Genomic DNA, 144,179 nt, shown 5'->3' with positions numbered 1-144,179 from the left:
TGTTCACCTTAGCGGGTGGCAGATGGCTGCTTCTTGCATTCCCCCAGCTTCTCAGCAATCATCCTGGGGAATGGCGAAATCTGCTGCATTGGAGGTTTATGTCACTCTGCAAATATTTGTACTCAAGTAGCATTTACAGGACAGCCCAATTTTTTCAAAATAATTTTTTTTTTGATGATTTGGCTGTGCTGGGTCTTAATCATGCGTGTGGGAACTTTGATCTCCCTTGTGCCCCTGAGGGATCTTTTATTTGTGGCATATGAACACTTAGTTACAGGATATGGGATCTAGTTCCCTGACCAGAGATTCAACCCAGGCCCCCTGCATTGGGAGCATGGAGTCGTACCCACTGGACCACCAGGGAAGTTCCAGGATAGCAAGATTCATTAAAAATTCTAATGTATACAGTCTTGATTAGAAAATTTATTTCTATCCTCTGGTCTGATCAACCAGCAGGTGGCCTAGGAGACCTACAGCTCAGAATGTCTATCACTGAAGATGAATCCACTATCTTTTATTTCCTCCCACCCCTAGGTCCCCTACACTGGCTACTGGAACAGCTTAGGTGAACCCTGATTCACTGGTGACCACAAGTAGTATGTGAGTCCAATTTCAGTCCCTGGATTTTGCTTTCTTCCCTGTTGTGAGAATAGCAGGATAAAGATTTAGGCTATTCACTAAGAGGGAGAAGACTGAGGGGGAAAAAAAAGCACTGTGGAGGTCTTAAATAATAAGGAGCTCTTGCTCAACAACTCCAGAGCCAAACCCTCAATAAGCAATATCTCACTGAATCCCACTAGAAGTCCCATAAACTGTGTGTGCATCCTTATCTTCATTGTGGGGGAAACAAAACTCTGCCTAAGACTATAATCCCAGCCCTATATCCACTTCCTCCCCAGAATAAACAACTGCAGCCTCTGAATCCTTAGCAGGGAAACTTTATTTGGCTGCATTTTGTTTAGAGGCACTGTGTAGGTTACATTTATGTGTCAACTTCACTGAGATGAGATGCCCAGGTCTCATCTCAGGTCAAACACTAATTCTGAGAGAATCTTCAAAGGAATTCCTGGAGATTAGCATGGCATCAGTAGACTGAGTAAGAGATCAGCCCTCACCAGTATGGGTGGGCATCGCCTTACCCTCTGGGTGCCTGAATGGAACAAGGGCTACTGCTCTCCCTCTCTCCTTGGCCATGAATACTGGTGTTTCTGGCTCCTGAACTTGGAAAACTCCAGGCCATACACAATTGGTGCCCTGGTTCTCAGGCCTTTAGCCTTGACTTAAAATTCAGACTTAAATTGAAGAAAGTAGGGAAAAGCACTAGACCATTCAGGTATGACCTAAATAAAATTCCTTATGATTATACAGTGGAAGTAAGAAATAGATTTAAGGGCCTAGATTTGATAGACAGAGTGTCTGATGAACTATGGATGGAGGTTCATGGCATTGTACAGGAGACAGGAATCAAGACCATCCCCAAGAAAAAGAAATACAAAGAAGCAAAATAGCTGTTCGAGGAGGCCTTACAAATATCTGTGAAAAGAAGAGAAGCAAACAGCAAAGGAGAAAAGGAAAGATATACGCATTTGAATGCAGAATTCCAAAGAATAGCAAGGAGAGATAAGAAAGCCTTCCTCAGTGATCAATGCAAAGAAATAGAGGGAAAAGAATAGAATGGGAAAGACGAGATCTCTTCAAGAAAGTTAGAGACACCAAGGGAACATTTCATGCACAGATGGGTTCAACAAAGGACAGAAATGGTATGGATCTAACAGAAGTAGAAGGTATTAAGAAGAGGTGGCAAGAATACACAGAAGAACTGTACAAAAAAGATCTTCATGACTGAGATAATCATGATGGTGTGATCACTCACCTAGAACCAGACATTCTGGAATGTGAAGTTAAGAGGGCCTTAGGAAGCATCACTATGAACAAAGCTAGTGGAGGTGATGGAATTCCAGTTGAGCTATTTCAAATCCTAAAATATGGTGCTGTGAAAGTGCTTCACTCAATAATTTGCCAGCAAATTTGGAAAACTCAGCAATGGCCACAGGACTGGAAAATGTCTGTTTTCATTCCAATCTCAAAGAAAGGCAATGCCAAAGAATGTTCAAACTACCGCACAATTGCACTCATGTCACACGCTAGTAAAGTAATGCTCAAAATTCTCCAAGCCAGGCTTCAGCAATACGTGAACCATGAACTTCCAGATGTTCAAGCTGGTTTTAAAAAAGGCAGAGGAACCAGAGATCAAATTGCCAACGTCCTCTGGATCATCAAAAAAGCAAGAGAGTTCCAGAAAAATATCTATTTATGCTTTACTGACTATGCCAAAGACTTTGACTGTGTGAATCACAATAAACTGTGGAAAATTCTGAAAGAGATGGGAATACCAGACCACCTGACCTGCCTCCTGAGAAATCTGTATGCAGGTCAAGAAGCAACAGTTAGAACTGGACATGGAACAACAGACTGGTTCCAAATAGGGAAAGGAGTACATCAAGGCTGTATATTGTCACCCTGCTTATTTAGCTTATATGCAGAGTACATCATGAGAAACGCTGGGCTGGAAGAAGCACAGGCTGGAATCAAGATTGCCAGGAGAAATATCAATAACCTCAGATATGCAGATGACACCACCCTTATGGCAGAAAGTGAAGAAGACCTAAAGAGCCTCTTTATGAAAGTGAAAGAGGAGAGTGAAAAAGTTGGCTTAAAGCTCAACATTCAGGAAACTAAGATCATGGCATTCGGTCCCATTGCTTCATGACAAATAGATGGGGAAACAGTGGAAACAGTGACAGACTTTATTCTTTTGGGCTCCAAAATCACTGCAGATGGTGACTGCAGCCATGAAATTAAAAGATGCTTACTCCTTGGAAGGGAAGTTATGACCAACTTAGACAGCATATTGAAAAGCAGAGACATTACTTTGCCAACAAAGGTCCATCTAGTCAAGGCTATGGTTTTTCCAGTGGTCATGTATGGATGTGAGAGTTGGACTAAAAAGCAAGCTGAGTGCTGAAGAATGTATGCTTTTGAACTGTGGTGTTGGAGAAGACTCTTGAGAGTCCCTTGGACTGCAAGGAGGTCCAACCAGTCCATCCTAAAGGAAATCATTCCTGGGTGTTCATTGGAAGGACTGATGCTAAAGCTGAAACTCCAATACTTTGGCCACCTGATGCCAAGAGCTGACTCATTTGAAAAGACCCAGATGCTGGGAAAGATTGACAGCAGGAGACGAAGGGGAGGACAGAGTATAAGATGGTTGGATGGCATCACCGACTCAACAGACATGAGTTAGAGTAAACTCCAGGAGTTGGTGATGGACAGGGAGACCTTGTGTGCTGTGGTCCCCAGGGTCACAAAGAATCGGACACAACTGAGTGACTGAACTGAACATATCTTTTAAAAGAATAAATTCTTGCTTATTTATGGTTAAAATCAATTTTAAAGTCTAATTTATTTCTTGCAGCTTTAAAATGTTTTTAAATTTCCCACATGATTTCTTCAAAATACTGTATTACCTCAATAACTTTTAGAGAAATGTTGTATATAAATCACTGTGGAAGTATTTATTTATACTCAAGTGCCATTTACAGGAGAGTACATTAAAAAATTTTATTTATTTATTCATTCAATTATTTGGCTGTGCCGGGTCTTAGTCCAGCCTACAACATCTTTGATCTTCCTTGTGTCCTTGTGTGTGTGTGTGTGGGGGGGGGGATACTGAGTTGTGTCCAAAACTTGGGACCCTATGGACTGTAGCCTACCATGCTTTTCTATCCTTGAAATTTTCCAGGCAAGAATATTGGAGTGGATTGCCACTTCTTTCTCCAGGGATTCTTCCCAACCCAGTGATTGAACCCATGTCTCCTCTGTCTCCTGCACTGGCAGGCAGATTCTTTGCCACTGAGTCACCTGGGAAGCCTGAGGGATTTTAGTTGTGGCATGAGAACACTTAGCTGCAGTATGTGAGATCTAGTTCCCCGACAGTGATTGAATCTGGGCTCCCTGCTTTGGGACCATGGAACAAAAAGTTCAATTGGGAACTCAGTTGGGAACAGAGAAGTTCCAGGATAGCAAGATTTATTAAAAATTCTAGAGTATACAGTCCTGATTACAAAATTGATTTCTATTCTCTGGTCTGATCTACCAGCAGGTGGCCTAGAAAACCTGAGGCTCAGAATGTCTATCACTGGAGATGAGCCCAGTCTCTCCTATGCCCTCCCATCCCCAGCCCCTCCACACTGGCTACTGGAACAGCTTGGGTGCATCCTGATTCATTGGTGATCACATGCAATATTTGAGTCCAATTTCTGTCTCTGGATTTTGCTTTCCTCCCTATTGTGAGTAATAGAGGTAAGTACAAAGGTTGAAGACTTACGCTATTCACCAGGAGGGAGAAGACTGCAAACAAACCAAAAAAAAAAAAGCATTATGGAGTTCTTGCTCAACAACTCCAGAGCCAAGCCGTCAACAAGCAGTATTTCGCAGGATCCTGTTAAAAATCCCATGAACTCTGTGTGCAACATTATATTCATTGTAGAGGGAACCAAACTCTGCCTAAGGTCCTCCCAGCCCTATATCCTTCTCCTTCTCAGAACAAACAATTGAAACCACTGAATCCTTAGCAGAGATTGGCTACATTTTATTTGGCTGCATTTTGTTTAGACATACTGTGAAGGTTAAATTTATGTGTCAACGTCACTGTGAGATGAGATGCCCAGATCTCAGGTCAAATATTAATTCTGGGAGAATCTGTAAGGTTATTCCTGGAAGAGATTAGCTTTGAAATCAGTGTATAGAGTCAAGAGATCAGCCCTCACCAGTGTGGGTGGCATCGTCCTATCCTCTGGGGTCTGAATGGAATGAGGGCTACTGCTCTCCCTGTGTTCTAGGTCATGAATACCAGAGCTTCTGGCTCATGAACCTTGAAACTGCAAGACATACACAAATGGTTCCCTAGTTCCCAGTCTTTTAGCCTTGACTCAGAGCTACACCATCACTTCCCCTGCTTTTAAACCTTAAGACTAGGTCCAAATTATATCACAGTCTTTCCCAGTTCTTTAGGCAACGGACAGCAGACAGTGGGACTGCTCAGCTTCTGTAATCATGTCAGCCTCTTCTCAAACTATGTATGTGTCTATGTATCAGGTGAATCCTGAACAACAACTGCTCAGGGTCACTTAGATAAGGATTTTTTAAAACAGTAAATTTAGTTTTATACAATATGGAGTTGGGTTGAATCTGAGGAGGATGAACTGAGGATAGGGAGAGCTGACTATGAGTTATATGTAATATATAACATACATTTGTTATACATTTGGATGTTCTGATGTCCAGACAAGCTATCCTTAATTTTTCTGATAGAGAGGGACTGGATTTGTGATGGGAATTATCTATTTTGATATGACCAATTACTAAAAATGTATAATTCTTGAATGTGGTATTCAAATAATAGATCCATGTTAAATGTTTTTGCTAATTTAATATTTTTCTAAAAAGAAGTTGCTTGTCTGGCCACAACTTGATTATATCCATAAGGACCACTACCCACCCATGATAGGCATGGAATGGTGAGAACCAGTATCATTTATTGGTAGTACGGAAAACATCTTGCAGAAGTGGGGACCTGTGCTTGTGGCAGTGAAGCACACAAAAAGGCAAGAAACTGCAACTTATACACCGACTGATAGAAATATGAAGAATACCCATGTCAAGGTCATGGCCTGAGTCAGCAGTGAAAGCCCTGCAAAGAGCTCTTCACTGCAGTTGTTTGCCAGACACTGAGTATGTTCCCCTTTGTGTGTATTAACCCAGTGAACAGCCAAAGAAATAAGCAAGGAGGTAAGAGATGCCCAAGACAGAATAAAGAAATTTCAGGAATGTAAGGTTTTGAATCATGGACAACACAGTGCTTTTTTTTAAAATCACAAACTGGAAATAATTAGGACACGTAATAATATATCATGGAGAACAGCAGCTGGTTTTCAACAAGCATCTCTTTATTTATTTATAATTAATTTTTATTGGAGTAGGACTTCTTTACAATGTCCCTTTAGTTTCTTGCTATACAACAAAGTGAATCATATCTATACATGTATCTACTCTCGTTTTAAATTTCCTTCCTATTTAGGTCACCAGGAAAGTATCTTTATTCTTGACCATTTCTGTACATCCATCTCCCCCCAGGATAACTGAAACATGTGGGGCTCAAGCATGTATTCACCTAGGTTCATATTTCAGATTCTAGAAGCCCATGTCTCTGAAAGTTCCATCCCTTCCAGAGTCTACATTTCCCCCTGCAATACTGAGTCCCCCCTCCATATCGCCTTTCCTTTTCCCATTCACATTGAGAAGATGTCTGAAACCACAGCTCTCTTGTCCCTTCATGATGTCCTCATGTTCTAGATTTCAGTTACCAAGTGCCCAGAAGAAAGCCTTTAATAGAGGCAACTCTCTAGGCAGGGGCAGTACATCTGTATACAATGGGATCCAAATGATAGCATATGTTCTCACCACAGTGAAGACAGGGGCTGGGGCTAATCCAGATGATCCTGGGACGTCCTAAGTCTCTCAGAACCTCCAACAGCTGAGCCCGAAGCTGGGCAAGTCTCCCTTCCAAGAGAACACCCTGAGATCTGTAACTCTCCTGAGGGGCAGGATAACGCTCTTGCGTTAAGCAGGGCAGCCCAGCGGTGTGTCGCAGCAGCTTCTCCATAACGGCCATGGACAGGAAGTTCTCACACAGGCTGAAGTACCTGAGCTGGGAGCATCGGCTTAGGGCAGGCAAGATGGCCTCCAGCTGGGAGTCCGTGATCCCACACAGATCTAAGTCCAGTTCCTGGAGGGTGGCTTCAACTTTCTCCAGCAGAACGTGGAGGATCTCAGGATTAAAGTCAGTCATGGTGACACCACTCAGATCTAGGCCCTTTAGCTGACTGATGTTTGGGCTCTGGGACAGGTAGGTCAAGTCTGATTCTGTAAGCCAGCAGTTGGTTATTGACAGGTTGCTCAAGGGGGACTTCAGGCACCTGGGGAGAAACCAAACAATTAGTTCTTGGAAACTGAAGTGCCAGGTTGCATACTGGTGATAGACAAATGGCTTCTACGGAACTAACATTAGTCAGGCCATCTCTTGAGGGCCAATACACTGATTGTCCATCTTATTGAAGGCTAAGTCCTATCACCTTCACTGTGAGACTGAGTTACTTCACAGAATCTAGAGAGCACTCTCTCCTCATCTATCAAGCAGAGTACAACATATTCTACTTCCTTATGGGGATGAATGAAGATACTGGAATGCATAAGAACATGCTATGAGGAGAGCCAGAGAGAGTCTCTTTTAAGTGTGAACATCACTAAATATTAGTGTTGGGTGATGAGATCTAAAAATGACTTCAGATGAGGCTTCCTTCAGTCCAAGTGTGGGCTCCAGATGCCTCTATCTTTGATCAAGTGAGGTCCTAGAAAGATATACATAAGGAATCAACTTATATAAGATCCCACAACATGAAATGTGTTGCCTTCTAGAGGGGCTCACTTACATCCTTGCATCATCTACGGACTTTCTATCACTTTTTATTATCCTTTTCTCTCAGTTCAGTTAACAAACATCACCTCCAGAACCATGCTTCTCCCATATATCAGTTAACGTATCTGGAGCACAAAACACCATATTATAGACAGGGATATCAAGGGAATATTTCATGAAAAGATGGGCACAATAAAGGACAGAAATGGTATGGACCTAAAAGAGGCAGAAGATATTAAGAAGACGTAGCAAGAATACACAGAAGAACTACACAAAAAAGATCTTCATGACGCAGATAATCAACGATGGTGTGATCACTTACCTAGAGCCAGACATCCTGGAATGCGAAGTCAGGTGGGTCTTAGGAAACATCACTACAAACACTAGTGGAGGTGATGGAATTCCAGTTGAGCTATTTCAAATCCTAAAAGATGACACTGAAAATGCTGCATGTGATATGCCAGCAAATTTGGAAAACACAGCAGTGGCCACAGGACTGGAAAAGGTCCGTTTTCATTCCAGTCCCAAAGAAAGGCAATGCCAAAGAATGCTCAAACTACCACACAATTGCACTCATCTCACATGCTAGTAAAGTAATGCTCAAAATTCTCCAAGCCAGGCGTCAACAGTATGTGAACCCTGAACTTCCAGATGTTCAAGCTGGTTTTAGAAAAGGCAGAGGAACCAGAGATCAAATTGCCAGCATCCATTGGATCATTGAAAAAGTAAAAGAGTTCCAGAAAAACAACTGCTTTATTGACTATGCCAAAGCCTTTGACTGTGTGGATCATAATAAATTGTGGAAAATTCTTAAACAGATGGGAATACCAGACCACCTGACCTGCTTCTTGAGAAATCTGTATCAGGTCAGGAAGGAACAGTTAGAACTGGACATGGAACAACAGACTGGTTCCAAATAGGAAAAGGAGTACATCAAGGCTGTATATTGTCACCCTGCTTATATAACTTGTATTATTATATGTTATATAATAATATTATAACTTATTTAACTTATACATGTATAGAGTACATCATGAGAATTGCTGGGCTGGATGAAGCACAACTAGAATCAAGATTGCTGGGAGAAATATCAGTAACCTCAGATATGCAGATGACACCACCTTTATGGCAGAAAGTGAAGAACTAAAGAACTCTTGATAAAAGTGAAGGAGGAGAGTGAAAAAATTGGCTTAAAAACTCAACATTCAGGAAACTAAGATCATGGCATCCGGTCCCATCACTTCATGGCAAATAGATGGGGAAACAGTGGAAACAGTGACAGACTTTATTTTTTGGGGCTCCAAAATCACTGCAGATGGTGACTGTAGCCATGAAATTAAAAGATGCTTGCTCCTTGGAAGAAGAGTTATGACCAACCTAGACAGCATATTAAAAAGCAGAGACATTACTTTGCCAACAAAATTCCATCTAGTCAAAGCTATGGTTTTTCCAGTAGTCATGTACGGATATGAGAGTTGGACTATGAAGAAAGTGCTGAAGAATTGATGCTTTTGAACTGTGGTGTTGGAGAAGACTCTTGAGAGTCCCTTGGACTGCAAGGAGATCCAACCAGTCCATTCTGAAGGAGATCAGCCCTGGGATTTCTTTGGAAGGAATGGTGCTAAAGCTGAAACTCCAGTACTTTGGCCACCTCACGCAAAGAGTTGACTCATTTTAAAAGACCCAGATGCTGGGAAAGATTGAAGGCAGGAGGAGAAGCTGACAACAGAGAATGAGATGGTTGGATGTTATCACTGACTCGATGAACATGAGTTTGAGTAAACTCCGGGAGTTGGTGATGGACACGGAAGCCTGGTGTGCTGCAGTTCACGTAGTCCCAAAGAGTGGGACATGACTGAGCAACTGAACTGATAGGGAGTTTAGAAGAGGTTCACTGAGGGCACAAACCTTGTAAACACGGAGCTTCTCTTCAGGAATGCTCTGATCTGATGTAGTTTCCCCACTTCAACATCCTTTTTACTTACCCATTTTTATCATTTCAACATAGACGCCTCCAAAAAAGGAGGAAATTATAAACCCTGGGATGCAAACATCCCAGTCAGTACTCTGTATCTCCCCAGCAGGGTGTCTCACAAGAGCCACTAGACCAGTTTAACCCTCTACCTAGATTAGTGTGGTTATGGGATATCACATTTAAGGAGAGTGCAACAAAGGAGACAATGCTTTTGACGTTTTAGGGTTGTGTTCAATGTTACCCAGCTAGTGGTCCACTCCTACCTGAGCATCTGGTCCAGGAAGCCTTCAAGGAAGGAGGGATAGTCCAGATGGAGATCTTGGAGGTGGCCAAGCCTCAGGAACTGAGAGGTAATTTGGACAAGGTGATCCTGCTCCTGCTTCGTGAAGGCAGACAGGTGGATGGGGGAGAGACAGAGTCTCTGCAAATTACTCATCTTTCCTAGGAAAGAAGCAAATGTGGCCAGGGTGGACAGATGCCAAATCCAATTCACTTGCACCTCCTGGATACAGTCCAGCTGCACCATGCTCAGGATCTTCACAACGTTGTCCATTGGCATTGCAGAGATCTTCAGCTTTTTACAGCAGAGATGTACAGAGGCTTTTCTCTGCTCCACCCACCTAAGAAGGTAGGTGAGAAAGTTATCCAGGGTCCTTTTCTTCAGGCAAAAGTCCATAAAAATCTTCAGTGGAGCCAAGTGCCACTTTGCTGTTGAGCTCTGCTCAGCCACTGGTGCCATTCTTGAGCTTGAGCGCTCATAACTGCTGGCTCCAGACCATATGCTCCAGAAGTTCTGGCCAGTATCCCGTAAATCTAGCACACGCAGTTTGCACCTCCTAGAGGAACAAGGAAGTTGATGAGGATGTATCAAAGTACACACAGAATAAAAAAAACAGCCTAACAATTTGACAACATCCTGCCCACCTGTGCTGTAACTTAACATTTCTGACATCATCTGCTGCCTTATTCACTACCCTCTCTGCCTCACTATTCTCCATGCCCCTTCCCCTCTTAATCTTTCTGGTCCTCGACTTTAGTATCTCAAGGCTCTTTGAGGAAGTGGGGAATGTTCTTCTAGGCTCCCATTCACTACAGGCACTCTTCAACTTCCAGAAGGTACTTCCTTTAGCAACAAGGCTTCTGCATTACCATTTTCAGAACCCTTTCCACCCACCCGTTTTCAACCCACCTATCTCCTCTGGGACATCCAAGATTTTATCAAGGTGCTTTAAACACACTCACCTGGAATGAACCTTCTGGGCCAGCAAACCATCAAGTGCTTCCAGCACTGCTTGTAAAGGCCCCATATGAGGCATGTCAATCAAGCCTCCCAGAGGCAGGCGGACAAAGGGCCAGGCTTGCACCATGGCCTTCAGGGTCTCGATGTGTCTCCCGTGGAATGCCTCCATGAAGAGGTGTGGAAAAAGCTCTGTGGGCAGATCCTCCAGAGCAGAAAAGGCCAAAGCATCATCCCTCAGCAGATGCTTTCCTGCCAGGTCCAGGAGTCTGGATGGGTTCTGGACACTCATCTTGACTCTACAAGAAAAGGAATCCTGTAGAAACTGCCAAGGCACAGGGCATCCATCTCAGGCCAAGCAGAAGCACACCTAAGACATTCTCCCACCCTTTTGGAAGAACCTACGCAGGGCCAAGGTCACTGGTCTGGCAGGGATGCAAATGCCTCAGTCAGCCCATGTGACACTCTGGTCTCAATGGGCACAAAGCTATACCTCTTTACCTGCTGGTTTCAGAACAAACCTCTCATAAGTACCAGTGAGGAAAAAAGAGTCACTAGCCTGTTTAGTAACATCCATTGCTTTGCATGATTCAGGTCCCACTAGAAAGTGGATACCAAGAAGCCTGAGAGTTCACTCCAAACTTTATCTGGGGAAGAGTTTCAAACAGTCTCTTTGAGCCCTACATTAGTGAGAGTCATGTGGACCAGCACAGCCTCCAACCTGAGTTACCTCTAACATGAATACCATTGTGTTCAAATATTTATTTTAAATGAAAATATTTATTTTTAATGGAAAAACATCCCTTTTGGAATTTTATTTCCAAAATAAAATAAATTTCTTATTTCATGAATTATATTATATTCCAAATATAATATATTCCAAAATAAAATAAATTTCTTATTTCATGAAGAAATAAAATTCCAAAAGGGATGTTTTTCATTAAAAATACCTTCTTTGTAAAGTCATTTTAAATTGATATCAACTAAAGCACAAATCAAAATATTTGAGATTGAGGCAAAACTACACTGCTAAGCAAAACTAAAACATGAAATGTGTTCATGTGAGAGAAATAATTATTTGAAAGCTCTCACTGCATCCAGAGATACATACCACCCTTTAAGATTTAATCATGGGTAAAAAGGGTGTCCTTATAAGGACGGTAACTTACTGCTCTGGTGGGGCTGGTGGGGCGCTCAGATCTCAGATGCTGTGGAGAACCCAGTTGGTATCTCTAGAGCAGGAAGATTCTGCACCTCTTTTCCAGTGCTTCAGACTTTTATACACCTTTTTAGTCCCATCATTCCTCTGTCCCACTACTAACCCAATCAGGAAAGGACACCTGATTAGATTACTGAGTGCCGATTGGATCATCATATTTCTGTAGGTTAGTTGATTTAATTGGATACACATTCAGGAGACAGAGGATGATGAATCAAGGACCCATTCACTGATTCACAAAGACATTATTCTAGGTGATATTAAGGTAGTAAAAGAGGGCTTCTCTGTGGCTCAGTGGTAAAGAATCTCATGGCAATGCAGGGACATGGGTTTGACCCATGGTCGGGGAAGACACCACAAGTCAAGTAACAACTAAGCCCATGCACCACAACTACTGAGGCTTTGCTCTAAAGCCTGGGACGACAGAGGATAAGATGGTTGGATGGCATCACCAACTCAATGGACATGAGTTTGAGCAAGCTGTGGGAGTTGATGATGGACAGGGAAGCCTGGCATGCTGCAGTCCATGGGGTCGCCAAAAGTCTGAGCAACTGAACTGAACTGAATTGAACTGGGAACTGAAACTGCTGAAAGTGATGCTCTCTGGAGCCCATGCTCTACGACACAAAAGGGCACAGCAGTGAGAAGCCCACGCACTTCAACTAGAGAGTAGCCCCAACTCGCCTCAACTAGAGAAGTGCTCACTCAGCAACAAACCTAGCGCAATGAAAAATAAAACATAAAATTTAAAAAAGATAGTAAAAGAGAGTGGATCAGAGGAGACAGTGTCACCTTACTGTTTGTTTGTTTTCCTCAGAAAGCTGGGATCAGCACCACAAACTGCAGAAAAAGATTAAAACTAAGATGTGAGATGAAGTTGAAGGGTGAACCCTGTGATCAAGGCTTATTTTCCAAGACTGAGAGGCACTGAAGGTGGGCACTGTGGGATCTTTGGGAACTTGGAGTCAGAGAAGAAATAAACCCAGGTCATTCCCAAATACCCTTGCCATCCAGAGGCAGCTGCTACCAGGAGAGGTTTGCTTGTTTGTTTCTTAATTTTTCTCACTGAGGACATTTTTCACAGGGTAAATTTCCCCAACTATTTTTCAGGGCTCTTATAAGCCAAACATAATTTCATTGGCCCCTTTCCAAGTGAATTTACATAATTACTGTTTCCTCAAACTTCAAACTTTGCTAAGTTCAACACAAATTCTAATCAAGCTAATGCCATTAGGTACAGAAATAAAATTCTATTTTTCTTGTTATAAATACCAGCGCCTTTCCTACACTCAATATAGAAGCTCTGATTGATGTTTAACGCTCTACCACATGCAGGGACGACTCCCACCTTGGGCTGCATGGGACAAAAACTCCTTTGAAGTTTAAGATCACACATAAAGGGAGACCCTTTCTCCTATCTCCAAGAATTTTCCATGCCTCTCTCCCACCCAATTTACTTGATGCCCAAACAATTCTTATACACTACTGGCCACTAAAGTGAAGACTCTTTGAAGGGTGTTCTCTCTCTTGGTCACTTTGGGGAAGATCCGTTTCACCACATTTCTGCCGTGGTAAACACAGCCTTTGCGTAAGAAAGGGTTTAATTGCATTCTACTCAATAGATGTTTTAAATCCCGGGCCACCAATCCCTTTTATTAGTAACAATGATAAGCATAAATATCTCTGTTATGGAATACAAATTGAGTGAGCCACCATGTGGGCACTTTTTAATGCACTACTTCAGATAACCTTCAGGGAAAACCTAAACCTTACTCAGATTTTCCCCATTCTAGGCTAGCGAAAGAAGGTCACTGCTGAGTAATCTACCTATTTCTGTGCAGAGAATAATTAGCTGATGGGATCAGAAGGACTTTCCCAAGTTGCCAGGAAACCTAAACATTGGAAAGGACTGTTTGAGAGATTTCACTTGATGTTAGCAAAAATTTGGAATTTGAGAAGTCTAAGCTTGGGATGTTCCTATAGGATTACAGCTTCCATGAGATCCAAAAGGAGCAAGATCCAAAAGAAGCAAGAGGCTCACCTTTCATTCCCTTGCAGTCAGCACCTCCAGTCCAGAGATAAACAAAAGGGACTTTTAATCTACTTAATATATGCTAGTGAGTGTGTGAAGAAAAGGGAAGCCTCTTACACTATTGATGGGAATGTAAACTGGTGCAGCCACTTTGGAAAACATGCTATCTGGTCCAGCAATCCCCACTCCCAGGCAAATACTCAGACAAACTAACAGTAAAAAAGTTATGTGCACCCCTATAGTCACAGCATCATTGTATACAATAACCAAGACATGGAAAGAACCTAAGTGTCCATCGACAGAAGAATGGATAAAGAATATGTATATATATATATATATATATATATATATACACACACACATACACACATACAATGGAATATTATCCAGCTACTAAAAAGAATGAAACAGTGTTATTTGGAGCAATGTGGATGGACCTAGAGATTACCATACCAAGTGAAGTAAATCAGAACAAGAAAGACAAATACTATACAATATCACTTATATGTGGAGTGTAAAATATGACACAAATAATAGCTCAGTTGGTAAAGAATCTGCCTGCAATGCAGGAGACCCCAGTTCGGTTCCTGGGTCAGGAAGATCCACTGGAGAAGGTATAGGTTACCCACTCCAGCATTCTTGGGCTTCCCTGGTGGCTCAGCTGGTAAAGAATCTGCATGCAATGTGGGAGACCTGGGTTCGATCCCTGGCTTGGAGAAGGTAAAGGCTACCCACTCCAGTATTCTGGCCTGGAGAATTCCACGCACTGTATAGTCCATGGGGTCGCAAAGAGTTGGACAGGACTGAGCAACTCAATTTCAATTTTTCACAAAACAGAAACAGTCACGAATTTAGAGAACCAGCAGACTTATAGTTGCTGAAGGCAAGGAGTGTGATGGAGGGAAGGATTGGGAGTTTGGGATTGGTAGATGCAAACTATTATATATAGGATGTGTAAACATCAGGGTCTTACTGTATTATCCTATGATAAACATAACGGAGAAGAATATGAAACAGAGAAGAATATGAAACAATATGAATCAGAAGAATATGAAACAGTTGTACAACTGAGTCATTTTGCTGTACAGTAGGAATTAAACGCAACATTGTAATTCGACTATACTTCAAGAAAATTAAAAAAAAAAAAAAAAGAATCTAGGGCTTCACTGGTGGTCCAGTGGTTAAAAATCCACCTTGCAATACAGGATCACCGATTTGATTCCTGGTCCAGGAAGATCTCACATGGAACTCATGGGGCAACTAAGCCCAAGAGCCACAACTGCTGGGCTTGTGCTCTAGAGCCCTTGAACTGCAACTACTGAGCCCATGGGAAGAGTAGCTCCCATTCACCCCAACTACAGAAAGCCAACGCAGCAATGAAGCAATAAAAATATATTACTTACTTAATTAAAAAAAAGCTAATTCTCTGAAGAAAACTCATGGGCTAATCTGAAGTCTACAATAGTGGCCAGTTTCCAAGTTGGTTATAATATAGGACTTGGGGGAATCTAGGGGAATTCTGAAGGACCTTACTGAATGAGCAGCAATCTGTTGAGGGAATTGTGTCTAAGAAAATCAGAGACAGATATAGGTTTTAGTGGTGAAGACAAATTTTATTCAGGAATATGGCAATAGAGGAAAAGATACCCCATCATGTAACTGGGTTTCACCCATAATTCACCAGATACAAGTAGGGATTCAAAGCCAAGAAGCAGTGTGTTTCTGGGCTGGCAAATTGTTGAGAGGAGACATTAGATTTGGGATGGATTCTGGCTGAAACAGAATAGATTTCTTGGTGAAGACAGCCCAGCGTGATCAGATACCAGTGGTGGGAAGTGAGCAATTTTGATCAGATTTTTCAAGGGTGATCAATTATCAATGGTAGAAACATTTACTGAACTGACTTAAAATTGTTGCCCAAACTGGGATTTTAGAAAAGCAGCCACAGACTATCCTAGAGGATGGTTCAGGAGCCTGAATATGTTTTGATCAAAAGAAGGGTGTTCTCTGTTGAGAGGATTGTGTTAAGGCACTGGGGGGACTGTGCTGACACTAATGTAGTGAAGTATGTGGCCAAGTTGAAAACAGGCAAGTCACTGATGATGGGCAGGGAGAGCACACAGAGGTCACGTGGGACTTAGAATGAAGAGTTGGTCCTTTGAAAGATTTGCATGATCTGATGAATTCTTTCTTGTTCTCTATGATGTTTGCTTGGAGATGACGTTGTAGTGGACAAAGGAGCAGGAAAGAGGAGCAGGTAGAGAGCCCAACCTGTATCTTGGCTTGGACAGAGCAGCTGTGTTGGAGACCCACAGAGGTAGACAGTCACAAGAGTCACCATGGAAGTGGCAGTTTGCAGGACACTTGGATGTGGCTGTAGCGGAAACAAAGAGAGGAGGATGGGCATTGGAATGTTGACGGGTCCAACGGAGTCTTATTCTCTATATATGATGATGAGTTGCTATGAACTGAATGTCTCATCAGTTTCATCATCAATGTTTCATCAGTCTCCATCTCCTACTTCACCTCCCATACACACCCACACACACCCCACATCTTGAGCCATATCATGAAGCCTTAGGCTCCAGTGTGATGGGATTTGAAGTTACCTTTGGAAATAACTGGGCTTCCCTGGTGGCTCAGACAGTAAAGAATCTTCCTGCAATGTGGGGGACCAGGATTCAGTCTCTTGGTTGGGGATTTTCCCCTGGAGATCCCCTGGAGAAGAAAATGGCAACCCACCCCAGTATTCTTGCCTGGAGAATTCCATGGGCAGAGTCTGATGGGCTACAGTCCATGGGGTCACAAAGAGTTGGACATGACTGAGTGACTAACACTCACTCGCTCAGGAGGTAACTAAGTTTTTATGAGGAGGTAGAGTTGGAGCTCCATGACAGGTTAGAGCCCTTAGAACTGGATAAAGAGACCTGAGCTCCCTGCCCCTCCACCAAGTGAGGAAACTAGAAAGCTTGTTCCCTCCACCACCTGGACCTCACTGCCTCTTGATCACAGTTATCCAGGCTTCATAATAAGAAGATACACATTTTCTTTGTTTAAGCCCCTCAGTCCATGTTATTCTGTTATAATAGCCTAAATTGACTAAGAGTGGAATAGAAAGAGTGTACAGGAAGGGGAAAGGTCTTTGTAGGCTCATGATTATTTTCTCATGAAAAAAATTACAGAGAACACATTAAGAAGTTGGTGCTGTCCATAGTAGGTTAAAGTACAAGTCATATGATAAACTTTATAATGTAATCCACTACATAAAATTCCTTAGGAATATAACAATCATTCTTTCATTCATTATTACAAGTCATGTCTTATAAATATGTATTATATTCCCATATCCACTAAGCCTAGAAGAAATTTATGAAGTGAAAATTGCATGGATCCAATTCTTGTATAGGATTTCCCTGATGGCTCAGATGGTAAAGCATCTGCCTACAATGAGGGAGACCCAGGTGTGATCCCTGGGTTGGGAAGATACCCTGGAGAAGGAAATGGCAACCCACTCCAGTACTCTTGCTTGGAAAATCCCGTGGACGGAGGAGCCAGGTGGGCTACAGCCCATGTAGTCACACAGAGTCAGAAATAACTGAAGCGACTTCACTTTCACACTTGTGTGAATGAAACCCTCCTCATGGGGTTAATAGGAACTATTAATAGATGTTCTTGAGTATGCCTCAGAACAGCAGAGAATGGAACCTTATCTAAAACCTTCCTCTTGAACTTCTCTGGTGGAATAGATAAGAATCCACCTGCCAATGCAGGGGACACAGCTTTAATCCCTGGTCTGGGAAGATCCCTCAAGCCATGGGGCAATTAAGCTCCTGCACCACAATCACTGAGCCTGTGTGCTCTAACTACTGAAGCCCCTGCCTCCTAGAGCCTACACCCTGCAACTACTGGGTCCTCTGCTACTGAAGACAGTGCGTCTAAAGCACGAAGCCACCACAATGAGAACCCAGGCACCACAACTAAGGGCAGCCCCTGCTCATCGCAACTACAGAAAACCCATGCACAGCAGTGAAGATCCAGAGACCACTGAAGGCCCAGCACAACCAAAAATAAATACATAATTTATAAACTATAAATAAAATAATAAATATATTTACTTAAAATATAAATAATAAAATAAAGATCTTTTGTATCTTGCCTTCAGCTTTCAAACTTCCTTTCATTGTACCTGCAATTTGCATATGCTGAAAACTTCCCATACCTCAAGCAATATATTAAAAACAACCTTTAAACCACTCCCTATAGATATCAGCTCTGAGAAATGGGTCATTATAGTAATGGTAATTTATTTTTTTCAGGTCATGGATCTAGTGTTGTCCAGTTCAAACTAGTCAAGACCATCCACCATTCAATTAAGCCTGTACCTGTGCACAGTGGATGACCATTCAATAGGAGAGAGCCAAAATCTCCATCTGCAGATCATGCTAGTCACCTCATCTGAACATGAAGTAGCGTGTAACTCAGAGTAGCCTGCAAAGAGCAGCGATTGTCTCACCTTTTTCCTGCCTTCACTCACCTTTTTCTGATCCTCCAATCTTCCTATACTCGTCTCCCATAAATATCCCTGCTCCCTTGTCTTTGAAATGATAGATCTCAAAATTGTTCTCCTGTCTCCTCTCTTGTCTGCCTTGTAAATGAAACTTCTCCCTCCTGCAAACCTCTGAATTTTGATGTTTGGCTTGCTGATAGTCAGGCAGAAGAAACTGGTTCAGTAACAGAATATTGTAATTCATACTTGTGAGCATCTTAGATCAGCATGCTGAGATGCACATGGGTGGTCATTATGATGAAAGCACCAGTGATTACAAAGTTCAGGGAATTTTTGTGATATTTCCACTTAACCCTGTATTTTATTGAACATTTTCTATTATCTGATTGTTATCCATGACCAGTGATGAAAATAAAAGTATCACCATTTTTGAAAATCAAGAGCCAACCTACAGTGAATTGGAGAAGTAAAGAGACAGAGTATAAGAAGCTTCCATTGAAAAAAGAATTAAAGTTTCATTTTTCAGATTTCATGTATAAGTGAGAACATACAGTATTTATCTTTCTCTGATATATTTCACTTAGCATAATGCACTCAAAATCCATCACTTTTGTGAATACTGTAGGATATCCTTCTTTTCATTGCATAATCATACATATATATATATATACACACTATATGTAGGATTATATATAATAGTGTATACACTATATATATTTATTTTATAGGAGGCAGTGATCAAAACAATCCCCAAGTAAAGAAATGAAAATGCAAAATGATTGTCTGAGGAGGCCTTAGAAATAGCTGAGAAAAGAAGAGAAGTGAAAGGCAAAGGAGAAAAGGAAAGATATACCCATCTGAATGCAGAGTTCGAAAGAATAGCAAGAAAAGATGAGAAAGCCTTTGTAAGTGAACAAGGCAAAGAAATAGAGGAAAACAATAAATAAGAAAGACTAGAGATCTCTTCAAGAAAATGAAAGATACCAAGGGAATATTTCATGCAGAATTGGGCACAATAAAGGACAGAAATGTATGGACCTAAAAGAAGCAGAAGATATTAAAGAGAGGTGGCAAGAATACACAGAATAACTGCACAAAAAAGATCTTTAATGACCCAGATATCCAAGATGGTGTGACCACTCACCTACAGCCAGACATCCTAGAGTGCAAAGTCAAGTGGGCCTTAGGAAGCAGTACTATGATCAAAGCTAGTGAAGATGATGAAATTCCAGCTGTGCAATTTAAAATCCTAAAAGATGATCCTGTTAAAGTGCTGGACTCGTGCCAGCAAATTTGGAACTCAGCAGTGGCCATAGGACTGGAAAAGATCAGTTTTCATCCCAGTCCCAAAGAAGGGCAGTGCCAAAAAATGTTCAAACTACCACACAATTGCATTCATTTCGTATGCTAGGAAGTTAATGTTCAAAATCTTTCAAGCTAGGCTTCAAAAATAAGTGAACTGAAAACTTCCAGATGTACAAGCTGTATTTATAAAAGGCAGAGGAACCAGAGGTCAAATTGCCAACATCTGCTGGATCATAGAAAAAGCCAGAAATTTCCAGAAAAACATCTACTTCTGCTTCATTGACTACATTAAAGCCTTTGACTGTGTGGATCACAACAAACTGTAGAAAATTCTTAAAGAAGTGGGAATACCAGACCACCTTACCTGCTTCCTGAAAAACATGTGTGTAGGTCAGGAAGCAACAGTTAGAACTGGATATGGAACAATGGACTGGCTCAAAATTGGGCAAGGAGTGTGTCAAGGTTTTATTTTGTCACCCTGCTTGCGAGATGCCAGGCTCGATGAATCAGAAGCTGGAATCAAGATTGCCAGGAGAAATATCAATAACCTCAGATATGACGATGATACCACCCTTATGGCAGAAAGTGAGAGGAACCAAAGAGCCTCTTGATAAAGGTGAAAGAGGAGAGTGAAAAAGCTGGCTTAAAACTCAACATTCAAAAAACAAAGATCACAGCATGCAGTCCCATCACTTCATGGCAAGTAGACAGGGAAACAATGAAAACAGTGACAGACTTTATTTTCTTGGGCTCCAAAATCACTGTAGATGGTGATGCAGCTGTGAAATTAAAAGATTCTTGCTCCTTGGAAGAAAAGCTATGATAAACCTAGACAACTTATTAAAAAGCAGAGACATTACTTTGCTGACAAAGGTCTATCTAGTCAAAACTATTATTTTTCCAGCAGTCATTTATGGATGTGAGAGTTTGACCAGAAAGACGGCTGAGTGCCAATGAATTGATGCTTTGGAACTGTGGTGCTGGAGAAGATGCTTGAGAATTCCTTGGACTGCAAGGAGATCAAACCAGTCAATCCAAAACAAAATCAACCCTGAATATTCATTGGAAGGACTGATGCTGAGGCTGAAGCTTCAACACTTTGGCCATCTTATGTGAAGAACCAACTCATTAGAAAAGGCCTTGATGCTGGGAAAGATTGAAGGCAGGAGGAGGAGAGGACAATGAGATGGTTGGACAGCATCACTGACTCAATGAACAGGAGTTTAAGCAAACTCTGGGAGATGGTGATGGACAGGGAAGCTTGGTGTGCTGTAGTCGATGGGGACACAAAGAGTGGGACATGACTGAGAGACTGAGCAACAATATATATTTATACACACATGAGGATGAATTTTAGGGGAGATGCCTCCTCTGTCTGCTTCACTAGAATGTTTTATGTTGTTCTTCACTACTTGGGCAAGTCCGAGAGATGGTAGAAAACAAATGGAGTTTTCTTTCATAGGTAATTTACATTCACATATATATTGACCACAATATATATATTGACCAATATATATATATTGACCACAAGTGTTATTTCTTCTATATCCTACATATTTACATTATTATCAGACAATAACATAATGTTGACTTTCCCCAAATTGGCATTTTAATGAAAAATAATATTTGACTATAAACTAAGGATAAATTTTTCCATGGACTATGCATTTATAATCATTTTTGCCTTATCAGGTTTATGGTCAGTTTTGTGACCACAGGGTGATAGACACTATTCCTACCCTTTCTTTTATGGAACAGTATCTGTTTAACTGGGGAGATTGTCAATAAAAAAATATATTTTTAACACATACTGTTATCCTACAATCCAGCAATTTTGCTCCTTGGAATCCATCCAAATGATTTGAAACTTTCTGTCCACACAAAAACATGCACATGGAAACTTATAGCAGCTTTCTTTATCATTGTCAAAACTTGAAAGGAATCAAGATGTCCTCAGTAGGTGAAAGAACCAATGAACTGTGATATATACAGACAATGAAATGATATCAACCATGAAAAGGCATGAAGAACCATCAGTGTCTATTACTAAGTGAAATAACTAATCTGAGAAACACACATGCAGTGAGGCCAACTGCATGACATTTTGCAAAAGGCAAACTCAGAACAGTGAAACAATCAGATTTTATTTTATTACAGAGGTGGAGGAAAGACAAATAGGCAGAGCAAATACTTTGTGTGATCCTACATTCTCCAAGCCAGGCTTCAGCAATATGTGAACTATGAACTTCCTGATGTTCAAGCTGGTTTTAGAAAAGGCAGAGGAACCAGATATCAAATTGCCAACATCCACTGGATCATGGAAAAAGCAAAATAATTCCAGAAAAACATCTATTTCTGCTTTATTGACTATGCCAAAGCCTTTGACTGTGTGGATCACAATAAACTGTGGAAAATTCTGAAAGAGATGGGGATACTAGACCACCTGACCTGCCTCTTGAGAAATCTGTATGCAGGTCATGAAGCAACAGTTAGAACTGGGCATGGAACAACAGACTGGTTCCAAATAGAAAAAGGAGTAGGTCAAGGCTGTATATTGTCACCCTGCTTATTTAACTTATATGCAGAGTACATCACGAGAAACGCTGGACTGGAAGAAACACAAGCTGGAATCAAGATTGCCAGGAGAAATATCAATAACCTCAGATATGCAGATGACACCACCCTTATGGCAGAAAGTGAAGAGGAACATTAAGAGCCTCTTGATGAAAGTGAAAGTGGAGAGTGAAAACGTTGGCTTAAAGCTCAACATTCAGAAAACGAAGATCATGGCATCCGGTCCCATCACTTCATGGGAAATAGATGGGGAAACAGTGGAAACAGTGTCAGACTTTACTTTTTGGGCTCCAAAATCACTGCAGATGGTGACTGCAGCCATGAAATTAAAAGACGCTTACTCCTTGGAAGGAAAGTTATGACCAACCTAGATAGCATATTGAAAAGCAGAGACATTACTTTGCCAACAAAGGTCCGTCTAGTCAAGGCTATGGTTTTTCCTGTGGTCATGTATGGATGTGAGAGTTGGGCTGTGAAGAAGGCTGAGCACCGAAGAATTGATGCTTTTGAACTGTGGTGTTGGAGATGACTCTTGAGAGTCCCTTGGACTGCAAGGAGATCCAACCAGTCCATTCTGAAGGAGATCAGCCCTGGGGTTTCTTTGGAGGGAATGATGCTGAAGCTGAAGCTCCAGTACTTTGGCCACCTCATGCAAAGAGTTGACTCATTGGAAAAGACTCTGATGCTGGGAGGGATTGGGGGTAGGAGGAGAAGGGGATGACAGAGGATGAGATGGCTGGATGGCATCACTGACTTGATGGACGTGAGTCGGAGTGAACTCCGGGAGTTGGTGATGGACAGGGAGGCCTGGCGTGCTGCGATTCATGGGGTTGCTAAGAGTCGGACACGACTGAGTGACTGAACTGAACTGAAGTGAACTGAACAATCTGTTGTAGAATAGACTTGACAAAATTCTTAGATCTCACAACACCAAGATGGAGCCTCAGTATAAGCTGTCTACTTTGGGTGATAATGACATGTCAGTGTAGGTTCATCATTTATAACAAGGATGCCAATCCAGCGGGGAATGCTGATAGCTGGGCGGGTGACCCATGTGCTGGAGGCAGGATTTAAAGGGAAACTCCCTTACCTTATATTGAGTTTTACTTTGAACACAAAACTGCTCTACAATATAAAGTCTACTTTAAAACCTATGATCAATTACTATTGATGCATGGCAATAACCATCACAATATTGCAAAGTAATTATCCTTCAATTAAAATGAGTACATAAATTAAATTTAAAAAGAAAAAAAGACAATTTTAATATAGCTCTGAAAGTATTATTCTAAATATTTTTTAAAGAAGAAACTCTTCTTTTTGAATGATCTTTAAAATCAGTTTTAAAGATACTTTTCTTTTGCGATTCCAAACCAAGTTGAACATTTTTCAAAAATATCCACATGCACTCTTTAAAACTACTAAACTTTCTTTATAATTTGTAAATACAGTTTATACCTTTTATATTTATATAGATCACAGCACAACTATTTATACTAAACAAGCATTTGTTTGTTGTTGAAGCAATTCTGACTCTTTGCCACCCCACGAACTGCAGCATGCCATGCTTCCCTGCCAATCACTATCTCCATGAGTTTGCTCAAACTCATATCCATTGAGTCAGTGTTGCTATCCAATCATCTCATCCTCTGTTGCCCCTTTCTCCTCTTGCTCTAAATCTTTCCCTGCATCAGGTGGCCAAAGTATTGGAGCTTCAGCTTCAGCATTAGTCCTTCCAATGAGCATTCAGTGTTGATTCCCTTTAGGATTGACTGGTTTGATCTCCTTGCTGTCCAAGGGACTGTTAAGAGTCTTCTCCAGCACCACAGTTCGAAGGCTTCGATTCTTTGGTGTTTAGCCTTTTTTATGGTCCAACTCTCACATGCTTACATGACTACTGGAAAAACCGTAGTTTTGACTATATGGACCTTTGTCAGCAAAGTGATGTCTCTGCTTTTTAATATGTTAATTAGATTTGTCACTGGTTTTCTTCCAAGGAGCAGCATCTTTTAATTTCATGGCTGCAATCGCCAACCACAGTGATTTTGAAGCACAGGCAAATAAAGTCTGTCACTGTTTCCATTTTTTCCCCATGTATTTGCCATGAAGTGTTGGGATCAGATGCCATGATCTTCGTTTTCTGAATGTTAAGTTTTAAACTAGCTTTTCACTCTCCTCTTTTACCCTCATCAAGAGGCTCTTCAGTGCCTCTTCACTTTCTGCATTAAAGTAGTATCATCTGCATGTCTGAGGTTGTTGATGTTTCTCCTGCAATCTTGATTCCTGCTTGTAACTTAGGCATTTCGCATGATGTACTCTGCATAGAAGTTAAATAAGCGGGTGACAGTATACAGCCTTGACACACACCTTTCTCAATTTTGAGCCAGTCCGTTGTTCCATGTCGAATTCTAATTGTTGCTTCTTGACCTGCATACACGTTTCTCAGGAGGCAGGTAAGGGGGTTTGGTATTCCCATCTCTTTAAGAATTCTCCACAGTTTGTTTTGATCCACACAGTCAAAGGCCTTAGCATAGTCAATGAAACAAACGTTCTCCTGAAATTCCCTTGCTCTTTTTATGATCCAATGAATGTTGGCAATTTGATCTCTTATTCCTCTGCCTTTTCTAAATCCAGATTTTACATCTGTAAGTTCTTGGTTCATGTACTGCTTAAGCCTAGCTTGAAGGATTTTGAGCATTATATTGCTAGCAAATGAAATGAGTGCAATTGTACAGTAATTTGAACAATTTTTGGCATTGTCTTTCTTTGGGATTGGAATGTAAACTGACCTTTTCCAGTCCTATAGCCCCTGCTGAGTTATCCAAATTTGATGGTAATTGATGAAAGCTCACACCTTCTCTTGGGATCCTGGACAAGCCCCCAAGATGATAGGTTGAGGCTGTGAGCTGTGAACCATGCAGGGATTTTCGGCCTCAGGAGGAGAGGATTTCAATCTGGGGCCAGAGACAAGCCTTGACCACTCGGAGCTTTTGTGTAACAAAGTTTATTAAAGTATAAGAGAGATAGAGAAAGCTTCTGACGTAGACATTAGAAGGAGGTGGGAAAGCACCCCCTTGCCAGTTTTCACCAAGGCATCTTATACTCCTTAGCAAGCTGTTGATCATAGATAAAAGAAACAACTCAAGGCTGAGAGAGCTGGTGCAGCTCTCTCCCGTAACATACATATCTGCACAAGGGGAGTCCTCTCTGGAGGAGGTGTCTATGGGCGAGATATGTTGTGTAAGTCTCAAAGGAAAACAGGCGTCCAAACAAGATACATAGTTTTATTAACATAGCTTAAGAAAAATATTTCCTGTGAGTAGGATGTATTACTTGGTTGGGAAATTCACAACTCAAGGTTGGAAAAAAGTTACTTTCAGGCAGAACTGATTAACATCATAGCAACACAGAATTAAAGGACCCTCCTATGTGCCTAAAGCTGGAGCAGAGGAGTGTAGAAAAAAAGTATCGGATGTTTGCCCTTTGTCTCCTCCTGAGGCCTGGGGACCTCTGGCCTCCCTAGGGAGACCTACCTAGCTATTAACCCTTTCATTGGCATATTAAGGTCAGCACTTTAAGTGCATCATCTTTTACGATTTGAAATAGCTCAGCTGGAGTTCCATCACCTCCACTACCTTTGTTCATAGTAATGATTCCTGAGGCCCACTTGACCTCACACTCCAGGATGTCTGACTCTACGCAAATGAACACACCATTGTGGTTATCCAATAATTAAGACTTTTCTTTTGTATAGTTCTTCTGTGTATTCTTGCCATCTCTTCTTAATCTCTTCTGTTTCTATTAGGTGCTTGCCATTTCATCTTTTATTTTGCACATCTTTGCATGAAATATTCCTTGGTATCTCTAATTTTCTTGAAGAGATGTCTAGTCTTTCCCATTCTATTGTTTTCCTCTATTCCTTTGCATTGTTCACTTAAGAAATCTTTCTTATCTTGCCTTGGTATTCTCTGGAAATCTGAATCTTCTAGGTTGGTAAGTGTCCAACATGTTACTGGGGAAGAGCAGAGAAACAGTTTCATAAAGAATGAAGAGAGTAGGCTAAAGCAGGGAAGTCACTCAGTTGTCGATGTGTCTGGTGGTGAAATTAAGTTCAATGCTGTAAAGATCAACCTGGAACGTTAGGTCCATGAATCAAGGCAAATTGGATGTGGTAGTGGAAGGAGGTGGCAAGAGTGAACATTGACACTTTAGGAATAAGTGAACTAAAATCCACAGGAATAGGTTAATTTAATTTGATGACCACTTACGTTACAGTTGATGTTAGAGATGGTTGACACTACAGATCAGCTCATTACACTTGTTTAGTTGGTAAGTTGTGTCTGACTCTTTGTGACTCCATGGACTGTAGCCTGCCAGACTCCTCTGTCCATGAGATTTCCTAGGCAAGAATAGTGGAGTGGGTTGCAATTCCCTACTCCAAGGGATTGCCCTGATGCTAGGACTGAAACTGTGTCTGCTGCATTGGCAGGCGGATTGTTTACGATTGAGTCACCAGGGGAGTTATCTGGTTTGATCTCCCAGCAAGTGGCCTAAGAGTCTTGAGGCTCAGCATGTCCATCATTAGAGAGGAGTGGAATCTTTCCTATGACCTCCCACTGCTTGTCCCTGTGCTGGCTGCTAAAGCAGCTTGGGGGAATTCTGATTTATTGGTGTCCTCATGTAAATGCTGAGTCCTTTCTTCTTTCCTTCTTGTTGAAGGAATAGAGGGTAATCATGAGGAATGAAGAATCCTGGGGCTAGTAGAGGGAAAGAAGGAAAGGACTCATTTACTGAGCTCGTCCTGTGTGCCAGGTCCAGTGCCAAGGTCTCAACATGCATCATCTCATTGATCCTATAAAAACTCCATTTGCTGTGTTTTCATCATTACCTCCATTTAATGGACAAGTGGTGCCTCTTGCCTAAGACGTCCCCAGCCCAAGGTCCACTCCATCAACAGAGCCAAAAACAAAAACAAAACAGCCCCAGAATCCTCAGCAATAAGCCTTCATTTGAGTGCCCTTTTTTTATGGTTTCTGTGTTGATTAATTTTATGTGGCATTGATTCTAGCTGTTTCTGAGATGGTGTTTCTGAAAGAGATGAGCATTTGAATCCACCAACTGAGTGAAGACATCTGCCTTCACTAATGTGTGTGGACTTTATCCAATTCCTGGGGTCCTGAATGGAACAAGACAGCATCTTCTCTCCCTCTTTCTCTTTTTGCCCATGAACATAACAGCTTCTGGCTCTTGAGACTTGAGATGCCAGGACTTACCCAGGTCCCCTGGGTCTCAGGCCTTTAGCCTTGAGTTACATCATCAGCTCCCCCAGTTTTTAGCCCTAAGCCTTGGCCTGAGTAATATACCTGACTTTGCTTGTTCTCTCGCTTACAGAGAGCAGACTGTGGGACTCCATCTCTTAATGGTGTGAACCCATTTCCCTAATGTACAGAAGAATCTTGACCATCATGCCTTTGAACTGCTCAGATCCACTTACTCATGGAAATTTTACTATAATAAATGTAACACTACATCATCTGCAGTCTCTTGAATCTGAGGATGTGGAACTGAGGGTAGGGAGAGTTGCCTACGAGGGATAAGATGTATTTAGGAAGTGTTTCTTTTATATAGGCTGATAAATTGATGATAAAACATGCTGTACTAGTCTTCCCTATTTGGAAGAGATAGTAGGTATTATAGGAACAGTGTCCATCTCTCAATAACATGACCTACCCCACAAAAGGATAAAATTTATTTTTCTTTAATTAATTAATTAATTTTTTACTTCTTGTTGAGTTGGGTTTTTGTTGCTGTGCCCCGGTTTTCTCTGGTTGTGGTGAGTAGGGGGTACTGTTCATTTGGGTGCGTGGGCCCACGGCTTCTCTTGTTGAGCAGCACATACTCTGAGTGGTGGAGACTCAGTATTTGCAGCATGCCCTCTCAGTAGTTGGGGCCTGAGGGCCCTAGAGCTCTCAGGCTTCAGTAGTTGAGGTATGTGAGCTCAGTCGTTGCAGCTCACAGGCTCTGGCGCACAGGCTCATGCGCTTAGTTGCTCCAGAGCATGTGGGCCAAGGTTCAATCCCTGTCCCTTGCACTGGCAAGCAGATTCATACCACTGGACCACCAGGGACGTCCAGGATATCATTCCTTAATGTGGTTCAGAAATAGTAAAACCATGATATATGCCTGTGTGATTTTAGTATTTGATCAAAGGACATTGTATGTCTTTACTGGTCACACTAGTTTAATTCAAGAAGGACAACTCACACTCATGGCAGGCATGGGTTGATGAGGACAAGGGATTCTGGCTCATTTGCAGTGTGGATGATGCTTTCCAGAACTGAGAGCCTTGACTTGCATAGTGAAGCCCTTTCCCAGCACGGAAAGGCCAGGAACTGAGACCTATGGACCCACCAGGAGAACCATGAGAACTGCTCATGTCCAGGGCCACAGCGTGAGCCAGCAGTGATGATCCTGCCAAGAGCTCTTCGCTCCAGTGGCTCATTGGCCTCTGAGTAGTTTTCCCTTATTGTGTGCATCAATCCACTGAATAGCCACGGAAGTAAGTAAAGAGATAAAAGATGTCCACAATGGAATAGAGAACTAGTGGGAATAGTAGGGTTTCAGATCATAGACTATTTGGTATGTTTCCTTCCATCAGTCACTGGAGATTTCTGAGGTGGAAACAGAGAACAGAATAATATATCATGAAGGGCACCAGTCCATGTACACTGAAAGTTTCTTTATTTCTGACCATTATTTTACAATCATCCCCTCAGAGACAATGACAATATGTACACCCCAAATTTCCCTCCAGAAAATGAGATTCATTTTTCTGATGCTATAAACCCATAACTCTGAAAGTTCCATCACCTCCCAGAGCCTACGTTTCCCACTACAATCCTGCAGCCTTGCTGGATCACCCTTCCTTTTCCCATTCACATTGAGCTGATGTCTGAAACCATAGCTCTGTTTTCACTTCATGACGTGGCCATGTCCTAGATTTCAGTTTCCAAGAGCCCAGAAGAAAACTTCCAATGGAGGCAACCACCTAGGCAGGGTTATTATAGCTGTATATAATGGGCTCCATGTGAGTGCATATGTCATCACCACAGTGAGGACAGGGGCTGAATGTTAGCCAAATGGTCCTGGGCTGCCCTAAGTCTCTCAGAATCTCCAACAGCTCAGTCTGAAGCTGGGGAAGTCTGCCATCTAGAAGAATACCTTGAGGGCTGTAATTCTCCCGAGGGGCAGGATACCACTCCTGACTTAAACAGGAAAGCCCAGCGGTTTGTCGCAGCAGCTTCTCCATGACGGCCATGGAGAGGATATTCCCACACAGGCTGAAGGACCTGAGCTGGGAGCAGCGGCTCAGGGATGGCAGGATGGCCTCAAACTGAGAGTCCTGGATCCCACACTGGTCTAAATACAGTTCCTGGAGGGTGGCTGCAACTTTCTCTAGCAGAACTTGGAGCAGCTCAGGATTAAAGTCCATTAGGGTGACACCATTCAGTTCCAGGCTTTTTAGCTGACAGATGTTCGGACAACGGGACAGATGGGTCAAGTCTGATTCTGTAAGCTGGCAGTTCATTATTGAGAGGTTGTCCAAGGTAGTCTTCAGGCACCTGGGGAGAAACCAAGAAATCAGTTCTTAAAACTGATGTCTACAGGTGATATAAAAATGGTTTCTACAGGGCTAATGTTAAGTCTGATGAGGGTCAATACATTGATTGCCCAGTATCTCTCTAGGCTAGTCTTGTCACTTTCACTATGTATCTGAGTCAATTCATAGAACATTGAAAGGTCTCTTCTTCATTTATCAAACAAACTATAACATACTCTACTTCCTTATGAGGATGAATGAATATAATGGAATGCCCTAGAATGTACTCAGAGGAGCTGGACACGGAGTGTCAATCAAGCATAGACATCACTGGTTTTTAGTACTAGGTGATGAGATAGAAAATGGTTTCAGCTAAGGCTTCCTTCAATCCAAAGTTGGGCTTCAGAGGCCAATACTTCTGGCCACTGAGGCTTTAGGGAGACATGCATAAAGAAGCAACTTACACAAGATCTCACAACATCAAATGTGATGCCTGTCTAGAGGGGCTCACTTACATCCCTGCTAACTTTCTACCACTTTCTACTACCCTTTTCTCTCAGCTCGATTAACATCATCTCCAGAATCATACTTTTCCCATACACGAATTAATGTATCTGGAGCAAAAAATAAAAATATTTTACAGATGGGGATTTAAGACAGGCTCATTTTGGTCAGTAATCTGATGAGCATAGAGCTTCTCTTCAGAATTGCTCTGGTTTGCTGTGGTTTCCCCACTTCAGTGCCCTCTTTATTTCCTATATTTTAAGTGATTTGAACATAGATACCTCTGCTGAAGGTAGAAATTATAATCCCTTTAGTGCTAGATCAACCATTCCAGTCAATAAATTGTACCACCACAGTGGAAATGTCCCTTTCAAGAACCATTACACCAATTTACCCCCAAATTGATTTGTGTGGTTACAGGATATCACACTTCAGGAGAGAGTGCATTTGATATTCTAATGCTATGTTCAATGTTACCTAGCCAGTGGTCCACACTCACATGATTATCTGGTCCAGGCAGCCTTCAAGGAAGGAGGGAGACTCCAGATGGAGATCCCGGAGGTGGCCCAGCCTCTGGAACTGGGAGGTAATTTGTACAACGTGATCGTGCTCCTGCTTCTTGAAGGCAGATACTTGGATGGGGAAGAGACAGAATCTCTGCAAATTACTCATGTGGCCCAGGAAAGGAGCAAATGTGGCCAGGGTGGACAGATTCCAGGTGCAACTCACTTGCACCTCCTGGATACAGACCAGCTGCACCATGCTCAGGACCTTCACGATATTGCCCATTGGCATTGAGACGATCTTCGGCTTCTTGCAACACAGGTGGATGGAAGCTTTTCTCTGCTCCACCCACCTAAGGAGGTAGGTGAGGAAGTTGTCCAGGGTCCTCTTTTTCAAGGAAAGGTCTATAAAAACCTTCAGTGGCGCCACATGCTGCATTGTCATTGACCTGGGCTCAGCTACTGGTGTTCTTCCTGAGCTTGTGCATCTGTGAGTACTGGCTCCAGACCACATGTTCCAGAAGTTATGACCAGTGTCCCGCAAATCTAGCACCCGCAGTTTGCATCTCCTATTGAGAAAAAGAAGATTGGTGGGGAAGCATTAAAATCCACCCAGAATGAAACATTGGTCTACAAATTTGAAAACAGACTTCCCAACTGTGCTGTAACTTCAGATTCCTGACATCACTTGCTGCCGTGCCTTCTTCCCTCTCTGACTCAATTTCTTCCATCTCCCTTACCCCTCCCTTCTTTTCTGGTTCCCCACTTCTAGTAACTTTTAGCATCATTGTGAGGAGGTGTGGCATGTTCTTTAGGCTTTTTTTTTTTTTTAATTGTAGGTACACCTACACTTCCCAAACGTGTTTCCCTTGGTGAGGCAAGGCCTCTAGGCTTCTACATTGCCTTCTTCAGATCCCTCTGGTCCATCCCTTTCCCACCCAGTTTTCATCACCCCAGGTGTTTCCCCTGAGACACCCTGGATTTTGCTAGGTTACCTAAGTCAGACTCACCTGGCGCAAACCTTCTGCACAAACAGGACATCAAGGGCTTCTAGCACTGCTTGTAGGGGCCCCACATGAGGCAGGTCAATGAGGCTCCCCAGAGGCAGGTGGGCAAAGGGCCAGGCCTGTACCATAGCCTTCAGAATTTCAGTGTGTCTCCCATTGAAGGCCTCAGTGAAGAGGGGTGGGAAGAGCTCCACGGGCAGCTGTTCCAGAGCAGAAAAGGCCAAGTCATCATCCCTCAGCAGGTGCATTCCCGCCAGGTCCAGGAGTCTGGGTGGGGTCCGTACACTCATGCTGACTCTATGCCAAAAGGAATACTGTGTAAACTGTCAGAGAACAAGGCATTGGCTTCAGACCAAGTAGAGGCACACCTTAGACTGTCTCCCTACCCTTCAGAAGAACCTACTCAAGGCCAAGGTCTGTGCACTGGCAAGGGTGAAAGCATCTTACTTGGCCCATATGACACTGTGGGCTCAGTGAGCACAAAGCTGTAACTTTTCCCCTACTGGATTCAGAACAAGCATTTCAACCACTAGCACATTGAAATCCATCTGCTGCTTTGCTTAAATCATGTCCCACTGGGAAAGTTACCAAGGTCCTGAAAGCTGACCTCAAGCTTTATTTTGGGAAGACTTTTAGATAGTCATTTAGAGCCTTAAGTCTATGGAAAGAGGACTGTCATGTGAAGCAGCGAGTCCCCATCCTTAGTTAAGCTGGATGGTAAAGATGAAAGAAATACTCAGGACATGTCATGTGTACATAAAAGAAGTATTTTAAATTTTGAGAGCTAATATTACAGACATTTTATTATAAATATCTTCCTAGTAAAGACATTTAAAAATTATTTCAACTACAGTACAAATCAAAATATTTGGGACTCAGGGAAAACAACATTGAGAGATAAATGGAAACCTGAAATCTCATCTGAAAGGAAATAATTAAAAAAGAAAAACTCTCCATGCCATGTGGAGTTACAGGCTACTTGTAAAGTCAGTTAACACCATATAAGAATAGTACTGACAATAACTTACTTGTGTGATGTGGTTGGTGTGGGACTCAGACCACAGACTCTATGGAAGATCCAGCCAGTGACTCTGGAGCCAGAAGATCCTGCATCCTTTCTTCAGAGGCTGAGAATCTTATAGACATTTCTGATCTCATCATCTCTCTGTGTGATTAACACAATCAGAAAGGGGTACCTGATTAGATTATAGATGGCCCTTGGTCCTTGGTCCTGATTGGATCTTCATTTTTCTCCACCTTAGGTGACTGAAACAGATATACATACGGGGAACAGAAGGAATGATGGAGAAGGAATCAAAGATTCATTGATGGATTCACTCCACAAACCTTGGTTGATTTTGACCAATACGCTCAGTTATATTCCTGGGTTTGGTTGGGCAAAAAATTATTGGTTTCAGTCATTGAACAAGAAAAAACATAACTTGAAAGCATTATTGTTGAGGGAACTTTGCCCATATAAAAACTATCAAAATGTTCCTCAATTAACAGCTTCATGAAAACAATCCTGTTGTTCCCAGGATGTAAACAAAATACATGAACCCCTGTATCAGCTTGTCACTCAGGTGTTATGTAGGAAACACAGGGGATTGTGAGCCTATTCAGGCAGCAAAGGAAGAGCTTTGGGGGATGTGGATGGTTTTCCAGGCTTAGGCCAAGCCTTCTCTGAAGGTGAACAGGTCAAAATTTCAGTGAGATGTAAGAGTGTGTCAGGACAGTTTGGAGCTGGGCATTCCCAGACAGACCATGTGAATGATTACAACAATGTAAAGTTTTTTTTTTTCTTTTAGGAAAGAGGGGGAGAAGGCAATGGCAACCCACTCCAGTACTCATGCCTGGAAAATCCCATGGACGGAGGAGCTTGGTAGGCTGCAGTCCATGGGGTCGCTAGGAGTTGGACACGACTGAGCGACTTCACTGTCACTTTTCACTTTCAGGCATTGGAGAAGGAAATGGCGACCCACTCCAGTGTTCTTGCCTGGAGAATCCCAGGGACGGGGGTGCCTGGTGGGCTGCCGTCTATGGGGTTGCACAGAGTTGGACACGACTGAAGTGACTTAGCAGCAGCAGCAGGAAACAGGGAGATTTAAAGATGTTATTCTGGGTAATATTTAGAAAGTAAAATATGGTGACTTACAAAAGACAGTGTTATCGTTGAGGGTGTTTCCCCCCAGAAATTTGGGGTCAGCCCAGAAAGCCACATGAAAAGATTAAATCTAGGTTGTGAGAAGATGGAGGAGTGTGAGGCCTGGGATCAGACATTTGCCACACTGACAGCCACTGAAGGTGGGCACTATGAGCTCTTTGAGAACAAAGCATCAGAGAAAAATAAGTGTGGGTCACTGGCAAATAACCCTGTCACCCAGGGGCATGTGCTATCAGGAGAGGTTTTCCTAAAATTTTTTTCTCATTGAGGACACCTTCCAGATGGAAAATAGCCCCAGTCATTTTCTAGGGGTCTTGGAAGCCAACAATAATCTTATTGGCTCCTTTCTGATTTGTTGCTATTGTTCAGTCGCTAAGTCATGTTCTACTCTTTGTCACCCCATAAACTGCAGCACATCAGGCTTCCCTGTCCTTCACTATCTCCCAGAGTCTGCTCAAACTCATGTCCATTGAATCTGTGATGGCATTCAACCATCTCATCCTCTGTCACCCTCTTCTCCTGCCCTCAATATTTGCCAATATCAGAATCTTTTTCAATGGGTCAGTTCTTCACATCAGGTGGCCAAAGTATTGGAGCTTCAGCTTCTGCATCAGTCCTTCCAGTGAATATTCAGGTTTGATTTCCTTTAGGATTGACCTTTCTAAGTAAATATAGATAATTTCTAATTCTTCAAACTTAACCAAGTTCAGTATAGATGATGATCAGGGTAACATCAAAGGCACAGAAATAAAATGTATTTATCTCTTCATTAAAACCAGCACCTTTCTAGGGACTTCCCTGGTGGTCCAGTGGTTATGAATCTGCCCTCCAATGCAAGAGATATTTGATCCCTGTTTGGGAACTAAGACCTCATATGCCACTGGTTAACTAAGCCCTTGTGCCTCAACAAAGACCCAGCGTGCACACACACACAACTAAAATTAAATGATCATCATAATAAAAGTAAAAACTAAAAAAATGCAAAAGTAAAATCAAACACATAAAAAAACCAATGCCTTTCCCATATAAATGCAGAAGCTTGTATTGGGGTTTCAGGTTCTGCCACAATCAGGAGTGACCACCTGCACCACAGGGGGAATCTTTTGAAGTTTAAGTTAAGAAATAAAGGGAGACCCTTTCTCCATCTTTCAGAGTTTCCCATGCCTCTCTCCCATCCCATTTATTTGATGCCCAAACTTTTCCTATATACCTCTGGCCACCAAGGTGAGGACTCTTTGAAGAGTGTTTACCTCCTTGTTCACTTTGACAAAGATCCCTTTCACCATACTTCTCTCAGGATTATAAATGACCTTTGCATAAAAAAAAAGTTTGAATTGGATTCTACTCAATAGATATGTTAAGTCCCAGGCCATCCATCTCTTTTATAAATACCTGCATCAGAGTGAGATTAGTAACAATGATAATCATAAATAGCTCTGTTATTAAACGCAAGCTGGGTGAGCAGCAGTGTGGGCACTTCTCATTTACTCCTTCAGATAACCTTCAGGGAACACCTAAAATTCACTCAAATTTTCTCCATTCTTTGGTGAACCAAGGTTATTTTCAGATAGACGTATCTGCCAATTTCTATAAAGAATATTTAGCTGAGGGGATCTGAAGGACCCCCAAGTTTCCAAACACCCTAAATATTGAGAAGAACTGACTGAAAGACTTCACATTATTTTAGGGAAATTCAGAAATTGCAGAGTCTAAGCCAGGGATGGTTGAAAGGGATCACAGCTTCTATGAGAAGCTGTTTTCCCTCTCACACTATTGGTGAGCATGTAAATTGGTATAGCCACTAAGTAAAACAGTATGGTGTTTCCTCAAGTTACTAAAAATAGAGTGACCATATGATCCAGCAGTCCTACTCTTGAACATATAACCAGACAAAAAGTGAAAGTGAAAGTCACTCAGTCATGTCTGACTCTTTGTGACCCAATGGACTATACAGTCCATGGAATCCTCCAGGCCAGAATACTGGAGAGGGTAGTCTTTCCCTTCTCCAGGGGATCTTCCCAACCCAGAAGCTGAACCCAGGTCTTCTGCATTGCAAGTAAAACTAGAACTCAAAAAGATACATGGAGCTTCCATGGTGGTCCAGTGGTTGACAGTCTTCCTTGCAATGCAGGGGACATGGGTTCAGTTGCTGTTCCGGGATGATCCCGCAGGCTGCAGAGCAACTAAGTCCACGTGCCACAACTAGTGAGCCTACTCACTAAAGCTACTGGAGCCTGCGGGCTTTAGAGCCCAAACTCTGTAACAAGAGAAGCCACTGCAATAAGAAGCCCATGTACCGCAGTAAGAGAGTGGCCCCAGCTCGAAGCAACTAGAGAAAGCCTGCACACAAGAAAGAAGACCCAGTGCAGTGAAAAATAACTAACTAAATAAAATTATTCAAGAAAAAAGATACACACACCCCTATGTTCATAGCAGCATTATTAATAATAGCCAACATGTGAAAACAACCTAACTGCTCATCGACAAAAGAATGAACAAAGAAAATGTGATGTGTGTATGTGTATGTTTTCCAGCCATTAAAAGAATGAAATAATGCTATTTGTAGAAGTATGGATGGACCTAGAGATGATCATACTGATGAAGTGCGTCAGAAGGAGATTGACAAACACCATATGATATCACATATTGTGATAAATCACTTCAGTCCTGTCCACTCTGTGCGACTCTATGGACTGTAGCCTGCCAGGCTCCTCTGTCCATGGGATTCTGCAGGCAAGAATAATGGAGTGAATTGTGATGCCATCCTCCAAGGGATCTTCCTGACCTAGGGATGAAACCCATGTCTCTCTTACCTCTCCTGCATTAGCAGGCAGGATCTTCACCACTAGCACCACCTGGGAAGCCCGATATCGCATATGCTGCTGCTGCTGCTAAGTCGCTTCAGTCGTGTCCGACTCTTTGTGACCCCATAGACGGCAGCCCACCAGGCTCCCCCGTCCCTGGGATTCTCCAGGCAAGAACACTGGAGTGGGTTGCCATTTCCTTCTCCAATGTATGAAAGTGAGAAGTGAAAGTGAAGTCGCTCAGTCGTGTCCATACGTGGAGTCAAAAATACAACACAAATATACCAATCTATGAAAAAGAAACAGAGTCAAAGGCATAGAGAACAAACTTGTGGCTGCCAAGGGGAGGAGCGTAGGGAGGGAAGGACGGGGAGTATTCAGTTGGCAGATGCAAACGTTCATATACAGAATGCTTAAACAAGGTCATACTGTATAGCACAGGGGCTTCCCAGGTGACACAGAGGTAAAGAATCCGCCTGCCAATGCGGGAGAAACAAGACACGCAGGTTTTATCCCTGGGTCGGGCGATCCCCTGGAGTAGGAAATGGTAACCCACTCAGGTATTCTTTCCTGTACAATTCTATAGACAGAGTAGCCTGCTGGGCTACAGTCCATGGGGTCACAGAGTGGGATACGATGAAGTGCACATGCACGCGCGCGCGTGTGGGCGTGCGCACGCACACATACACACTCTATAGCACAAGGAACTAGAGTCAATATCCTGTGATAAACCATGGAAAAGAATATGAAAAAGTATATATAGCAATGGCACCCCACTCCAGTACTCTTGCCTGGAAAATCCCATGGATGGAGGAGCCTGGTGGGCTGCAGTCCATGGGGTCTCGAAGTCAGACACGACTGAGCGACTTCACTTTCACTTTTCATTTTCATGCATTGGAGAAGGAAATGGCAACCCACTCCAGTGTTCTTGCCTGGAGAATCCCAGGGGTGGTGGAGCCTGGTGGGCTGCTGTCTCTGGGGTCACACAGAGTCAGACACGACTGAAGCGACTTAGCAGCAGCAGCAGCAGCAATATATATATATATATATAGATAATTTGCTGCACAGTGGAAATTAAGCACAACATTGTGTTTCAACTGGGCCTGGGTGATTGTACAGTGGATAACCATTTGATGTGAGAAGGCCAAAAGCTCCATCCTGAGATCATGCTAAAGCCGCCATCTTCTAAATGTGCATCCCATGAAGTACCAAGTAACAGAGATACACCTGCTCAGGGCAGCAATTACCTCACTTTATCCTGCCTTCAATCACCTTTCCCTGCACCTCCAATCTCCCTACACTTTTCTACCATAAATATCCCTGCTCCCTGCCTTTCACGTGATAGACCAACTTGTTCTCCTGTCTTCTCCCGTAACTGCCTTGTAGATAAATGACCTTGGAATCCTGGTATTTGGCTTGCTGACCATTAGGCAAATAAAATCTGTTCAGTAACAGAATATTGTAATTCATACTTCTGAGCATCTTACATCACTATGCTGAGATGTCCAGGGGGTGATCTATTATGAAAGAACTGGTGATTGTAAAGTTCTGGCGATTTTGATTATATGTCCACTCAATTTTCTGAATTGTATTAAGCATTTTCTATTATCAGACTTTTTCATAACCAGTGATGAGAATAAAGATATTGCCATCTTGAAAAGTCAAGAGACAATCTAAAGTGAATTGGAGAAATAAAGAGACAGAATTTACAAAACTTTCATGAATAAAGAAGAGGAGATCAGTTTTTTTAGAGCCAACATATGAGTGAGAACATACAATGTTTATCTTTCTCTGACGTATTTCACTTAGCATGATTCCCCCCAAAGTCCATCCTTTTTTTTGTGTATGTGTGTGGAATATGGTAGGATGTCCTTGTTATTGCATTATATATATATATATATATATATATATATATATATATGCACACAAATGAGGAGGAATGTCAGAGGAGATACTTCTTCTACCTGTATTATTAAAATGTTTTACACAAAAATGTTGTTCTTTGTTACTTGAACAAAACCTTGGAAAACAATGGATTTTTCTTTCATAGATAATTTACACTAACATATTACTGACCACAAGTGCTATTTCTTCAATATCTTATATATTTATATTATTGGTGGTCAATAATATAACATTGATTTTCCCCAAATGGGCACTTTAATGAAAATAGTATTTGACTATAAAATTGATGGCAGAATATTCTATGGGCCATCAGTCATAATTGTTTACTGCCATGCCAGGCTGCAAGGTCAGTTATGGGATCACAGGGTGACAGAGACACTGTTCCTTCCATTGGTGGGACAATATCTGTCTAATAGAAGAGATTGTTGAGAAAAAATTAATACACACTGTTATCCCACAATCCAACATTCTCACTTCTAGGTATCTGTCTAAGTGAGTTCAGTCTGTCCACACAAATACAAGCACATACAGCTTTATTTATCATCATGAAAACTTGAAAGCAATTAAGATGTCCTTCAGTACATGAAAGAATCATTAAACTATGATATATACAGACAATGGAATGTTACCAAACCATTAAAATGCATGAAGGGGAAGGCAGAGAGAACCCTGGGGGACTCCCTTGGACCTTAAAGAGTTTAGACCGCTTCCTCCCACCCACCCCCAAGAAAAAAAAATGCATGAAGGACCCCTCAATGTCTACTACTAATTTGAAAGAATCAATACTGTATTAGTCCAACTCCACGACATTTTGGAAAAGGCAAACTCTGAGAACAGTGAAAAAATCAGTTGTTTCCAGGGCTTGGAGTTGAAGAATGATAAATAGGCAGAGCAAAGAGGATTTTGGGGGGCAGTGAATATTCTCTGCATGACACTGCAATGGTGGATATGTGTCATGATACATTTGCCAAAACTCATAGAACTCACAATAGCAATACAGAACCTCATTATAAACTTTGGGTAATAAAGTATATATATATATATATACACACACACACACACACCAACAACAATATATAAACTATGTACTTTGGTGATGATGATATGTCAATGTAGATTCATTGATTATAACAAATAAACCAATCCAGAAGGGAATGTTGACAGCTAGAGAGGTGATGCATGTGCTGGAGTCAGGAATTTAAATGGAAACTCTCTTACCTGTGCTCAATATTACTTTGAACAAAAACTGCTCTTAAATATAATGTCTACTTTAAAAAGTATAATTGTAATGCTTCCAGCTCTGAAATTTTATTATTCTAAATATTTTTAAAGAAGAAAATGTTTTTTTTGCATGATCTTTAAAATCAGTTTTAAAGACACATTTCTTTGGAGGCTCCAAACAAAGTTGAACTTCTTTTTTTCAGTGTTTGCATGCATTCTTTAAACTTACTAACTTTTTTTATTTTTAAAAAAGCATCTTATATATTCTATATTTACATAACTCATAGCACAAATATTTATACTAAACAAGCATGATATTTATAGGATGCTGAACCCTACAGACCTGCTTACAACACTACTTTATGTCATCTAGTTTGATCTACCATTGGGTGGCCTAGGAGTCCTGAGGCTCACAATGTCTATCACTAGAGAGGAGTGGAATCTTTCCTGTGACCTCCCGATGAACTTCCCAGTGGTGATGCTAAAGCAGCTTCGGTGAGTTATGGTTTATTTATGTGTGCATGCATGCTAAGTCGCTTCAGTTGTGTCGACTCTTTGCAACGCTATGGACTGTAGCCTTCCAGGATCCTGTGTTCATGGGATTCTCCAGGGAAGAATACTACAGTGGGTTTCCATGCCCTCCTCCAGGGGATCTTCCTGACATGGGGATCAAACTCACCTCTATTAAGCTTTCTGCTTTGGCAGCCTGTCTTTACCACTAGTGCCCACCTGGGAAGCCCACAATTCATTCATGGCCTCATGTAAATGATGTGTCCTCCTTCTTTTCTTCCTGTTGCAGGAATAGAGGATAAGCTTGAGAAATTAAGAATCCTGGGGATGTCTGCTGCTGCTGCTGCTAAGTTGCTTCAGTAGTGTCCGACTCTGTGTGACCCCATGGACTGTAGCCCACCAGGCTCCTCCATCCATGGGATTTTCCAAGCAAGAATACTGGAGTGGGGTGCCATTGCCTTCTCCAATGCATGAAAGTGAAAAGTGAAAGTGAAGTCGCTCAGTCATGTCCGACTCTTAGTGACCCCATGGACTGTAGCCCACCAGGCTCCTCCATCCATGGGATTTTCCAGGCAAGAGTACTGGAGTGGGGTGCCATTGCTTTCTCCAGGGGGTGTCTGCTAGAAAGGGAAAAGAAGGAAAGGACTCATTTATTGTATTCTTCTGATATTCCAGATCCAGTTTTAAGGCTTCAGCATGCATCGTCTGATTGACTTTACAGAAACACCACGTGCTGTACGTACAGTGTTACCTGTATTTTATGGAGAAGCTGTGCCTCTTCCCCTAAGATTCTCCCCAGCCCAATGTCCACTCCATCCCCAGAGCCAATAATACCAGATCTTAAATCCGCAGGAAGAGGCCTTCATTTGGGTGTTTCGTGTTTATGGACTCAGTGCTCATTAATTTTATGTGGCATTGATTCTAGATGTTTCTGAGATGGTGTTTCTGGAAGAGATTAGCATTTGAATTCATCAACTGCCTTCACCCAATGTAGGTGGGCATCATCCAATTGCCTGGGGACCATTTGAATGGAAGAAAACAGCATTTTTTATCCCTCTTTCTTTTCTTGCCCATGAACATAGCATCTTCTAGCTCTTGAGACTTGAGACTCAAGGACTTAACACCAGTGGTCCTCTGGTTCTCAGGCATTTGGCTTCAGACATGGGGTTATTTCCTTAACTCTCCTGGTTTTAAGCTTTAAACATCAGTCTGAATTATAAAAGCAGATTTGCTAGTTCTCTAGCTAACAGAAAAGAGATTATGGGACTCCTCTGCATCTGTAATTGCTGTGCGAGCCCATTCCCATAATAAATACCTTCTGAGATATGTCTGTATACAGAGATGACCATGAGCACTTTCATGTAGGTATTTTTCAATGGTAAATACAGTAATTCACCATCTATAGTTGGTTGAATTGTGGGATATGAATGTGAGTAAAGAGAGGGATGACTATGAGTTTTAACTGGTATATAAGTGGTGTTTATATACTTTCTAGAACTAACACCAAAAAAAGATTCTTTCCATCATAGGTGATTGGAATGCAAGAGTAAGAAGTCAAGAGATACCTGGAGTTACGGGCAAATTTGGTCTAGGGATACAAAATGGAGTAGGGTAAAGGATTACAGAATATTGCCAAGAGAACACACTGGTCATAGCAAACATCTTCTTCCATAAACACAAGGGAAGACTCTACGCATGGAGATCACTGGATGATCAATACTGAAATCAGATTGATTATATTTTTTTGCAGCAGACGATGAAGAAGCTCTATACAGTCAGCAAAAACAAGACCTAGAGCTGCCTGTGGCGCAGATTATCAGCTCCTTATTGCAAAATTCAGGCTTACATTAAAGTAGGGAAAAGCACTAGGCCATTCAGGTATGACCTAAATCAAATCCCTTAAGATTATACAATGGAGATGAAAAATAGATTCAGGGGATTAGATCTGGTAGACAGAGTACCTGAAGAACTATGGACGGAGGTTTGTAACATTGTACAGTAGGTGGTAACCAAAACCATCCCCAAGAAAGAGAAATGCAAGAAGGCAAAGTGGTTGTCTGAGTAGGTCATACAAATAGCAAAAGAGAAAAAGAAGAGAAATGAAAGGGAAAAGAGAAAGGGAAAGGTATACCCATCAGAATGCAGAGTTCTAGAGAATAGTAAGGAGAGATAAGGAAGTCTTTTTAAGTGAACAATGCAAAGAAATAGAGGAAAAAAGCAGAATGGGAAAGACTTCAGATCTCTTCAAGAAAATTGGAGATATCAAGGGAACACTTCAGGCAAAGATGGGTACAATAAAGGAAACAAATGGTAAAGACCTAACAGAAGAGACTAAGAATAGGTGGCAAGAATACACAGAAGAACTATACAAAAAAGGTCTTAATGACCTGGATAACAAGGATGGTGTGGTCACTCACCTAGAGCCAGATATCCTGTAATGTGAAGTCAAGTAGGTCTTAGGAAGCATCACTATGAACAAAGCTAGTGGAGGTAATGAAATTACAGCTAAGCTATTTCAAATCCTAAAAGATGATGCTGTGAAAGTGCTGCACTCAATATGCCAGCAAACTTGGAAAACTCAGCAGTGGCCCCAGTAGTGGAAAAGATCAGTTTTCCTTCTAATCCCTAAGAAAGGCAATGCCAAAAATGTTCAAACTGCCATACAAGTGTGCTCATTTCACATGCAAGCAAGGTAATGCTCAAAATCCTTCAAGCTAGGTTTCAACAATAGGTGAACTGAGCACTTCCAGGTGTATAAGCTGGATTTAGAAAAGGCAAAGGAACCAGAAATCAAGTTGCTAACATAGAAATCATAGAAACAGTAATCGAATTCCAAAAAACCCCACATCTACTTCTGCTTTATTGACTATGCTGAAGGCTTTGATAGCGTAGATCACAATAAACTGTGGAAAATTCTTAAAGAGAAAGGAATACTAGGCCACCTTACCTGTCTCCTAAGAAGCCTGTATGCAGTTCAAGAGGCAACAGGACCTTACATGAAAAAACTGATTGGTTCCAAATTGGGAAGGGAGTACATCAAGGCTGTATATTGTCACCTTGCTTATTTAACTTATATGTGAGTACTGTGCTTAGTCGCTCAGTCATGTCCGACTCTTTGTGACCCCAGGGACTGTAGTTGGCCAGACTCCTCTGTTCATGGAGATTCTCCAGGCAAGAATACTGGAGTGGGTTGCCATGCCCTCCTCCAGAGGATCTTCCTAACCCAGGGATTGAACCCAAGTCTCCCACATTACCGGCAGATTCTTTACTGTCTGCGCCACCAGGGAAGCCCAGGAATATTGGAGTGGGGAGCCTATCCCTTCTCTAGGGGATTTTTCCAATCCAAGGATTGAACTGGGGTCTCCTGAATTGCAGGTAGATTCTTTACCAGCTGAGCTACCAGGGAAGCCCAGAGTACATCATGTAAAATGCCAGGCTGAATGAATCATAAGCTGGAATCAAGAGTGCCAGGAGAAATATCAACAACCTCAGATATGCAGATGAAACCACTTTAGTGGCAGAAGGTGAAAAGGAACTAAAGAGCCTCTTGATGAAGGTGAAAGAGGAGAGTGAACAAGCTGGCTTAAAGCTCAACATTCAAAAAATTGAGATCATGGCATCTGGTCCCATCACTTCAAGGCAAATAGATGGAGAAAAAGTAGAAACAGCAACAGATTTTATTTTCTTGGGCTCCAAAATCTCTGCAGATGGTGACTGTAGCTGCGAAATTAAAAGACACTTGTTCCTTGGAAGAAAAGCTGTGGCAAACCTAGACAGAGTTTTAATAAGCAAAGACATCACTTTGCTGACAAAGGTCTGTCTAGTCAGAGCTATGGTTTTCCCAATAGTCATGTACAGATGTTAGAAGAAGGATGAGCACCAAAGAACTGATGCTTTTGAAGTGTGGTGCTGGAGAAGACTCTTGAGAGTCCTTTGGACAGCAAGGAAATCAAACCAGTCAATCCTAAAGGAAATCAATCCTGAATATTCATTGGAAAGACTGATGCTGAAGCTGAAACTCCAAAACTTTGAACACCTGATATGAAGAACTGACTCATTGGAAAAGACCCTGATGCTAGGAATGAATGAGGACATGAGGGAAAGAGGGTGATAGAGAATGAGATGGTTAAATGGAATCACCAAATTCAATAGACTGAGTGTGACCAAACTCTGGGAGATGGTGAAGGACAGGAAAGCCTGGCATTATGCAGTCCATGGGGTCACAAAGAGTAGGATGTGACTTAGCAACTTAGCAACAACATGACTTAGCAACAGTAACAAGAGGTGTTTAGGGCTTCCCTGGTGGCTCAGTGGTGAGGAGTCTGCCTGCCAATATGAGAGACACAGTTTCCATCTCTGGTCTGGGAGGATTCCACATGTCACGGGGAGGCTGGACCCATCCACCACAACTACTGAGCTTGTGCTCCAGAGCCTGGAAGCCACTACTGTTAAACCCAAGCGCCCTGGCTGCTTGTGCCTGTGCTCTGCAACGGAAGGAGCCACCAGAGTGAGAGGCTTGTGCACCATAGCTAGAGAGTGGCCCCCACTCACCACAATTAGAGAAAGAAAAAAAAAAAATCCAGTTCAGTGGTGAGGACCTAGCAGAGCCAAAAATAAATAAATAAGATAAAATTTTGAAATAGAAAAAAAAAAGAGGTGTTTGTTATATGTCCTGCATGATAAGACATGCTATACTGCACTAGTCTTTCCTGATAAGATGACATAGTGGGTTTTATAGAAATAATATCCATTTCTCATGACATTACCTACCCCGCCAAAGGATATGATTTTTCAAATGTGGCTTAGAAATGCTAAGACAGTGTTACATGCCTATATGGTTTTAGTATTTTCCTAAAGGAATCTTAATGATTTTATTGGGGACAGCTTGTTTAATACAAGAAAGACAACTACTCATTCATGACAGTCATGAGTTGGTGAGAACAAGAAACAGGCATATCTGCAGTATGATGGCCCATTCCAGAACTGGGGGCCTTGACTCTGTAGTGAAGCCCTTTCCCAGCACACAGAAAGGCCAGGAACTGAGACTAATGGACCCACCAGGGGGACCAAGAGGAATTATCATGTCCATGGTCATTACCTGAGTCAGCCGTGAGGGCCCTGCCAAGAGCTCTTCACTCCAATGGCTCACTGGACACTGAGAATGTTCCCCTTTGTGTGTATTGATCCAGTGAACAGTCACAGAAATAAGTAGGCAGGTAAGACATGCTTTAGACAGAATAAAGAACTAGTTGGGAATGTTTGGGTTTCAGATCACAGACAACTAACTGCCTCTTTAAAATTATTTATTAGTAGCTGGAGATTCCTGAGGTATAAACTGAGAAAACAATACAATATATCATGGAGGCATCAGTCAGTTTACACTGAGGGTCTCTTTATTTCTGACCATTTCTTTTATTTTAAATTTATTTATTTTAATTGGAGGCTAATTACTTTACAATATCATGGTGGTTTTTGCCATACATTGACATGAACCAGCCACGGATGTACATGAGTCCCCCCATCCCAAACCCGCCTCCCACCTCCCTCCCCATCCCATCCCTCTAGGCTGTCCCAGTGCACCAGCTTTGAGAGCCCTGTTTCATGCATCAAACATGGACTGGTCATTTATTTCACATATGGTAATATACATGTTTCAATGCTATTCTCCCAAATCATCCCACCCTTGCCTTCTCCCACTGAGTCAAAAAATCTGTTCTTTACATCTGTGTCTCTTTTGCTGTCTCACATATAGGGTTGTCATTACCATTTTTCTAAATTCCATATATATGCATTAATATACTGTATTGGTGTTTTTCTTTCTGACTTACTTCACTCTGTAAAATAGGCTCCAGTTTCATCCACTTCATTAGAACTGACTCAAATGCATTCTTTTCTATAGCTGACTAATATTCCATTGTGTATATGTACCACAAGTTTCTTATCCATTCATCTGCCGATGGACATCTAGGTTGCTTCCGTGTTCTGGCTATGGTAAACAGTGCTGTGATGAACATTGGGGTACATGTGTCTCTTTCAATTCTGATTTTCTTGGTGTGTATGCCCAGCCGTGGGATTGCTGGGTCATATGGCAGTTCTATTTCCAGTTTTTTAAGGAATCTCCACACTGTTCTCCATAGTGGCTGTACTAGCTTGCATTCCCACCAACAGTGTTAGAGGGTTCCCTTTTCTCCACATCCTCTCAAGCATTTATTGTTTGTAGACTTTTTGATAGCAGCCATTCTGACTGGTGTGAGACGGTATGTCATTGTGGTTTTGATTTGCATTTCTCTGATAATGAGTGATGTTGAGCATTCTTTCATGTGTTTGTTAGCCATCTGTACGTCTTCTTTGGAGAAGTGTCTGTTTAGTTCTTTGGCCCATTTTTCTGATATTGAGTTGCATGAGCTGCTTGTATATTCTGGAGATTAATTCTTTGTCAGTTGTTTCATTTGCTACTATTTTATCCCATTCTGAAGGCTGCCTTTTCACCTTGCTTATAGTTTCCTTTGTTGTGCAAAAGCTTTTAAGTTTAATTAGGTCCCATTTGTTTATTTTTGCTTTTATTTCCATTACTCTGGGAGGTGGGTCATAGAGGATCTTGCTGTGATTTAGGGACTTAGAGACTATTGCAACATATCACAAGCCCACATTTACATCCAGAACCTTAAGTTCATGCTTCTGATTGTAAATACATGTCCCAGAAAGTCCCATCAACTCTCCTAGTCAACATTTTCCAAAGCAGTTCTGCAAACCTTCTAAATGACCTGTGGGCTTCCCACATGGCACAGTGGTAAAGAATTCACCTGCCAATGGAGCAGATGCAAGAGATGTGGGTTCAGTTCCTGGGTCGGGAAGATCCACTGGAATATGACAACCCATTCCAATATTCTTGCCTTGAGAATCCCATCAATTGAGGAGACTAGCGGCTACCATCCACGCAGTTGCAAAAGAGGTGGACACAACTGAGCATGCACGCACACACACAAATCATCTTTCTTTTTCACATTCAAATTGAGCTGACATCTGGAAACATGGGTCTCTGTTCCCTTCACCATACACCTGTGTCCTAGATTTCAGTTTTCAACTGCCCAGGAAAATGCTTTTGATAGATGTACCCAATTAGGCAGGAGAATTGAAGTGGCATAGAAAGGGCTCTTCATGATAGAATATATTATTGCCCCAGCAAGGACATGGACTGGAGTTAAGTCAGATGGCCCTTGGACCTCCAAAGCCCCTCACAGTCTCAATCTGCTCAGCCTGAAGCTGGGCAAGTCTGCCCAATGAAGGGCTCCATGAAAGCTATAGGTTTCCCAAGGGGCAGGATAAAACTCTTCCTTTTAACTGAGCAGCCCAGCAGTGTGACTCAGCAGTTTCTCCAAGATGGCCATGGAGTGGAGGTCCCCACAGAAGGTAAAGGCCTTAGGCTGGAAGCAGTTGCTCAGGGCAGGCAGCGTGGCATCGAATTAAAAGTCCATGATCCCACACTGCTCTGAGTGCAGTTTCTGGAGGGTGGCTGCAAGTTTCTTCAGTAGAGCTTGGAGGAGCCCAGAACTAATTTCAGTCATGGTGACACCACTTAGATTCAGGCCTTAGAGTTGACAGATGTCCAGACACGGGGACAGATGGATCAAATCTGATTCTGTAAGCCAGCAGTTAGTTACTGTGAGGTTTACCAATGGGGTCTTCAGGCACCTGGGGAGAAAATACACAATTAGATCTGAGAAAGCAAGATGGCAGGGGAGCTCAAAATTTTGAAAACTGCTAATCTTGGAAGAAAGTTCATTACAAATAAAAGGGGTTCCCCTATTGATGAAAAAGTTAGTTGACAAGTGTTTCCTCTTTAAAGTGAAAGTGAAAGTACTATCCCCATGGACTTTATGACCCCATGGACTGTATGACCCCATGGATGTAGCCTGCCAGGCTCCTCTGTCCAAGAAATTCTCCAGGCAAGAACACTGGAGTGGATTGCCATTGCCTTCTCCAAGGGAATCTTCTGGACTCAGGGATCAAACTCCAGTCTCTTGTGTCTCCAGCATTGGCAGGTGGATTCTTTACCACTAGTACTACCTGGGGAGTCTGTGGGTGTTAACAGCAAAAAAACAAACAAAAAAAAGAAGAAGTCACAATCAAATGTACATGCATAAGCCAAGGGTTAAACTGTGAGACATTCATTTTATTGAATACTATATGCCAGCTGACATCAATGAGGATAGATCTTTAAGACCTATCCTCAAGTGAAAATAAACAAGATTACCAAAACCACAATGGCAGTTTCTACAAGAAAGATGAAAGCAGACATTTCTATATGCTCATATAAATGTGTAGAAAGTCACAGAGAGGTCTAGAAGGTAAGCTACACTGTCCCCCCCAATTTTCTGGAGGGGAACCTGGGATGAGGAGGAGTTTCAGGGAAGGTGCTTGTTCTAAATGTATTATTGGGATATTTTACCCTGAGTGTTGGCCTGTCTTACTTGGGCAAAACCAGCAAAACCTGGAAAACATATCAGGTTTTCTTTCATATACAAATATATTCATCACAAATGCTATTTTTTTTCATATCCAAATTTTTAAATTATTGATAGCCATTTAAAGTTGATTTTTCCCAAATTTACATTTCAGGAAAAGGTAACATTTGGTTATAAACTGATGGTAATGATTTCCATTCACTATGCAGTTAAAAGCGCTTACTATGGCACCAGGGTCCATGTTCGGTTGTGGGACCACAGGGTGGTAGAGAGACAGTTCCTGCCCTATGGGCCAATCTCTGCCAACAGGTGAGATTGTCAAGGAATAAAAATGTAATACATGCTGTTATCATACTATGCAGTAATCTTACTTCTTTGTTCTCCCTGAATGAATTGGAATCTACACCCACACAAAAACATTTAGAATGTTTCTTTCTGTGCATCCAGCCCCCTCTCCCAGCATGAGCCAGCTCAGAGCCTTCTCTCCAGCCCACCAGTGTATCCTCTTCTAGAACCTGGGGCCTGACTGCAATGCTGGGGCAACTTCCAATGGGATCAACAGAAATCAAGGGCAGAACCACACCTATAGGACTCTGGATCTCTGGGAGGGAGAGACGGAGGGGCTGAGACCAGAACCATCCCAGGGCCTGCAGTGCAGGTGAGCCCTATCCGTCTATCAGGTGCAGAGTCAGGGCCCCGCTGCCTCAGGTGTGCTCACACAGTCCTGTGTCCCTGCTCTTGAGAAGTCTCAGTTGCAGGACAGTTGTACCTGGCCTCGTGTAGGAGAGGACCCAGAACCCACCTGGGTCCAAAATCCACAAGGAGACCAGAGGCATTTGGCAATTGGGGGTACATTTTGGGAGGGTTGATCTCCTGTCCCCTTCCCTTCCCTTGAGTTCACAGTAGGTTTCCTTCAAGTCCTCCTGGGTTTCTTGCACCTGGAAGTCAGGCCAGAGTCCTGTGTAGAGGAGGAGCTCTGCTCAATATTCTATAATATTCCTTTATAGGAAAAGATTCAACCTGTATGGGATGAAGAATGGATATGTGTATATGGATAACTGAATCAATTACCTATACATCTGAAGTGAACACTGCTGTAAATCAAATATAACTCAATATGAAATAAAAATTAAATTAGGAAAAAGATGAACTGCATAGTAGTAAATTATATCCCAACAAAGATGTTACATGGACATGAACTTGAGCAAACTCCAGGAGATTGTGAGGAACAGGGAGCCCTGGCGTGCCACAGTCCGTGGGGTCATGAAGAGTGAGAAAGGATGGAGTGACTGGACAACAACAATAAAAGGTGTTACATTTTTAAAATGATACAATTCACATTACTTTTTTGTTTTAGTTTTGCAAAACATGGGTTTTTGGTAAAAATGTAATAAGAAAAATAAACCCAATTTTATACACTATCTTGAGTCATTCCAAGGTCCGGATCCAAGTTTGACCTCCTACATTGATTTCTGTGGTCATGTGATGCCACACTTCACACTTGAGTCATTCTGCCAGTGGATGGCAGATAGAAAAGATTCAATACACCTTTAGGAATGCCCTGCTCCACAATGTCCAGCCCTCACCCTTACTTCTCATTGTGATTTTGACCTGACCTGCTTTAAAGAAGCCTGACTTAACTCTGGAGGACTAACCGCATCCCCAATTTCTTTTCCTTTGCTTCCTGAATTAGCTCACAATCTACTATGTTACCTACAGAACACCTAATTGACATTCTGATATGGGGACAACTTTGTGATGCTTCTTTGGGGAATGACACAACTGTCTGGAAACTATTTCAATTCTGGAACAGTTTCATAATTTTGATATGGCCAAAAATCCCTCAATAATGATAATTTTCATTTTGGTTTTTATTTATAATCTCAGAAACTGTTTAAACCCTTCTTTGTCTCTTACACTCAAGGCTGCAACTATTCCTGTTAGTGAAACTCAATCAAGATTTGTGGAGTGAATCAATGAATTATTCTTTGAATCCATCCCTTCTCCATACTCTTTCCTGAATGAATATCTGATTCAATCACTTCACCTGGATATAGGCTAAGATCTAATCAGGATTAACATGATGGACACTCTGGAATCTAATGATGCATTTGTCTCTGATTAGGTGTAAACAGTTGGAAAGGGGGACAATGTGATTAGAAAGGCCTATAAAAACCTCAGGCATTGAAGAAGAGATGCAGAGATTTCTCCCTCTGGAGTGACTCCTGGGTTCTCTACCAGATCTAAGATCTGAGCACCCCACCAACCATAGCACAGCTGGTAAGTTATCAGCCTCATAAAAGGACACTCTCGTTTTATCCACGGTCTGCAGGTCTCAAATGGTGACAGGCAACTCTGGATGGAAGGGAGAGTTTTTCTTTTTCTTTTTTTGAGTTTTTCTTTTTCTTTCTTTTCAGATGAACAGATTTAAGGCTTTGGTTTTGCCTTTCAGTTTACTGTTGCTGTAATCCCCAGAATATTGATTTGGACTTTGGTTTATATCATTTAAAATATCTTAACCAAGCAGATATTCTTTTTAAGGAAAACAACCTATCTGTTTGAAATTTATTTCTTGACATCTAATACATTTTAAAAAATACTTGGTGCACAAATGGCATTCATTTTAGAGCTATCTTATTAATCTTTACGGGCCAGATTAACTGGAAACTGAGGAAAGAGGCTGCATTGGTCCACATGATAGCTCCCTTCCCAGAGTTATGGCCCTAAGTGATGGACTGAAAGTTTTACCTGCAAAAAGATGGGGATCAGGTTTCAGGTTCCTTTGTACCCACTTCTCAGTGGGACATAACTCACAAAACAGTGGAAGGAGATGAACAGTGGTTACCTTTCTCCCTCCTCGGTACTTGTGGGATACTTGTTCTGATGCCAGGAGAGGCAGAGCTACGGCATTGTGTCCACTGAGCTTAGAGTGGAACTGGGAAAACTTGAGGCTCTTCCACCCCTGTCAGAGCAGTGACTTTGGCTCTGAATTTGTTCCTCTGAAGGCTGGGAAACAGACTAATGTGTGTTCCTGCTTGGCCTGAGAAGTATACCTTGTTCCCTGACAGTTTTCACAGATTTCCTTTTGAAGGAGAGTCAGAATGAGTGTCCAGACCCCACTTAGACTCCTGTAACTAGCAGCAGGGAGCCTGCTGAAGGATGAAGCCTCGGCTATCGCTGCTCTGGAGTTTCTGCCCACTGAGCTCTTCCTGCCAAGTTTAAGAAGGCCTTCTATGGGAGACACCCAGAGACTCTGAAGGCCATGGTGCGAGCCTTGCCCTTTGTCCATCTGCCTCTGGGGGGCCTGATGCACATGCCTCACAAGGGAACTTTAGAAGCAATCCTGGATGGACTTAATGCCTTGCTTACCCACAAGGTTCACCTAAGGTGAGTCTGATCCAGGTACATTGGCAAGTTTAAAGACTTCTCTGAAGAGACTGCTGGTGTCAGGGAGAGTGGATGGCCAAGGAATGAATGAAAGGCTTCTGATGATGCCAACGAAGAAACACAGAGACTAGGCCATAGTTGAGCTCACTTTGGGAAATGCTTTCAGGAAGTGTAGGAGTGCCTAAGATGCAGGAGAGCCTAGGAGAATATACTCCCATTTCCTCCCAGGGATGCTAAAGATAGTGGAAATTGAAAAGCTATCTAAAGTGGAGGATGGAAGGGGAAAAGGAGACAGAGGGAGGTGGGGCAGAGAGGGAAGAGGACAAGGCAGCTGCTGATGTTAGAATGGTGAAGTACAAGCACAAGTAGGAAGTCTGAGTATTGCCTCAATTTGGAGACTGTGGTTTCATTCAGTATGTATCTTAAACCATCCCACTCAATCTACTGTTTCCCATTAGGAGGTACAAACTGCAGGTGCTGGATTTAAGGAATACTGGCCAGAACTGCTGGAGCATGTGATCTGGAGACATGGACCATGGGTCCTCAAGCTCACTGATGGCACCAATGTCTGAGGACAGTTTAAGGAAAGGAATACCCTTGGCTCCCTTGGAGGTGTTCATAGAACTTTGTCTCAAGGAAAGGACCATGGGTGAATTCCTCACCTGCCTCATCTTGTGGATGGCAGATAGAAAAGATTTGATATACCTGTGCTGTAAGAAGCTGACTATTGATTCAATCCCCATCAAAAACCTTATGAAGTTTCTGCATTTGATGAGAGTCGGACATGACTGAAGTGACTTAGCAGCAGCAGCAGCAGCAGTCTCCAGGAGGTGCAAGTGAATTGCATCTGGCAGCTGTCCACCCTGACCCTGTTTGCTCCTCTCCTGGGTCAGATGCACAGTGTACAGAGACTCATCCTCTCCCCCATTCTTGTGTCTGCCTTTGAGGAGCAGGAGCAGCAGGTTGTCCAATTTACCTCTCGGTTCCTCAAGCTGCACCACCTCCAGGATCTCTCTATGGAATGTCCCTCCTTCCTCAGTGGCCATCTGGACCAGATGCTAAGGTGAGACTGGCACCACTGACCAAGTAACAGTGAACACCACGCTAGCATGTTATTTGCATGTTGTCCTCTGCAGCTCTATCCTGAAGTGTGGTATCACACGACCACAGAAATCAAGGTAGGAGGCCAAACTTGGATCCAGATTCTGGAAAGGGACACACTACTAAGGCGCTACAGATTGGGGAGTTCATATCTGCTGATGGAGGGTTTGTCATTTCTGCCTTACGAAGGGATATCTGTGTTCAGATGATTTAAGAACATAGGAAAGTGAAAGACGGAGAGACCACATTAGACTTTAATGTTTTTAAAGAGAAGCTCTATGCTCACTAGCTTCGGGACCACAATGAGCCTGTCTCATATCGCCTGCCTTCAAAAGATTGTTTTCTGCTCCATATGTCTTAATAAAGATTCTGGAAATGATGGGAGCCAAAAGGATAGTAAAAATCTGTAGGTGATTTACAGATGATGCAGGGATGAAAGTGAGCCCCTGCTAACTGTCAACCTTAGCTAATGTTGTGGGTTTTGCCTAGGTTGGTTCTCTATTCATGTCACTGAGGTGCCTTATCTGATCAAGAGATAAGGAAGCCTTTGGACCAAGAAATGACTGAAGAAAAGCCTGGTTTGAGAGAATTTTTTCTTCCCCCCCAATAAAACAATTCAGTGATGTCTACTCTTTATTGAGACAAGGTGTCAGGCTCTTCTATGAGCTTGTTATAGAAAATCCATTATCTTGATTCATCCTCTTAAAGAAGTGGAATATGTTGTACTCTGCTTGAGAGATAAGGAAAAGAATTTTCCAGATTCTGGGAATTTGACCTGGTCATACAGTGAAAGTGAAGGGACTCAGGCTAAAATGAGACGACATCCTGGGTGCTGACTTGAAGGTGGTTAGAAAGACCTTGACTTTAGTCAAATCATTTGTCTCCCACCTGGAGGTCACTTGACTCCCCGATTTCTCAGACCTAATTTCTAGATTTCTCCTCAGGTGCCTGAAGACCAGCTTGGAAAACCTCGCAATAATGCACTGCCTGCTCACGGAATCAGACTTGATCCATCTGTCCCAGTGTCCGAGCATCAGTCAGCTAAAGGGCCTGGATCTGAGTGGGGTCATTGTGACCAACTTTAGGCCTGTGATCCTTCAAATTCTGCTGGAGAAAGTAGCAGCCACTGTCCTGGAACTGGGCTTAGATGACTGTGAGATCTTGGACTCCCAACTTGAGGCCATCCTGCCTGCCCTGAGCCTCTGCTTCCAGCTCTGGTCCTCAGTCTGTGAGGGAACATCCTATCCATGGCTGCCACGGAGAAGCTGCTTCTCCATACTGCTGGGCTGCCCAATTTAAGTAAAGAATTTTATTCTGCCCCTCGGGAGAGTTATAGGTCTCAAGGAGTTTTACTCCAAGGGAGATTTGCTCAGCTTCAGGCTGGGTTGAAGGCGATTCTGAAAGTCTTAGGACAGCCCAGGACCATCTGGCTTAGCTCCAGCCCCTTTCTTCACTGCAGTGATGACATGCTCTATCACATGGAGCCTATTACCTACCACTGCAATAGTTCTGCCTATTTGATGCCTCTACCAAAAGCTTCCTTGGAAACTAAAATGAGGCTACAGTGGCATTGTATAGGAGCAGAGATCAATGGTTTTTCACATCTGTTTACTTCAAGTGGGAAAAGTTAAGGTGATCCAGTAAAGGTGCAGGATTGCAGGCAGAAATGTTGGCTTGGGGACTTGATATGACTTTGGGGGCCATGTATCCTAGAGTTGGAAATGTGAACCTAAATTTCTTTGAGGGAAAAGGGCTTGAGATACTCTTGTTAGAGTCATACCTGAGTTGACTGAAATGTTGTTAAGAAATGGTCAGAAATAAAGGGATCCTCAGTGAAAACCAATGGCACCCCACTCCAGTACTCTTGCCTGGAAAATCCCATGGATGGAGGAGCCTGGAAGGCTGTAGTCCATGGGGTTGCTGAGGGTTGGACACGACTGAGAGACTTCACTTGCACTTTTCACTTTCATGCATTGGAGAAGGAAATGGCAACCCACTCCAGTGTTCTTGCCTGGAGAATCCCAGGGACGGGGAGCCTGGTGGGCTGCTGTCTATGGGATCACAAAGAGCTGGACATGACTAAGTGACTAACACACACACAGGGCTTCCCTGGTGGCTCAGTGATAAAAGAATCTGCAATTCAGGGACCTGGATTCGATCCCTGGGTAGGGAAGATCCCCTGGAGGAAAGCATGTTAACTCACTCCAGTATTCATGGCTGGAGAATCCCATGAACAGAGGAGTCTGGTGAGCTATGGTCCATAGAGTCTCAAAGAGTTGGGCACAAATAAAGCAACTGAGCACACAATCATCATTACTTTGTTGGAGGCCTGGTTAACGATTGAGTAATGTGACAGACGACAGCCTTATAAAATAGACAAGATATAAGTAATACTACTAATAATATTAATAAAGTCTGAGTACAGCAGAAGCACAAGGTAGAAATAAGTTGAAAACGGCAAGAGAGAATAAATTAACACAATGGTTAGCATAACTAATTATAATCTGGTTGTAATAAACCATCAAGTCCAGATGGGAGTCAGATGGAGAAGCCAAATTCTAAAGTATCAGGAAGAGAGAAGTGGATAAATGCTTCACTGTTGTTTACAAAAGAATAATTTATCAACTTGTTGTAAGTCATAGTTAGCAAAGAGGAAAGATTTTCTGGAAAAGAAATACAAAAAGCCAATGTATTTCAAAATAAATCATAAAATTATAAATCATATTTTCAGTTCATTCATTCCATTCCCAATTATTTCCTATTGATCTGAATGAAGTCATCAGGTTTTCCATTAGTTTTATAATTTCTTACCCAGTTCAATGGAATGGTCTAAAATCACCAGAAATTTATATTTGCCTAAAAGTTCTCTTTATGAATCTTTTCAAAGATTTTCCTTTTATAAAAGTATCAGAGTAAAACAATTATTGTTGATAAATAACAAAAGACTTCAAGTGGTAGGATTAAAGATCTGATTATGATGCAATTGAAAGGAAACTTGGGTATTTTGGTGACACACAACATTTCAAGATAAGAACTAGAATTATGACTGATAACATTGTACCAGCACATATCAGGTTTTTAGGAAGTCCACATATATTTTAGAATATCTGTATTAATGACAGGCTTCCCTGTGGCTCAGACAGTAAAGAACCCGCCTGCCAACATAGGAGACTCGGGTTCGATCCCTGAGTCAGCAAGATACCCTGAAGAAGGAAATGGCAACCCACTCCAGTATTTTTGCATGGAGAATCCCATGGACAGAGGAGCCTGGCAGGTCGCAAAGAGTCAGACACAACTTGAGCGACTAACTGTATGAATGACACTTACACTCCAGTACTCTTGCCTGGAAAACCCCATGGACGAAGAGTCGGACTCAACTGAGTGACTTCACTTTCACTCTTCACTTTCATGCATTGGAGAAGGTAATGGCAACCCACTCCAGTGTTCTTGCCTGGAGAATCCCAGGGATGGGGGAGCCTGGTGAGCTGCCGTCTACGGGGTTGCACAGAGTCAGACACGACTGAAGCGGCTTAGCAGCAGTAGCAGCAGCAGCACCCACACAATATAACCCAAGAAGGGTTTACCACCACCTATGTGATGTTTCCACGGAATTAGCATACCAAATACATTTAATGTGTTTAATATTTCTCTTTGGGACTTTTCTGGGGCCTTTGGAAGCAGCTCAAAGTTACCTAGAGGTCAAAAGAAATTTATTTAGAATTTGACATGGGAAAATATGTCAAAGGTATCCAAATGTATCAAATGTGGTCATAGAGAAGCATAGGTCACTGTGAAACAATATTTATTCATTCAACCAACATGACAATAGAAGATTTTTTAAGGCAAATACAGATTATTAGAAAGCAAAGAAGCTCACAGTCTGTTATAAAAAAATAATTCAACTTAAAAAACAAACAAAAAATCCTCTGTTCTCTTAACAGAAAGAGAACAGTAAAATGCAGACCTGTACCAGCCCACTCTCAATGACAAACTTCATTTACTTAATTAAATTCAATCTGATTACACCCTCACTTTGTACAAAAATCTTTTCTTAGGGGTCTCTGTTTATAAACTTTACACGGCTTTCTGTATGTATAGTAGTCTATTCTTTATTCTCTTTCCTGTCGAGAAACAACCAGCTTTAGTACAAAATAACTTCCTTTCCTTTAAAAAAAATACATTTCCATTCCCCATATCTTTTTTCTTTTTCTTTTGGCTGAAACACACATCTTACTTTCCTTGCACACTGAAATGTTTCCCTTAATATTTCTTGTAGCTTTAATTACGTATTTCAGTTAGAATTCTCAACTCTTAAAGACCCAAATCTCCAGCAAAAGCCAAGAAGCAAGGAATTTTGAACACACCAACAATCCTCATTGGCAAAATAAGGTATCTATCTTGTACCCTCTCAGTTAGTTCAGTTCAGTCGCTCAGTCATGTCCGACTCTTTTCAACCCCATGAATCGCAGCACATCAGCGCTCCCTGTCCATCACCAACTCCCGGAGTTCACTCAGACTCACGTCCATTGAGTCAGTGATGCCATCCAGCCATCTCATCCTCTGTCATCCCCTTCTCCCCCTGCCCCCAATCCCTCCCAGCATCAGAGTCTTTTCCAATGAGTCAACTCTTTGCATGAGGTGGCCAAAGTACTGGAGTTTCAGCTTTAGCATCATTCCTTCCAAAGAAATTCCAGGGCTGATCTCCTTCAGAATGGACTGGTTGGATCTCCTTGCAGTCCAAGGGACTCTCAAGAGTCTTCTCCAACACCACAGTTCAAAAGCATCAATTCTTCAGCACTCAGCCTTCTTCCCAGTCCAACTCTCACATCCATACATGACTACAGGAAAAACCATAGCCTTGACTAGACGGACCTTTGTTGGCAAAGTAATGTCTCTGCTTTTGAATATGCAATCTAGGTTGGTCATAATTTTCCTTCCAAGGAGTAAGTGTCTTTTAATTTCATGGCTGCAGTCACCATCTGCAGTGATTTTGGAGCCCCCAAAAATAAAGTCTGACACTGTTTCCACTGTTTCCTCATCTATTTCCCATGAAGTGATGGGACCAGATGCCATGATCTTCGTTTTCTGAATGTTGAGCTTTAAGCCAACTTTTTCACTCTCCACTTTCACTTTCATCAAGAGGCTCTTAATGTTCCTCTTCACTTTCTGCCATAAGGGTGGTGTCATCTGCATATCTGAGGATATTGATATTTCTCCCGGCAATCTTGATTCCAGCTTGTGTTTCTTCCAGTCCAGCATTTCTCATGATGTACTCTGCATAGAAGTTAAATAAGCAGGGTGACAATATACAGCCTTGATGTACTCCTTTTCCTATTTGTAACCAGTCTGTTGTTCCATGTCCAGTTCTAACTGTTGCTTCCTGACCTGCATATAGGTTTCTCAAGAGGCAGGTCAGGTGGTCTGGTATTCCCGTCTCTTTCGGAATTTTCCACAGTTTCTTGTGATTCACACAGTCAAAGGCTTTGGCATAGTCAATAAAGCAGAAATAGATGTTTTTTCTGGAACTCTCTTGATTTTTTGATGATCCAGAGGATGTTGGCAATTTGATATCTGGTTCCTCTGCCTTTTCTGAAACCAGCTTGAACATCAGGAAGTTCACGGTTCACATATTGCTGAAGCTTGGCTTGGAGAATTTTGAGCATTACTTTACTAGCGTGTGAGATGAGTGCAATTGTGTGGTAGTTTGAGCATTCTTTGGCATTGCCTTTCTTTGGGATTGGAATGAAAACTGACCTTTTCCAGTCCTGTGGCCACTGCTGAGTTTTCCAAATTTGCTGGCATATTAAGTGCAGCACTTTCACAGCATCATCTTTCAGGATCTGAAATAGCTCAACTGGAATTCCATCACCTCCACTAGCTTTGTTCATAATGATGCTTTCTAAGGCCCCCTTGACTTCACATTCCAGGATGTCTGGCTCTAGGTGAGTGATCACACCACTGTGATTACCTTGGTCGTGAAGATCTTTTTCATACAGTTCTTCTGTGTATTTTTGCCACTACTTCTTAGTATCTTCTGCTTCTGTTAGGTCCATACCATTTCTGTCCTTTATCGAGCCCATCTTTGCATGAAATGTTCCCTTGGTATCTCTAACTTTTTGAAAAGATCTCTAGTCTTTCCCATTCTGTTGTTTTCCTCTATTTCTTTGCATTGATCTCTGAGGAAGGCTTTCTTATCTCTTCTTGCTATTCTTTGGAACTCTGCATTCAGATGCTTATATCTTTCCTTTTCTCCTTGCTTTTCACTTCTCTTCTTTTCACAGCTATTTGTAAGGCCTCCACAGACAGCCATTTTGCTTTTTTGCATTTCTTTTCCATGGGGATGGTCTTCATCCCTGTCTCCTGTACAAGGTCACGAACCTCATTCCATAGTTCATCAGGCACCTTATTTATCAGATCTAGGCCCTTAAATCTATTTCTCACTTCCACTGTATAATCATAAGGGAGTTGATTTAGGTCATACCTGAATGGTCTAGTGGTTTTCCGTACTTTCTTCAATTGAAGTCTGAATTTGGTAATAAGGAGTTCATGATCTGAGCCACAGTCAGCTCCTGGTCTTGTTTTTATTGACTGTATAGAGCTTCTCCATCCTTGGCTGCAAAGAATATAATCAATCTGATTTCGTTGTTGACCATCTGGTGATGTTCATGTGTAGAGTCTTCTCTTGTGTTGTTGGAAGAAGGTGTTTGCTATGACCAATGCATTTTCTTGGCAAAACTCTATTAGTCTTTGCCCTGCTTCATTCCGTATTCCAAGGCCAAATTTGCCTGTTACTCCAGGTGTTTCTTGACTTCCTACTTTTGCATTCCAGTCCCCTATAATGAAAAGGACATCTTTTTTTGAGTGTTCTGTCGAACTCTTTTGTTGACCATGATGGCTACTCCATTTCTTCTGAGGGATTCCTGCCTGCAGTAGTAGATATAATGGTCATCTGAGTTAAATTCACCCATTCTGGTCCATTTTAGTTTGCTGATTCCTAGAATGTCGACATTCACTCTTGCCATCTCTTGTTTGACTACTTCCAATTTGCCTTGATTCATGGACCTGACATTCCAGGTTCCTATGCAATATTGCTCCTTACAGCATCAGACCTTGTTATCACCAGTCACATCCACAGCTGGGTATTATTTTTGCTTTGGCTCCATCCCTTCATTCTTTCTGGAGTTATTTCTCCACTGATTTCCAGTAGCATGTTGGGCACCTACTGACCTGAGGAGTTCCTCTTTCAGTATCCTATCATTTTGCCTTTTCATACTGTTCATGGGGGTTCTCAAGGCAAGAATACTGAAGTGGTTTGCCATTCCCTTCTCCAGTGGACCACATTCTGTCAGATCTCTCCACCATGACCCACCTGTTTTGGGTTGCCCCACGGGCATGGCTTAGTTTAATTGAGTTAGACAAGGCTGTGGTCCTAGTATGATTAGACTGACCAGTGGGCGGCTGTGACCAGCGGACTAAGCGCGGCTGAGAGGCGCTATCCCACATCCGAGGTCAGGGGAGAAGCCAGGAGGACCCCATGCCTGAAGGGCAGCGGCCAAGAGGAGTTACCCCATGTCCGAGGTCAGGGGCAGAAGCCGGGAGTACCCCATGCCCAAAGGGCGGTGGCCAAAGGAGTCACCCCACATCCGAGGTCAGGGGCAGTGGCAGAGAGTGCCAGGCTGCGACGGCGCAGAAATGGCCAAGAGGAGCTACCCAAGTCTGAGGTTAGGGGCAGTGGCTGGGAGGAGCTACCCCCGCGCCCGAGGTCAGGGGCGGCTGAGAGGAGCTACACCGCGTCCTAGGTCAGGGGTGGTGGCTGGGAGGAGCTACCCCACGCGCCCATGCCCGAGGCCAGGGGCGGCGGCCGGGAGGACCAACCCCGTGTCCGAGGCCAGGGCCGGCGGCAGGGAGGAGCTACCCTGCGTCCGCGGTCAGGGGCGGCAGCCAGGAGGAGCTACCCAGCGTCCGAGGCCAGGGTGGTGGCCGGGAGAAGCTACCCCACACCCGAGGCCAAGGGGCGGCGGCCGAGAGGAGCTGCACCGCGTCCGAGGCCAGGGGCGGTGGCCAGGAGGAGCTACCCTGCATCCGAGGCCAGGGGCGGCGGCTGGGAGGAGCTACCCCGCGTCCGAGGTCAGGGGTGACTGAGAGGAGCTACACCACGTCCGAGGTCAGGGGTGGTGGCTGGGAGGAGCTACCCCACGCGCCCATGCCCGAGGCCAGGGGTGGCGGCCGGGAGGAGCTACCCTGCGTCCGAGGTTAGTGGCGGCGGCCGAGAGGAGCTACCCCGCGTCCGAGGCCAGGGGCGGCGGCCTAGAGGAGATACCCCGCGTCGGAGGCCAGGGGCGGCGGCCTAGAGGAGATACCCCGCGTCGGAGGCTGGGGGCGGCGGCCGAGAGGAGCTACTCCGCGTCCGAGGCCGGGGGCGGTGGCCTAGAGGAGCTATCCCGCGGGGCGGCGGCCTAGAGGAGCTATCCCGCGTCGGAGGCCAGGGGCGGCGGCCTAGAGGAGATACCCCGCGTCGGAGGCCGGGGGCGGCGGCCGAGAGGAGCTACCCCGCGTCGGAGGCCGGGGGCGGCGGCCTAGAGGAGCTACCCCGCGTCCGAGGCCGGGGGCGGCGGCCTAGAGGAGCTACCCCGCGTCCGAGGCCGGGGGCGGCGGCCTAGAGGAGCTACCCCGCGTCGGAGGCCGGGGGCGGCGGCCTAGAGGAGCTACCCCGCGTCGGAGGCCAGGGGCGGCGGCCTAGAGGAGCTACCCCGCGTCCGAGGCCAGGGGCGGCGGCCTAGAGGAGATACCCCGCGTCGGAGGCCAGGGGCGGCGGCCGAGAGGAGCTACCCCGCGTCCGAGGCCAGGGGCGGCGGCCTAGAGGAGCTACCCCGCGTCTGAGGCCAGGGGCGGCGGCCTAGAGGAGATACCCCGCGTCGGAGGCCAGGGGCGGCGGCCGGGAGGACCAAGCCCGCGTCCGAGGCCAGGGGCAGCGGCCGAGAGGAGCTACCCCGCGTCCGAGGTCAGGGGCGGCGGCCTAGAGGAGATACCCCGCGTCCGAGGCCAGGGGCAGCGGCCTAGAGGAGCTACCCCGCGTCCGAGGCGGGGGCGGCGGCCTAGAGGAGCTACCCCGCGTCCGAGACGGGGGCGGCGGCCGAGAGGAGCTACCCCGCGTCGGAGGCCAGGGGCGGCGGCCTAGAGGAGCTACCCCGCGTCGGAGGCCAGGGGCGGCGGCCTAGAGGAGCTACCCCGCGTCGGAGGCCAGGGGCGGCGGCCTAGAGGAGCTACCCCGCGTCGGAGGCCAGGGGCGGCGGCCTAGAGGAGCTACCCCGCGTCCGAGGCCAGGGGCGGCGGCCTAGAGGAGCTACCCCGCGTCGGAGGCCAGGGGCGGCGGCCTAGAGGAGATACCCCGCGTCGGAGGCCAGGGGCGGCGGCCTAGAGGAGATACCCCGCGTCCGAGGCCAGGGGCGGCGGCCGAGAGGAGCTACCCCGCGTCCGAGGCCAGGGGCGGCGGCCTAGAGGAGCTACCCCGCGTCGGAGGCCAGGGGCGGCGGCCTAGAGGAGATACCCCGCGTCGGAGGCCAGGGGCGGCGGCCGAGAGGAGCTACCCCGCGTCCGAGGCCAGGGGCGGCGGCCTAGAGGAGCTACCCCGCGTCTGAGGCCAGGGGCGGCGGCCTAGAGGAGATACCCCGCGTCGGAGGCCAGGGGCGGCGGCCGAGAGGAGCTACCCCGCGTCCGAGGTCAGGGGCGGCGGCCCGGAGGAGCTACCCTGCGTCGGAGGCCAGGGGCGGTGGCCTAGAGGAGCTACCCCGCGTCGGAGGCCAGGGGCGGCGGCCTAGAGGAGATACCCCGCGTCGGAGGCCAGGGGCGGCGGCCTAGAGGAGATACCCCGCGTCGGAGGCCAGGGGCGGCGGCCGAGAGGAGCTACCCCGCGTCCGAGGTCAGGGGCGGCGGCCCGGAGGAGCTACCCTGCGTCGGAGGCCAGGGGCGGTGGCCTAGAGGAGCTACCCCGCGTCGGAGGCCAAGGGCGGCGGCCCGGAGGAGCTACCCCGCGCCCGAGGTCAGGGATGGCGGCCGGGAAGAGCTACCCCTCGTCTAGGTCAGGAGCGGCGGCCGGGAGGAGCTACCCCTCGTCGAGGTCAGGGGCGGTGGCCGGGAGGAGCTACCCCGCGTCGGGTGCCAGGGGCGGCGGCCTGGAGGAGCTACCCCGCGTCCGAGGTCAGGGACGGCGGCCGGGAGGAGCTACCCCGCGTCCGAGGTCAGGGGCGGCGGCCGGGAGGAGCTACCCCGCGTCCGAGGTCAGGGGCGGCGGCCGGGAGGAGCTACCCCGCGTCCGAGGTCAGGGATGGCGGCCGGGAAGAGCTACCCCTCGTCTAGGTCAGGGGCGGCGGCCGGGAGGAGCTACCCCGTGTCGGGTGCCAGGGGCGGCGGCCTGGAGGAGCTACCCCGCGTCCGAGGTCAGGGGCGGCGGCCTGGAGGAGCTACCCCGCGTCCGAGGTCAGGGACGGCGGCCGAGAGGAGCTACCCCACGTCCGAGGTCAGGGGCGGCGGCGGAGAGGAGCTACCCCGCGTCCAAGGAGCGGTGGCTTCGCGGGCACAGGAGGGCCTAGAGGACCTATCCCACGTTGAAGGTTAGGAAGGGCGGCAGTGAGGAGATACCTCTCGTCCAAGGTAAGGAACAGCGGCTGCACTTTGCTGGAGCAGCCGTGAAGAGATTGTAGCCTCTAGAACCATGTATTTTCTCATAGCAGAGTTTCATTCCTTAATGTGTTTGCTGCTGCTGCTAAGTCGCTTCAGTCGTGTCCAACTCTGTGCGACCCCATAGACAGCAGCCCACCAAGCTTCCCCGTTCCTGGGATTCTCCAGGCAAGAACACTGGAGTGGGTTGCCATTTCCTTCTCCAATATGTGAAAGTGAAAAGTGAAAGTGAAGTCGCTCAGTCGTGTCCAACTCTAGCGACCCCATGGACTGCAGCCCACCAGGCTCCTCCGTTCATGGGATTTTCCAGGCAAGAGTACTGGAGTGGTGTGCCATTGCCTTCTCCGGGCTTAATGTGTTTAATAAACTCCAAAATCTTTAGATTTCCTTGGGTAAGAAGACAAAATTAAATAAACCAGGACCTCATTAGCAATTAATGTTTCTGTATTTTATGTTACTTGAAATGAATGGATACTCAGTGAATAACGATCATTTAACTTAATTTTGCAAAATTCTAAAGTTTTAAGTTATCAAAAATATGGAGAAACTGTTTTATAAAGATAGACATACCCAAAACGTAATTATTTCTAACATTTACCTGAAAAATACTACCTTTACTCTATAAATTAAGAAAATATCATCATTTTGCCAAGTTATTTTCTCTTGCTGGCAAACTCTGCAACAGAACTAACATGAACTTATTGACCTTCAGAAAACCTAGGAACAATAAAAGTAAGGCATGTCTTTCTAAGGGAAATAAGTTAGACAGAGAAAGAGAACCATCATATGACATCCCATATATGCAGAATTTAAAAGAAATGATACAAATGACCTTATTTTCAAAATAGGAACAGACTCAGAGTTGATCTTACAGGGGGAATAATGGGGGAAACAGATAGGGAGTTTGGGATTCACAGGCACATACTGCTATATTTAAAATAGATAATCAACAAGGTCTTGCTGTATAGCACAGGAAAATCTGCTCAGCATTATGTGGTAGCTTGGATAGAACAGGAGTTTGGGGATTGAATGGATACATGTGTATGTATGACTGAATTCCTTTGCTGTCCACCTGAAACTTTCACAACTTTTAATTGGCTATTCTCCAATATAGAATAAAAAGCTAAAAAAGAACTAAGGCATGTCTGTGTTGATTAAACCAACAATTTTAAACTAGATTTAATATCAGATATTATTTTAATGGGTTGAATATTTCTGAATAGTCACTGAATATTTCTTAGGTCACATAAACCTAAAATTCTTACTCAGTTTCCTTTATATTTAAAATATTTACTTTGTACATACTTTTAGGTTTATTATAAATTTATTTATCAATATTAACTAGAGGTAGAGATATATTATATGTATAATGTACATAGAATATATAAACAGACAAAACTAGAGAACTCATAGCTTCAATTCAACAGTTATGAATCAGGTATTACAATGTTAATTTACCATTTATAAATAACATTTGGAAAAAGTTAAAAAAATTTTTTCTCAGATGACTAAGGCTTTACTATGTGGGAAAAACTTTTTTTTTTCTTTTTTTTGGGGGGGAAAAACTTTTTTAAGATTTTGTATTTTTGCTTGACAATTCTTTAAGAGGCTATGAATTAGATTTGGGGTAAGGGAGCCTTTCCAGCAGTTTAAAAAGGCCTCTTTTCCCACCTTTTTACTCCTCAACTAGTTTTAGGTTTTACTTGATTGAGTTGAGAGTTCAGCCTCAGATTATTGTGTGCTGTGTTTATTTCTCGGATTTGCAGAGATGCAAAACAAAGCAGTTGCTTCTATTTCCCTGAAGAACTGATCTGCCAGGGAAATGATGTGAAATGATTGATTTTTCAAACCATATAGTCATTAACTTCCTTTTTTATATGCAAGTGAGAAGATTTCCAAGTAAACTGAAAGTCAAGAGTTCTACATTCTAGAATTTGAGAGTTCAATTTATGATGCCCTCAAAACTGGCACAAGGCGTTCATCAAAGGCTCTCTTTTTGACTGTGCAAGTTAAACCCAGAACAACCACAACAAAAAGAACCCTCTATCATTATTTTTATTAGCCCCTGGATATTTGCTCTCTAATTTTTACTTTGTATTGGGCAGGTTCAGGTAACATCAGTTTCCTTTAGTGTTTTCAACTAATCTTTCTGAGGGGCAGATTCACAGGTTCTGCCTTATACTAAGGAAAGGAAGCAATTCCTAATGAGATATAATGTCTATTCCATAATATAAGAAGGGAAAAGAGATATAGCCATCTTATATATAGCCTGTTTTAAGTACACAATTTTTAATGAAATTTTATCTCCATTTTTTTCAAGTTTACAACTTTAATTTCCAATTCCATTAGGACCCTATCAACAAGCCTTGGTTTTATAAGGAGTCCTAGAAGCTTTCCTTTCGTTTTATCCACTGACCACTTTATCTGTTTTTGTATAAAAAGTTGCCAGGGATTCAGCCAGTGTATATGTGCATGTTTAAACCTGAATAATTAGAGCAGAATTGTATGAGGTCATTTAACGTAGGTGTCTCCCTTTTACCCATCCCACCTTGGGAAGTGTTGTGTCAGAACATTTTAACCCCCATTAACATTTGTTTTCCTTATTCCATGTCTTAATAATCATCTAAAGATTTTTATTTGGGGGAGATGAATACCTTTAAATTTTCCAGCTTGTTAAGAAGTCTTTCGGAGAAGGCAATGGCACCCCACTCCACTACTCCTGCCTGGAAAATCCCATGGATGGAGGAGCCTGGTGGGCTGCAGTCCATGGGGTTGCTAGGAGTCGGACATGACTGAGCGACTTCACTTTCACTTTTCACTTTCATGCATTGGAGAAGGAAATGGCAACCCCACTCCAGTGTTCTTGCCTGGAGAATCCCAGGGCCGGGGGAGCCTGGTGGGCTGCCGTCTATGGGGTCAGACATGACTGAAGCGACTTAGCAGCAGCAGCAGCAGCAAGAAGTCTTTAGAATTTCTATCTTTTAAAAAAAATTTCCTTGTTAATCAATCTAATTAACATTAATGAGCCTAATGTTTTTCTTAGCATCTATGAAACAAATTGAGGAGAAATTGAAATAATAAGTGAGGCTTCCCAAACTGGTTTTTTATTTGTTTTAAAATATGTGAGTTATTAGGTTAATGAAAGTGAAAGTATTAGTCACTCAGTCATCTCCAACTCTTTCCAATCTCATGGACTGGGGGCCACCAGGCTTCTCTGTCGGTGGAATTCTCCAGGCAAGAATACTGGAGTGAGTTGCCATTCCATTCTCCAGGGGATCTTCCTGACCCAGGGATTGAACCCCGGTCTCCTGCATTACAGGCAGGTTCTTTACCAGCTGAACCACCCATAGTTATACATATATTTTCCCTTTCTTTCTTTTTTGATTTTTCCCATTTGTTGTTGTTCAGTCTGACTCTTTGCGACCCTATGGACTGCAGCACACCGGGGTTCCCTGTCTCTCACTGTCTCTCAAAGTTTGCCCAAGTTCATGTTCTATAGTCAATAGTCCATGATGCTATCCAACCGTCTCATCCTCTGCCACTCTTTCCCATAGTTACCGATAAATTAGTTGTTTATGCTGAGAGCTCTCTATAAAATTTTTCATTTTAGAATTTCCTCCAACTTAATGTATCCACTCTTTGGCCATTTGTAAGTATTATTTTAGTAGTGATTTAAACCTATAAGACACAAGAGATATCCTCACAAGAAAATGCAAAGGCTATATGGAATCCTCACAAAATCTGACAAGTTTGCTCCAAAAAATAATCTAAGAAAGTACCTTCATTGCACAGGTGGCTGTAACAAAGGTTAAGATGAGAAAGGCTCCTGACAATTGGTACAGCCAAAAGGACTGTTCAGAATCCCAAGCATACACCATATGTGTACCTTTCCGATGGCAGAGACCAAGCTCCCAAACTCAGGAAAATAAAAATGCCGTAGATGTTCAGATAAAACATTTACACCTCACAGACACTGGGAGAGAAATGTAAGTTCCCCCTAGAAGGGCTTTTGTATCTTTAAGGTCGGAATTCTGAAAAGGAAAAAAAAAAAGAAAAAAAGATTTTTTTTTTCAAGCCTGGTGTATATAGCTGTGAGCATTATGCTACCACTTATGGAATATCAAAAGAATCCCAAATTGGCTGTTTTCAAGCTGAAATTTCCTTTAGTATTATTTCCCCTGTCCAGTAAATACTTACAAGCATATGCTCCATACATATTGGACACAAATTAAGCTGGAGTGTTACAGTTTGGCTTTCTGACACCACTCTTTTCTCTGTTTGAGAGACTCTGTTTACTATTAAAGTGGAACTGAGGAAGTGTTGGTCACTCACTCGTGTCTGGCTCTTTGCGATCCCATGGACTTCGAAGCTACAGTCCCTGGGATTCTCCAGGCAAGAATATTGGAGAGGGTAGCCATTCCCTTCTCCAGGTTATTTCCCTGACCCAGGGATCAAACCCGGGTCTCCCGAATTGCAGGCAGAGTCTTTACCATTTGAACCACCAGAGAAACCTACTATCAAATTGTATTTGTTAAGGATGAAACTTAAACTGTGTGGTGGGTCAGTGTGCTCCTTGCAAGCTTAACTCCACTAGGTGTCACCCTGAAGACATTGCAGCTCTCTGAATTGTCTCTGATTCTCCCTCCAGCCCGGAGAAGGCAATGGCACCCCACTCCAGCACTCTTGCCTGGAAAATCCCACGAACGGAGGAGCCTGGTGGGCTGCAGTCCATGGGGTGGCTAAGAGTCGGACACGACTGAGCAACTTCACTTTCACTTTTCACTTTCATTCATTGGAGAAGGAAATGGCAACCCACTCCAGTGTTCTTGCCTGGAGAATCCCAGGGATGGGGGAGCTGCCGTCCATGGGGTCACATAGAGTCGGACACGACTGAAGCGACTTAGCAGCTCCCTCCAGCCAATTAAAAATGCTGTGGGTGCTCAGCTGACTGATGTCCAATTCTTCTACCTCATCCCAGGACAAGCAAGTCTTTTAATTACTAAGTGGGTTTCCCCGTGGGACAACAGTAAGGTATGAATACTCTGCCTCCACCACTCCCCTCAGTCTCTGAGTCACTTGAGAACACTCTAACAAACTGGGAAGAATCTCCTTCCTCTTAATTGGAGCAAAATGCTCATGTGTTGTTTTCACTTTTACCCCAAACACTTATATTAAGACAGCCAAATTGAGGAAAGAGGTCAGGTCAGCCTCCTACTTAACCACTCAGCCAAGACTGCTCAGTGTCTTTCAATTAAGTAAGTCCCAGTGTCTTCCAATTGGACTCCCTCAGAATCTTTCAACTGTGGGGCCAAGTGCCTGCTATTAACCATCATATAAAAGTCAGGATCATGAATCAATAATTGAGGATCTGAGAATCAGAAGAGAGTAATCCAACATAGTCTGAAGTCTCCCAGAAAGTATCTTGTAAAAGGGGACTCTGTTGGTACCAAGGCTCTGCTTCTTTGTAGAGTTAGGTGAAGGAGAGAAGTCAGTTCTGGCTCCTTTCATGGTCACCAAAACTGTTTCCTGTAAAAATGTACACAGCCTGAAAGTTGAGAATTATGTTTTATATAGTGGCCTTACTGAGAACTACAGTTCAGGGAGAAATCTCAAATAGTTCTGAGGAACTGTTTCAAAGAGGTAAGGGAGGAGTCAGGGTATATAGGAGACCCTGATGGGAAAAAAAAAAAAAAGTCAAAACATCAAAAATTTATTGCTAATCACAAAAACCAGATATCTCAAATTAGTGATTATGACACTTTTCTATGTATGGGAAGGTATAACAGTCTGGGCTTATTGAATCCATTCCTTTGATACGCATCTTAACTATCTAGGGCCAGTATCCTGTTTCTCCATCCTGAATTCCCCTCAGGGTGCTCTGTTGGAGGAGCTGCAGTGGCTGAAAACTCTGGCTGAAGCATTCATCATATATGAAATGGCAGGTGGCATTCTTTGTCCACAAGCAAAAGCTTAGGAGAAGACCACAAGTGCGACTGGAAAGAGAAGTCTACTTCAGTCCTCCCTGAGATGCACCTACTTGCTGGGTAATGGAAATGGAGAACAGTTGCCTTCAGAAGTGTTTAAGCTCAATCACAGACCTATGTCCAACATGGGCGGGAGAGGCTGTGTCTAAGTGTTATCAGTGAATCTCCTGGGACCTGGACTCTGAGTCAGCTCCTTCCTGCAGGTGGTCTCTTCCATGGGTAGAGGCCAGGTGTGGGCAGCTCCTGGAGACAGAAGTGGCATTGGATTACTACACAGGGGGTCAGTGACTCTGATGGGAATCATTTTGGAAATTTGGGGCTGACTGGGCCCTGAACACACAATTGCAGGATCTCAGTCCACCCTATGTGTCCACTTTTCCAAGGTCTGAAGAACTATATAATGAATATGGGTGGGAAGAGTTCATAGGTGACTTCCATGACTGTGCACAGTGGGAACCAGGGCTGCTGATGAGGAAACACCAGTTATAAAGTTGAGAACGTGCGCTTCTCCTCAGAAGTACAAGGAACATCACTTAGTTCCCAAGACCCCTGTGACATTTGTTGACTTGGTTTTTTAGGTGGCATTTCAGGAGGTAGTGTGTGTTCCAAGTGTAAACCACAATAATGAAATGGCAATGCAGATGACCAGTTAAGGTACCACAAGGCTGGCTGTGTGGCCTGGGTTGGGACTAGGTGATGGAAAGCATTCTATTGGATCCCGATGTTGAGAGGCTTCCTGGGGGAGCTATTCTCCACCCCAGACCCTAGGTTTGCCTGAACCTACAAAAACCACTTAAGGTTTAGCTGCAGCTCTTATTTCTCTATATGCTGGCAAATTAAAGGTGACCTCAGGATTCATACTAAATATAATCCCAGAAAAGAAAACATATAGGTGATCAACAGGTTACATGAAAGATGCTCAACATCACTAATCAGATAAATGCAAGTCACAACCTCCTTGAGATATCCCCTCATATCTTTTAGAATGACAGCAATCAAAAAGATGAGAGAACAAGTGTTGAGGAGGTTGTGGAGCAAAGGAAGCTTTTGTGCATGGTTGGTGGGAATTTAAATTGGTCTAATCACTGTAGAAAACAGTATGCTGCTGCTGCTGTTAAGTCGCTTCAGTCATGTCCGACTCTGTGCGACCCCATAGATGGCAGCCCACCAGGCTCCCCCATCCCTGGGATTCTCCAGGCAAGAACACTGGAGTGGGTTGCCATTTCCTTCTCCAATGCATGAAAGTGAAAAGTGAAAGTGAAGTCGCTCAGTCATGTCCGACTCCTAGTGACCCCATGGACTGCAGCCTACCAGGCTCCTCCATCCATGGGATTTTCCAGGGAAGAGTACTGGAGTGGGGTGCCATTGCCTTCTCCGAGAAAACAGTATGGGAGTTCCTCAAAACATTAAAAAGAGAACTATCATATTATCAAGCAATCTACTTCTGGATTTATATCTGAATTTAATGAAATTGCTATTTCAAAAAGATACTGCACTCCCATGTTCATTGCAGCATTATTTTAAAAAGCCAAGATATGGAAACTAAGTGTCTATCTATGGATGATGGAGAAAATGGCATTTTACACACATACACACACACACACACACACACACACACACCATAAAAAGAAGGAACTTCTGCCATTTTCTCTTTTTAAAATTTAATTTTTAATTTTTTTAACACCAAAAACATTTTGTATTGGGGTATAGCCAATTAACAATGTTTTGATAGTTTCAGGTGAACAGTAAAGGGACTCAGCTTTACATATACATGTATCCCTTCTTTCCCAAACTCCCCTTCCATCCAGGCTGGCACATAAAATTGAGAAGAGTTCCATGTGCTATATAATAGGTTTTTGTTGGTTATCCATTTTAAATATAGCAGTGTATACGGTGACCTTTCCAAAGTCCTTAAGTATCCCTCCCCTCTGCAACCCTGAGTTCATTTTCTAGGTCTGTGAGTCTTTTTCTGTTTTGTAATTAAGTTATTTGTATCATTTCTTTTTAGATTCCACATATAAGGAGTGTCATATGATATTTCTCTTTCTCTGACTTACTTCTCTGTTTGACTTACTTCACTCAGTATGACACTGTCTAGGTCCATCCATGTTGCTGTAAATGGCCTTATTTCATTCCTTTTAACACATGAGTAATATTCCATTATCAGATCAGATCAGTCGCTCAGTCGTGTGTGACTCTTTGCGACCCCATGAATCGCAGCACGCCAGGCCTCCCTGTCCATCACCAACTCCCGGAGTTCACTCAGACTCACGTCCATCGAGTCAGTGATGCCATCCAGCCATCTCATCCTCTGTCGTCCCCTTCTCCTCCTGCCCCCAATCTCTCCCAGCATCAGAGTCTTTTCCAATGAGTCAACTCTTTGCATGAGGTGGCCAAAGTACTGGAGTTTCAGCTTTAGCATCCTTCCTTCCAAAGAAATCCCAGGGCTGATCTCCTTCAGAATGGACTGGTTGGATCTCCTTGCAGTCCAAGGGACTCTCAAGAGTCTTCTCCAACACCACAGTTCAAAAGCATCAATTCTTCGGCGCTCAGCCTTCTTCCCAGTCCAACTCTCACATCCATACATGACCACAGGAAAAACCATAGTCTTGACTAGACGGACCTTTGTTGGCAAAGTAATGTCTCTGCTTTTGAATATGCTATCTAGGTTGGTCATAACTTTCCTTCCAAGGAGTAAGTGGCTTTTAATTTCAGGCCGTAGTCACCATCTGCAGTGATTTTGGAGCCCCAAATAATAAAGTCTGACACTGTTTCCATTGTTTCCCCATCTATTTCCCATGAAGTGATGGGACTGGATGCCATGATCTTCGTTTTCTGAATGTTGAGCTTTAAGCCAACTTTTTCACTCTCCACTTTCACTTTCATCAAGAGGCTTTTAATGTTCCTCTTCACTTTCTGCCATAAGGGTGGTGTCATCTACATATCTGAGGTTATTGATATTTCTCCCGGCAATCTTGATTCCAGCTTGTGTTTCTTCCAGTCCAGCATTTCTCGTGATGTACTCTGCATATAAGTTAAATAAGCAGGGTGACAATATACAGCCTTGACCTACTCCTTTTTCTATTTGGAACCAGTCTGTTGTTCCATGCCCAGTTCTAACTGTTGCTTCATGACCTGCATACAGATTTCTCAAGAGGCAGGTCAGGTGGTCTAGTATCCCCATCTCTTTCAGAATTTTCCACAGTTTATTGTGATCCACACAGTCAAAGGCTTTGGCATAGTCAATAAAGCAGAAATAGATGTTTTTCTGGAACTCTCTTGCTTTTTCCATGGTCCAGAGGATGTTGGCAATTTGATCTCTGGTTCCTCTGCCTTTTCTAAAACCAGCTTGAACATCAGGAAGTTCACAGTTCACGTATTGCTGAAGCCTGGCTTGGAGAATTTTGAGCATTACTTTACTAGCGTGTGAGATGAGTGCAATTGTGCAGTAGTTTGAGCATTCTTCGGCATTGCCATTCTTTGGGATTGGAATGAAAACTGACCTTTTCCAGTCCTGTGGCCACTGCTGAGTTTTCCAAATTTTCTGGCATATTAAGTGCAGCACTTTCACAGCATCATCTTTCAGGATTTGAAATAGCTCAACTGGGGTTCCATCACCTCCATTAGCTTTGTTCGTAGTGATGCTTTCTAAGGCCCACTTGACTTCACATTCTAGGATGTCTGGCTCTAGGTCAGTGATTACACCATGGTGATTATCTGGGTCGTGAAGATCTTTTTTGTACAGTTCTACTGTGTATTCTTGCCACCTCTTCTTAATATCTTCTGCTTCTGTTAGGTCCATACCATTTCTGTCCTTTATCGAGCCCATCTTTGCATGAAATGTCCCCTTGGTATCTCTAATTTTCTTGAAGAGATCTCTAGTCTTTCCCATTCTGTTGTTTTCTCTATTTCTTTGCATTGATCGCTGAGGAAGGCTTTCTTATCTCTTCTTGCTATTCTTTGGAATAGCCATTTTGCTTTTTTGCATTTCTTTTCCATGGGGATGGTCTTCATCCCTGTCTCCGGTACAATGTCATGAACCTCATTCCATAGTTCATCAGGCACTCTATCTATCAGATCTAGGCCCTTAAATCTATTTCTCACTTCCACTGTATAATCATAAGGGATTTGATTTAGGTCATACCTGAATGGTCTAGTGGTTTTCCCTACTTTCTTCAATTTCAGTCTGAATTTGGCAATAAGGAGTTCATGATCTGAGCCACAGTCAGCTCCTGGTCTTGTTTTTGTTGACTGTTTTTGAGCTTCTCCATCCTTGGCTGCAAAGAACATAATCAATCTGATTTCGGTGTTGACCATCTGGTGATGTTCATGTGTAGAGTCTTCTCTTGTGTTGTTGGAAGAGGGTGTTTGCTATGACCAATGCATTTTCTTGGCAAAACTCTATTAGTCTTTGCCCTGCTTCATTCCGTATTCCAAGGCCAAATTTGCCCGTTACTCCAGGTATTTCTTGACTTCCTACTTTTGCATTCCAGTCCCCTTTAACAAAAAGGACATCTTTTTTGGGTGTTAGTTCTAAAAGGTCTTGTAGGTCTTCATAGAACCATTCAACTTCAGCTTCTTCAGTGTTACTGGTTGGGGCATAGACTAGGATTACTGTTATATTGAATAGTTTGCCTTGGAAACGAAGAGAGATTATTCTGTTGTTTTTGAGATTGCATCCAAGTACTGCATTTCAGACTCTTTGTTGACCATTATCGCTACTCCATTTCAGATTGATTATATTCTTTGCAGCCAAAGTTAAAGAAGCTCTACAGAGTCAGCAAAAACAAGACCAGGAGCTGACTGTAGCTCAGATCGTGAACTCCTTATTGCCAAATTCAGACTGAAATTGAAGACAGTAGGGAAAACCACTAGACCATTCAGGTATGACCTAAATCAAATCCCTTATGATTATACAGTGGAAGTGAGAAATAGATTTAAGGGCCTAGATCTGATAGAGTGCCTGATGAACTATGGAATGTGGTTCGTGACATTGTACAGGAGACAGGGATGAAGACCATCCCCATGGAAAAGAAATGCAAAAAGCAAAATGGCTGTCTGGGGAGGCCTTACAAATAGCTGTGAAAAGAAGAGAAGCCAAAAGCAAAGGAAAAAAGGAAATATATAAACATCTGAATGCAGAGTTAAACATCTGAATGCAGAGTTCCAAAGAATAGCAAGAAGAGATGAGAAAGCCTTCTTCTGCGATCAATGCAAAGAAATAGAGGAAAACAACAGAATGGGAAAGACTAGAGATCTCTTTAAGGAAATCAGAGATACCAAAGGAACATTTCATGCAAAGATGGGCTCGATAAAGGACAGAAATGGTATGGACCTAACAGAAGCAGAAGATATTAAGAAGAGGTGGCAAGAATACACAGAAGAACTGTACAAAAAATATCTTCATGACCCAGATAATCACGATGGTGTGATCACTGACCTAGAGCCAGACATCCTGGAATGTGAAGTCAAGTGGGCCTTAGAAAGCATCACTATGAACAAAGCTAGTGGAGGTGATAGAATTCCAGTTAAGCTATTTCAAATCCTGAAAGATGATGCTGTGAAAGTGCTGCACTCAATATGCCAGCAAATTTGGAAAACTCAGCAGTGGCCACAGGACTGGAAAAGGTCAGTTTTCATTCCAATCCCAAAGAAAGGCAACACCAAAGAATGCTCAAACTATCGCACAATTGCACTCATCTCACACACTAGTAAAGTAATGCTCAAAATTCTCCAAGCCAGGCTTCAGCAATATGTGAACCGTGAACTTCCTGATGTTCAAGCTGGTTTTAGAAAAGGCATAGGAACCAGAGATCAAATTTTCAACATCCTCTGGACCATGGAAAAAGCAAGAGAGTTCCAGAAAAACATCTATTTCTGCTTTATTGACTATGCCAAAGCCTTTGACTGTGTGAATCACAAGAAACTGTGGAAAATTCTGAAAGAGATGGGAATACCAGACCACCTGACTTGCCTCTTGAGAAATTTGTATGCAGGTCAGGAAGCAACACTTAGAACTGGACATGGAACAACAGACTGGTTCCAAATAGGAAAAGGAGTACGTCAAGGCTGTATATTGTCACCCTGCTTATTTAACCTATATGCAGAGTACATCATGAGAAACACTGGACTGGAAAAAACACAACTGGAATCAAGATTGCCGGGAGAAATACCAATAACCTCAGTTATGTAGCTGACACCACCCTTATGGCAGAAAGTGAAGAGGAACATAAAGAGCCACTTGATGAAAGTGAAAGTGGAGAGTGAAAAAGTTGGCTTAAAGCTCAACATTCAGAAAACGAAGATCATGGCATCTGGTCCCATCACTTCATGGGAAATAGATGGGGAAACAGTGGAAACAGTGTCAGACTTTATTACTTTGGGCTCCAAAATCACTGCAGATGGTGACTGCAGCCCTGCAATTAAAAGCCACTTACTCCTTGGAAGGAAAGTTATGACCATCCTAGATAGCATATTCAAAAGCAGAGACATTACTTTGCCAACAAAGGTCCGTCTAGTCAAGAATGTGGTTTTTCCTGTGGTCATGTATGGATGTAAGAGTTGGACTGGGAAGAAGGCTGAGCGCCGAAGAATTGATGCTTTTGAACTGTGGTGTTGGAAAAGACTCTTGAGAGTCCCTTGGACTGCAAGGAGATCCAACCAGTCCATTCTGAAGGAGATCAGCCCTGGGATTTCTTTGGAAGGAATGATGCTAAAGCTGAAACTCCAGTACTTTGGCCACCTCATGCAAAGAGTTGACTCATTGGAAAAGACTCTGATGCTGGGAGGGGTTGGGGGCAGGAGGAGAAGGGGACGACAGAGGATGAGATGGCTGGATGGCATCACTGACTCGATGGACGTGAGTCTGAGTGAACTCCGGGAGTTGGTGATGGACAGGGAGGCCTGGCGTGCTGCGATTCATGGGGTCTCAAAGAGTCGGACAAGACTGAGCGACTGATCTGATTTGATCTGATGGGCAAGAATACTGAAGTGGTTTGCCGTTCCCTTCTCCAGTGGACCACGTTCTGTCAGATCTCTCGACCATGACCCGCCCATCTTGGGTTGCCCCATGGGCATGGCTTAGTTTCATTGAGTTAGACAAGGCTGTGGTCCTAGTGTGATTAGATTGACTAGTTTTCTGTGAGTATGGTTTCAGTGTGTCTGCCCCCTGATGCTCTCTTGCAACACCTACCGTCTTACTTGGGTTTCTCTTACCTTGGACGCGGGGTATCTCTGCATGGCTGCTCCAGCAAAGCGCAGCCGCTGCTCCTTATCTTGGACGAGGGGTATCTCCTCACTGCCGCCCTTCCTGACCTTCACCGTGGGATAGCTCCTCTAGGCCCTCCTGGGCCCACACAGCCACCACTCCTTTGATGTGGGGTTCATCCTCCCAGCCGCCGCCCTTGACCTCGGACGCGGGGTAGCTCCTCTCGGCCGTTCTTGCGCCGTCGCAGCCTGGCACTCTCGGCCACTTCCCCTGACCTTGGACGTGGGGTAACTCCTCTTGGCTGCCGCCCTTCGGGCATGAGGTCCTCTCGGCTTCTGCCCCTGACCTCGGACGTGGGGTCGCTTCTCTCGCCCGTGCTTAGTGTGCCGGTCGCAGCCGAAGAATACAATACAATCATAATTTAAACTGTTTTGAGTCATTACAGGGTCCCTTTAGGAATGCCCTGCTCCAGACTGCCTGAATCCTCCTTCATTACTCACTGTGATTTTGATCTGATATCCATCAGAGAAGCCATGACTAAACCCTAGGGACCCAACCATATCCCCAAAAGCACTGCCTTTGCTCCCTTAACAGGCTCATGATCTGCTATTATTCCAACATGACGCTGAAATCCTGAAGGAAGAGTTTGGGGTGAAGTAGAAAAACCTAGCTTTATTGCCTTGGCAGGCAAAGGTAGACACACCAGGCTTCTGCCTCAAAAACTATGATGTGTCTTAAACCCAGAGAACTTGATGAGAGTTTTGATAACAGTGAGTCAAAGGTTGGGTCTCTGATAAGATTAGGGTGTGTGCAGGGTCTAGGGTGTTCTGGTCTCCTAAACTTGATGAGCTTCTAAGGTCCCTTTAATCTTCCCTTAGGTGATTTCTTGCCTGATCCTCCCTTGATTAGCAACTGTTGGAATCCATCCCTGGGAACTCAGGTAAGCTCATGGAGGCTAAAGTTTTGCCTACAAGAAAGGGGAGACAGAAAGACCTCTGTGCTTGGGAGACCCACAGGGCCCCACTCAGTTTCAATTTCTCATTTAAAAATTTTAAAATGAAAGCAAATAATGTTTTCAAGCCAATTTATGGTGATACCAAATTTCTGGGAGAGAACACCCTCAAAAGTGACACAGTTTCCTTTTAGTCACTCCCTTTAATTTACAAACACAACCCAGAGAAAAGGATTTAAATCTTCTTCTTCCCCAAGAGAGAGGAAAAGAAAGTTCATTTTACACTATTTGAGTTACATTTTCAGTTTTGAAATGCCCAGTTCCAACTACCTAGCCTCCACCCTTCTCAATGTGATTTTGAACTGATCTCCTTCAGAGAAGTCTTGACCTAAGATTGGAAAACCAATCACATCTCCCAAAGCACTTCCCTTTCCTTCCTGAATGGACTTCCCTGGTGGCTCAGATGGTAAAGTGTCTGCCTACAATGCGGGAGACCGGGTTTGATCCCTGGGTTGGAAGGAGTCCCCTGGAGAAGGAAATGGCAACCCACTCCAGTACCCTTGCCTGGAGAAATCCATGGATGGAGGAGCCTGGTGGGCCCCCAGTCCATGGGGCCGCAAAGAGTCAGACGCGACTTCACTTTTCACTTTCCTTCCTGAATAGATTCCTGATCTCCATGTGTCACACAATATCTAAGTGACACTTGATAAGTGGATAGCTTATTTTACTTCTTTTCAGAACAACACTACTGTCTTTGTGAAGTAGCTTTAATTCTTGGACATTTTGATAATTTTTAATGCCAAAGATCCCCAGTGTGCTTTAAAGTTTCATCTTATCTGCTGTCACAAATCAATAACTCCTCCCTGGTTTCACACCCACAGCTACTACTACTGGTATTGGTAAAGCCCAATCAGTGTTTCTAGAATGAACCTAGGAAGGAGCCTTTGACTTCAATAGCCCTCCCTCATTCTTTATCTTCCCTGAATGTAATCTGATTCCATTCATTCCTCTGCAGATTGACAAAGACTCAGTCAGGATTAACCAGAGGGGCAGTGTGAAACATTATCAGGTATCATTTTCTGATTGGCTGTTGGTAGTAGGAAAGAATAAGATGTGATTAGAAAAGTCTATAAAAGCCCTCAGTACTAAAGAAAGGATACAGAATCTTCCAGCTCCAGAGGCACCACCTGGGCTCTCCATCGTGTCTGAGATCTGAGTAGCCTGCCACCCACATCAGAGCTGGTGAGTTACGGACTATGGACACCTTCATTTTACCCATGATCAACTGGTGTTGAATGGTGGCATGCACCTTGGGATGGCAGGAGAGCTTTTAAAAAGTATTTCTTGAGACTTCCCTGGGGCTCCAGTGGTTAAGGTTCTGCTCTTCCACTGCAGGGGGAACTTGTTCAATCTCTGGTCCAGGAACAAAGATCCTACAGGTGATGTGGCCAAAATGAATAAATAAAAATAAATGAATAAAAGTATATTTTCAGGTGTACTCATTTAAGGTTTTGGTTTGGCCTCTAAAGTAGTTTAGACTTAATCCCAAATATTTGGATTGGTGCTTTGGTTTATATCATTTTTAAATGTCTTAATCAAGCAGATGCCCCTTTTAATGAAAGATGTTTGCTTGGAATTTTATTTCCTGAAATTTAAAATATTTAATTTGTACACATACAGCATTCATTTTAGGGGTATCTCCTCACCTTTCCCACCCCAGTTAACTGTGGGAACTCAAGATGGAAGCTGTGTGGTCCACATGATGCTTTTATTCCCATACTTTTAAGGCTATAAGTGATATTTTAAGCATTTTTTTTCTGAAAGGATGAAGCTCAGCCTCCAGCTCCCAGTAACTACTCACCAGTGGAACATTATTAAGCAAAGCAGTGGATGAATCAGTGGTTGCATTTTTTCCCCCTCTACTTGTGACAGGCAACTGGCACTAAGGCGCTTCTATCACCAGATCCAAGCCTGGTCTGCTCACTCTCACAACAGGCCAATAAATTCAAGAGATGAGAGACTAGGTGTTGAGGCAAGGAATATGACTTTTATTCAGAAAACAGCCTGACCAAGAAGATGGCAAACTAATGTCTCAAAATAACCATCTTGCTGGAGGCTGGGTGCCAGATTCTTTTATAGAATAGAGAGGAGGAGGAGTTGAGAAAGTAAAGTAGAAAGGCAATAATATCTTGCAAGTATCTCCTGGAATGTCCATCCTTGGGGAAGGGGTGTGTTAATGTCTTCATTCTTGCAGTCATTCACAGTTGGGTAGGGGCAAATTATCTCCCTGTGAGCTGAAAAAAGATGCTTTTAGTTTAGTCTTCAGGCAGAGGGCCAGGGTTCCCTGAAGCAGGCCATTATGTATGATTGTAATAACAAAAGCAACAGATTCAAGTCAGTGAGAGAGATCTATTTTGGAGAGAGAATTGGCTCTTCCTGCAACAATTCCACCACCACTAGAGCAGTGGCCTTGGCCCTGAGTAGGTTCCTCTCAAGGGTGGGGAGAAACAAACTGAAGTGTGTTTCTGATTTGCCTGAAAAAAATGTCTTGTTCCTTGGAAGTACCCACAGGATTCCTTTTGGAACCAAGTCAGGATGAGTCTCCAGACCCGACCCAGACTCTTGAACCTGGCAGCAGTGAGCCTGCTGAGGGATGAGGCCTTGGCCATCACAGCTCTGGAGTATCTGCCCATCGAACTCTTCCCCCCACTCTTCATGGAAGCCTTCTGTGGGAGTCGAAGTGAGACCCTGAAGGCCATGGTGTATGCCTGGCCCTTTGTCCGTCTGCCTCTGGGGGGCCTGATGCAAAAGCCTCACTTGGGGACCTTACAAGCAGTTCTGGATGGTCTTGATATCCTGCTTGCCCAGAAAAATCATTCCAAGTAAGTCAAATCCAGGTAGCCCAGTAGGTTGCTAGACATCATGAAGAAACACTTGGGGTCATGAGAGTGAATGGTCAAAGGATGGACCAGAAACTTTTGATGATGCCAATGAAGACTCTCAGAGTCCTTGGCTATTGCTGAGCTCACTTTGGGGAAACGCCTCCTGGCAGTGAGAGGAGTGCCTAAGATGCCAGGAAACCTAAAAGAACATGCCTGACATCCTTCTAGTGATTTTTATGGGTACTGGAAGCAGAGACTGAGGAAGGATGGAAGGGGAAAAGCAGGAAGGTGAGGCAGAGAGGAAAGAAGAGGGCAAGGCTGTAGGAATGTCAAGTATAATCTCAGGTGGGAAGTCAGAGTGTAGCCTCAATTCCAAGTCTGTGGTTTTATTCTGTGGTTTCCTTCAAACAGCCAATCTACTGTTTCCCCACAGGAGGTGCAAACTGCGGGTGCTGGATTTAAGGAATACTGGCCAGGACTTCTGGAAAATGTGGTCTGGATCAAGTGTCCATGTGTCCTCAAGCTCATCAATGACACCAATGGCTGAGGTCAGGTCAAGGACAGAGCAGCCCTTGGCTCCTTTAGAGGTGTTCATAGAACTGCATTTCAAGGAAAGTATCATAGATGACTTCCTCATCTACCTCATTAGGTGGGTGGAGCAGAGAAAAGCTTCCATACACCTATGCTCTAATAAGCTGAAGATCGCTTCAATGTCCTTAGAAAATATTGTGCAGGTCCTGGGTATAGTGCAACTGGACTGTATTCAGGAAGTGGAAGTGAGTTGCATTTGGCATCTGTCCACTCTGGCCATGTTTGCTCCTTTCTTGGGCCAAATGAGTAATATACAGAGACTCCATCTCTCCCACATCCATGGGCTAGCATTTGAAGAGGAGGAAGAGTATCACCATGCTGTCCAAATTACCTCTCAGTTCCGCAGGTTGTACCACCTCCGGGATCTGTATTTGGAGACTCCCTCCTTCCTTGAAGGCTGCCTGAACCAGATGCTCAGGTGAGTGTGCACCACTGGCCTGGTAACAGTGTACCCAACACTAGAAAGTCAAAAGCACTCCTCCCTTTGATACTGTGATATCATCAGTTCAGTTCAGTTGCTCAGTCGTGTCTGACTCTTTGCGACCCCATGAATTGCAGCACACCAGGCCTCCCTGTCCATCATCAACTCCCGGAGTTCACCCAGACTCATGTGCATTGAGTCGGTGATGCCATCCAGTGTGATATCATATAACCACCCAAATCAAGGTAGCGGCCCAAACTAGGATGGAGGATATGGAAAGGGCCACTCTTTTAGGAAGATACAGACTAAGTGTTAGGATGTACGGGTAGTAGGTATGTAATTTTTTCACTGGGCTTCCCAGGTGCCTCAGTGGGTATAGAACCTGCCTGCAGTGCAAGAGATACCGGAGATATGGGTTCGATTCCTAGGTCTGGAAGATCCACTGAAGGAAGGCATGGCAACCCACTCCAGTATCCTTGCCTGGAGAATGCCGTGGACAGAGGAGCCTGGCCAGCTACAGTCCATAGGTTGCAAAGAGTTGGACACGACTGAAGCGACTGAGCACAGCACAATTTCTCCATTAGGAAGAGAGATCTTTCCTAGATGACTTTGGAAAAATAGATAAGGGAAGGGGGACTTTGAAAAGGGAAATTTGCATTAGTCCTGAACATTTCTTAATGAAAGTTCCATGCTCTCCGGTTTTGTGACTGCAAGGAACCTGTCTCAAATTCCAAGTCTGTAACAGGTTATCTTTTTATCCAGATAAGGTAATTAACATATAGTAAATGCATGATTCAGGAGATGATGATAATAGAGCAGGAGTCAAAAGAGATCTTAAAAATTGGTAGGTGCCTTACAAATAATGTAGGGATGTAAGTGAGCCACTGTGGACTGTTACTTCCAATGGATGTTGTAGGATCTTCCCCAAACTGATCCTCTATGCATATCACCCAGATGCCTTGAGATAAGGGTGTGTGTGCAAGCTCAGTCACTTCAGTTGTGCCTGGCTCTTTAAAACCCTAAGGACTATAACCTGCCAGGCTCCTCTATCCATGGGATTCTCAGGCATGAATATGGGGTGGGTTGCCATGCCCTTCTCCAGAGGATTTTCCCAACCCGGGATTGAATTCACCTCTCTTATGACTCCTGCACTGCAGGCTAATTTTTTACCCACTGAGCCACCTGGGAAAGCTGAGATAAGACTGCCTCAGGTCAAATCATGTGCCTAAGTAAGCTTGAATAGCAAGCACTTTGAGTAAGTCTCTTTAAAAAAAAATTTAATTTATTTATATTAATTGGAAGCAAATTACTTTACAATATTGTAGTGGTTTTTGCCATACATTGACATGAATAAGCCATGGGTGTACCTGTGTCCCCCATCCTGAACCCCCCTCCCACCTCCCCTCCCTATCCTGTCATCTCAGTGCACCAGCCCTGAGTATCCTGTCTCATGCATCGAACCTGGGCTGGTGATCTATTTCACATATGGTAATATACATGTTTCAAGGCTATTCTCTCAAATCATCCCATTCTTGCTTTCTCCCATAAAATCCAAAAGTCTGTTCTTTACATTTGTGTCTCTTTTGTTTGTATATAGGTTCATCGTTACCATCTTTCTAAATTCCACTCATATGCATTAATATACTGTATTGGTGTTTTTCTTTCTGACTTACTTCACTTTGTATAATAGGCCCCAGTTTCACACACCTCATTAAAACTGATTCAAATGCATTCTTTTTAAGAGCTGAGTACTATTCCATTGTGTATATGTACAACAGCTTTCTTATCCATTTGTCTGCTGATGGACATTTAGGTTGCTTCCGTGTCTTAGCTATTGTAAACAGTGCTGTGATGAACATTGGGGTATACAGGTCTCTTTCAATTCTGGTTTCCTCAGTGTGTATGCCTACCAGTGGGATTGCTGGGTCATATGGCAGTTATATTTCCATTTATTTAAGGAATCTCCACACTGTTTTCCATAGTGGCTGTACCAGTGTGCATTCCCACCAACAGTGTAAGAGGGTTCCCTTTTCTCTGCACCTGTTCCAGTATTTATTTTTTGAAGACTTTTTTATAGCAGCCATTCTGACTGGTGTGAGATGGTGCCTCATTGTGGTTTTGATTTGCATTTCTCTGATAATGAGTGATGTTGAGCATTCTTTCATTTGTTTTTTATCCATCTGTATGTCTTCTTTGGAGAAATGTCTGTTTAGTTCTTTGGGCCATTTTTTGATTGTATCGTTTATTTTTCTGGAATTGAGCTGCAGGAGCTGCTTGTATATTTTTGAGATAAATTCTTTGTCAGTTGCTTCATTTGCTATTATTTTCTCCCATTCTGAAGACTGTCTTTTAACCTTGCTTATAGCTTCCTTCATTGTGCAGAAGCTTTTAATTTTAATTAGGTCCCATTTGTTTATTTTTGCTTTTATTTCCAGTACTCTGGGGGGTAGGTCATAGAGGATCCTGCTGTGATTTATGTCAGAGACTGTTTTGCCTATGTTTCCTTCTAAGAGTTTTATAGTTTCTCATCTTACATTTAGATCTTTAATCTATTTTGATTTTATTTTTGTGTATGGTGTTAGAAAGTGTTCTAGTTTCATTCATTTACAAGTGGTTGACCAGTTTTCCCAGCACCACTTTTTAAAGAGATTGTCTTTCTCCATTGTATATTCATGCCTCCTTTGTCAAAGATAAGGTGTCCATAGGTGCGTGGATTTTTCTCTGGGCTTTCTATTTTGTTCCATTGATCTATATTTCCATCTTTGTGCCAGTACCATACTGTCTTAATGACTGTGGCTTTGTATTATAGCCTGAAGTCAGGCAGGTTGATTCCTTCAGTTCCATTCTTCTTTCTCAAGATTGATTTGGCTATTTGAGTTTTTTGTATTTCCATACAAACTGTGAAATTATTTGTTCTAGTTCTTTGAAAAATACTGTTGATAGCTTGATAGGGATTGCATTGAATCTATAGATTGCTTTGGGTAGTATACTCATTTTCACTGTATTGATTCTTCCAATCCATGAACATGGTATATTTCTTCTATTTGTGTCATCTTTGATTTCTTTCATCAGTGTTTTATAGCATTTATATATGGATCTTTTGTTTCTTTAGATAGATTTATTCCTAAGTATTTTATTCTTTTCGTTGCAATGGTGAATGGAATTGTTTCCTTAATTTCTCTTTCTGTTTTCTCATTGTTAGTGTATAGTAATGCAAGGGATTTCTGTTTGTTGATTTTATATCCTGCCACTTTACTATATTCATTGATTAGCTCTAGTAATTTTCTGGTGGTGTCTTTAGGGTTTTCTATGTAGAGGATCATGTCATCTGCAAACAGTAAGAGTTACTTCTTCTTTCCCAATCTGGATTCCTTTTATTTCTTTTTCTTCTCTGATTGCTGTGGCCAAAACTATGTTGAATAGTAGTGGTGAGAGTGGGCACCCTTGTCTTGTTCCTGACTTTAGGGGAAATGCTTTCAATTTTTCACCATTCAGGATAATGTTTACTGTGGGTTTATCATATATGGCTTTTAATATGTTGAGGTATGTTCCTTCTATGCCTGCTTTCTGGATGGTTTTTATCATAAATTGATGTTGAATTTTGTCAAAGGCTTTCTTTGCATCTATTGAGATAATCATATGGTTTTTATCTTTCAATTTGTTAATGTGGTGTATCACATTGATTGATTTGCGAATATTGAAGAATCCTTGCATTACTGGGATGCCCGCTTGGTCATGATGTATGATTTTTTAAAATGTGTTTTTGGATTCTGTTTGCTAGAATTTTGTTAAAGATTTTTGCATCTATGTTCATCAGTGATGTTGGCCTGTAGTTTTCTTTTTTTGTGACATCTTTGTCCAGTTTTGGTATTAGGGTGATGGTGGCCTCATAGAATCAGTTTGGAAGTTTACCTTCCTCTGCAATTTTCTGGAAGAGTTTGATTAAGATAGGTGTTAGCTCTTCTCTAAAGTTTTGGTAGAATACACCTACGAAGCCGTGTGGTTCTGGGCTTTTGTTTGTTGGAAGATTTTTGATTAGAGTTTTGATTTCCATGCCTATGATGGGTCTGTCAAGATTTTCTATTTCTTCCTGGTTCAGTTTTGGAAAGTAATACTTTTCTAAGAATTCATCCATTTCTTCCAAGTTGTCCATTTTGTTGTCATATAGTTGCTGATAGTAGTCTCTAATGATCCTTTGTATTTTTGTGTTGTCTGTCATGATTTCTCCATTTTCATTTCTAGTTTTGTGGATTTGATTATTCTCCTTTTTTTCCTTGATGGATCTGGCTAATGGTTTGTCTATTTTATTTATCTTCTCAAAGAACCAGCTTTTAGTTTTGTTGATTTTTGCTATAGTCTCCTTTGTTTCTTTTTTATGTATTTCTGCCCTAGTTTCTATGATTTCTTTCCTTCTACTAACCCTGGGGTTCTTCATTTCTTCTTTTTCTAGTTGCTTTAAGTGTAAAATTAAGTTATTTATTTGCCTTTTATTTTGTTTTTTGAGGTAAGCTTGTATTGCTATGAACCTTCCCCTTAGCACTGCTTTTACTGAATCCCATAGGTTTTGGGTCGTGTTTTCATTTTCATTCATTTCTAAGCATATTTTGATTTCTTTTTAGATTTCTTCTGTGATTTGTTGATTATTCAGAAGCATGTTGTTTACCCTCCATATGTTTGTATTTTTATTAGGTTTTTTTTTTTTTTTCCCTGCAGTTGACATCTAATCTTACCGCATCATGATCAGAAAAGATGCTTGAAATGATTCAATTTTTTGAATTTACCAAGGTTAGATTTATGGCCCAGGATGTGATCTGTCTTGGAGAATGTTCCATATGCACTTGAGAAAAAGGTGAAATTCGTTGTTTTGAGGTGAAATATCCTATAGATATCAATTAGGTCTACTTGGTCCATTGCATCATTTAAAGTTTGTGTTTCCTTGTCAATTTTCTGTTTAGTTGATCTATCCATAGGTGTGAGTGGGGTATTAAAGTCTTCCACTATTACTGTGTTATTGTTAATTTCCCCTTTCATACTTGTTAGCATTTGCCTTACATATTGTGGTACTCCTATGTTGGGTGCATATATATTTATAATTTCCACAGTTTATTGTGATCCACACAGTCACAGGCTTTGGCATAGTCAATAAAGCAGAAATAGATGTTTTTCTGGAACTCTCTTGCTTTTTCCATGATCCAGCAGATGTTGGCAATTTGATCTCTGGTTCCTCTGCCTTTTCTAAAACCAGCTTGAGCATCTGGAAGTTCATGATTCACATATTGCTGAAGCCTGGCTTGTAGAATTTTGAGCATTACTTTAATAGCATGTGAGATGAGTGCAATTGTGCAGTAGTCTGAGCATTCTTTGGCATTGCCTTTCTTTGGGATTGGAATGAAAACTAACCTTTTCCAGTCCTGTGGCCACTGCTGAGTTTTCCAAATTTGCTGGCATATTGAGTGCAGCACTTTCACAGCATCATCTTTCAGGATTTGAAATAGCTCAACTGGGGTTCCATCACCTCCATTAGCTTTGTTCGTAGTGATGCTTTCTAAGGCCCACTTGACTTCACATTCCAGGATGTCTGGCTCTAGATGAGTGATCACACCATGGTGATTATCTGGGTCGTGAAGATCTTTTTTGTACACTTCTCCTGTGTATTCTTGCCACCTCTTCTTAATATCTTCTGCATCTGTTAGGTCTATACCATTTCTGTCCTTTATTGAGCCCATCTTTGCGTGAAATGTTCCCTTGGTATCTCTAATTTTCTTGAAGAGATCTTTAGTCTTTCCCACTCTGTTGTTTTCCCCTATTTCTTTGCATTGATCACTGAGGAAGGCTTTCTTATCTCTTCTTGCTATTCTTTGGAACTCTGCATTAGGTGCTTATATCTTTCTTTTCTCCTTTGCTTTTCGCTTCTCTTCTTTTCACAGCTATTTGTAAGGCCTCCACAGACAGCCATTTTGCATTTTTGCATTTCTTTTCCATGGGGATGGTCTTGATCCCTGTCTCCCTTACAGTGTCACGAACCTCAGTCCATAGTTCATCAGGCACTCTATCTATCAGATCTAGTCCCTTAAATCTATTTCTCACTTCCACTGTATAGTCATAAGGGATGTGATTTAGGTCATACCTGAATGGTCTAGTGGTTTTCCCTAGTGTCTTCAATTTCAGTCTGAATTTGGCAATAAGGAGTTCATGATCAGAGCCACAGTCAGCTCCTGGTCTTGTTTTTGCTGACTGTATAGAGCTTCTCCATCTGTGGCTGCAAAGAATATAATCAATCTGATTTCGGTGTTGACCATCTGGTGACGTCCATGTGCAGAGTCTTCTCTTGTGTTGTTGGAAGAAGGTGTTTGCTATGACCAGTGCATTTTCTTTCTTTTTTTTTTTTTTCTTTTTTTTTTTTTTTAATTTTATTTTATTTTTAAACTTTACATAATTGTATTAGTTTTGCCAAATATCAAAATGAATCCGCCACAGGTATACATGTGTTCCCCATCCCGAACCCTCCTCCCTCCTCCCTCCCCATACCATCCCTCTGGGCCGTCCAGTGCACCAGCCCCAAGCATCCAGCATCGTGCATCGAACCTGGACTGGCAACTCGTTTCCTACATGATATTTTACATGTTTCAATGCCATTCTCCCAAATCTTCCCACCCTCTCCCTCTCCCACAGAGTCCATAAGACTGTTCTATACATCAGTGTCTCTTTTGCTGTCTAGTATACAGAGTTATTGTTACCATCTTTCTAAATTCCATATATATGCGTTAGTATACTGTATTTATGTTTTTCCTTCTGGCTTACTTCACTCTGTATAATAGGCTCCAGTTTCATCCACCTCATTAGAACTGATTCAAATGTATTCTTTTTAATGGCTGAGTAATACTCCATTGTGTATATGTACCACAGCTTTCTTATCCATTCATCTGCTGATGGGCATCTAGGTTGCTTCCATGTCCTGGCTATTATAAACAGTGCTGCGATGAACATTGGGGTACACGTGTCTCTTTCCCTTCTGGTTTCCTCAGTGTGTATGCCTAGCAGTGGGATTGCTGGATCATAAGGCAGTTCTATTTCCAGTTTTTTAAGGAATCTCCACACTGTTCTCCATAGTGGCTGTACTAGCTTGCATTCCCACCAACAGTGTAAGAGGGTTCCCTTTTCTCCACACCCTCTCCAGCATTTATTATTTGTAGACTTTTGGATCGCAGCCATTCTGACTGGTGTGAAATGGTACCTCATAGTGGTTTTGATTTGCATTTTCTTGGCAAAACTCTATTAGTCTTTGCCCTGCTTTGTTCCATATTCCAAGGCCAAATTTTCCTGTTATTCCAGGTGTTTCTTGACTTCCTACTTTTGCATTCGAGTCCCCTATAATGAAAAGGACGTCTTTTTTGGTTGTTAGTTCTAAAAGGTCTTGTTGGTCTTCATAGAATTGTTCAATTTCAGCTTTTTCAGCGTTACTGGTTGGGGCATAGACTTGGATTACTGTGATATTGAATGGTTTGCCTTGGAAACGAACAGAGATTATTCTGTCGTTTTTTAGATTGCATCCAAGTACTGCATTTCGAACTCTTTTGTTGACCATGATGGCTACTCCATTTCTTCTAAGGGATTCCTGTCCCCAGTAGTAGATATAATGGTCATCTGAGTTAGATTCACCCATTCTGGTCCATTTTAGTTCACTGATTCCTAGAATGTCGACGTTCACTCTTGCCATCTCTTGTTTGACCACTTTCAATTTGCCTTGATTCATGAACCTAACATTCCAGGTTCCTATGCAATATTTCTCTTTACAGCATCGGACCTTGTTTCTATCAACAGTCACATCCACAACTGGGTATTGTTTTTGCTTTGGCTGCATCCCTTCATTCTTTCTGGAGTTATTTCTCTACTGATCTCCAGTACCATATTGGGCACCTACTGACCTGGGGAGTTTCTCTTTCAGTATCCTATCTTTTTGCCTGTTCATACTGTTCATGGGGTTCTCAAGGCAAGAATACTGAAGTGGTTTGCCATTCCTTCCTCCAGTGGACCACATTCTGTCACATCTCTCCACCATGACCCGCCTGTTTTGGGTTGCCCCATGGGCATGGCTTAGTTTCATTGAGTTAGACAAGGCTGTGGTCCTAGTGTGATTAGATTGACTAGTTTTCTGTGAGTATGGTTTCAGTGTGTCTGCCCTCTGATGCCCTCTTGCAACACCTACCGTCTTACTTGGGTTTCTCTTACCTTGGGAGTAGGATATCTCTTCATGGCTGCTCCAGCAAAGCACAGCCACAGCTCCTTACCTTGGACGAGGGGTATCTCCTCACCGCTGCCCCCCCGACCTTGAACGTGGGATAGCTCCTCTAGGCCCTTCTGCACCCGTGAAGCCACCGCTGATTGGACATGGGGTTGCTCCTCCCGGCCACTGCCCTTGGCCTCGGGTGTGGGGTCGCTCCTCTCGGCTGCTCCTGCGCTGTCGCAGCCTGGCACTGTTGGCCGCCGCCCCTGACCTCGGACGTGGGGTAGCTCCTCCTGGCCGCCACCCCTGACCTTGGACGTGGGGTAGCTTATCTCGGCTGTGCTATGTGCGCCAGTTGCAGCTGCCCATGCTATGCGCTATGATTTCAATAACCTCAGGTATACAGATGACACCACCTGTATGGCAGAAAGTGAAGAGGAACTAAAAAGCCTCTTGATGAAAGTGAAAGTGGAGAGTGAAAAAGTTAGCTTAAAGCTCCATTCAGAAAACAAAGATCATGGCATCTGGTCCCATCACTTCATGGCAAATAGATGGGGAAACAGTGAAAACAGTGTCAGACTTTATTTTTGGGGGCTCCAAAATCACTGCAGATGGTGACTGCAGCTATGAAATTAAAAGATGCTTACTCCTTGGAAAGAAAATTTTGACCAACCTAGATAGCATATTCAAAAGCAGAGACATTACTTTGCCAACAAAGGTCTGTCTAGTCAAGGCTATGGTTTTTCCAGTGGTCATGTATAGATGTGAGAATTGGACTGTGAAGAAGGCTGAGCGCCAAAGAATTGATGCTTTTGAAATGTGGTGTTGGAGATGACTCTTGAGAGTCCCTTGGACTGTAAGGAGATCCAACCAGTCCATTCTGAAGGAGATCAGCCCTGGGATTTCTTTGGAAGGAATGATGCTAAAGCTGAAACTCCAGTACTTTGGCCACCTCATGCAAAGAGTTGACTCATTGGAAAAGACTCTGATGCTGGGTGGGATTGGGGGCAGGAGCAGAAAGGGACGACAGAGGATGAGATGGCTGGATGGCATCACTGACTCAATGGACGTGAGTCTGAGTGAACTCCGGGAGTTGGTGATAGACAGGGAGGCCTGGTGTGCTGCGATTCATGGGGTCGCAAAGAGTCGGACACGACTGAGGGACTGAACTGAACTGAACTGATATTTATTATTGTTATATCTTCTTCTTGGATTGATCCTTTCATCATTATGTAGTGTTGTCCTTTGTCTCTTTTCACAGCCTTTGTTTTAAAGTCTGTTTTATCTGATATCAGTATTGCTACTCTTGCTTTCTTTTGGTCTCTATTTGCATGGAATATCTTTCTCCAACCCTTCACTTTCAGTCCGTATGTGTCCCTTGTTTTGAGTTGGGTCTCTTGTAGGCAACATATATAGGGGTCTTATTTTTGTATCCATTCAGCCAGTCTTTGTCTTTTGGTTGGGGGATTCAACCAATTTACGTTTAACATAATTATTGATAAGTATGATCCTGTCGCCATTTACTTTATTGTTTTGGGTTTGAGTTTATACACCCTTTTTGTGTTTCCTGTCTAGAGAAGATCCTTTAGCATTTGTTGGAGAGCTGGTTTGGTGGTGCTGAATTCTCTCAGCTTTTGCTTGTCTGTAAAGCTTTTGATTTCTCCTTCATATTTGAATGAGATCTTTGCTGGGTACAGTAATCTGGGCTGTAGGTTATTTCCTTTTATCACTTTAAGTATGTCCTGCTATTCCCTCCTGGCCTGAAGAGTTTCTATTGAAAGATCAGCTGTTATCCTTATGGGAATCCCCTTGGGTGTTATTTGTTGCTTTCCCCTTGCTGCTTTTAATATTTGTTCTTTGTGTTTGATCTTTGTTAATTTTATTAATATGTGTCTTGGGGTGTTTCGCCTTAGGTTTATCCTGTTTGGGATTCTCTGGGTTTCTTGGACTTGGGTCGCTATTTCCTTCCCCATTTTAGGGAAGTTTTCAACTGCTATCTCCTCAGGTATTTTCTCATGGCCTTTCTTTTTGTCTTCTTCTTCTGGGAGTCCTATGGTTTGAATGTTTGGGTGTTTACCATTGTCCCAGAGGTCTCTGAGGTTGTCCTCATTTCTTTTAGTTCTTTTTTCCCGTCTGTTTCCTTTATTTCCACCATTCTACCTTCCATTTCACTTATCCTATCTTCTGTCTCAGCTATTCTATTGTTGCTTCCCTCCAGAGTGCTTTTGATCTCAGTTATTGCATTATTCATTATTGATTGACTCTTTTTTATTTCTTCTAGGTCTTTGTTAAATATTTCTTGCATCTTCTCAATCCTTTTCTCTAGTCCATTTACCTGTAACTCCATTTTGTTTTCAAGATTTTGGATCATCTTTACTATCATTATTCTGAATTCTTTTCAGATAGACTCGCTATCTCCTCCTCTTTGGTTTGGTTTGGTGGGCATTTATCATGTTTCTTTACCTGCTGGATATTTTTCTGCCTTTTTATTTTGTTTAGATTGCTGTGTTTGGGGTGGCCTTTATGTATGCTGGAAGTTTGTGGTTCCTCTTTATTGTAGAGGTTGCTCCTTGTGAGTGGAATTGGACTAGTGGATTGTTAAGGTTTCCCATTTAGGGAAGCTTGTTGTTGGTGTTTTGGTGGGTGGAGTTGGATCTCTTCTCTCTGGAGTGCAATGAAGTGTAGTCCAGTAGTGAGCTTTGAAGTGTCTATGTCTTTGGTGTGACTTTGGGCAGCCTATATTTTAACTCTCAGGGCTCTGTTCCTGCATTGCTGGAGAATTAGCATGGCACTGTCTTGCTCTGGAACTTGTTGGCTCTTGGGTGGAGCTTGGTTTCAGTGCAGATAAGGAGGCTTTCGGATGAGCTCTTGTAGATTAATGTTCCCTCAAGTCAGGAGTTTTCTGGTGTTGTCAAGTTTTGGATTTAAGCCTCCTGCCTCTGGCTTTCAGTCTTATTCTTACAGTAGCCTCAAGACTTCTCCATCTATACAGCACAGATGATAAATCATCTAGGTTAATGGTGAAAAGATTCTGCACAGTGAGGGACACCCAGAGAGGTTCACAGAGTTACACAAAGAAGAGAAGAGGAAGGAGGGAGATAGAGGTGACCAGGAGGAGAAGAGGGGGAGTCAAAAGGGGAGAGACCAGTCTAGCCAGTAATCAGTTCTCTTATGTGTTCTCCACAGCCAAGAACACCCAGAGAAATTCACAGAGTTAAGTAGAGAAGAGAAGGAGGAGGGAGGAGACAGAGGTGACCCGGGGGAGAAAAGGGAGAGTTAAAAGGGGAGAGAGCAACCAATTCAGTGATCATATCCCTAAGTAAAAATGGGTACTGAAGATAGATTCTTAAAGGTACAAATAAAAAATTAAGAAGTGATAATAGTGAGACTGTATCTGGGAATTTCTCTGGAGCTGTTGAGGGCAGTGTGGAGTCAGTTTAGTTTCAGATAGTTCCTTGTTCCAGCTTATACTTCTTCTCAAGGTCTATAGGCCCCTTCCAATGCTTAGTCAATGCTAACTACAGGGTTTTAATCTGTTGCACCTGTCACTTCCAGGGCGGGTCTCTCTTCTTTATTTTGGCTTCTTCTGTTTGCAAGTCTCTTCAGTTTCTAATTTCCACCCTGGCACAAGGGGGCGAAGGTGATCATTTATTTAGGCTCACTTGTTCAGTTGGGATATGGGGAGGGAGAAACACTGTAAACAAATACCACTGGCGTGTGTGGGGAATTTGCAGTGTATGGACGACACTGGGTTTGCCTCAGCTCACCACAGCCTGTGCTTTCTACACTGCTCAGGCTCCAGGTTGCTCTATAGGGGAACTGTCCTAAGTGGGCCCTGGGTTTTGTGCACTTCTGAGGGCTAAACTGCTCAGGTTCAGGTTCTCAAGTATGCCGCAAAGGCACAGATTCAGGTGGGCGTGTGTTTTGTGCCCTTCCCAGGTCCAAGCAGCTCAGGCGACCAATGCTTGGTGAGTGCACTGTCCCGGGTGGCCAGTGTGTCTTAATCACCTCCCCGGTCCCTGCTCAGTTTCCTGGGTGCACTGCAAGAGCACCGTCTCAGGTGTGCCATGTGTCTCCTCTGGGGAGCTGATCTCTGGCTGAGACCCTCCTGGCAGATGTCAGTCATCCAGGATCCCAGAAAGACTTGGTTAGCAACTGGGAGCCTGCTCACAGTTTGGTGTAGGATGCTATCTCTGGGGCTGAAATTGCCCCTTGTCTTCTGACTCTGGCTGTTGCCCGCCTGCCTCTCTTCCTCTGGCGAGGGGATGGGCCAGTCCACAGCCAGCTAGCTCTCCTTTGGTGTTCGCTCAGCCCTGTGTTCTGTGAGTAGGCCAGGCTGCACCTTAGGTTAGAACTTTTCAAGGGAATGTACTCTCTCTCTTTCTCTTTTTTTTCTGTTTCTGGCTATCCCACAGTTTCAGTTGCTATCTCAAATTAGCTCCCTCAGATTGTCCTCAGGGCATTCAGGCCCAGTCCTTACCCTAAGCATGCAGTCCACGCCTCCCTGTTCAGCCCCCACTCTGTGTAGCGGATGTAAACTTCTGGGCTACTTCTCTGCTGGGAGTTGCAGTTAGGTGCATATTCAGTGTTATTTTTTTTTCCGCCCTCCCGGTTATGCTGCCCTCTGAGATTCCAAAACTCCCCACAGACCTGCCAGTGAGAGGGTTTCCTGGTGTTTGGAAACTTCTCCTTCACGACTCCCTCCCCGGGACAGGTTTCCATCCCTCTTTTGTCTTTTTGTCTTTTATATTTTGTCGTATCTCCTTTCAAAGAGAATGGGCTGCCTTCCTGGGTGCCTGGTGTCCTCCAGCAGTGTTCAGAAGTTGGTTTGTGGAAGTTGCTTGGCATTCAAACAATCTTTTGATGAATTTGTGGGGGAGAAAGTGGTCTCCCTGTCCTATTGCTCCACAATCTTAGGACCGCCCCTTAAGTATGTCTCTTATGACCAAAATTCAGTGATGCTCATACTTTTATTAGGGCTTCCTTAGTGGCTCAGATGGTAAAGAATCTGCCTGCAATGTGGGAGACCTGGGTTCGATCCCTGGGTTGGGAAGATCCCCTGGAGAGAATCTCCACCACAGTATTCTTGCCTGGAGAATCCCCATGGACTGAGGAGCCTGGCAGGCTACAAACCATGTGGTCACAAAGAGTTGGACTTGACTGCAATTAAGCACAGCACAGCACGTACTTGGTTGCAACAAGATGTCAGGCTCTCCTGAATTTGTTTTAGTCTATTCCATTATGTTTATTCATCCTCATAATGAAGTGGAATATGTTTTACTGTTCTTGATACCTAATGAAAGAGAGTATTTGAGACTGTGTGTATTTAATCCAGTCACACAAGGAGGATGAAATGATTCTGGTTGAAATAAAATTGGGCATTCTGGGTTTGATCATTATCAGATGGTCAGACCACACTTGGCCTTGGACAGATCTTTTATCTCTTAACTTGAGGTTACAGTCCACCACAGATTTTAAAAGACAGCTATTTTTCTCCCCAGGTGCCTGATGACTCCCTTGGATAACCTTGCTATAATTCACTCTCTCCTTACGGATTCAGACTTGACCCATCTGTCCCAATGTCCAAACATCAGTCAGCTAAAGAGCCTGGATTTGACTGGTGACCTCCTGACATACGCCAATGCTGAGCGCCTCTCAGTTCTGCTGGAGAAAGTTGCAGGCACACTTGAAAAACTGGACTTAAACATGTGTGGGATTAGTGACTTCCATCTTGAAGCCATCCTGCCTGCCCTGAGCCATTGCTTCCAGCTCAAGTCCTTCAGCATGTGTGGAAACCTCCTCTCCATGGCTATCATGGAGAAGATGCTGCGACACACCTCTGCACTGCCCAGTTTAAATAAAGAGCTGTATCCTGTACCTCAGGACAGTTTGCTCTCTAGGGGAATCAGTCAACCACAGAGACTTGCACAGTGTCGGGCTGAACTGTTTGAGATTCTGAAGGATTTAGGACGTCCCAGGACCATTTGGATTAGCTCTATCTCCTGTCCACAGTGTGAAGGTCATGCATTCTATCATCCTGAGCCCATTATATACCAGGGAAATATCCTTGCCTAGTTGACTGCCTATATGACAAATTTTGTTGGATACTAAAAGCTAGTACAGAGTTGCATCATAAGGGAATAGAAACTCATGGTTTCAGATATCTTCTCAATGTGAATATGAGAAGAAAAAGTGATTCAGCAAAGGTGCAGGATTGAAGAGGGATAAGTTGACTCTGAGAGGAAAAGGGGGCTTAGAGGACAAGTGTCCTAAAGAGCCAGAAAGATGAACCTAAATTCATTAGGTGGATTTGGAGCTTTTGACATATGAAGTTACCCATGGTTGGATGTTTCTAAAGATATGGTCAAAAATAAAGAGGCTTTCAGTGTAAACTTACTGCTGTTTCTCTGAGGTATTATTCAGTTTTCTCATTTTATACATCAGGAGTCTCCAGACGCTGATAAAAGATTAAGGCACTGAATTGTCTATGATATGAAACATTACCATTTAATCAAGTTCTGTATTCTTTCTGGGTTGTCTCTTCCCTTTGCACTTACTTCCGAGGCTGATCACTGGGTTAATACACAGAAAGGGGAACATATTCAGTGTTCAATGAGCCATTGAAGAGCTCTTGGTAGAGCCCTCACTGCTGATTCAGATCATGATCCTGGACATGACCAGTCCTCATGCTTCTCCTGCTGTGTCCATAAGTCTCAGCCACTGCTGGGAAGGTTGGAGAATGCACAGGAGAGATTGGAGTTATCTCTCGGGATAGACATTCTGAGCCTCAGATCTCCTAGGCTACTTGCTTATAGATCAGACCAAAGGATAAAAATTACTTTGACAAGTAGGGATTGTTAACTTGGTAATAAAAAACTAACAGAAACTAGTTATACAAGGTTAGTACAAAAGTTAGTACAAGGAAAGAAATCTTAAAGATGAGAGCAGAAATAAATGAGATAGAAATGAAAACAATAAAAGAGATCAATGAGTTTTGTTTTTTATATCAATGAGACTAAAAACTGATAGCAAAATTGATAAACCTTTATCCAGACTTATCAAGAAAAAGAGGGAGAGGACTCATATCAATAAAATTAGAAATGAAAACAGATAAGTTACAACTGGCATCACAAACACAGAGGATCGACAGACTCCCACAAGCAACTATTTACTAATAAAATGGACAACTTACAAGAAATGGACAAATCCTTAGAAAGGTACAACTTTCTAAAACTGAACCAGGAAGTAAGAGAAAACATGAACAGACCAAACACAAACACTACAATTGAAAAGTGAAAGTGAAGTCGTTCAGTCGTGTCCGACTCTTTGCGACCCCATGGGCTGTAGCCTACTAGGCTCCTCCCTCCATGGGATTCTCCAGGCAAGAGTACTGGAGTGGGTTGCCATTTCCTTCTCCAGGAAAACTGAAAATTTGAAACTGTGATTTAAAAACTTCCAGAAAACAAAAGTCCAGGACCAGATGGCTCCACAGGAGAATTCTATCAAACATTTAAAGAGTTAACACCTATCCTCCTCCTGTTTCATCAAGCTGTAGAGCAAGAAACACTCCCAAGTTCATTTTATGGCACCACTGTCTCCCCGATACCAAAACCACACAAAGATATGCTCAAAAAAGAAAATTACTGGCCAATATCACCAATGACCATAGGCACAAAAATCCTTAACAAAACACTACCAGATATCAATAGAACCCAACTATATCAAAAAGATCATACACCATGATCAAATGGGATTCACCCCAGGGATGCAAGGATTCTTCAGTATATGCAAATCAATCAGCATGACACACCACATTAACCAACTGAAGAATGAAAAACATCTATGAAAAAATCTCGATAGATGTAGAATAATCTTTTGACAAAATTCAACACCCATTTATGATTAAAATGAAAGGACAAACAAAACTGGTAAACCTTTAGCCAGACACTTTAAGTAAAAAACAGAGAAGATTCAAATCAATAAAATTAGAAATGAAAAAGGAGAAGTTACAAGTGACACCTTATTTTTATGAAAAATGTCTCAGGGAAGTAGGCATAAAGGGAACTTGTCTCAACATAATAAATATATGACAAACTCACAGAAAATATCATTCTTAACAGTGCCCTATTTCAGTGAAAAACTGAAAGCATTTCCTCAATGATCAGGAACAAGACAAGGATGTGTACTCCTGTCCCTATTATTTGACATAGTTTTTAAAGTCCTAGCTTTGGCAATCAGAGAAGAAAAAGAAATAAAAAATATCCAGTTTGGAAAATATAAAGTGAAACTCTCACTGTTTACAGATAATATGACTGTATAAATACAAAATCCTAAATATACTACTAGAAAACCAGTAGACCTCATCAATGAATTTGGTAATATTAAAGTTTACAAAGTTAATACACATAAATCTGTTGCATTCCTATATACTAACAATAGGATATCAGAGAGAGAAACAAATTATCCTATTTAGTATTGCATAAAAAGAATAAAATACCTAGAAATAACACCTATCTAAGGAGGCAAAAGACCTGTACTCAGAAAACTATAAGGTATAGATGAAAGAAGTAAAAGATAACACAAACAGATGGAGAGGTAGACCATGTATTTTTTTTTTTTTTGGAAGAGTCAATATGGTCAAATGACCATACTACACAAGAAAATCTATAGATTCAACACAATCCCTATCAAGTTACCAATAGCATTTTTTACAGCATTAGAACCAAGAATTTTACAATTTGTATGGACACAAAAAAGACCATGAATACCCAGAATAACTTTGAGAGAGAAAAATATAGCTGTATGAGGCAGAAAAATGAGGCTCTCTGACCTCAGACTTTACAAGAAAGCTATAGCAATTAAACAGTATGGTACTGGCACAAAAACAGAAATATAGAACGATGGAACAGGATAGAAAGTCCAGTGGTAAACCCACGCATCAATTGTCATCTAATCTCTGACAAGACAAGCATATACAATGGACAAAAGATAGTCTTTTCAATAAGAGGTGCTGAAAAATTGGACAGCATAAAAAGAATAAAATTCAAGCATTCCCTAACACCAAACACAAAAATAAAATAGACTAAAGAACTAAATGTAAGTTTGGATACTGTAAAACTCTTAGAGGAAAGCATAGGAAGAACATTCTCTGACAATAATAGCAAGTATTCATTTCAAAATATACAAGCAGCTCATGCAGCTCAATACCAGAAAAATAAACTACCCAATTAAAAAATGGGCCAAAGAGCTGAACAGACATTTCTCCAAAGAAGACATACACATAGATAACAAACACATGAAAAGATGCTCAACATCACTCATTATCAGAGAAATGCAAATCAAAACCAGAATGGCTGCTATCAAAGTCTACAAACAATAAATGCTGGAGAGGGTGCAGAGAAAAGGGACCCCTCTTACACTGTTGGTGGGAATGCAAGCTAGTACAGCCATTATGGAAAACAGTGTGGAGATTCCTTAAAAAACTGGAAATAGAACTGCCATATGACCCAGCAATTCCACTGCTGGGCATACACACTGAGGAAACCAGAATTGAAAGAGACATGTGTACCCCAATGTTCATCACAGCACTGTTTATAATAGCTAGGACATGGAAGCAACCTAGATGTCTATTGGCAGACAGATGGATAAGAAAGCTGTTGTACATATACACAGTGAAATATTACTCAGTTAATAAAATGAACATGTTTGAATCCATTCTAATGAAGTGGATGAAATGAGCCTATTATACAGACTGAAGTAAATCAGAAAGAAAAACAATAAAGTATATTAACACATATATATAGAATTTAGAAAGATGGTTAACAATGACCCTATATGCAAGACAGCAAAAGAGACACAGATATAAAGAACAGACTTTTGGACTCTGTGGGAGAAGGCAAGGGTGGGATGATTTGAGAGAATAGCATGGAAACATGTACATTACCATATATGAAATAGATGACCAGTGTCAGTTTGATGCATGAAATAGGGCACTCAAAGCTGGTACACTGGGAAAACTCTGAGGGATGGAATGGGGAGGGAGGTGGGAGAGGAGTTCAGGATGGGGGACTCATGTACACCCATAAATGTATGGCAAAAACCACTAATATAAAGTAAATAGCCTCCAATTTAAATTAATTAAAAATATTTTTGGATCCACCTCCTGGAGTAATGAAAGTATAAAAATAAACAAATAGGACCTAAATAAATTTAAAAGTTTTTGAACAGCAAGGGAAACCATAAAAAAACAAACAAAAAACAGAAAGACAACACACAGAGTGGGAGAAAATATTTGCTAATGAGGCAACCAACAAGAGGATTAATCTCCAAAATATACAAAATTCTCATACAGCTCTCTCTCTATATTTATACATGTATGTGTATATATATTTATGTATGTGTGTGTGTGTGTATATATATATATATATATATATATATATATAAACAGCCAGTCAAGAAAATGGGCAGAAGATCTAAATAGACTTTTCTCCAAAGATGACACACAGATGGCCAAAAAGCACATGAAAATATGCTCAGCATCACTAACTACAGAAGAAATGCAAACCAAAACTACATTGAGGTATCACCTCACATCCTCAGAATGACCATCATCAAAAAATCTACAAGCAGTAAATGCTAGAGAGGATATGAAGAAAAGGGAACCCTCCCACACTGTTGGTGGAATGCAAATTGATTCAACCACTGTGGAACAGTATGGAAGTTTCTTTAAAAACTCAAAATAGAGCTACCATATCGAAATACCCATATGCTGGGAAAGATTGAGGGCAGGAGGAGAAGTGGGTGGCAAAGGATGAGATGGTTAGATAGCACCACTGACTCAATGGATATGTGTTTGAGCAAACTCCGGGAGATAGTGAATGACAAGAAGTCTGGCGTGCTGCAGTCCATGGGGTCACAAAGAATTGGACACAACTGAGTAACTGAAATGAACTGAAAAACTGAGTAACTGAAAAACAACAACAACAATATGATCCAACAGTCTGCCTGTGCGTGTCCTGGAGAAGATCGTTATATATTTCAAAAAGCTACATCCACCCAACTCTTCATTGCAGTGCTCTTTACCATAGCCAGGACACAGAAACAACCTAAATGTCCATCTACAGAGGAATGGATAAAGAAGATGTAGTACATATATTTGATGGAATATTAGTCAATCATAAAAAGGATGAAATAATACCAGTTGCAACAATGTTGATGGACCTAGAAATTGCCACACTAAGTCAGACAGAAAAAGACATGTCATACGATATTGTTTATATGTGGAATCTTATAAAAGGGTATAAGTGAAGTTATTTACAAAACAGAAGTAGAGTCACAGATGTAGAAAATAAGCTTATAGTTACCAGAAAGAAAGGGGGATGAATAAATTGGGAGTTTGGGATTGATATATATAACACTATATTAAAATAGGTAATGAATAAGGACTTACTGTATAGCACAGGGAACTCCAGTCAATACTCTGTGATGATCTGTGTGGGAAAAGAATCTAAAAAGAAGGGATATATGTATATATGTTATTCATTCACTTTGTTGTACAGCTGAAACTAATACAACATTGTAAACCAGCTATACTCCAGTAAAAAGAAAAAAGAATCAAAAGTTCTTTGCCTAACAAAAAGAAATCAGAAACAAAAACATCTTCAGGGGCTATAGATAATATCATGACATGTTTTACAGATATTGAAATCCCTACCAGGTGGGAGAAGTTAATTTTATGCGGACCACTGGCAAGTGGACCAAAGGCCAGTTGAAAGCAGAAAGTTGATGATGTTGACTCTCAATTAAACACCACCTTCCCAGGTGGCACTAGTGGTGAAGAGTCTCCTGGCCAAGGGTCGGGAAGAACCCCTGTAGTAGGAAGTGGCAACCCACTCCAGTATTCTAGCCTGGAAAATTCCATGAACAGAAGAGCCTGGTGGGCTCCAGTCAATGCGGCCACAAAGAGTCAGACACCACTGAGTGACTGAGCACAAGCACAACCAATCAGAAGGATGGCCATGAGCACACACCCCACAAGCCTCTCCCTCATCCTGTCTTTTAAAGTCTTTTCCCTGATAGCTATCCAGGAATTTAGGTCTTCTGAGCAATAGTTGTCTCTGATCTTTGCTTGGCATCTGCAATAAATCCTGCACGTTCCTTCACCAATCCTAGTGTCAGAATACTGGCTTCATTGCATGCTGGTGTGCAGACCCAAGTTTGATTCAGTGAGGAAAAAAAAATTTTTTGTTTTTGTTTGTGTGTGTGTGTTTTCTTTTTTTGTTATGCCCAAGTAAGACAGGACTATATTCTCATTGAAAAAATCCCAATAATACAGAGGGAATAAGCATCTCTACTGTACTTCCTTCTCATCCCAGGCCCTTCTTCAGGCTTCCCCATGTGGAGTACTTTCCAGGCTTTTCTCTGATTTTCTGTACATTTCTATGTGCATGTACAAATGTCTGGTATATCTTCCCTTATAGAACAGGCACCTAGCATGGTTTTGGTCACCTTGCTTTTACTCATTTAAGAGTAGGTCTCCCATTCAGTACTAAACCAGGCCTAGCTTCCAAGGTCAGACACTATCGAGTGCATATAGGATGGTATGCATTTTTTACTAAAATAATAATAATAAAATGAGAAATTAAAAAAAAAAAAAAAGAAGAGTAGGTCTCAGGAACTTGTCTAGTGGTCCAGTGGTTATGAATCCACCTGCCAGTACAGGGAACATGGGTTCCATCCATGGTCCAAGAACTGATATCCCACATACTGCAGAGCAACTAATCTGAGTGCTGCAACTCAGAGCCTACACCCCGCAACAACTAAAGCCCACCTGCCCTAGAGTGCATGTTCCTCACAAGAGAGACCAGCACAGCTAGAAGCCCACAAGCCTCAACTAGATAAAGTTCAGGCACAGCAATGAAGTGCCAGACTGTGCATTGCAACCAAGACCCAGCACAGACAAAAATGCAGTGAAAAATCTTTAAAAAATCTGTCCTCCTTTGTATTAGCTGGCATATAGTAGTTCAGAAAATGAATGTTCCGCAGTTTAACCTCTTGCCTGCTCCTGTAAATTTAGGTTGTTTCAATTGTTTCTCTGGGGCTTCCAAGGTGGAGCTACTAGTAAAGAACCTACCTGCCAATGCAGGAGACATAAGAGATGTGCGTTCGATCCGTGGGTCAGGAAGGTCCCCTGGAGGAGGAAATGGCAACCCACTCTTGTATTCTTGCCTGGAGAATCCCATGGACAATGGAGCCTGGTGGGCTATGGTCTGTAGGGTCAAAAAGAGTGGGACATGATTGAAACGACTTAGCATGCAATTGTTTCTGTTCTATCAGCCATAGAGTGAAAAAACCCTTATACTCACCAAAGCCTCTCTTTGGTTTCTCAAAGTTTCCTTCTTGTATTCTTTAAAACTTAAATTTGTATTTAATTGGAGAATAATTCCTTTATAATATTGTGTTCGCTTCTGCCATAAACAATGTGAATTGACTGTAAGTATACATATGTCCCTTTCCACTTGAATTTCACCCCCAAACCCCTCTAGGTTGTCTCAAAGATGATGATGATGGCCCTGCCCATCAGAACAAGATCAAATTTCCCCCACAGTCAGTCTCTCCCATCAGGAAGCTTCCATAAGCCTCTTATCCTTATCCATCAGAGGGCAGACAGAATGAAAACCACAATCACAGAAAACTAATCAAATTTATCACATGGACCACAGCCTTGTCTAACTCGATGAAACTATGAGCCATGCTGTGTAGGGCCACCCAAGATGGCCAGGTCATGGTGGAGAGTTCTGACAAAATGTGGTCCACTGGAGAAGGGAATGGCAAACTACTTCAGTATTCTTGCCTTCAGAACCCCATGAACAGTATGAAAAGGCAAAAAGATATGACACTGGAAGATGAACTCCCCAGGTTGGTAGGTGCTTAATATGCTACTGGAGAGGAGTAGAGAAATAACTCCAGAAATAATGAAGAGATGGAACCAAAGCAAAACACATTTCCGGTTATAAGATAAATAAGCCATGGGGATGTAATGTGTCTGTCACAGCACAGTGACAAATGTTAACAATATTGTATCTTGTGTTTGAAAATTGCTAAGAGAGTAGATCTTTAAAGTTCTAATCATAAAAAAACAAACAAACATGATTTGATGATGTGATGGATGATAACTTATTTCTTGTGATTATTTCACAATATATACATATGTCACAGGCTTCCCGGGTGGCTCACTGGTGAAGAATTTGCCTGCCAATTCAGGAGACATGGGAGATGTGGATTCGCAGAAGATGTGGGTTTCATCCCTGGGTCAGGAAGATCCCCTGGAGGAGGAAATGGCAACCCACTCCAGTATTCTTGCCCGCAAAATCTCATGGGCAGAGGAGCTTCGTGGGCTTCAGTGCATGGGGTCGCAAAGAGTTAGTCCGTCAGGACTTTGCGACTGAACAGCAACAACAAATAGTTGATTTACAATGTTCTGTCAGTTTCAGGGGTATGACAAAGTAATTCAGTTGTACATGCACATATATCTGTTATTCTTCAGGTTCTTTCCCCATATAAGTTATTAAAGAATATTGAGTAGAATTTCTCCTTCATACTGGACCATGACTGACCCTGGCCTGATTTCCAAGTGCAAGGATCCCAGAAGTACTTAAAGGGAAAGAAACCTTCTGTGAACTCAAAGGAGGGGAGGGGACCAGGGGGACAACCCTCCCACAACCTACACCCACTGAAAAATGACTCTGGTCCCATATGTATTTTGGACTGGGTGGGCTCTGGGATCCTCTCCTGCACAGGGCCAGATGCAGGTGTCCTGAAGCTGAGACTCCTCTACAGCAGGAACTTGGGGTGCATGGGGACCCCTGCCCCAGCTGGCTTCTGACTCTGCACTTGATAGAGGGGAGAGAGGAAAGGGCTCACCTGTACTCAGGGCATGGGGTGGGTTCTTGTCTCTGTCCCTCATCCTCCCCCTCCCAGAGTTCCTGAGTTCCCAGTGGGTGGGTGTGGCCTTAAACACTGCCCCAGCCCCATGGCTTCCCAGCCCAAGGAGAAAAAACTCCTCCCAACTCCATGGTTCATTTGATCCTTGTTCCCCAGTGTCCTGTGAGTTTCTGCTGACAAACAGAAACCAGCTTCCATCAGCTACACCCCATTAAATCTGGTAGGAATGTTTCCTGCCTGATGTTCCAGTGACTTTCTGATGAGTGTTCTTTATCCTTCAGTGAAGCCAGCCTGCATGGGGAGACAACATGGTGAGGCATCTCCTGTGAATAAAAAGTATGTAAATCAGACCCTTTCCCCTTCATTTTCCCACGTGTGACTTTGAATCAGTCAAGGGTGACCCTCTCTCCATGGCTTTTGTTCCTCTCAGGGTTGCACTCACCTTCTCCCAGAGAGGCAGGAAGGAGGAAATTGCATGAAGAAACGAATGAATGAAGAGGACATTCTGGTGGTACAGTGAATAAGAATTTGCCTGTCAATGCAGGGGACATGGGTTCTATCCCTGGGCCAGGAGGATTCCACATGCCTGGAAGATACTAAGACCAAGTGCTGCAACTACAGAGCCCTCATGCTACAGTTACTGCAAGCTGTACACTCTAGGACCCCCCAGCCACAAGAGTGAAGCCCCAGGCACCCTAGAGTCCATGCTCTGCAGGAAGAGAAGCCATCACATTGGGAAACCCAAGCACTCCAACTAGAGAGTAGCCCTCGATCTCCACAAGTAGAGAAAGTCCACGTGCAGCAAAGGTACATCACAGCAAAGAAGGAAATAAATAATTAAGCAAAAAAAATTTTAAATGAAGAAGCCCCAGAGGAGGTGATGCTGGGCCAAAACTTCACACTCACAGGACTTTCAGGGAATTTCATGACATTGGAAGGATGAAGGATCCAATGTGGGAGGCTGATCCAAACTCAGGATGACAATTTACAAAGCATAAAAGAGATGCTCAGACCCTGTTTTCAGCTATGCCATGAGAAGAAAGCAGTCACTGCTCACACTTCTCTAGAGAAGTTTCTCACAAAGAAACAAAACATTGCATTTCTCTACATTTTAAATTACAGTGTGCTAAGTAAATATTAAGGAAATGGCAACCCACTTCAGTATTCTTGCCTGGAGAATCCCATGGATGGAGAAGCCTGGTAGGCTGCAGTCCATGGGGTCGCACAGAGTCAGACACGACTGACGTGACTTAGCAGCAAGTAAATATTAATTTACTAGTTTTCATTCATCTGCTTATTTATAATCACAGCAAGAAAGTTCTCAAATTTTTTTAAAGGTTGGAGAATAATCATAATTTTTTGTACTGACTATTAACATAGTATTGTAGCTTCTGTTTGCATATTCATTTTTATCCTTGTGGGGAGGAATTATTCCTCTAATCTCCCTACATTCTTTAATTGGTCTACTAATGAAGTTTACATAAGGCAGATTAAAATGAGAAAAGAAGATAAATTTAAATGGAAATGTTTGTAAATCCAACAAGCACAGTAAGTCCCCAGCAGAAGCCAAGAAACTGAAGCTTAGGTATGATCTCAGGACATAGATAGGGAGATGGGCCCTGGGCTTCAAGAAAAGGGTGATTTATAGAAAAGCAGGCATTTGATAATTATAAGTTTATCCTGCCATACAGGGGGCTTCCCAGGTGGCTCAGTAGTAAAGAATCTGCCTGCCAATGTAGGAGATGTGGCTTCAGTCCCTGGGTTGGGAAGATCCCTGGAAAATGAAATGGCAACCCATTCTAGTATTCTTGCCTGGAAAGTCCCATGGATAGAGGAGCCTGGTGAGCTACAGTCCTTGGAGTCACAAAAGCATCAGACACAACTTAGTGACTAAATAACCACAATAGCAATCTGCCATACAGATGTCATTCAGAGGAAGTTGTCTCGGTAATAGCTCTCTCAGGCTCCCTTTCTAAGTTATTTCAGGTAGTTCAGAGAAAGAAAGAGAGTTTTCTTTGTTTCAATTGGTAGTGTCTTGATTGCCTACAGCTCAAAAAAAGAAAAAATGCATACCAACATGGCACATTTTGGGGGTGGCATTTTAATACCTTCACCCTCCTTCACTACTATAGTATAGGTTCAGTTCAGTTCAGTCGCTCAGTCGTGTCTGACTCTTTGCGACCCCATGAATCACAGCACGCCAGGCCTCCCTGTCCATCACCAACTCCCAGAGTTCACTCAGACTCATGTCCATCGAGTCAGTGATGCCATCCAGCCATCTCATCCTCTGTCGTCCCCTTCTCCTCCTGCCCCCAATCTCTCCCAGCATCAGAGTCTTTTCCAATGAGTCAACTCTTCGCATGAGGTGGCCAAAGTACTGGAGTTTCAGCTTTAGCATCATTCCTTCCAAAGAAATCCCAGGGCTGATTTCCTTCAGAATGGACTGGTTAGATCTCCTTGCAGTCCAAGGGACTCTCAAGAGTCTTCTCCAACACCACAGTTCAAAAGCATCAATTCTTCAGCGCTCAGCTTTCTTCACAGCCCAACTCTCACATCTATACATGACCACTGGAAAAACCATAGCCTTGACTAGATGGACCTTTGTTGACGAAGTAATGTCTCTGCTTTTGAATATGCTATCTAGGTTGGTCATAACTTTCCTTCTAAGGAATAAGCGTCTTTTAATTTCATGGCTGCAGTCACCATCTGCAGTGATTTTGGAGCCCCCCAAAAATAAAGTCTGACACTGTTTCCACTGTTTCCCCACCCATTTCCCATGAAATAATGGGACCAGATGCCATGATCTTCATTTTCTGAATGTTGAGTTTTAAGCCAACTTTTTCACTCCCCTCTTTCACCTTCATCAAGAGGCTTTTGAGTTCCTCTTCACTTTCTGCCATAAGGGTGGTGTCATCTGCATATCTGAGGTTATTGATATTTCTCCCGGCAATCTTGATTCCAGCTTGTGCTTCTTCCAGTCCAGCATTTCTCGTGATGTACTCTGCATATAAGTTAAATAAGCAGGGTGACAATATACAGCCTTGATGAACTCCTTTTCCTATTTGGAACCAGTCTGTTGTTCCATGCCCAGTTCTAACTGTTGCTTCCTGACCTGCATACAAATTTCTCAAGAGGCAGATCAGGTGGTCTGGTATTCCCGTCTCTTGAAGAATTTTCTTAATTTTGCTTTTCAGTTTATATATTTTTTTGTCTAAACCAATAGAATGTAAGAACTATTCATAGAGGTAACATGAGAGTAGTATCATGTCACATCGATTGGATGTTTCCCTGACACCCAGAGTATTAGTTGGCACACCCTAGACACTAAGTAAATACATTTATATACTTTTCTAATTGTGTAATAAATGATAAATGTAATTGTAGGTGTTTAAAATACACAATGATGATGATGGGATAGACAAAAATGTTGTGAAATGATTATCAAGATCAGGAGACTTAAGACATCTATCTGGAACTTCCTTGGTGGTCTAGTGAAGAATCTACCTTGCAATGCAGGGGACCCAGGTTCGACTCCTGGTTGGGGAACTAAGATCCCATGTGCCCCAGGGCAACTAATCCTCTTAGCCACAGCTACTGAAGCCCACAAGCTCCGGAGCCTGCATGCCAAAACTAGAGTCCCACAGGCTGCAGTGAAGATCCTGCATTTTGCAACTAAGACCCAAGGGAGCCAAATAAATAAATTGTATATAAAATAAGAATTAAATAAATGGGAAAACCTTAAAAAAAGACATCTATCACTTTATAGTTAACTGCTGTGTGCTGTGTGGGTTGTAAGAATGCTTAAAATCTACTTACAGAAAATTTCAACTATACAATATTGTATTATTAACTATAGTCACCATGAGTGTCTTAGATCCTTGAAGAGATATCCAAACACCCATAATTACTGCAGCATTATTCATAATAGTCAAGATATGGAAACAATCTAAATGTCCTTTGGTGGATGAATGAATAAATAAAAGTATGCTAAGTTGCTTCAGTTGTGTCCGACTCTGTGCAACCCCATGGACGGCAGCCCACCAGGCTCCACTGTCCCTGGGATTCTCCAGGCAAGAACACTGGAGTGGGTTGCCATTTCCTTCTCCAATGCATGAAAGTGAAAAGTAAAAGTGAAGTCATTCAGTCGTGTCCGACTCTTAGCGACCCAATGGACTGCAGCCTACCAGGCTCCTTGGTCCATGGGAGTTGCTAGGCAAGAGTACTGGAGTGGGCTGCCATTGCCTTCTCCAATGTATATGTATATGTATATGTATATGTATATGTATATGTATATGTATATGTATGTAACAGCATATTACTAGGCCATGAAAAGAAGGAAATCCTGCCATTTGTGAAAACATGGAAAACTCAGCAGTGGCCACAGGACTGAAAAGGGTCAGTTTTCATTCCAATCCCAAAGAAAGACAATGCCAAAGAATGCTCAAACTACCCCACAATTGCACTCATCTCACACACTAGTAAAGTAATGCTCAAAATTCTCCAAGCCAGGCTTCAGCAATATGTGAACCATGAACTTCCTGATGTTCAAGCTGGTTTTAGAAAAGGCAGAGGAACCAGATATCAAATTGCCAACATCCGCTGGATCATAGAAAAAGCAAGAGAGTCCCAGAAAAACATCTATTTCTGCTTTATTGACTATGCCAAAGCCTTTGACTGTGTGGATCACAAGAAACTGTGGAAAATTCTGAAAGAGATGGGAATACCAGACCACCTGATCTGCCTCTTGAGAAATTTGTATGCAGGTCAGGAAGCAACAGTTAGAACTGGACATGGAACAACAGACTGGTTCCAAATAGGAAAAGGAGTTCATCAAGGCTGTATATTGTCACCCTGTTTATTTAACTTCTATGCAGAATACATCATGAGAAACGCTGGACTGGAAGAAACACAAGCTGGAATCAAGATTGCCGGGAGAAATATCAATAACCTCAGATATGCAGATGACACCACCCTTATGGCAGAAAGTGAAGAGGAACTCAAAAGCCTCTTGATGAAAGTGAAAGTGGAGAGTGAAAAAGTTGGCTTAAAGCTCAACATTCAGAAAACGAAGATCATGGCATCCGGTCCCACTACTTCATGGAAAATGGGTGGGGAAACAGTGTCAGACTTTATTTTTCTGGGCTCCAAAATCACTACAGATGGTGACTGCAGCCATGAAATTAAAAGACGCTTATTCCTTAGAAGGAAAGTTATGACCATCCTAGATAGCATATTCAAAAGCAGAGACACTACTTTGCCAACAAAGGTTCGTCTAGTCAAGGCTATGGTTTTTCCTGTGGTCATGTGTGGATGTGAGAGTTGGACTGTGAAGAAGGGTGAGCGCTGAAGAATTGATGCTTTTGAACTGTGGTGTTGGAGAAGACTCTTGAGAGTCCCTTGGACTGCAAGGAGATCCAACCAGTCCATTCTGAAGGAGATGAGCCCTGGGATTTCTCTGGAAGGAATGATGCTAAAGCTGAAACTCCAGTACTTTGGCCACCTCATGCGAAGAGTTGACTCATTGGGAAAGACTCTGATGCTGGGAGGGATTGGGGGCAGGAGGAGAAGGGGACGACAGAGGATGAGATGGTTGGATGGCATCACTGACTTGATGGAGGTGAGTCTGAGTGAACTCTGGGAGTTGGTGATGGACAGGGAGGCCTGGCGTGCTGTGATTCATGGGGTCGCGAAGAGTCGGACATGACTGAGCAACTGATCTGATCTGATGCTAACTGAAGTAAGCCAGAGAGAAAAAGACAAATGTTTTATGGAATCATTTGTATTTAGTAAAGTAAATAATAATAATAAATTAAAAAAAATAAAAATAAAATAAAAATTAAGGTCTTGAAAAAAAATAGAATCCAAAAATAAAAACATAACAAAACAAACAAAAAAATGATTTCACAGAAACAGAGAATAGGATGGTAGTTGCCAGGCACTGGGCCAGGGAGAATGGAGAGAAGAAGTTGAAGGGTACAAAATTTCAGTTATAAAAAAAATAAACAAGGATTTTGAAATGAATCAGGTTGAGAGGAGTGAGGGGCAATACCAGATGTTGAGTGTTAGGGGTGTCGTGTACTGGAGACTTAGTGCAGGTGTCACAGAGTCCCTCACTCTGGGCTCCTGCTGTCCTCAGCCCTGGACGTTAGAGGAGTTTTCCCACAAAGGGTAGGCCAGTGCCCCTGAAGCCCCTGCGGCTCCCTGTGCTCCTCCTTCATTTGTGCCAGGCAGCCAGTGGCACATGAGATTTCATCTACCATGACCTTTCTATGGGTCAAAGTAGGCAATCTAAGGTCACTTGGATGACAAGGACTCAGTGCCAGACCTCCTTCTTTCTCATTTCCTTCTGAAAAGCCCACTTTTCAAAGTCTGGAGGCTCTGACGAGTGAGGAGACTAGACTGCAATAAAAATTTCCAAAGAATATTTATCCTTTGCCTTGGCCTCAACCAAGATAGGAGCCCTGCATCATATCCCACACAACTTGCTCCTCGTCTTTGCATCCAGAATGGATACTCTTCACTCTCTCTCTCCAGATTGTTTCTGTGCCCTTGGCCTGGGGGTGAAGGCAGACACTGGAGCCTAAGGCAGGCCAGGGCAAGCAAATCCAGTCTCTCGGGAATTCACACTTCCAAACTCTGGTCCTCAGTGCCCCCAATGGCCTCAGAAAGAAGTCCCCAGATTTTAAGGGACACAGCCCTGTGAGAGTCAGAAGACATGGTCTCCTGTTCAGCTGACTCCAGTCTCTGTTTTCCAATACCACCAGGAAAGAGTCCCAGACATCCTCCCCAACCACCATGTATCTGTATGTCTATCCCTCAGGATTAATTGCCTGGACCCAGGGTAATAATGTCATCAAGCCTTTACTGAGGAGAAAGAAAGAGCAACTCCTTGCTTACAGAAAGATGGTAAAAGTGGAACCAGAGCCTGTTGAGAACTGGAAGGAGAAAGGAAGGCTGATCAAGACACCTGGACTTTTAAAAAAGCACAAAGGGCAAGACATTTCAGGGCAAGAAGAGATGTGAGTTGGGAGAGTAAAAGACTTATTGGACCTGGAAAACTTTGTCAGCTCCAGCACTGGAACAAGAGAGGCACAGAGGGGAGGACCTCTGCAGGTGTCTGGTCCCGAGGGTCTCCCAAGAGTTGTCACCTCTAGGAAGAGCAGAGGAGTCAGGGTCCTCCTCTGTAACCTGGGTGCAGTTGCCTCCAGCATTCCTGGGTGCTGAATGGATCCAGAGGAGCAGTGGTGAACTCTGCACCTTGAGGTTAGTCATAAACTTCAAATAATCCAGAGGAATTTGAGAAGAATCCCTTGATTCCTACTGGTCCCAGTGGAAGGGTGCCCCAACATTGTAGCCACGCTCCAGATTCTAGGAGAGGAGATGGTGGTGGGCTGAAGAAAGAGGGCTCTGAGCCAGCTCATGCTGGGAGAGGAAACTGGATGCACAGAAAGAAACATTCTAAATGCCAGAGCAGGGAGCCAGAGGCTGTTTTGGAATCTCACTTGGGATCCTGTGACTGGAGCATCAGAACAGGACAATCCCTGATGGGCTCAAGGGGCTTCCCTGACCAGGGCAGCAAACAAGATCATGAAGAGAGGCAACCAGGACAGGGCAGAACTGCCAAATCCAGGCTCCTCACCAGACCCTGGGAGTCCTACTGGCCCAGAACTGGGGGCAGGGGAGGGAAGAACAGCACCTCTGTACACATGGGCTCCTTTCTCCTTGACACAGAGTGTGTCTCCTGAGCAAGCAGGCTCTGTGTGGAGATGGACAGAGGATGTTACACTCTACTCAGGGGGAAGGGAGAGGGCTGGGCGTTTATAATTTCTAGAATACTCCAACACTTGGAGTGCTCCTACTTTCTTGGCTATCACAGAAGCCAGAATTCCATACAAATATCCTCAGCTTGGACTCTGATATTTCCTATTTTGCACTGATATCATATTAAGTCTGTCAGTCAGTCCACCTGAACACTTAGGTTGTCTGACAACTTGGGGGGCCTTCTGAACCTTTTACCTGAGGGACTCTACCATGTAGAAGTTGGCAATTTCCTCTCCCAAGCCCAGTCCTGAATCTACCTGCTTAAAAATGGGAAAAGAGCAGCGAGCTTTACATTTCCTGTGAGGCTTACTTGAGGTAGTGGGTAAAAAAAGTGCTGGCACCTTTGCTCACAGAGTTGGTGTTCAGTAAACAGAGATGTTTACAATTATCCTTGTTACTAATTCACTCTATGGAAGGTCATTAATGAAGGCTTTTGGTGGCCTGGGAGTTAAAATGTCTGATGAGTATAATCCAATTTAACCTTACTTTATGCAAAAGCCATTTATATCTGTGGTAGAAATATGGTGAAAGGAATCCTCCTGAAGGATACCAAGGGAGAGAACACTCTTCAGCACTCCTAGTCCTGGATTTCTCTGATGCTTCAGTGGACAAGTATCTGTCTGTCAAGGCAGGGGACACAGGTTTGATCCCTGGACTTGGAAAATTCCACATGCTGCCAGATAACTAAGCCTGTGTACCACAACACTGAAAACTTCACACCCTAGAGCCTATGCTTTGAAACAAGAGAAGCCACTGTAATGAGAGGCCAGAACACAGCAATGAAGAGAATTCCTGTTTGCTGCAACTAGAGAAAGCCTGTGTAGCAACGAAGATCCAGCACAGCCAAAAATAAAAAAATAAAGTAATTAAGTAGTAAAATAAAACTCCTAGCTTTCTTTGGCTGTTTTATAACTGAATTACTTGGATATCTCAGTGAATGGAGGAAAGAAAGGCATGGAGATTTCTTGGGGGTAGAGGGAAGGTCTTTCTCTGCATTCTGAAACTGCAAAAATTTTTTCTAATTTCTGTGGGATGCAGCCCAGGGTGGGAATGATCCATGAGCATGGCAGATCCTTAATACACATATATGGAGAGAGAGCCTCTGAATTTTGTAGGGAAAGGTGTTGGTATTTGTAAACAGTGCATACTGTGAGGAGAAGAATTATATTTTGTAGTTAATGGCATTACTTTGGCCAGAATTTTTTTTAACTTTTCTAATTTTAAGGAAATAGAATTATCAAAACATATTGGAAAGGGGCCAATAGGATTATGGTTTCACTGCCAAGCCCCCAGGAAAAAGGCTGGAGCAAACTGCCATCTGGTTGTATCTACTGCGTGTGCTGACGTGTGTGCTAAGTCCCATCAGTCATGTCTGACTCTTAGTGACTCTGTAGCCTGCCAGGCTCCCCTGGCCATTGGATTTTTCCAGGCAACAATACTGGAGTGGATTGTCATTCCCTCCTCCAGAGGATTTTCCCATCCCAGGGATCGAACCCATCTCTTTCATCTCCTACACTAGCAGGTGGGTTCTTTACCACTTGTGACACCTGGGAAGAACCTAAAAAAATGTATACTGGTAGCAGCAACCATGATGAGGGAAGGGTTAGATGCAAGTTATCTATGTTCACTTTCTCCAATGGGTCCAAGTTCCCAAAGAACCCACAGTGCCCACCACCAGTGCCTCTCAGTCTTAAACATATATGGCTTCCCAGCTCTCCTTCCGTTCACATTCTTTCATGCCAATTTACTGTGTTGATCCCATCTTTCTGGAAGGAGACACCCTCAAAGATGATCCTGTTTCCTTTTTAATTTATTTGTTGTGGTCTTCAGTCACTAGTAATATCTGACTTTTTGTGACCCCATGGACTACAGCATGCCAGGCTTCCCTGTCCCTCACCATCGCCCAGAGTTTGGTCAAACTTATGTCCATTGAATCTGTGATGCCATCCAACCATCTCATCTGCTGTTTCCTTCTTCTCCTTCTGCTTTCAATCTTTCCCAGCATCAGGGTCTTTTCCAATGAGTCAGCTGTTTGTATTGGGTGGCCAAAGTATTGGAGCTTCAGCTTCAGCATCAGTCCTTGCAATGAGTATCCAGGGTTGATTTCTTTAAGATTGGTTTGATTTCTTTGCTGTCAAAGGGACTCTCAAGAGTTTTCTCCAGCACCACAGTTTGAAAGCATCAATTCTTCATCACTCTGCTTTCTTTATGGTCCAGCTCTCACATCTGTACATGACTACTAGAAAGACCCTTGGACTGCAAGGAGATCCAACCAGTCCATTCTAAAGGAGATCAGTCCTTGGTGTTCTTTGGAAGGAATGATGCTAAAGCTGAAACTCCAGTACTTTGGCCACCTCATGCGAAGAGTTGACTCATTGGAAAATACTCTGATGCTGGGAGGATTGGGGGCAGGAGGAAAAGGGGATGACAGAGGATGAGATGGCTGGATGACATCACCGACTCAATGGACTTGAGTTTGAGTGAACTCCGGGAGTTGGTGATGGACAGGGAGGCCTGGCATGCTGCAATTCATGGGGTCGCAAAGAGTCGGACACGACTGAGCGAGTGAACTGAACTGAACTGTACTAGAAAGACCAGAGCCTTTACTATACGGACCTTTGTCAGCAAAGTGAGGGAGGTCTTTGCTTTTTAATACACTGTCTAGGTTTGTCATAGCTTGTCTGCCAAGAAGCAATCATCTTCTAATTTCATGGCTGCAGTCACCATCTGCAGTGATTTTTAGAACCTAAGAAGAGGAAATTTGTCACTGCTTCCACCTTTTAAATCCCCATTCTACTTGCCATGAAGTGATGGGACCAGATGCCATGATCTTAGTTTTTTTAATATTGAGTTTTAAGCTGACTTTTTCACTCACCTCTTTCACCCTCATCAAGAGGCTTTTTAGTCCCTCTTCACATTCTACTGTAGAGTGGTATCATCTGCATGTTTGAGGTGGTTGATATATCTTCCAGTAACCTTGATTTCAGCTTGTAGCTCACCCAGCTGGACATTTCAAATCATGTGCTCTGCATATAAGTTAAATAAATAGAGTGACAATAAACAGCCTTGTAGTACTCCTTTCTCAATTTTAACCAATCAGTTCCATATAAGGTTCAAACTGTTGCTTCTTGACCTGCATACAGGTTTCTCAGGAGACAGGTAAGGTGGTCTGGTATTTCTATCTCTTTAAGAGTTTTCCACAGTTTGTTGTGATCCACAGAGTCAAAGGCTTTAGCATAGTCAATGAAATAGAGGTAGATATTTTTTTCCTGGAATTCCCTTGCTTTCTCCATGATCCAGGGGATGCTGGCAATTTGATCTCTGGTTCCTCTGCCTTTTCTAAAACCAGCTTGAATGTCTGGAAGTTCTCAGTTCATGTAATGCTGAAGCATAGCTTGGAGGACTTTGAGCATAACCTTACTAGCATAGGAGATGAGTGCAATTGTCTGGTAGTTTGAACTTTCTTTAGTACTGCCCTTCTTGGGAGTTGGGATGAAGATTGACCTTTTTCAGTCCTGTGACCCCTGCTGGTTTTCCAAATTTACTGACATATTAAGTGCAACACTTTAATAGCATAATTTTTTAGGCTTTAAAATCGCTCTGCTTGAATTACATCACCTCCACTAGCTTTATTGGCAGGAATGCTTCCTAAGTCTCACTTAACTTTACTACACAATGTCTGGCTCTGAGTGAGTGACCACACCGTTGTTATTTTCTGGGTCATTAAGATCTTTCTTGTACAGTTCTTCTATGTATTCTTGCCATCTCTTCTTGATCTCTTCTGCTTCTATTATGTCTTTATCATTTCTGTCCTTTATTGTAATGATCTTTGGATGAAATGTTCCTTTGATGTTTCCAACTTTCTTGAAGAGATGTCTAATCTTTCCCCTTCTGTTGTTTTCCTCTCTTTGTATTGTTCGTTGAAGAAGGCTTTCTTGTCTTTCCTTGGTATTCTTTGGAACTCAACATTTAGTTGGGTGTACCTTTCCCTTTCTCCCTTACTTTTTGCTTCTTTTCTTTCTTCAGCTATTTATAAAGTCTCCTCAGACAACCAGCCTGCCTTCTTGCATTTCTTTTTCTTTGGGGTGGTTTCCACCACTGCTTCCTGTTCAGTGTTCTTCAAGAACCTCTGTCCATAGTTTTTCAGGTGTTCTGTTTACTAGATCTAATCCTTTGAATCTATACATCACTTCCACTCTATATTCATGGTGAATTTGATTCAAGTCAGTACCTGACTGTCCTAGTAGTTTTCCCCACTTTCTTTATTTTAAGCCTGAAGTTTGCTATAGGGAGCTGATGATCTGAGCCACAGTCATTTCTGGGTCTTATTTTTTGCTGACTGATTTCAGCTTCTCCATCTTTGGCTACAAAGAATGTGATCAATCTGAATTTGGTATTGATCATTTGGTGATGTCCATGTGTAAAGTCATCTCTTATGTTGTTGAAAAAGGGGGTTCACTATGACTAGTGTATTCTCTGGGCAGAATTCTGTTAACCTTTGCCTTGCTTCATTTTGTACTCCAAGGCCAAACTTGCCTTTTACTCCAGGCATCTCTTGACTTCCTATTTTTGCCTTCCAATCCCTTATGATGAAAAGGACATCTTTTCTTGTTATTAGTTCTAGAAGGTCTTGTAGGTCTTCATAGAACTGGACAACTTCACCTTCTTTGGCACCAGTGGTTGGGGCATAGACTTGGATTACTGTGATGTTGAATGGTTTGCCTTGGAAATGAATCAAGAACATTCTGTCGTTTTTGAGGCTGCACCCAAGTACTGCATTTTGGACTCTTGTTGATTGTGAGGGCTACTCCACTTCTTCTATGGGATTCTTGCCCACAGTAGTAGCTATAACGGTCATCTGAATTAAATTCACCCAGTCCCATCCATTTTAGTTCACTGATTCCTAAGATGGTCATCTCCATCTCGACCTTGATTCCTGGACTTAACATTCCGGGTCTCTATGCAATACTGTTATTTAGAGTATCAAATTTTACGTTTTTCACCAAATACCCACAGCTGAGCATCATTTCCACTTTGGCCCACCTGCTTCATTCTTTCTGAAGCTATTAGTAGTTGTCCTCTGCTCTTTCCCAGTAGCATATTGGACACCTCTGACCTGGGGGGCTCATGTTTCAGTGTCCTATATTTTTGTCTTTTTATACAGTTCATGAGGTTCTCATGGCAAGTATACTGGGGTGGTTTGCCATTCCCTCCTCCAGTGGATCATGTTTAGTCAGAATTCTCCACTATGCCCCATCTGTCTTGGGTGGCTTATAGTTTCACTGAGTTACACAAGCCTTTTTGCCATGATAAGGCAGTGATTCATACAAGGGTTTTAATTGCTAAACCCCACCAACAATCTTTTTATTCTTCTTGTTCTCCAAGAGGAAAAACAAAAAACAAAAAAACAGACAAACAATATTTTACACTGTGTCATTCACAGGGACCCTTTAGGAACATGCCCCCCTCCCCACCCCCACGCCCAGCCCCCTGCCTCACTACTCAGTCCCCACCCTTACTCTTTATTGTGATTTAGAGCCAGTTCTTTCAGAGAAGCCTTGGCTTAAGCCCAGAGAACCAAACACATGCCCAATTGCATTTCCCTTGCTCCTTTTAATGGGCTTATGATCTGCTATTTCTGATGTAAAGTCAAAGTGACAACTTGACACAGAGAGGAATTTATGTTGTTTCCTTTGGGAATGACACTACCATGTTTTTGAAGCTGCTCTAATAGTGGGACATTTTGTTTATATCGATCTGTCAAAGCATTCCCAAACAATACAATGATGCTTTCAAACTTCATTTTAGCTTTCCAATGGCAGGAACAAATAATGGCTTTCCTGTCTCACACCCATGGCTATAACAGACCCCATTTGTTGTTATTGTTTAGTGCTAAGTTGTGTCCAACTCTTTTGCGACCTCATGGACTATAGCCCACCAGGCTCCTCTGTCCATGGGATTTCCCAGACAAGAATGCTAGAGTGAGTTGTCATTTCCTTCCCCAGGGATCTTCCCAACCTCGGCAGAACCCGAGTCTCCTGCTTGGCAGGCAGATTCTTTACCACTCAGACACCTGGGAAGCCCCCAGAAGTGACCTACTAGTGAAAATTAATGTTCCAGGAGTGAATCCATGATTGAGTCTTTGATTCCTCTCCCCCCCCCCCCCATATATTCCCTCCTGAATGAATATCTGATTAAACCAATTCATCTGGTTATATGTGAAGATCTGATCAGGATTTTCCTGGAGGAGAGTCCCAAATCTAATCAGGCATCACTTTCTGATTGGATGGTAGCAGTTGGACAGGGAAATGATGTGATCAGAAAGGCTTATAAAAACCCCAGGCATCAAAGAAGAGGTGCAGAAGTTTCTTTCTCTGGAGTCACTGCCTGGGATCCATCTGAGCACACTGCCAACCACAGCAGAGCTGGTAAGTTACAGACCTCAGCAAAGGACACCCTCATCTTACCTATGGTCAGCAGGTTTCCACGGGTGGTGTGCAGCTATGGATGTCAAGGAGATTTTCCTTTTTCTTTCTTTCCAGATGTGTAAACGTAAGGCTTTGGTTTTGCCTCTAAGTGTAATTTTGCCTTAATCCCAAAAATCTGAATTTGTGCTTTGGTTTATGTCATTTAAAAATATCTTAATCAATAAGCTTTTATTTTTCAAAGAAAACATCTAAATTTTTGAAATTTTATTTCTCAACATTGAAAATAGTTTGTGCAAGTAGCATTCATATAAGGAGTATCTGTTTCATCCCAGCACGTTAAATGTGGGAACTGAGGGTAAAGGCTGTGTTGGGTACATGAAGCTATTAATCCCATAGCTTTAGGCTATAAGTGATGATTTAAAGTTTTCTTCCCCTTAAAAAGATGGAGCTTAACATTCAACTCATGGTACAAGTTTCCCATGAGCAAAGTAGTGGATGGAAATGGATGGATTAGTGGGTTGTGTTTCTTCCTCCTTGGTCCTTCTGAGATGCTTGTTCTGGTGCCTGTAGGGGCAGAGCTATGGTTTTCTGCCCACTGAACCCAGAGTGAAATTGTACAAAAACTGAGGCTCTTCCACCACTGCCAGAGCAGTGACTTTGACTGTAAGTTCCTCTGAAGGGTGGGGAGATAGTGAAGGGGTGTTCATGCTTACCTGAGAAAGATGCCTTGTTCCCTGCAAGTTCTCACAGGATTCCTTTAGGAGCAGATTCAGGATGAGTGTCCAGAACCCCCTGAGACTCATGAACCTCGCAGGAAAGAGCCTACTAGCCAATGAGGCCTTGGCCATTTCTGCTCTGGAGTATCTGCCCATCGAGCTCTTCCCCCAACTCTTCATGAAAGCGTTCTTTGGAAGACACAGAAAGACCTTAAAGGCCTTGGTGCAAGCCTGGCCCTTTGTCCGCTTGCCTCTGGGAGGCCTGATGCAGACGCCTCATCTGGGAACCTTACAAACAGTACTGGATGGCCTTAATGTCCTGCTTGCACAGAAGGATCAGCCCAGGTGAGTCTGATGCAGGTAACTTGGTAGGATATGGGCAGTCCTGAAGAGACAGCCAAAGTCAGGAGTGAAGTGAGTGAAAGCCGCACGACTGAGTGACTCACTCACATCTGACTCCGTGCAACCCTGTGGACTGTAGTCCATGGAATTCTCCAGGCCAGAATACTGGAGTGGGTAGCCTTTTCCTTCTCCAGGGGACCTTCCCAACCTAGGGATCAAATCCAGGTCTCCCGCACTGCAGGCAAATTCTTTACCAGCTGATCTACAAGGGAAGTCCAAGAATACTGGAATGGGTAGCCTGTCTCTTCACCAGTGGATCTTCCTGGCCCAGGAATAGAACCGGGGTCTCCTGCATTTCAGGTAGACTCTGTACCAACTGAGTTATCAGGGACGTCAGGAGAGTAGATAGCAAATCGATGGGCCAGTGGCCTCTGATGATGTCAATGAAGAAATACAGAGATGTGGCCATTGCTGAGCTCACTTTGAGAAATACCAGGTAGCACTAGTGGTAAAGAACTTGCTTGCCAATGCAGGAGACATAGGAGACATGGGTTCAATCCCCGTGTCAGGAAGATCCCCTGGAGGAGGGCATAGCAACCCACTCCAGTATTCTTGCCTGGAAAATTCCATGAACAAAGGAACCTGGGTTACAACCCAAGGAGTCGCAAAAGAGTTAGACATGACTGAAGGGACTAAGCACATGTCTTTCAGTAGTGCATCAGTGTCCAAGATGCAAGGGAATCTGAAAGTATGTCCCAGCCTCCTCCCAGGGGTGCATAAGGGCACTAGAAGTATAAAGCTAGGAGAAATGAAAGGGGAAAAGGAGATGAAGGAAGGTGAGGCAGAGACAGAAGAAGAGGGCAAGGCAGCAGGTGATGTCAGGAATATGAAGTAAAAGTTCAGGTGGGAAGTCAGAGTGTTGCCTAAATTTTGTGTGGATCTTAAACCATCCTTGCCAATCTGCTGTTTCCCCACAGGAGGTGCAAATTGCAGGTGCTGGATTTAAGAAATTCTGGACAGGACTTCTGGAGAATGTGGTCTGGATCCAAGATCCATGTGTCTTCAAGCTCATCAATGGCACCAGGGGCTGTGGACAGTTTGAGGGCGGAGAAGCCCTTGGCTCCCTTCGAGGTGTTCATAGAACTTCACCTCAAGGAAAGGAGCATGGATGGATTCCTCACCTACCTCCTAAAGTGGGTGGAGGAGAGAAAAGCTTCTATACACCTGTGCTGTAAGAAACTAAGCATTCTTTCATTTCCCATGGAAAATATTATGAAGGTGCTGAGCATGGTGCGACTGGACTGTATCGAGGAGGTACACGTGAATTGCACCTGGTATTTGCCCACCCTGGCCATGTTTGCTCCTCTCCTGGGCCAGATAAGCAAAGTGCAGAGACTCCTCATCTCCCACATCCACCTGCCAGCTCCCAAGGAGCAGGACAAGCAGCACGTTGTCAAAATTACATCTCAGTTCTTGAGGCTGCACCACCTCCGGGATCTTCATCTGGAATCCCCCTTCTACATTGAAGGCTGCCTGGACCAGATGCTCAGGTGAGTGTGCATCGCTGGCCAGGTAACAGTAAACAGTACTAGGATATCAAATGCACTATCTTCTTTGCTGTTCTATCCCGAAATGTGGTATCACACAACCATCAAATCAACATAGGGGTCCAAACTGGGACAGAAGTTCTGGAAAGAGACAGCCTGTTAGGAAGCTATAGACTAGGGGTTAGAATATAGTGGGGTGGGTATTTGAATTCCTTTTTAGTTAGCGTTATCTTTCCTAGATGACTTAGGAAAATGGGTCAGGGAATGTGGCATCAAATATGGACAACTCAGCCAGGCCTGCATTTATAAACTGAAGCTGTGTGCCCTCCAGTTCTGTGACCACTATAAGCCTATTTCAAATACCCTATCAACACACAGAAATCCCTTGCATTCCTATACACTAATAATGAGAAAATAGAGAAATTAAGGAAACAATTCCATTCACCATTGCAATGAAAAGAATAAAATACTTAGAAATATATTTACCTAAAGAAACAAAAGACCTATATATAGAAAACTATAAAACACCGGTGAAAGAAATCAAAGAGGACACTAATAGATGGAGAAAAATACCATGTTCATGGATTGGAAGAATCAATATAGTGAAAGTGAGTATACTACCCAAAGAAATCTATAGATTCAATGCAATCCCTATCAAGCTAATATTTTTCACAGAGCCAGAACAAATAATTTCACAATTTGTATGGAAATACAAAAAACCTTGAATAGCCAAAGCAATCTTGAGAAATAAGAATGGAACTGGAGGAATCAACCTGCCTGACTTCAGGCTCTACTACAAAGCCACAGTCATCAAGACAGTATGGTACTGGCACAAAGACAGAAATATAGATCAATGGAACAAAATAGAAAGCCCGGAGATAAACCCACACACCTATGGACACCTTATCTTTGACAAAGGAGGCAAGAATATACAATGGAGAAAAGACAATCTCTTTAACAAGTAGTGCTGGGAAAACTGGTCAACCACTTGTAAAAGAATGAAACTAGAACACTTTCTAACACCATACACAAAAATAAACTCAAAATAGATTAAAGATCTAAACGTAAGACAAGAAACTATAAAACTCCTAGAGAAGAACAGGAAAAACACTCTGACATAAATCACAGCAGGATTCTCTATGACCCACCTCCCAGAATATTGGAAATAAAAGCAAACATAAACAAATGGGACCTAATTAAAAGCTTCTGCACAACAAAGGAAACTCTAAGCAAGGTGAAAAGACAGCCTTCAGAATGGGAGAAAATAATAGCAAATGAAGCAACTGACAAAGAATTAATCTCAAAAATATACAAGCAACTCCTGCAGCTCAATTCCAGAAAAATAAATGACCCAATCAAAAAATGGGCCAAAGAACAGACATTTCTCCAAAGAAAACATACAGATGGATAACAAACACATGAAAAGGTGCTCAACATCACTCATTATCAGAGAAATGCAAATCAAAACCACAATGAGGTACCATTTCACGCCAGTCAGAATGGCTGCGATCCAAAAGTCTACAAGCAATAGATGCTGGAGAGGGTGTGGAGAAAAGGGAACCCTCTTACACTGTTGGTGGGAATGCAAACTAGTACAGCCACTATGGAGAACAGTGTGGAGATTCCTTCAAAAACTGGAAATAGAACTTCCATACGACCCAGCAATCCCACTACTGGGCATACACACCAAGGAAACCAGAATTGAAAAAGACATGTGTATCCCAATGTTCATCACAGCACTGTTTATAATAGCCAGGACATGGAAGCAACCTAGATGTCCATCAGCAGATGAATGGATAAGAAAGCTGTGGTACATACACACAATGGAGTATTACTCAGCCATTAAAAAGAATGCATTTGAATCAGGTCTAATGAGGTGGATGAAACTAGAACCTATTATACAGAGTGAAGTAAGCCAGAAAGAAAAACACCAATACAGTATACTAACGCATATATATGGAATTTAGAAAGATGGTAATGATAACCCTGTATGCCCGACAGCAAAAGAGACACAGATGTATTGAACAGTCTTTTGGATTCTGTGGGAGAGGGATAGGGTGGGATGATTTGGGAGAATGGCATTGAAACATGTATAATATCATATGTGAAATGAATTGCTAGTCCAGGTTTGATGCATGATACAGGATGCTCGGGGCTGGTGCACTGGGATGCCCCAGAGAGATGGGATGGGGAGGGAGGTGGGAGAGGGGTTCAGGATGGGGAACATATGTACACCTGTGGCCGATTCATGTCTATGTATGGCAAAACCAATATAATGTTGTAAAGTAATTAGCCTCCAATTAAAATAAATAAATTTATATATAAAAAAATCTGATACCACCGAGGGGGTGGGGAATCAAATACCCTGTGTGTAAAAGCTTGTTTGTGGATCCAGATAATGCAATTAATATATGGAAAATACATGGTCCTGAAGTTGATAGTAATAGAGCAGGGGTCAAAGGGATCATAAAATTTGGTAGATAGTTTGTAGATAAAGCAGGGATGTAGGTGAGCCCCTGAAGACTGTTAACCTCAGTGGATGTCATGGGATATTGCCCAGGTTGGTCCTCTACACATGTCACCCAGAAGCCTCACCTGCCTGAGATGGGTGTCCAGGGCCAAAGCCTGATGGGATGAAGCCGGCCTAGGAAGCATTTTAAGTATATCTGTTACTATTAACATTTGGTGATGTCCACTATTGATTGAAGTAAGATGTCAGGCTCTCCTCTGAGCTTGTCCTAGTGCATTCCATTGTCTTCATTCATCCTCATAAGGAAGCAAAGTAAGTTTTCCTTGATTGAGTAATGAGGAGAGAGAGCTTTTAAGATTCTATATACTTTAAGGGATGGGATGGGGAGGGAGGTGGGAGGGAGGGTCAGGATGGGAACACATGTACACCTATGGCTGATTCTTGTGAATGTATGGCAAAAACCACCACAATATTGTAAAGTAATTAGCCTCCGATTAAAATAAATTAAAAAAATAAAAGAAAATTCCTTAAAATGTCAACCTAAAAAATTGATATCTTGATCTTTTTCATGAATAAAAATATCTGCTAATAAGGAAAAAAAAAGATTCTATGTACTTGACCCAGTCACAAAGAGAAGGTGAAATGACTGACTGCAATGAGATTGCTCATTCTGGGTATTAATCCTTATTGGATGATTTGACCAAATTTGGGCTTGGGCAGATCACTTGTCTCTCAACTTGCAGTCAAATTCCACCTCAGTTTCTAAGACTTAATTCCTCTCCTTCTCCCCAGGTGCCTGATGACCCCCTTGGACACCCTTACAATAACTTGCTGCCTCCTTACAGATTCAGACCTGACCCATCTGTCCCAGAGCCCGAAAGTTAGTCAGCTAAAGGGCCTGAATCTGAGTGGTGTTATGATGACCTACTCTAGTCCTGAGTTCCTCCCAGCTCTGCTGGAGAAAGTTTCAGCCACCCTCCAGAAGCTGTACCTAGAGCAATGTGGGATCAGGGACTCCCACCTGGAATTCCTTCTGCCAGCCCTGAGCCTCTGCATCCACCTCACATCCTTTAGTCTGCGTGGAAACTTCCTCTCCATGGCCATGATGGAGAAGATGCTGCGACACACCTCTGGACTGCCCAGTTTAAGTGGAGAGCTGTACACTGCCCCTCAGGAGAGTTTCAGCTCTCAGGGAATCCTCCAACCAAGTAGACTTGCCCAGTGTCGGATTGAACTGCTGGAGATTCTAAAGGACTTGGGACGTCCCAGGACCATCTGGATTTGCTTCACCCCCTGTCCACACTGTGGAGATAACACATTCTGTCAACCTGAGCCCATCATATACAGCAATAACACCCTTACCTAGTTGGGTGCATCAATGAAAAGCTTTCTTCTGAGTACTTGGGAACTGAAATCTAGGACAAAGTACATTGTGAAGGGAAAACAGACCCTTGGTGTCAGACATCTTCTCAATGTGAATGTGAAAAGGAAATGTGATCTTGCAGGGAGCAAGATTGCAGGGGGAAATGTAGTCTCTGTGGTAATGGAATATTTGTGGACATATGTCCTGTAGAGTCAGAAATAGGAACCAAAATTTCTTTAGGTGGATTTGAGGTTGAGACTCACATGTTGAAGCTATCCCTGGGTAGATGGTTATAAATTGTCAGAAATAAAGAGACCCTCATTGTAAGGCTACTGCTGCTGCTGTGCATGATGTGTTGTCTTAATTTTTCAGTTCATACCACGGGAATTTCCAAACACTGATTTTTTTTAAAAGCCACTAAGTTGTCTATGATCTAAAACCTTAACACTCCCACCAGTTCCTTATTCTATATGGGGCATCTCTGACCTTCTTGCTTACTTCTGGGGTGGTTCAGTGGGTTTATACACACTGAGAGGAACATGTTGTGTACAGTGAGCCACTCGAGTGCAGACCCCAGGAGGAGCCTCACTACTGACTCAGGCCATGACCCTGGACATGAGCAGTCCTTGTGATTGCCTTGGTCCCTCCATAAGGCAAGAATATAGGAGTGGGTTGCCATTTCCTCCTCCAGGGGATTGTCCAGACCCAGGTCAAACCCCAGTCTCCTGTGTCTCCTGCATCATACACTGGTTCTTTATAAACTGAGTCACCTGGGAAGTCACTTTTCTGTAAATGCTAGTTCACTAAATAATTGTGTGACTAAATAATATTCATTTAAATACCTAAGATATAAATGCTCTTCAAAAAGTTATAAAGGATATAACTGTTTTGTTTGGAGTTTTAATTAATTTTTAAAATTTTAGTTTTATTTTAATGTGGATTCTTCAAAATGTTTAACTTGGTTAGGCATCTCAAAAACATAGGACTTAGAAACTGATTTTGACAATCAATGAGCATTAGTTTTTCTTCTACTTTAGAAAATATTTAGTACAATAAAATTTTAGAGCAGGAAGGGTTACAGTTATATTTGTAAAACTAGATTTTCTTTTTTAGAGTAATTTTTGCTTCAAAGTAAAACTGAGAAGAAAGTACACTGAGGGCTCATTAACACATGACCCCACAACATGCAGTCACTCTGCTGCTGCTGCTGCTGCTTCTGCTAAGTCGCTTCAGTCGTGTCCGACTCTGTGCGACCCCATAGACGGCAGCCCACCAGGCTTCCCGTCCCTGGGATTCTCCAGGCAAGAACACTGAAGTGGGTTGCCATTTTCTTCTCCAATGCATGAAAGTGAAAAGTGAAAGTGAAGTCACTCAGTTGTGTCTGACTCTTAGCGACCCCATGGACTGCAGCCTACCAGGCTTCTCCGTCCATGGGATTTTCTAGGCAAAAGTACTGGAGTGGGGTGCAGTCACTCTACCCATCAGCATCTTCACTGCTTCCTCAGCTCTGGACAGTAAAGAAGTTTCCCCACAAAGGGGAGGCCGGGCCAGGGCCCCTGAAGCCACTGCAGGTCCCTATGTTCCTCCTTGATCTGTGTCAGGCAACCAAAGGGATGTGGTTTGACTTTCATCTCCCATGACATTCTATGGATCAAAGCAGACAACCTGGTAACACTTGGATGACAACAACACGGTACTAGGCCTCATAGTTTCTCATTTCCTTCTGTAAAGCACAATTCTCAAAGTCTGAAGGCTGTGATGTGTGAGAAGACTAAATTGCAAAATTTCCAAAGAACATTCATCCCTTTCCTTGTCCTCAGCTAAGATGGGGGATCCTCCACTTACCACCCAAATTGCATCTCATCTTTGCATCCAGAATGGTCATTAATTACCAAGTGAAATAAGTCAGACAGAGAAGGATAAATATGGTATGACATCCCTTATATGTGGGAATCTAAAAAGAAATGATAAAAATGAACTTACTTTCAAAACAGAAAGAGACTCACAGACTTAGAGAATGCTCGCCCTAGAGGAAGGATAGGAGAAAGGGGTAGTTATAGAGTTTGGGATGGATATGTACACACTGCAGTATTTAAAATGGAGAACCAGCAAGGAGCTTCTGTATAGCACATGGAGTTCTGCTTAATGTAAGGTGGCAGCCTGGGTGGGAGAGAAGAAATATGGGAAAGAATGTATACATGTACATGTATGGCTGAGTTCCTTCACTGTTTACCTGAAACTGTCACAACATTGTTTGTAAATCTGCTATGTGTGTGTTAGTCACTCAATTGTTAGTCACACATTGTTAATCACTCAATAGTGTCCGACTGTTTGTGACCCCATGGACTGTAGCCTGCTAGGCTTCTCTGTCCATGGAATTTTCCAGGCAAGACAAGAATACTCGGATTGGATTGGCAATGGAATGGATTCACATTTCCTTCTCCAGGAGATCTTCCTGACCCAGAGATCAAACCTGGGTCTCCTGCATTGCAGGCAGATTCTTTACCATCTGAGCCATCAGGGAAGCCCCAAATCAACTTTACCCCAATTTAAAATAAAGTTAAAAATAACAAAACAGAATGGAGGCTATTCACTGTTTCTCCAAACTGCCATTGGCCACTCTGTACCCTTGGAGTGGGGGTGGGTCAGTCAGTGTAGTCTAATGCAGGTCAGTATAAGAAAGTTCTAGTTTTTTAGAAATTCACAAGCACAAATCCAGGCCTGCAGTGACCCTCAGAGGTCTAGACACAAGTCCCCAGACTTGAAAGGACACAGCCCTGTGACAGCCAAAGTACATGATCTCCAGCTTATCTGCAATTTCCCTCTGTTGCCCTCATTTTCGGCCCTATATCAGCTCTTCTTCTTGTCCCTCTGTTAAAAGGTAGAAGATTTGTAAAGGGAAAGATATACCCAACTAAATGCAGCATTCCAGAGAAAAACAAGAAGAGACAAGGCCTTCTTAAGAGAACAATGCAAAGAAATAGAGAAAAACAATAGAATGGGATACACTAGAGATCTCTTCAAGAAAATTGGAGAGATCAAGGGAACATTTCATGCAAGGATGGGCAAGAACAAGGACAGAAATGGGATGTAATAAAAACAGAATAGAGGAATAAGAAGTGGTAAGAATATACAGAAGAACTATATAAAAAGGGTCTTAATGACCCAGATAACCACACTGTTGTGAACACTCACTTAGAGCCATACATCCTTGAATGAAGAATCCTTAGGAAAAATTACTAGGAACAAAATTAGTGGAAGTGATGGAATTTCAGCTGAGTTATTTCAAATCCTAAAAGATGATGATGTTAAAATGATGCACTCAATATATCAGCAAATTTGGAAAACTTAGCCATGTTCAGAGGACTAGAAAAAGTCAGTTTTTATTCCAATCCCAAAGAAGGGTAATGCCGAAGAATGTTCAAACTACTGTACAATTGTACTCATTTCACATGTTAGTAAGGTTATTCTCAAAATCCTTCAAGCTAGTCTTCAGCGGTAGACAAACCTGTCCGTGTTTTAAGGGCATCAGGATAGCAATAGTTTGACAGTGAGGTGTTAATTTTGTAGAAGCAGGATGTGCTTTATTTACACATACCATAGTCTTCACAGATCATTGTGAAATAATACTTATTTACTTTACTAAAATAACAAAAGATTTTTAAAACAAGTATAAATCACATAAAGGCAAAGAAATTAACAATCTGTTCTCAAAAGCCACATTCTAAGAAAACTTTGTTCTCTTAACAGAGAGAGAAAATCAAATTCCTGTGTGTATCAGCTTACACTTAATAACAAAATTTGTTTATCTGGTTAGTGTTAAAACATCTTTTCCATAAATTTGTAAGAAGTAGCAGTATTCTTCCAAAGGCATCAGAGTGAAATCATAGAAGGCATGTTTAAAATGTGATTGTACTGGAATTGACAAAGCAACCTGGTCATTGCTGTGACACCTAACTCTTTAAAATGATAACTAGAACTATAATTGACAATATTTTATCAGGACATATCAAATCTTCAAGAATTTCACCTAATTTTTAGGATACTTATATTAGCAACATCAATCATACAGTATAACCTAAGAAAACTTACCAGTCCTCCAACAATACTTTGCATGTAATTTAACGTGTCAAATGAACACATGCAGTTTAATATTTCTCTTTGGGATGTCTCATGGGCCTTTTGAAGCACCTGAAAGTCAGCTAGATGTTAAAAGAACTTTATTAGGATTTAATTTTAGGAAGTTCTGCCAAAAAATATCAAAAGGGTTTATAACACTCATTGAGATAGGATAATATAAGGTCACTGTGAAACAACAGTTATTCACTTAGCCAAAGTAACAGAAGCTTTCAAAGGTAAACATAGAACAGATCACTTTAGAGGTAAAGAAATTTAAAATCCATTATCAAGGGCAGTTCAACATCTCAAGAAAACACAAAATTCTTTTCTTGGGGTCCACTTTTCATAGACCTCTTTTTTTTTTAAACACTTTGTTCAATTAGAAACAGCCACCTTTAAGTCAGGCCTACTTTGTTTTTTCTTAATAAAATGTAATTTCATTTTTTACACCCTTTTTTACTAAAAACACACATGCTACTTTCCTTAAGTAACCATAAACTGTCCTTCATATTAGCATTCTGTAGACTGGTGAACATAAATACCAGTAATAATTTCTAAAAACATTTGCTTTGTTATAGAGAACATCTCAGGATGGCACCAAGCATAATTATTAATAGTCCAAAATCTCTTTAGTTTCTCTGTAAGAGTGAGTTAGTGCTTAGTGATTAATGTTTCAAAATCTTATTTTATTTGGAAATGACCTAGCTATTCAATAAATTTTCATCACTTAGTTTAGGACAACCCTAGAAATTCAAGTAGGAGAAGGCAATGGCAACCCACTCCAGTGTTCTTGCCTGGAGAATCCCAGGGACCGGGGAGCCTGGTGGGATCCCATCTATGGGGTCGCACAGAGTCGGACATGACTGAAGCGACTTAGCAGCAGTAGCAGAAATTCAAGTTACCCCGGTCTGGAGAGACTCTTAGACATCCTTAAAGTATAATTCTTCTTCTTCTTCTTTTTTTGATGTATGATGATTCATACTTTTGAAAATATTTTCACATTCATTCTTTTATTTGATCTTCGCCAAATCTTGCAAGATAAGTAAGACAAATATTACCCCCATTTTATAGATAATAAAAAAATAACAAATCTGAGAGACTGAACTGATCAGCTGAACTTAAAAAAAACAAATCTGAGAGACTGAACTTCCAGTTTCACTGGAAGGTCATAAAATAGTTTAGAGCAGAGAATCCAGGCTACCTGGATCGTAATGGGTTCCCCTAACACACTTAGCAAAATTATTTCAGAAAACATGAAAGTTGTTGATCTTTTTGGGCTAGAAGTTTTCATCCTTTGGTGTTCTTGTTCAGTTTCTTCTGATAGGGCCTGCCTTACCCTTTAATGTCCCTCCTCTTCTTCATACCCCTGGAAAACACACACTGGTTAGATCTCTCCTCTTCCAGGAAGCCCTATGAATCTGCCAAGAACTGCCTTCCACTGCTACCTACAGAGATCTGACTATAACAGTTTAACTATAATTATTCTTAATAGAGTTTATCTAAAAGTTCTCATCTCATTTATATATTTTTCTGTTTTAAAAGTTTCTTTACTTGAGTTACTTTCCTTGTTGGCAAATTTAGCTTAAATTAAATCTAGGCACAATAAAAGTATTACACATTGCTGATAATTCAAGACATGATGAGATTAGCAAACAATACCTGATATTAATACCTGATATTTATTAATATTTGATATTTATTAATAATAAAATTAATACCTGATATTTAATATTTCCCAGTACATGTGAACCTGAAATTCATTTAGTTAGTTTCTCTTGTAACTGTTTGATTTCTAAGTGCTTACTTTTCTTTAAGCCAATTGAATTAGAACTCATTTACAAGTGAAACTCCAAAAACAAAGACACACACTGAGACATAGATAAATCCAGAGAGGCAGCCAGAGATCTAATAGCTTTCCACTTGATATTTAAAATGTCTCTTTGACTCTTCCCTCCACCCACCTTGTCTTGAAATTCCAATTTGCCCAAGGCTGAGGTCTCAGGCAAAGTATTTCAAGGACATGGCAAAGGTTGCATGCTCTGCTAAGTCGCTTCATTTATCTCCAGCTGTTTGTGACCCCAAGGACTACAGCCTGCTAGGCTCCTTTGTCCATGGGATCCTCTGGCAAGAGTACTGGAGTGGGCCACCATGCCCTCCTCCAAGGGATCTTGCCAACCCAAGGATTAAACCCATATCTGTTGTATCTCTTGTGTCTCTTGCATTGGCAGAAAGATTCTCTCCCTTTAGCCCCATCTAGAAAGCCCAGGTCGGAGAAGGCAATGGCTCCCCACTCCAGTACTCTTGCCTGGAAAATCCCGTGGACAGAGGAGCCTGGTGGGCTGCAGTCCATGGGGTCGCTGGGAGTCGGACATGATGGAGCGACTTCACTTTCACTTTTCCCTTTCATGCATTGGAGAAGGAAATGGCAACCCACTCCAGTGTTCTTGCCTGGAGAATCCCGGTGACGGGGGAGCCTGGTGGGCTGCCATCTCTGGGGTCGCACAGAATCGGACACGACTGAAGCGACTTAGCAGCAGCAACAGCAGCAGAAAGCCCAGGTAAAGTTTAACTTCAAGTTTTTTTTTTTTTTTTTTTTCCTAGGCAGGCCTTTTTAATGACTAGCTGTTTTAAATTGCATATGCTAGAAGAACCGATTTTGCTGTTTCAAAGGAAATAAGAATGATTTTAACCAGTTTTCTCCAGAGTCTAAAGAATATCATGGCCATCCTGTGTCAAAAAAAGTTATCTTTCCTTTTTGTAGTCATAGTTTTTTTTTTTCTTTTTTAAAAAATTTTATTTTATTTTAAAACTTTACATAATTGTATTAGTTTTGCCAAATATCAAAATGAATCCACCACAGGTATACATGTGTTCCCCATCCTGAACCCTCCTCCCTCCTCCCTCCCCATACCATCCCTCTGGGTCCTCCCAGTGCACTAGCCCCAAGCATCCAGTATTGTGCATCGAACCTGGACTGGCATCTCGTTTCATACATGATATTTTACATGTTTCAATGCCCTTCTCCCAAATCTTCCCACCCTCTCCCTCTCCCACAGAGTCCATAAGACTGTTCTATACATCAGTGTCTCTTTTGCTGTCTCGTACACCGGGTTATTGTTACCATCTTTCTAAATTCCTTATATATGCGTTAGTATACTGTATTGGTGTTTTTCCTTCTGGCTTACTTCACTCTGTATAATAGGCTCCAGTTTCATCCACCTCATTAGAACTGATTCAAATGTATTCTTTTTAATGGCTGAGTAATACTCCATTGTGTATATGTACCACAGCTTTCTTATCCATTCATCTGCTAATGGGCATCTAGGTTGCTTCCATGTCCTGGCTATTATAAACAGTGCTGTGATGAACATTGGGATACACGTGTCTTTTTCAATTCTGGTTTCCTCGGTGTGTATGCCCAGTAGTGGGACTGCTGGGTCATATGGAAGTTCTAATTCCAGTTTTTTAAGGAATTTCCACACTGTTCTCCATAGTGGCTGTACTAGTTTGCATTCCCACCAACAGTGTTAAGAGGGTTCCCTTTTCTCCACACCCTCTCCAGCATCTATTGCTTGTAGACTTTTGGATAGCAGCCATTCTGACTGGTGTGAAATGGTACCTCATTATGGTTTTGATTTGCATTTCTCTGATAATGAGTGATGTTGAGCATCTTTTCATGTGTTTCTTATCCATCTGTATGTCTTCTCTGGAGAAATGTCTGTTTATTTCTTTGGCCCATTTTTTGATTGGGTCGTTTATTTTTCTGGAATTGAGCTGCAGGAGTTGCTTGTATATTTTTGAGATTAGTTGTTTGTCAATTGCTTCATTTGCTATTATTTTCTCCCATTCTGAAGGCTGTCTTTTCACCCTGCTTATAGTTTCCTTTGTTGTGCAGAAGCTTTTAAGTTTAATTAGGTCCCATTTGTTTATTTTTGCTTTTATTTCCAATATTCTGGGAGGTGGGTCATAGAGGATCCTGCTGTGATGTATGTCGGAGAGTGTTTTGCCTGTGTTCTCCTCTAGGAGTTTTATAGTTTCTGGTCTTACGTTGAGATCTTTAATCCATTTTGAGTTTATTTTTGTGTGTGGTGTTAGAAAGTGCTCTAGTTTCATTCTTTTACAAGCGGTTGACCAGTTTTCCCAGCACCACTTGTTAAAGAGATTATCTTTAATCCATTGTATATTCTTGCCTCCTTTGTCAAAGATAAGGTGTCCATAGGTGTGTGGGTTTATCTCTGGGCTTTCTATTTTGTTCCATTGATCTATATTTCTGTCTTTGTGCCAGTACCATACTGTCTTGATGACTGTGGCTTTGTAGTAGAGCCTGAAGTCAGGCAGGTTGATTCCTCCAGTTCCATTCTTATTTCTCAAGATTGCTTTGGCTATTCAAGGTTTTTTGTATTTCCATACAAATTGTGAAATTATTTGTTCGAGTTCTGTGAAGAATACTGTTGGTAGCTTGATAGGGATTGCATTGAATCTATAAATTGCTTTGGGTAGTATACTCATTTTCACTATATTGATTCTTCCAATCCATGAACATGGTATATTTCTCCATCTATTAGTGTCCTCTCTGATTTCTTTCACCAGTGTTTTATAGTTTTCTATATATAGGTCTTTAGTTTCTTTAGGTAGATATATTCCTAAGTATTTTATTCTTTCCATTGCAATGGTGAATGGAATTATTTCCTTAATTTTTCTTTCTGTTTTCTCATTATTAGTGTATAGGAATGCAAGGGATTTCTGTGTGTTGATTTTATATCCTGCAACTTTACTATAGTCATTGATTAGCTCTAGTAATTTTCTGGTGGAGTCTTTAGGGTTTTCTATGTAGAGGATCATGTCATCTGCAAATAGTGAGAGTTTTACTTCTTCTTTTCCAATTTGGATTCCTTTTATTTCTTTTTCTGCTCTGATTGCTGTGGCCAAAACTTCCAAAACTATGTTGAATAGTAGTGGTGAAAGTGGGCACCCTTGTCTTGTTCCTGACTTTAGAGGAAATGCTTTCAATTTTTCACCATTGAGGATAATGTTTGCAGTGGGTTTGTCATATATAGCTTTTATTATGTTGAGGTATGTTCCTTCTATTCCTGCTTTCTGGAGAGTTTTTATCATAAATGGGTGTTGAATTTTGTCAAAGGCTTTCTCTGCTTCTTTTGAGATAATCATATGGTTTTTATTTTTCAATTTGTTAATGTGGTGTATTACATTGATTGATTTGCGGATATTGAAGAATCCTTGCATCCCTGGGATAAAGCCCACTTGGTCATGGTGTATGATCTTTTTAATGTGTTGTTGGATTCTGATTGCTAGAATTTTGTTAAGGATTTTTGCATCTATGTTCATCAGTGATATTGGCCTGTAGTTTTCTTTTTTTGTGGCATCTTTGTCAGGTTTTGGTATTAGGGTGATGGTGGCCTCATAGAATGAGTTTGGAAGTTTACCTTCCTCTGCAATTTTTTGGAAGAGTTTGAGCAGGATAGGTGTTAGCTCTTCTCTAAATTTTTGGTAGAATTCAGCTGTGAAGCCGTCTGGACCTGGGCTTTTGTTTGCTGGAAGATTTTTGATTACAGTTTCAATTTCCGTGCTTGTGATGGGTCTGTTAAGATTTTCTATTTCTTCCTGGTCCAGTTTTAGAAAGTTGTACTTTTCTAAGAATTTGTCCATTTCTTCCACGTTGTCCGTTTTATTGGCATATAATTGTTGATAGTAGTCTCTTATGATCCTTTGTATTTCTGTGTTGTCTGTTGTGATCTCTCCATTTTCGTTTCTAATTTTATTGATTTGATTTTTCTCCCTTTGTTTCTTGATGAGTCTGGCTAATGGTTTGTCAATTTTATTTACCCTTTCAAAGAACCAGCTTTTGGTTTGTTGATTTTTGCTATGGTCTCTTTTGTTTCTTTTGCATTTATTTCTGCTCTAATTTTTAAGATTTCTTTCCTTCTACTAACCCTGGGGTTCTTCATTTCTCCCTTTTCTAGTTGCTTTAGGTATAGAGTTAGGTTATTTATTTGACTTTTTTCTTGTTTCTTGAGGTGTGCCTGTATTGCTATGAACTTTCCCCTTAGGACTGCTTTTACCGTGTCCCACAGGTTTTGGGTTGTTGTGTTTTCATTTTCATTCGTTTCTATGCAAATTTTGATTTCTTTCTTGATTTCTTCTGTGATTTGTTGGTTATTCAGCAGTGTGTTGTTCAGCCTCCATATGTTGGAATTTTTAATATTTTTTCTCCTGTAATTGAGGTCTAATCTTACTGCATTGTGGTCAGAAAAGATGCTTGGAATGATTTCTATTTTTTTGAATTTACCAAGGCTAGATTTATGGCCCAGGATGTGATCTATCCTGGAAAAGGTTCCACGTGTGCTTGAGAAAAAGGTGAAATTCATTGTTTTGGGATGAAATGTCCTATAGATATCAACTAGGTCTAACTGGTCTATTGTATCATTTAAAGTTTGTGTTTCCTTGTTAATTTTCTGTTTAGTTGATCTATCCATAGGTGTGAGTGGGGTATTAAAGTCTCCCACTATTATTGTGTTATTGTTAATTTCTCCTTTCATACTTGTTAGCATTTGTCTTACATACTGCGGTGCTCCTGTGTTGGGTGCATATATATTTATAATTGTTATATCTTCTTCTTGGGTTGATCCTTTGATCATTATGTAGTGACCTTCTTTGTCTCTTTTCACAGCCTTTGTTTTAAAGTCTATTTTATCTGATATGAGTATTGCTACTCCTGCTTTCTTTTGGTCCCTATTTGCATGGAAAATCTTTTTCCAGCCCTTCACTTTCAGTCTGTATGTGTCCCCTGTTTTGAGGTGGGTCTCCTGTAGACAACATATGTAGGGGTCTTGTTTTTGTATCCATTCAGCCAGTCTTTGTCTTTTGGTTGGGGGCATTCAACCCATTTACGTTTAAGGTAATTACTGATAAGTATGATCCCGTTGCCATTTACTTTATTGTTTGGGGTTCGAATTTATACACCGTTTTTGTGTTTCCTGTCTAGAGAATATCCTTTAGTATTTGTTGGAGAGCTGGTTTGGTGGTGCAGAATTCTCTCAGCTTTTGCTTGTCTGAAAAGCTTTTGATTTCTCCTTCATACTTGAATGAAATCCTTGCTGGGTACAATAATCTGGGCTGTAGGTTATTTTCTTTCATCATTTTAAGTATGTCTTGCCATTCCCTCCTGGCTTGAAGAGTTTCTATTGAAAGATCAGCTGTTATCCTTATGGGAATTCCCTTGTGTGTTATTTGTTGTTTTTCCCTTGCTGCTTTTAATATTTGTTCTTTGTGTTTGATCTTTGTTAATTTGATTAATATGTGTCTTGGGGTGTTTCGCCTTGGGTTTATCCTGTTTGGGACTCTCTGGGTTTCTTGGACTTGGATGATTATTTCCTTCCCCATTTTAGGGAAGTTTTCAACTATTATCTCCTCAAGTATTTTCTCATGGTCTTTCTTTTTGTCTTCTTCTTCTGGGACCCCTATGATTCGAATGTTGTAGCGTTTAATATTGTCCTGGAGGTCTCTGAGATTGTCCTCATTTCTTTTAATTCGTTTTTCTTTTATCCTCTCTGATTCATTTATTTCTACCATTCTATCTTCTAATTCACTAGTCCTATCTTCTGCCTCTGTTATTCTACTATTTTTTGCCTCCAGAGTGTTTTTAATTTCATTTATTGCATTATTCATTATATATTGACTCTTTTTTATTTCTTCTAGGTCCTTGTTAAACCTTTCTTGCATCTTCTCAATCCTTGTCTCCAGGCTATTTATCTGTGATTCCATTTTAGTTTCAAGATTTTGGATCAATTTCACTATCATTATTCGGAATTCTTTATCAGGTAGATTCCCTATCTCTTCCTCTTTTGTTTGGTTTGGTGGGCATTTATCCTGTTCCTTTATCTGCTGGGTATTCCTCTGTCTCTTCATCTTGTTTAAATTGCTGAGTTTGGGGTGTCCTTTCTGTATTCTGGCAGTTTGTGGAGTTCTCTTTATTGTGGCTTTTCCTTGCTGTGTGTGGGTTTGTACAGGTGGCTTGTCAAGGTTTCCTGGTTAGGGAAGCTTGTGTCGGTGTTCTGGTGGGTGGAGCTGTATTTCTTCTCTCTTCTTTCGAAGAGTTGGGTTGCTTTTCTGGGTGCCTGATGTCCTCTGCCGGCATTCAGAAGTTGCTTTGTGGAATTTACTCGACGTTTAAATGCTCTTTTGATGAATTTGTGGGGGAGAAAGTGTTCTCCCCATCCTACTCCTCTGCCATCTTGGCTCCTCCCCCTGTAGTCATAGTTTTACAGCTAAAATACAGACCCGATAGCGCTCAAATTGACTGTGATAATAGGGGCAGATAGAAACTTGCTAGAGTGGGGGAAACTAAGCTCCCCACCTTCCCAGAGAGATAGGAGAAGTTAAAAGGGACTAGCTGATGGAGAGAGAGACAAGGAGAGATGGGGGGATAGGTGGCAACTGGACAAAGAAAGGAAAGAGAAAGGGGAGTTAGGGTTGTGGGCCAGCTCAAGGGAGAGTCAACTTCAGAAAATGAAGACTTGATCACCTGAAGTATAATTTTGCCATTGTAACATGGACAATGGTCCTTACAAATTGCATAATTCTTTTTCTAATTTTAACTTCTCTTCAGATGATTTTAAGTTAGATTCATGTACGCTAAAGTAGGCAGAGAGGAGGACCTAACCTCTCACCCAGCGCAGTACATTCTCCAACCAACGGACATGAGTTTGCGCAAGCTCTGGGAGATGGTGGACAGGGAAGCCTGGTGTGCTGCAGTCTATGCGATTGCAAAGGGCAATACACAACTGAGCAACTGAATAACAACATCTTATCTATAGTGCTAGAAGACTTGCACTCACAGGAGGCAGTCACTCACAGTCAGGGCAGTGTCCAGGCAGGTTAGAAGCAAGGTCGGAGGCCTTCTCTGCTCTGTCTCTGAAGGCCAAGCAAGGCGAATTATTTAATTTCCCTAACACATGCATGCAAAGGTTATTTATATACACGGGAGAATATGGTGAAAGGAATCTTCCCCAAAGTGACCAAGAGGGAGAACACCCTTCAGTGAGTCTTCACTTTGGTGGCCAGTGGTATACAAGAATAGCTTGCGCACCAAATAAGTGTGGTAGAAGAGAGGCATGGATAATTCTTGAATATGGAGAAAGGGTCTCCCTTTATTTGTGAGCTTAAACTTCAAACGAATCTTTGTGTGATGCAGCTCAAAGTGGAAGTCATCCTGAACGTGGTAGAACATTCAACACCAATAAGGGCTTCTGTATTTAGTGCAGGAAAAGTGTTGGCGTTTATGAAGAGAAAAACAAAATTTTATTTCTGTGCCTAATGGTGTCACCTTGATCAGAATCTGTGTTGAACATAGCTAAGTTTGAGGAAGCAGTAGTGATCTAAATACACCTGGAAACAGGGCAGTGAAAATAAGATGTAGCTTCTATCACCCCTGGAAAATGACTAGGGAAATTTGCTATCTGTAAAATGTCATCAGTGATGAGAAGGTGGGGAGATTTGGGAGAATAGCATTGAAACATGTATAATATCATGTATGAAACGAGTCGCCAGTCCAGGTTCGATGCACGGTACTGGATGCTTGGGGCTGGTGCACTGGGATGACCCAGAGGGAGGGTAGGGGAGGGAGGAGGGAGGAGGGTTCAGGATGGGGAACGCAGGTATACCTGTGGCGGATTCATTTCGATATTTGGCAAAACGAATACAATATTGTAAAGTTTAAAAATAAAATAAAATAAAATAAAAATGTCATCAGTGAGATAAATAAATAAATAAACAAATCTCACCTGGCAGCAGCTGCCTCTGGATGGCAAGGTTATTTGGGACTGCCCCAAGTTTATTTCTTCTCTGACTCCAAGTTCCCAAAGAGCCTGCAGTGCTGACCCTCAGTGCCTCTCAGTTTTGGAAAGGTCTGATAGAAGGACTCATCCTCTCTCTCTCCTCGCATTTTTAGGCTTACTTTCTTCATGCAGTGTGTTGTGGTGATGCCAGGATTCTGGGGAAAAAAGCACCATCTAAGGTGACAGTGTTTCCAGAATCAGTCTGACTCACTCCTTTACTTTCTCAATATCACCAGGAATAACATTTCTAATTTCTGTCTTTTCAAAAAAAAAAAAAAGAACAGAAAGAAAGAAACCTTTATTTTAGATTGTTGTCATCATTAGTGCATCCCTTATGAATTCCCAGCTTCAAACTGTATACACACACTTTTATTTTTCAGGGTGATTTTGACCTGTCAACCTTGAGAGAACACTTGGCTTAAGGGTGGAAAACCAATCACATCCCCAAAGCTCTTCCCTTGCTGCCTGAATAGGTTCACAACCTCCTATGTTTTCTACATAACACCTGAGTGACAAGTTGATACAGGAATGGGTATTTTTTTTCTCCTTTGGGAACAACATCATTGTGTTTATGAAGCTGTTTTAATTCAGGGATTTTTTGATAATTTTGATTTGACCAAAGATCCCAAACAATGATATTTTCAACTTTCGCTTTTTCTTGTCCAATGGCAGGACCAATAATCACTTTCTTATTTGACTCAAATATAGTCTGTATTGGTAGAATTGGTATTAGTATTTGTGAAGTGAATCCTTGAATCAGTCCTTGATTACTCAGTCATCCCATCATTCTTTGCTGCCTGAATGTATATCTGATCCAATCAACTAACCTAGAGAAAAATGAAGATCCATTGGGACCTCAGTAATCTAATCAGGTGCCCATTACTGATTGGCTTAGCAGTGAGATGGAGGGATGATGGGAATAGAAAGGCCTATTAGAAGTTTCAAGCTCTGGAGAAGAGGATCAGACTTTTCTAGCTCTAGAGACACCAGCTGGGTTCTCCACAGAGTCTGAGGTCTGAGCATCCCACCAGCCACATCAGAGCAGTAAGGTATCACCTTCAGATAAGGACACCCTTTTTCTTACTTATGGTTAGCTAATCTTGAAGGGAGGCATGTATCTCTGGATGGTAGGGAGGGTTTTCAAAAGATTGTTTCTTTCTAATTAATATATTTCAGGTTTTGGTTTTGCCTCTCATTGTAGTTTTGCCTGAATCTGAAACATTTTAATTTGTGTTTTAGTTGATAACATTTTACAGTCAAAGCTCCTCTAAAAAATAAAGCTTAAGAAGAAAAAAAAATTGGGAAAAAGCCAGGCAAGAATGCTTACTTATAAAAGATTTGAGTTCCCTAAGGTCAGGGTTCCTAAGCTGTGAAGTAAACCCGATATAAGAACACCATCATGTGGGGGTCTCTGTAGTTCCCATGAAAGGATCATAGCTTAAATGAGGTTCATTCTGTTCACTGAGCTATAATAATAAAGGTTTTTTTTTTTTTTTTTTTTTTTAAGCCATGCTGTGGGGCATGAGGGATCTTAGTTTCCTGACCCTTGTCATGGCAAAGGGGCTTCAGTAACTCAGTGAAGGTAGGAAACAGTCTGTGCAGGACCACCCAAGACAGGTGGGTCATGGTGAAGATTTCTGTGAAAACATGGACCACTGGAAAAGGAAATGGCAAACCACTGCAGTATTCTTGCCTAGAGAACACCATGGATAGTGTGAAAAGGTAAAAAGATATGACACTGTAAGATGGGCCCCCCAGGTGAGAAGTTGTCCGATATGCTGCTGGTGAAGAGTAGAGGGCCATCACTAATTCATCCAGAAGGAATGAAGCGGCAGGGCAAAAGTAGAAATGACCCTCAGCTGTGGATAAGTCTGGTAGTGAAAGTAAAGTCCAATGCTGGAAAAAAAAAAAAAATGCATAGGAACCTTGAATGTTAGGTCCATGAATTAAGGTAAATTGGATGTGGTCAAGCAGGAGATGGCAAGATTGAACATGGACATTCTAGGAATCCGTGAACTGAAATGGATGGGAATGGGTGAATTTAATTCAGATGACCATTGTATCTACTACCATGGGCAGGAATCCCTTAAAAGAAGTGGAGTAGCCCTCATAGTCAACAAAAGAGTCTGAAATGCAGTGCTTGGGTGCAATCTCAAAAGCAACAGAATAAACTTGAAATGATTCTTATGCAAATCATTCAATAGCACAGTAATTCAAGTCTGTGCCCCAACCATAATGCCAAAGAAGGTGATGTTGATCAGTTCTATGAAGACATACAATACCTTCTGGAACTAACATCAAAAAAGTTGTCCTCTTCATCACAGGGGATTAAAATGAAAAGTAGGAAGTCAAGAGACACCTGGGACAATAGGCAAGTTTGACCTTGAAGTGCAAAATGAAAGACAAAGGCTAATATAGTTTTAAGAGAACAAGCTGGTCATAGCAAATACCCTTATCCAACATTCCAAGACATGACTCTACACATGGAAATTACCAGAGAATCAATACCAAAATCAGACTTATTATGCTATTTGCAGTCAGAGATTGAGTAGCTCTATACAGTCAGTAAAAAACAAGGCCTGGAGCTGACAGTGGCTCAGATCATGAACTCCGTGTTATTAAATTCAGGATTAAATTGAAGAAAGTAGGAAAAGCCACTAGACCACTTAGGTATGACCTAAATCAAATTCCTTATGATTATACAGTGGAGGTGAAGAATAGATTCAAAGGATTAGATCTGGTAGACAGAGCGCCTGAAGAACTATGGACAGAGGTTATAACATTGTACGGGAGGGAACTAAAAATCATCCCTAAGAAAAAGAAATGCAAGAAAGCAAAGTGATTGTCTGAAGAGCCTTTATAAATAGCTGAAGAAAGAAGAGAAGTGAAGGGTAAGGGAGAAAGGGAAAGATATACTCAACTGAATACAGAGTTGTAGAGAAGAGCAAGGAGAGATAAGAAGACTTTCTTAAAGGGAAATGCAAAAAAATAGAGGAAAACAATAGAATGGGAGAGACTAGATATCTCTTCAAGAAAATTGGAGATATCAAGAAAACATTTCATTCAAAGATGGCCACAAGAAATGACAGAAACAGTATGGACCTAAGAGAAGCTGAAGACATTAAAAAGAGATGGCAAGAATGCATGGAAGAAGTATACATTAAAAAGTCTTAATGACCTGGATAATCATGATGGTATGATCACTCACCTAGAGCCAGACATCCTGGAGTGTGAAATCAAGTGGGCCTTAGAAAGCATTACTATGGACAAAGCTAGTGGTTTGAGGTGAATAGATTTTAAATAGCTCAGTTGGAGCTATTTAAAATCCTAAAATATGATGCTGTTAAAGTGCTGCACTCAATATGTCAGCAAACTTAAAAAAACTCAACAGTGACCACAGGGCTGGAAAAGATCAGTTCATTCCAATCCCAAATCAGGCAATGCCATGGGTGCTGGCATTGTGAGTTGTACTATTTAATCCCTCTGCATGGTGTGAGTACTACTGCACATTGTAGTCACTTCACATACTAGCAACGTTATGCTCAAAATCTTTCAATCTAGCCTTCAGCAGTACTGAGCCAAGAAGTTGCAGATATTCAAGCTGGGTTTAAAACAGGCAGAAGAACCAGAGATCAAATTGCCAACATTCTTTGGATCAGGTTGAAAGCAAGGGCGTTCCAAAAGAACATTTACTTTTTCTTGACCACACTAAAACCTTTGACTGTGTGGATCACAAAAAATTGTGGAAAAATCTTAAAGGGATGGAAGTACCAGAAACCCTATCTGTCTCTTGAGAAACCTGTATGGGGGTCAAGAACTAGAAATGGAAAAATTGACTGGTTCCAAACTGGGAAAGAATTAAGACAAGACCATATATGGTCACCCTGCTTATTTACCTTCTATGCAGAGTACATCACAGGAAAAGCTGGACTGGATGAGTCACAAGCTAGAATCAAGATTGTCAGGACAAGTATCAAGAAACTGAGATATGGAGATGATATACAGAAAGTGAAGAGGAACTAAAAAAACTCCAGATGGTGGTGAAAGAGAAGAGTGAAAAAGGTGACTTGCATCTCAACAT

General features: G+C 42.4%; 5 protein-coding genes across 7 annotated transcripts in view; 3 read left to right on the top strand and 2 right to left on the bottom strand.

Moving 5' to 3' along the window:
* LOC133227369 (PRAME family member 8-like) overlaps nucleotides 1-11,041 on the bottom strand; it is a 14,429-nt gene extending 3,388 nt beyond the window's left edge. The window contains exons 1-4 of the mRNA XM_061381812.1: nucleotides 10,755-11,041; nucleotides 9,776-10,348; nucleotides 6,523-7,037; nucleotides 4,913-4,940 (exon numbers count right to left, since the gene is read on the bottom strand). Of these exons, the coding sequence (XP_061237796.1) occupies nucleotides 4,913-4,940; nucleotides 6,523-7,037; nucleotides 9,776-10,348; nucleotides 10,755-11,041 (1,403 nt within the window). The remainder of the gene's footprint in view (nucleotides 1-4,912; nucleotides 4,941-6,522; nucleotides 7,038-9,775; nucleotides 10,349-10,754) is intronic.
* A 14,193-nt stretch (nucleotides 11,042-25,234) lies between these two features.
* Nucleotides 25,235-32,290, bottom strand: LOC133227368 (PRAME family member 27-like). The gene is made up of 4 exons (XM_061381811.1): nucleotides 32,004-32,290; nucleotides 30,990-31,562; nucleotides 29,608-30,008; nucleotides 25,235-25,254 (listed from the first exon to the last, which is right to left on the bottom strand). Exons 1-4 carry the CDS (start codon nucleotides 32,288-32,290, stop codon nucleotides 25,235-25,237), a joined length of 1,281 nt encoding a protein of 426 aa, XP_061237795.1.
* Nucleotides 32,291-52,444: 20,154 nt separating this feature from the next.
* LOC133227367 (putative PRAME family member 26) lies at nucleotides 52,445-62,217 on the top strand. The gene is given in 5 exon segments (XM_061381810.1): nucleotides 52,445-53,220; nucleotides 53,265-53,519; nucleotides 54,502-54,770; nucleotides 54,773-54,893; nucleotides 61,911-62,217. Coding segments are annotated over 5 exon segments (1,188 nt in total). The 5' UTR covers nucleotides 52,445-52,984.
* A 1,416-nt stretch (nucleotides 62,218-63,633) lies between these two features.
* On the top strand, nucleotides 63,634-96,875 carry LOC133228004 (PRAME family member 12-like). Of its 3 annotated transcripts, none has more exons than XM_061383231.1 (6): nucleotides 63,634-64,207; nucleotides 78,304-78,365; nucleotides 79,393-79,446; nucleotides 80,940-81,259; nucleotides 81,693-82,268; nucleotides 95,997-96,875. In XM_061383231.1, the coding sequence occupies exons 4-6, from the start codon at nucleotides 80,973-80,975 to the stop codon at nucleotides 96,568-96,570; spliced, it is 1,437 nt and encodes a 478-aa protein (XP_061239215.1). In that variant the 5' UTR covers nucleotides 63,634-64,207; nucleotides 78,304-78,365; nucleotides 79,393-79,446; nucleotides 80,940-80,972; the 3' UTR covers nucleotides 96,571-96,875. The 3 variants fall into 3 exon arrangements, with proteins under 3 accessions (XP_061239215.1, XP_061239213.1, XP_061239214.1); XM_061383229.1 differs by having other exon boundaries at nucleotides 79,393-79,619; XM_061383230.1 differs by lacking the exon at nucleotides 63,634-64,207 and adding an exon at nucleotides 74,858-75,102 and having other exon boundaries at nucleotides 79,393-79,619.
* A 23,586-nt stretch (nucleotides 96,876-120,461) lies between these two features.
* Nucleotides 120,462-126,128, top strand: LOC133227366 (melanoma antigen preferentially expressed in tumors-like). The gene is made up of 3 exons (XM_061381809.1): nucleotides 120,462-120,748; nucleotides 121,723-122,295; nucleotides 125,555-126,128. Exons 1-3 carry the CDS (start codon nucleotides 120,462-120,464, stop codon nucleotides 126,126-126,128), a joined length of 1,434 nt encoding a protein of 477 aa, XP_061237793.1.
* Nucleotides 126,129-144,179: the final 18,051 nt, after the last annotated feature.

The sequence above is a fragment of the Bos javanicus genome, chromosome 16 (genome assembly GCF_032452875.1).
Source record: "Bos javanicus breed banteng chromosome 16, ARS-OSU_banteng_1.0, whole genome shotgun sequence".
In the NCBI taxonomy this organism is placed as follows: Eukaryota; Metazoa; Chordata; class Mammalia; order Artiodactyla; family Bovidae; genus Bos; species Bos javanicus.
Note: the sequence above shows the minus strand (reverse complement) of the source record. Positions and strands in the feature narration are given on the sequence as shown.

Excerpts from the sequence above, each read along its gene's own strand:
- LOC133227368 (XM_061381811.1), bottom strand. The coding sequence starts at position 32,290 with ATGAGTGTACGGACCCCACCCAGACTCCTGGACCTGGCGGGAATGCAC. Across the intron at positions 31,563-32,003 it reads GTGCAGAAGGTTTGCGCCAG|GAGATGCAAACTGCGGGTGC; the intron begins GTGAGTCTGACT and ends TTTTCTCAATAG. Across the intron at positions 25,255-29,607 it reads GGAGAATTACAGCCCTCAAG|GATCCCAAGAGAAGGTGTGA; the intron begins GTATTCTTCTAG and ends GGGCTTGTCCAG.
- LOC133228004 (XM_061383231.1), top strand. The coding sequence starts at position 80,973 with ATGAGTCTCCAGACCCGACCCAGACTCTTGAACCTGGCAGCAGTGAGC. Across the intron at positions 81,260-81,692 it reads GCCCAGAAAAATCATTCCAA|GAGGTGCAAACTGCGGGTGC; the intron begins GTAAGTCAAATC and ends GTTTCCCCACAG. Across the intron at positions 82,269-95,996 it reads TGCCTGAACCAGATGCTCAG|GTGCCTGATGACTCCCTTGG; the intron begins GTGAGTGTGCAC and ends TTTTCTCCCCAG.
- LOC133227366 (XM_061381809.1), top strand. The coding sequence starts at position 120,462 with ATGAGTGTCCAGAACCCCCTGAGACTCATGAACCTCGCAGGAAAGAGC. Across the intron at positions 120,749-121,722 it reads GCACAGAAGGATCAGCCCAG|GAGGTGCAAATTGCAGGTGC; the intron begins GTGAGTCTGATG and ends GTTTCCCCACAG. Across the intron at positions 122,296-125,554 it reads TGCCTGGACCAGATGCTCAG|GTGCCTGATGACCCCCTTGG; the intron begins GTGAGTGTGCAT and ends CCTTCTCCCCAG.